We start from the raw sequence: 144179 nt of genomic DNA on the forward strand, positions 1-144179 counted from the left end.
TCGCTGTATCAATTTTTAAAAAGGAATATGAATGGTGGTAAAATCAGACCGGCCTGATGAAAAGGTTCGTTTATCAACCAGCGCTCTCCGGCTGGCTCATACAAATCTATCATTCTCATGAAATATTTCATCAGCAATTGGTAAGAACTCCCATTACATTTTCTGTTTCGTTCTGTTAAAATTAACCCTGTAGAGAGCATGATGCCCAGCAATGGAAAGCATCTCGAATGTGTATGAGACAAAATCTTAACCCAGATCTTTGTTCACAATGAAACTGAAATTGAAGGAATTTATTCTTGCATGTACAAACAATGCTATGTTCTATGACAAACTAAAACTGCTTATTTACGTCCTTTATTGGTAATATGAGGAGGTGAAACCACGCCTAATGGCGATGATAAAGGGGCCGTTAAACCATAATACTTCACAACTATTTGAAGTGGAAAAGATATTTCGTCCATTTTATATCTCCTTTTTTCAGATATTTCCTCTCTATACTATTTGTTTCTATATCTGTACACGGCTCCATGTAACTAATAAATAACATAAAAATTGTTTGCATCTCGTAAAATAAATATTATATGCGGCTCTTATTTTATCAATATCGCAATAAATAGTCCGCCAAGGAAAGACCCAGAGGTAAGTTTAATTCACTTGCTCATTACCTGCTATTAAAATGTTATTCTCACCATCGAAAAAAACAAAGAATTTCTAAATCGGGCATCAATGAAAGGATACTAAAGCATTGCATATCAAATATATTATTTCCGTCATATACAGCTTTAAATGATCACCTGTAAAACTAACTGGAGTGCAGAAAAGAAGTGAAAAGTGACGCCAAAAGTTCAGTACAAGTTGCTCTCATGCATATTAAAAGTATAACTCACCATGAAAGAAACGCATCTTCATATTTCAATTTCGATTCTTCCCTTAATTGGGAGGTTTAATACCGACATGATGTATTTGACTTTATACAATTATTTTATCTTTCTTTTTCGTTTTTTTCGCGTCTCTCTTTATTCTGAATTAGTTAATTACGAGTTATACCTAAAAAAAAACTACACAAGACATATGAATTCCCAAACCTCTGATATCGTAGAGAAAGCTCCCCAGTGTAGAAAAGTAAAGAGGACTTTCAACTTCTCGAAATGAAAGTTTTTCTCGACAAAGAGTAAATTTTTCAAATTTTTGATTGACGTTTTTAAGCTACATATTGATAATAATTGTCCAACAATCAATCAAATGCAACCTAAACTTCTGAAATTTATTTGAATATTTGCACAATTAGACTAGCGCGTTCATATAAAGGTTTTGTTTATTTAAACTGTCCTGCTAGCGTAGTCAGTTTCTGGGTTAAATCCAATGATCTCATGAAATGATTCTATAATAATTGATACGAAATCCCTAATAGGTCCTATTCGTTTTGTTTAAATCAGTTTTCTAAAGAACTTTGTACCGACTAATGATAAGCATCCTAAATGTGCGTTTCTTATTCGCCAAATTGTACAACGAAAACATTCCGTGAGTAACATAACCATGAATATAACATTTATTAATAATTAGACAGAAATTGGAAAAACATATTCTGGCACGAAGAAACAGACCCATGTGGCATGACAAACGAACAAAAATGTAATTATTAAAATTTTGTAATGCAAATATTTTACACCATGTTGGGCAAAACAGTACCTGGCTCTCATTTTAGTAATGCCGCTAGTAACAGTCCGGTAAGCAAAGAAAGGTAGGTGAGTTTCATTCAATGTCCCACTAAGTACCGTTCAATCGTTATTTTACATTAAAACTAAGATAAAGTGAGACTGAATTACCAAAGGTTATCAACCGAACGATTTTAAAGCATCTTATAGCAACCGTTTTTCCGTAAACAGGATCAATTGAACGCCTTGCAAAACCCTATCGGGAGTAGAGAAGAGACATTAAGAGTAACAACAAAAGTATTATACAAGTTGTACTTATAGCTGGTAAAAGTATTTTAAGTACGCTTTTACTAAAGGCACCAAGGACTCTCGACCTGTGTTTTCTCAGTCTTTTTATATATCTTTTCTGTAAAACGACCTTAGTAATACCTACAACAAACTCACTTCAATCTGGTTAACTCTGGTCGTTTCCCTAACTCTGTTCCCCTGCTCACTCTTTCTAACTCACTGATTCTCACTCTTCAATTTCTTACTGACTGTTAACTGTAAACTGTAAACTCTCAACTGAATGCTTAAATACTCGCTATTGGTAGGCATGAGTGGGCATGCTGGCTAACTTATCTTGGAAGATTAGGCATTTGTTGTTAGTATTCTATAACCGTCATGCATTAAAAAAAACTCTCACAAATGAACAACTTCACACTTGAATGCTTCTCATCAGCAAAATCAGTCTTTCTCTGGGTTCATATGGCACCATGTTTTCTTTTACATGGGGCTTCCTGTTCTGTGCGCTTGAGCTCTGCTGACATTTATTCGTGATTTAAACGGGATACGCTGCCACTCCGGTAATCTGCTGTCTAAAGGCAAATATCATCTGCTAATACATGGTAGCAGGATTGTTCCATCAGACCACAAAATCTGCAAATAGTTTCCCTTTACCAACAAAATAACAATGCAATTATCAACTGGGATGTCAGCTGTTTATGTGAAAATAAAAAAGAAGGAGCTGACGCAATTTTATTCTATTTCAGCACCTACAACAAGAAAATATGCAGTCATCACTAAGATATATCCTCACACTACTCGTTTTGAGCGTGAATATTTTTTGTGGTAAGTACTTAATGCTTGTTTTCAAGCTTAAGATTATATGCTCGGAGAGTATGAAATATACTGTCTTGGTCCTAGTTCATTCTCATGATGAGTTTAAAGGAGACACTTGCAAAAAACGCAGGTCAGAAAACGCAGGTCAATTAAATCAGTGAATTGATCGGTGCTGCAGTTATCGTAGGATAATCGACTTATGGATTTGTAGATTCTCCTGCACGGAGGGTATCATAATTATTCTGATTCTTCCACAGGGCTCCCTTGTCCACCTGGCAAAAAGACGGACGATCCTCAAGGCCGTTGCTGTGTTTTTCCTTTTGAGTATGGAGGAGTAACTTACCAATCTTGTACCAACGGATGGTGTTCATTTGACGAAGTTTACGTGGGAAATTGGGCTAACTGCGGTAAGGAATAAAAATTAAATTCAATAAAGAAGTTTTTTGAAACGATTATTACCTTTATTGACCGGCTGTAAGAAAAAAAATAGCATTCAACACTAACCCTTCACAATATCGACAATCTCCTTTCAGCATTATAAGACAGTTTGTTTTTCCATAAAATCTAAGCGACTGTTGATAAAAACAGGTAACTTTTCCGATTATGCTGACAGGGAGAGTTAAACGAAAACTGGTTCAGAGTTAGCTTTCAATCCTCTTTGCTACTTAACAAGCTTGTGTTGACTCAAAAACATTTATGGAGTGGATATTGGTTACCCTCTTCCGTACAACATGTAGGGGGGAATAAAAATGCTAAATACTGTTTTGGGACATTGAGGTTGTGATTTGTTCATGTGCCAATTTTTCAAAATAGTCTATTGGATGTTTTAGTTGATAGTCAACGAAGTGTGTTTGGTTTCCCTCAGCGAGCCACAAATTTTTCACTAGACACAAGTCATTACCTTTAATGTGTCAATAGCACCTAAATACCTTTGGAGATTTCATTTCCTGAGATGAATCCCTCCATATCTAAGGTAATTTTCTGTGTAGAAAACAAATCCACCTACCTCAACAAATAAATAACCGAGGCCGCCTAATGCAAAGTTTTGTTATGAACCCTAGTGAACCCGTGCACAAACAACCCTTGCCAAAATGGGGGAGACTGCACAGTAACTGGAGATGACTCTTACAGCTGTAAATGTGCCGACGGATATTATGGAGAATCTTGTGAAAAAGGTACAGGCACAATAAATATGATCATTTTAGATATTTCTTGAACATAGAGGCGACTAATTTGCCAATCATAACGGACTTCTACTCTGCCAATATAATGTTTCGTTTCCTTAGTGAGCCCTTGTAAATCACATCCTTGTAAAAATGGTGGAACATGCACAATGACGGGTCTTGATTCATTCTCATGCAAATGCACTGATGACTTTGAAGGAGACACCTGCGAAAAGCGTGAGTAAACTTTTAACAGTACATCAGTTTTGTTCAACGAATGCTTTTGTGCATGTGTAGATTTGTTTCGTAAAGAACGTAACACAAATATTCTGATTCTTCTACAGGGCTCCCTTGTCCGCCTGGCAAAAAGACGGACGATCCTCAAGGCCGTTGCTGTGTTTTTCCTTTTGAGTATGGAGGAGTAACTTACCAATCTTGTACAAACGGATGGTGTTCATTTGACGAAGTTTACGTGGGAAATTGGGCTAACTGCGGTAAGGAATAAATGTTACAAATTTAGCAATATTAAATTCAATAAAGAAGTTTTTTGAAACGATTATTACCTTTATTGACCAGCTATAAGAAACAAAATAGCATTCAACGCTAGCCTTTCACAATATCGACAAACTCCTTTCAGGATTATAACAGAGTTTGTTTTTCCATAAAATCTAAGCGACTGTTAATAAAAACAGGTAACTTTTCCGATTATGCTGACAGGGAGAGTTAAACGAAAACTGGTTCAGAGTTAGCTTTCAATCCTCTCTGCTACTTAACAAGCTTGTGTTGACTCAAAAACATTTATGGAGGGGATATTGGTTACCCTTTTCCGTACAACATGTAAGGGGGAGTAAAAATGCTAAATACTGTTTTGAGAGCTTGAGGTTGCGATTTGTTCATGTGCCAATTTTTCAAAATAGTCTATTGGATGTTTTAGTTGATAGTTAACGAAGTGTGTTTGGTTTCCCTCAGCGAGCCACAAATTTTTCACTAGACACAAGTCATTACCTTTAACGTGTCAATAGCACCTAAATACCTTTGGAGATTTCATTTCCTGAGATGAATCCCTCCATATCTAAGGTAATTTTCTGTGTAGAAAACAAATCCACCTACCTCAACAAATAAATAACCGAGGCCGCCTAATGCAAAGTTTTGTTATGAACCCTAGTGAACCCGTGCACAAACAACCCTTGCCAAAATGGGGGAGACTGCACAGTAACTGGAGATGATTCTTACAGCTGTAAATGTGCCGAAGGATATTATGGAGAAACTTGTGAAAAAGGTACAAGCATGATAAATATGAGCGTTTTAGACATTTTTTTGCGCCTAGAGGCGACTAATTTGCCAATCATAACGGATTACTACTCTGCCAATCATAATGTTTCCTTTCCTCAGTGAGCCCCTGTAAATCACATCCATGTAAAAATGGTGGAACATGCACAATGACGAGTCTTGATTCATTCTCATGCAAATGCACTGATGACTTTGAAGGAGACACCTGCGAAAAGCGTGAGTAAACTTTTAACAGTACATTAGTTATGATCAACAAATACTTTTGGGCATGTGTAGATTTATTTCGTAAAGAACGTAACACAATTATTCTGATTCTGCCACAGGGCTCCCTTGTCTACCTGGCAAAAAAACGGACGATCCTCAAGGCCGTTGCTGTGTTTTTCCTTTTGAGTATGGAGGAGTAACTTACCAATCTTGTACCAACGGATGGTGTTCATTTGACAAAGTTTACGTGGGAAACTGGGCTAACTGCGGTAAGGAATAAAAGTTACAAGCTTAGCAATATTAAATTCAATAAAGAAGTTTTTTGAAACGATTATTACCTTTATTGACTAGCTATAAGAAACAAAATAGCATTCAACGCTAACCCTTCACAATATCGACAACCTCCTTTCAGCATTATAAGACAGTTTGTTTTTCCATAAAATCTAAGCAACTGTTGATAAAAACAGGTAACTTTTCCGATTATGCTGACAGGGAGGGTTAAACGAAAACTGATTTAGAGTTAGCTTTTAATCCTCTTTGCTACTTAACAAGCTTGTGTTGACTCAAAAACATTTATGGAGTGGATATTGGTTACCCTCTTCAGTACAACATGTAGGGGGGAGTAAAAATGTTAAATACTGCTTTGAGAGCTTGAGGTTATGATTTGTTCATGTGCCAATTTTTCAAAATAGTCTATTGGAATTTTTTGGTTGATAATCAACGAAGTGTGTTTGGTTTCCCTCAGCGAGCCACAAAATTTTCACTAGACACAAGTCATTACCTTTAACGTGTCAATAGCACCTAAATACCTTTGCAGATTTCATTTCCTGAGATGAATCCCTCCATATCTAAGGTAATTTTCTGTGTGGAAAACAAATCCACCTACCTCAAGAAATAAATAACCGAGGCCGCCTAATGCAAAGTTTTGTTATGAACCCTAGTGAACCCGTGCACAAACAACCCTTGCCAAAATGGGGGAGACTGCACAGTAACTGGAGATGATTCTTACAGCTGTAACTGTGCTGACGGATATTATGGAGAATCTTGTGAAAAAGGTACAGGCACGATAAATATGATTATTTTAGACATTTCTTGAACATAGAGGTGACTAATTTGCCAATCATAACGGACTACTACTCTGCCAATCATAATGTTTCCTTTCCTCAGTGAGCCCCTGTAAATCACATCCATGTAAAAATGGTGGAACATGCACAATGACGGGTCTTGATTCATTCTCATGCAAATGCACTGATGACTTTGAAGGAGACACCTGCGAAAAGCGTGAGTAAACTTTTAACAGTACATCAGATATGATCAACAAATACTTTTGGGCATGTGTAGATTTATTTCGTAAAGAACGTAACACAATTATTCTGATTCTTCCACAGGGCTCCCTTGTCTACCTGGCAAAAAGACGGACGATCCTCAAGGCCGTTGCTGTGTTTTTCCTTTTGAGTATGGAGGAGTAACTTACCAATCTTGTACCAACGGATGGTGTTCATTTGACGAAGTTTACGTGGGAAACTGGGCTAACTGCGGTAAGGAATAAAAGTTACAAGCTTAGCAATATTAAATTCAATAAAGAAGTTTTTTGAAACGATTATTACCCTTATTGACCGGCTGTAAGAAACAAAATAGCATTCAACGCTAACCCTTCACAATATCGACAATCTCCTTTCAGGATTATAAGACAGTTTGTTTTTCTATAATATCTAAGCGACTGTTGATAAAAACAGGCAACTTTTCCGATTATGCTGACAGGGAGGGTTAAACGAAACTGGTTCAGAGTTAGCTTTCAATCCTCTCTGCTACTTAACAAGCTTGTGTTGACTCAAAAACGTTTATGGAATTGATATTGGTTACCCTCTTCCTTACAACATGTAGGAGGGAGAAAAAAGCTAGTACTGTTTTGAGAGCTTGAGGTTGTGATTTGTTCATGTGTTCATAGGATTTGTTTCCTAAAATAAAGCCCTCCGTATTTAAGGTAATTTTCTGTGTGGAAAACAAATCCACCTACCTTAACAAATAAATAACCGAGGCCGCCTAATGCAAAGTTTTGTTATGAACCCTAGTGAACCCGTGCACAAAGAGCCCTTGCCAAAATGGGGGAGACTGTACAGTAACTGGAGATGATTCTTACAGCTGTAAATGTGCCGACGGATATTATGGAGAAACTTGTGAAAAAGGTATAAGCATGATAAATGTGATCGTTTTAGACATTTGTTGCACATAGAGCCGACTAATTTGCCAATCATAACGAACCACTACTCTGCCAATATTATGTTTCGTTTCCTCAGTGAGCCCTTGTAAATCACATCCCTGTAAAAATGGTGGAACATGCACAATGACGGGTCTTGATTCATTCTCGTGCAAATGCACTGATGACTTTGAAGGAGATACCTGCGAAAAGCGTGAGTAAACTTTTAACAGTACATCAGTTATGATCAACAAATACTTTTGTGCATGTGTAGATTTGTTTCGTAAAGAACGTAACACAATTATTCTGATTCTTCCACAGGGCTCCCTTGTCTACCTGGCAAAAAGACGGACGATCCTCAAGGCCGTTGCTGTGTTTTTCCTTTTGAGTATGGAGGAGTAACTTACCAATCTTGTACCAACGGATGGTGTTCATTTGACGAAGTTTACGTGGGAAACTGGGCTAACTGCGGTAAGGAATAAAAGTTACAAGTTTAGCAATATTAAATTCAATAAAGAAGTTTTTTGAAACGATTATTACCCTTATTGACCGGCTGTAAGAAACAAAATAGCATTCAACGCTAACCCTTCACAATATCGACAATCTCCTTTCAGGTTTATAAGACAGTTTGTTTTTCTATAATATCTAAGCGACTGTTGATAAAAACAGGCAACTTTTCCAATTATGCTGACAGGGAGGGTTAAACGAAAACTGGTTCAGAGTTAGCTTTCAATCCTCTCTGCTTCTTAACAAGCTTGTGTTGACTCAAAAACGTTTATGGAGTTGATATTGGTTACCCTCTTCCTTACAACATGTAGGAGGGAGAAAAAAGCTAGTACTGTTTTGAGAGCTTGAGGTTGTGATTTGTTCATGTGTTCATAGGATTTGTTTCCTAAAATAAAGCTTTCCGTATTTAAGGTAATTTTCTGTGTGGAAAACAAATCCACCTACCTTAACAAATAAATAACCGAGGCCGCCTAATGCAAAGTTTTGTTATGAACCCTAGTGAACCCGTGCACAAAGAGCCCCTGCCAAAATGGGGGAGACTGTACAGTAACTGGAGATGATTCTTACAGCTGTAAATGTGCCGACGGATATTATGGAGAAACGTGTGAAAAAGGTATAAGCATGATAAATGTGATCGTTTTAGACATTTGTTGCACATAGAGCCGACTAATTTGCCAATCATAACGAACCACTACTCTGCCATATATTATGTTTCGTTTCCTCAGTGAGCCCTTGTAAATCACATCCCTGTAAAAATGGTGGAACATGCACAATGACGGGTCTTGATTCATTCTCGTGCAAATGCACTGATGACTTTGAAGGAGACACCTGCGAAAAGCGTGAGTAAACTTTTAACAGTACATCAGATCTGTTCAACGAATGCTTTTGTGCATGTGTAGATTTGTTTCGTAAAGAACCTAACACAATTATTGTGATTCTTCTACAGGGCTCCCTTGTCTACCTGGCAAAAAGACGGACGATCCTCAAGGCCGTTGCTGTGTTTTTCCTTTTGAGTATGGAGGAGTAACTTACCAATCTTGTACCAACGGATGGTGTTCATTTGACAAAGTTTACGTGGGAAACTGGGCTAACTGCGGTAAGGAATAAAAGTTACAAGTTTAGCAATATTAAATTCAATAAAGAAGTTTTTTAAAACAATTATTACCCTTATTGACCGGCTGTAAGAAACAAAATAGCATTCAACGCTAATCTTTTACAACATTGACTGTCTTTTCTCAGCTTTTTAAGATAGTTTGTTTTTCCATAAAATCTAAGCGACTGTTGATAAAAACAGGCAACTTTTCCGATTATGCTGACAGGGAGGGTTAAACGAAAACTGGTTCAGGGCTAGCTTTCAATCCTCTCTGCTACTTAACAAGCTTGTGTTGACTCAAAAACGTTTATGGAGTAGATATTGGTTACCCTCTTCCTTACAACATGTAGGAGGGAGAAAATGCTAAATACTGTTTTGAGAGCTTGAGGTTGCGATTTGTTCATGTGCCAATTTTTCAAAATACTCTACTGGAAGTTTTAGTTGATAGTCAACGAAGTGTGTTTGGTTTCCCTCAGCGAGCCACAAAATTTTCACTAAACACAAATCATTACCTTTGATGTGTCAATAGCACTTAAATACCTTTGCAAATTTAATTTCCCAAGATAAAGCCCACCATATTTGAGGTAATTTTCTGTGTGAAAAACAAATCCACCTACCTCAAGAAATAAATAACCGAAGCCGCCTAATGCAAAGTTTTGTTATGAACCCTAGTGAACCCGTGCACAAAGAGCCCTTGCCAAAATGGGGGAGACTGCACAGTAACTGGAGATGACTCTTACAGCTGTAAATGTGCCGACGGATATTATGGAGAAACTTGTGAAAAAGGTATAAGCATGATAAATGTGATCGTTTTAGACATTTGTTGCACATAAAGGCGACTAATTTGCCAATCATAACGGACTTCTACTCTGCCAATTATAATGTTTCATTTCCTCAGTGAGTCCTTGTAAATCACATCCATGTAAAAATGGTGGAACATGCACAATGACGAGTCTTGATTCATTCTCATGCAAATGCACTGATGACTTTGAAGGAGACACCTGCGAAAAGCGTGAGTAAACTTTTAACAGTACATTAGTTATATTCAACGAATGCTTTTGTGCATGTGTAGATTGATTTCGTAAAGAACGTAACACAATTATTGTGATTCTTCTACAGGGCTCCCTTGTCCACCTGGCAAAAAGACGGACGATCCTCAAGGCCGTTGCTGTGTTTTTCCTTTTGAGTATGGAGGAGTAACTTACCAATCTTGTACCAACGGATGGTGTTCCTTTGACGAAGTTTACGTGGGAAACTGGGCTAACTGCGGTAAGGAATAAAATTTATAAATTTAGAAATAATAAATTCAATAAAGAAGTTTTTAAAACGATTATTACCTTTATGGACCGGCTGTAAGAAACAAAATAGCATTCAACGCTAACCCTTCACAATATCGATAATCTCCTTTCAGCATTATAAGACTGTTTGTTTTTCCATAATATCTAAGCGACTGTTGATGAAAACAGGCAACATTTCCGATTATGCTGACAGGGAGAGTTAAACGAAAACTGGTTCAGAGTTAGCTTTCAATCCTCTCTGCTACTTAACAAGCTTGTGTTGACTCAAAAACGTTTATGGAGTTGATATTGGTTACCCTTTTCCGTACAACATGTAGGAGGGAGAAAAATGCTAAATACTGTTTTGAGAGCTTGAGGTTGTGATTTGTTCATGTGTCAGTTTTTCAAAGTAGTCTATTGGAAGTTTTAGTTGATAGTCAACGAAGTGTGTTTGGTTTCCCTCAGTGAGCCACAAAATTTTCACTAGACGCAAATCACTACCTTTGATGTGTCAATAGCACTTAAATACCTTTGCATTTCCTGAGATACTCAAAAACGTTTATGGAGTTGATATTGGTTACCCTCTTCCTTACAACATGTAGGAGGGAGAAAAATGCTTAATACTGTTTTGAGAGCTTGAGGTTGTGATTTGTTCATGTGCCAATTTTTCAAAATACTCTACTGAAAGTTTTAGTTGATAGTCAACGAAGTGTGTTTGGTTTCCCTCAGCGAGCCACAATATTTCACTAGACGCAAATCACTACCTTTGATGTGTCAATAGCACTTAAATACCTTTGCAGATTTTATTTCTTAAGATAAAGCCCTCCATATTTGAGGTAATTTTCTGTGTGGAAAACAAATCCACCTACCTCAACAAATAAATAACCGAGGCCGCCTAATGCAAAGTTTTGTTATGAACCCTAGTGAACCCGTGCACAAAGAGCCCTTGCCAAAATGGGGGAGACTGCACAGTAACTGGAGATGACTCTTACAGCTGTAAATGTGCCGACGGATATTATGGAGAATCTTGTGAAAAAGGTATAAGCATGATAAATGTGATCGTTTTAAACATTTGCTGCACATAGAGCCGACTAATTTGCCAATCATAACGGACTTCTACTCTGCCAATTATAATGTTTCATTTCCTCAGTGAGCCCTTGTAAATCACATCCCTGTAAAAATGGTGGAACATGCACAATGACGGGTCTTGATTCATTCTCGTGCAAATGCACTGATGACTTTGAAGGAGACACCTGCGAAAAGCGTGAGTAAACTTTTAACAGTACATCAGTTATGTTCAATGAATGCTTTTGTGCACGTGTAGATTGATTTCGTAAAGAACATAACACAATTACTGTGATTCTTCTACAGGGCTCCCTTGTCTACCTGGCAAAAAGACGGACGATCCTCAAGGCCGTTGCTGTGTTTTTCCTTTTGAGTATGGAGGAGTAACTTACCAATCTTGTACAAACGGATGGTGTTCCTTTGACGAAGTTTACGTGGGAAACTGGGCTAACTGTGGTAAGGAATAAAAGTTACAAGTTTAGCAATATTTAATTCAATAAAGAAGTTTTTAAAACGATTATTACCTTTATGGACCGGCTGTAAGAAACAAAATAGCATTCAACGCTAACCCTTCACAATATCGACAATCTCCTTTCAGCATTATATGACAGATTGTTTTTCCATAAAATCTAAGCGACTGTTGATAAAAACAGGCAACTTTTCCGATTATGCTGATAGGGAGAGTTAAATGGAAACTGGTTCAGAGTTAGCTTTCAATCCTCTTTGCCACTTAACAAGCTTGTGTTGACCTAAAAACATTTATGGAGTGGATATTGGTTACCCTCTTCCGCACAATCTGTAGGGGGGAGTAAAAATGCTAAATACTGTTTTGGGCGCTTGAGGTTGTGATTTGTTCATGTGCCAATTTTTCAAAATAGTCTATTGGAAGTTTTAGTTGATAGTCAACGAAGTGTGTTTGGTTTCTCTCAGCGAGCTACAAAATTTTCACTACCCACAAATCATCATCATCGTATATTTTATTTGCCTCATTTACACAATACAAAAAAATTTATTCACAGCAGTTATAGCTAGAAGGCGAGGAGACCCAGGAAGCCACCTGGCTTATGGGAAGGCCACCTCACTTAAATTAATAAATGAAGTAAAGAAAAAGTGCTGCGAATGTGCGGCAAGGCCAATTCAGCGATTATTTAAGTAAAAACTCTTGCATTTTCGTCTTCAAACTAAGAAGGTTTGACGAACGAGTGACTGAAACAGGAAGAGAGTTTCAAATTTTAGGACCTTTGTAGAGAATTGTAAATTGCTTGAAATTTGTACGGCACAAATGCGTGCGATAATTATTGGCTGTTCTGGTACCATAGTTGTGAATTTGGTTATTCGTTACAAAAAGATTGAGAAGCAATGGAGGCAATAAGTTATTTCTATAATCAAATAAGAATTTGGCGATTTCAAACGTATTGACTTGGAAAATATCTAAAATTCCTAGTTTGGAGAATAAAGAAGCGGAATGGGTTCCATAGTCTGTGTTGGTGATAGCCTGGCTCCCTTTTGCAAGAAATAAATTCTATTTAAGTTAGATACGTATGTGCAACCAGTCGCAGTTACAATAGACGATATAAGGATACATTAAGGTGTAGTACAAAGTGAGTTTAGATAGGATAGGAAAAAGCGAGACCTGAATATAATACCTATTGATTTAGCGATTTGTATACATACACAGCTGATATGGTGTTTCCAGGTGAGATGATCATCAATATAGACCACAAGGAATTTAATTATGTTAGATTGTTGTAGGGGTTTACCTCCAAAGAAGAGAGAAATGCCGGAGTTAAATTTCTTCTGTCTGGGTTTAAAAATTACTTAGCTAGTTTTCTTCATATTAACTGAGAGCTTATTGCATTTTAGCCAAACATCAATATTTTAGAGTTAATCAATAAGTACGGATTCTAAGCAATTTGGGTTTGAGTGAGAATAAAAGATACTGGAGTCACTACCTTTGATGTGTCAATAGCACTTAAATACCTTTGCATATTTCACTCCTGAGATAAAGCCCTTCATGTTTAAGGTAGTTTTCTGTGTGGAAAACAAATCCACCTACCTCAACAAATAAATAACTAAGGCCGCTTAATGCAAAGTTTTGTTATGAACCCTAGTGAACCCGTGCACAAAGAGCCCTTGCCAAAATGGGGGAGACTGCACAGTAACTGGAGATGACTCTTACAGCTGTAAATGTGCCGACGGATATTATGGAGAAACTTGTGAAAAAGGTATAAGCATGATAAATGTGATCGTTTTAGACATTTTTTTGCAAATAGAGGCGACTAATTTGCCAATCATAACGGACTTCTACTCTGCTAATCATAATGTTTCGTTTCCTTAGTGAGCCCCTGTAAATCACATCCCTGTAAAAATGGTGGAACATGCACAATGACGGGTCTTGATTCATTCTCGTGCAAATGCACTGATGACTTTGAAGGAGACACCTGCGAAAAGCGTGAGTAAACTTTTAACAGTACATCAGTTATGTTCAACGAATACTTTTGTGCATGTGTAGATTGATTTCGTAAAGAACGTAACACAGTTATTGTGATTCTTCTACAGGGCTCCCTTGTCCGCCTGGCAAAAAGACGGACGATCCTCAAGGCCGTTGCTGTGTTTTTCCTTTTGAGTATGGAGGAGTAACTTACCAATCTTGTACAAACGGATGGTGTTCATTTGATGACGTTTACGTGGGAAACTGGGCTAACTGCGGTAAGGAATAAAAGTTATAAATTTAGCAATATTAAATTCAATAAAGAAGTTTTTAAAACGATTATTACCTTTATTGACCGGCTGTAAGAAACAAAATAGCATTTAACGCTAACCCTTCACAATATTGACAATCTCCTTTTAGCATTATAAGAAAGTTTGTTTTTCCATAAAATCTAAGCGACTGTTTTTCCGATTATGCTGACAGGGAGAGTGAAACGAAAACTGGTTCAGAGTTAGCTTTCAATCCTCTCTGCTACTTAAGAAGCCTGTATTGACCTAATAACATTTATGGGGTGGATATAGGCTACCCTCCTCCTTACAACATGTAGGGGGGATTAAAAATGCTAAATACTGTTTTGAGAGCTTGAGGTTGTGATTTGTTCCTAAAATGCTAAGTACTGTTTTGGGCGCTTGAGGTTGTGATTTGTTCATGTGCCAATTTTTCAAAATAGTCTATTGGAAGTTTTAGTTGATAGTCAACGAAGTGTGTTTGGTTTCCCTCAGCGAGCCATAAAATTTTCACTAGACACTAATCATTACTATCAATAGCACTTAAACACCTTTGCATGTTTCATTTCCTGAGATGAAGCCCTCCATATTTAAGGTAATTTTCTGTGTGGAAAATCAAAGTCACCTACCTCAACAAATAAATAAGCCATCCTACTAGTGTAGCCCCAGCTGCATCCTCGACGAACGCAGTTGGTGTGACGGGCATGATCTTATGGGATACACTGTTCCGGTTAGGGATATGAATTCACCTTTTGTCCCAGAGGGGCTTAAGTGCAACTTCCATTTCATATTTTTGCTTATGCTTTACTTGGTAATGTAATGTTTCCAATGATCTATGACAAAGCGCAAAAGGTTCCCCTTTCTTCCACCAATTCGAGTAAATGACAGTAGTTGTCTATCTTCCTGTCAACGGAAAATGACCCTAAGCAAAAACTCTCTTGCGTTTTGCTACTCTTCCAAATTCTGTTTGAGGAGTTTCTATTATTTAGTCTTTCACAGCTCATTGGGATGCTATGATTTGATGGGTTATTTTGTGATCATGGATTATTGTTGACATTCTTTTGCAACAGTTGATGAATGTCAATCATCTCCTTGTAAGAATGGAGCCAGTTGTAAGATTACTCAAGATGGTTACAGTTGTCAGCCATGTCCTGCAGGATGGGATGGGAAAAACTGTGATGAAGGTTTGATGCGTCTTTGAATTAACTATCTTTTTGGTCTTGGGAAATCACTTACGGCCAGCAGCTTAGTCCCCTTTCAAGGGAAAGTCTCCTCAATTGTTTTTTTCTAAGAGAATGAATAAAAATTTTGTTTGTCCAAACCTTTTCGGTTGCCTATGGTGTCAGTGTTCCTCAGTATGGTATTTGCCTGTGTAGGTCCTGCGGACGATCTTCGCGTTGTCTGGCAAGCTCAGTTTGAACTAGAGCAATGCTACCAGTTCTTTTACTCGCTAATCTAGGCTCTGAGGATGAACTCTTTTTGTGGGTAGTCTGTATTGCCATATGCGCTAAAAGACACTCGATGTGCGAAAGCAACGTTGATATGCGCGTCGGATTTCAACAGTAAATGGTCTAGAGCCATTGAAAGTTACCATTACTTCCAACTTTTTCATCCTTCCAACTAATTGGTGAAACAACGTTCTCATTTTAAATGTCTTCAAATCACTTCAAATCTATACACTTTCTGGGCGAAGACAATCAACTTTTATAGTCATTACAATTAACGACTTCTGAGTTAGCCCTCTCATGGAACAAATAAAGGGTTTCGAAGAGGAACCTAAAGATTCTCTGTGTTTTGCCTTTAAGTTTATGTCGCTGTCTCATCAAATTTGAGCGTAAATATAAAGCACAGAGTTTATATTTACGATTAATACATAAAAAATTGCTACCCACACGACACTAAATAACCTTCAAAAAGTAGCTTTTACCAAAGTAGACAGGATTCCGACAAATTCTTCACTTACTTTAACAACTGTTAAATTCATTTGGAATCCCTCGGCTGATAACCTCAGTTGCATTTTCGCCACAGATCAAACCCTCTTGTGACCATACCTCGTTTCATCCAGTTTGCCTTCAAAGTAGGATTCGGAGTATTTCCATAAGAATCAAGGATTCACCAAGATTAGTTTTTTTTCAGTCCTTTATGTTTCTGCCGAGACCTAAGGTTGAAATTTTGAACAATTTATAGTCAAACATGGACTAAAAAAGTCAGACTTCTCATTGGACAGATGCTTTCATCCATCTGTTTGTTTGTTTTTTCCACCAGACTCGGACTCAAGTTTTTCCACAAGAATTGAGGGTTCATCAAGATTTTTTTTTTAGTCCTTTATGTTCCTAGTGAGACCTTTGGTGGAAATTTTGAACAGTGTTTAGTCAAACATAGACTACAAAAGTCAGACTTATCACTTGACAGATGTTTTAATCCATATGTTTGTTTTTTTTCCACCAAATTCGAACTCAACATTTTGGCCCATTGACTTCTTCCAAATTCGTTTGTTGCAGTCGCGTGGAAATCTGAAGGATGTTTCAAAGAGCACAAGAGGAAAGCGAAAATGGTTCTCGGACGTAAAATCGCTACCATCCATGGAAAGAAACTAAGCATTCAAGACGTATTTGATAAGTGCAAAATTGCAGCGGAAAAGAAAGGTTTCAAGATTTTTGGTATTCGAGTGAGTGAAAAAGATTTGTTTAACTTAGTCTAACATTCATAAGACTATTTAATTAGTTTCCATGAGCAAGTGTGTGAGATATCTGACTCAGTCGAACGAAACACTCGGTTGTATAAACATAACTAAAATTGCAGTACACCCCTTTGGGCTTGGTTTTTAGTGATCGTTTTAAAAACGTTGCAAATGCGATTTTCCTTAGGTAACTCACAAGGTAGACTGTAATCTTGATTCCCGACCATTTTTAATCTTCTTCTCTATTTGTTGTACAGAACAGGAACAGGTGTTTTACAACAAGTGATGGAAAAGTGCAGGAGTTTAAAAAGTATGGAGTATCGTCCAAATGCAAGATAGATGACAACGGTCTTGGTGTTGGAATGAAACTCACCAACTTTGTCTACACCAGGTAACTTGGATAGAGACTTTTGCTCATATTCTCTTCAATGTTAATTCTCAATGCTAAAAGTATAGAAAAGAATAAAAGCCAGAACAACAGAAGTAACAACTATTTATTTTCACTGAAGCATCTGAGCGGGCCAGAATCTTCAATTCTCAGATCTGTCTAGGTCAGTCCTTATGGGAAGAAACTGTGGGAGGGGGATGGGGGGTTTGCACTGTCGTATTTAAATTTTTTTAAATTTAAAATCGGTGTTATTTAAAAATAACACCGATCTTAATAGTCTGGATACCAATTAGAAGAAGAAAATTAACAAACACTATAAAAAAAAAACGATCATCAAGAATGTAAGGCAAGTCACGCGTAAGATAAAATTTAAGTGGCGACATTTAAACAACACTGCACAGTAGCTCAATATTAAAATAAACGATATTTTTATTACCGTAATGATTCGATTTAGCTCCTGGGCGCTTGTTTACTTTTGATACCTCAAGGGAGGGTGCCCATCGGACACAGGGGGCTTATTAGGGACAAGACGTTATTTTATTTTTTGAGGAACAGCATAATGTACAAACAAAGCTTTGACATTTATTTTGAAAAGGATCAAAAACAGACTGGTTCCCCCTGGATCCTTGGTGAACCTTCCTGGATAGAACGACCAGCGGCAGCCAGCTGCACGCAATTGTCACAAAATTTTAAAATGAGTGATAAATTAAATAGATGAGAGAGCTTATTAGAGAGGGTGCGCTTATTATAGCGAGAGCGGTAAATCGAATCATTACGGTATCACGATTATTTATCACACAGCCATGAACATAAAATTTCTATTGTCAACATGATAAATCGAGTTTTTATCTTAAATAATCTTTTCTAATCTTTTCCTTAGGCCGTAAAGATAGACTCAATGCAGAAATGCAGCAATGCACAAAATGGATTGGATGGAATTAGAAGTTCTACCTGAGTAAATTGAAAATCTTGTTGGGTTAAGGGTTTTAATTCATTAAAGGGTTAATCTGAACTAAATAAAAAACGCGGCACAAATGGGAAGAGTGTTTATCATCTTTTATTGAAACTATAGCAACCTTCTACGTTAACTTGTTTTCCTTGAGAGGAAGTCGCAAGCCATAAGTTCTTTGGAAGTAATAGGCGAACCTACGTTTTTTTTCTGTATCTCTTTGTTGCTTATGATTGGGATTTTTGAAGTTGTCGTCAAGATTAATGTTGTAGTATAGTTGGTGTTTTCAGACATAGAACGGGTGATCATATGAAAATTGAAGTCTCCCACAAGATGGTTAGCATGTAAGAATGAAGACTCAGGAAATCTGAGAACTTCTACAGGAAAACGTTTAAAGTTCTAGTTTGCCATGCTCAGACGGTAGTAAATTATTTTTCCCTTAAATACTGCAATATAAAACCACGCGCCTTAATGGTTGGATGGGCAGGTGAACCAAACTGACTTTTATTTCGCATTTCAGTTCAAATAGTAGTAAGCAATTAGTATAAAGTTGGAAAGTTATAATCGGATTTCTACAAACTCAGCGGTCAAGTTTCTTGTAAAGTTGTAGAAGTGCTTTCTAGAAAATAGATATCATTGACGACTTGTAACTTTTGCAGTCTGTGCAACTTTAGCAATCTCTCTTAAAATATTCGCGACTACGGGAGCAACGGGTAAAGGAGGCACGAGTCGCACACCAGACTATAAACTAAAATCTCTTTCCCGTATTTCTTCGCTGTAGAGTCCGCCTTAGATCTTTTAAATGTAAAAATAAGATCCTCTTCGTGAAGCTTCGCGCGAACTAGTAAAAAATTTCGTCTGCGTCAAAAAAATGGCACAAAACGAGAACGATAAACAAAACATTAGACTTTACTCATTAAAATTGCAAAACTAAGGTACATTTAGGTATGAAAACAACGTGGCCTCCAAAAATGGCAACTAGCAACATTTAACGAAGACCGCCAACAAGCGGAGTGGTAATTCCGATTCGGCCAGTGCCCCTTCTTTGCGGAGTGGTAATTCCGATCCGGCCAGTGCCCCTTCTTATCAGCAAACATAGTTCGGTGACAAGCGTCCCATCCATCGCCTGGTTGGCCTTACCAGAAACGCACAATTATTCGCCAATATTAGTAGAAAGAAAAAAGCAGGTGCGTGGGCGGGAATTGAAGAAACGTCAGAATCAACAACGTCAGCGAGACTAATCGATCAATTCCGTAGAGCCCTAAATGACCACGCCAAAAAATCACAAAATCATCTCTCGAGTTTTTTCAAATTGATATAAAATGTTCAGTAAAGCCACAGATAAATAATTAACGACTTACACCCAGTAGACCATGGGCTAGGGGATATAAACAGTTATTTTTTTCTCTTGACCATGGAATACTCAAAATTATTGCGGGAAGAGCCATTGGAAGCCGGAATTTACTTTGCTTAAGCTTTACTGTAACTCAATCTCATTTAAAATTTCCTTAGTAATTAAATAAACTTAAGATTTTCAATTATAATAATTATCGAAAATTTTAATCATTTAGTACAGTATTGAAAGAACAGTGAAATTCTTAAAGTCAGTTTGTAACTGTTCTCAGGAAATTATGTTTCGACAGCCGCATACCGCTTTGGTTTAACCACACTGCTTCATTTTCCTTTCTCCGCGAGTGAATTGCGCCTCAAATTTTCAAAGTTCTCAGAAAATCTTAAAATGAACTACATAACATTCACGTGAGGAAATGATCCTCGCAGTTGAGCGGCAGTTAGAGGTCTTAGAGTAATTGCGGGTAAAAAGCTTAAAAAAATTGGGCCAGGACAGATTTCGAACCTTTCTTCAAAGTTTTTTTGAATGAGAGTACAATGTTTCGTTAAACTGTGGTTTAAAGGCGATTTATCACTTGGGCAAACACCCACATCCTTTCATGAAGTTCCCCTCATGGCTAACGCGGTCAAATTTTAAATTTTCCATTACCATCGTCCAAGCAATAAAACCTTTATTCAAACACATATCGACACCCTAAATTGGCATCTATCGGATCTACTTTGATGTCGATTATGAAGATTTGAGTATTCATTCATTGCCAATAAGTTGAGCCGAAACTCTGAGCAAGAGAAGACGTTTATTGACCGAAGACAAGAAGCATATATAAAACGAACGAGCAGGCAAAAAAAGGTAACAAAGGAGCCGCGCTAATTATGCGCCAACCGTGTGACAATGAGGCTAACTAAACAACGGTGTGCATACGAGGCGGAACAATATAACAGACTAAACGACAGCGTGCACAATGCGTCACGCCATGCGAGCTAACGGCGGGAACTAAACGACAATGCGAAATATGGCGCATGTATTTGCGTTTGAGTAGCAGCTCTGTCATGTTTATCTTGATTAAGAGGGAACGTAAAAAAGCATTATTACCTTTTTTTTGCCAATTGCATACGTCTATTTAACGCGGTTTAACACGATTACGAAAATATAAATCTTGAAATACGGCCACAGAAAGCTCCAATGATAGAAGAAGTTGACGTTAAGATGTGTTTTATGATGACGATTCTTTTGAAAGATAGTGAACGGAGAGCCGAAATGTAGGAAAACTGCAATCAAACTCAAGCACTATTAATATTTTAATTTTCTGAAAAGCGCCGTTTTAACTAGTGTGACGTTTTGCGGTTACCACTATTATCATCAGACAAAAGCTCTTTTCCTCGCCTCAATCGCGAGGGGATCACGCAGATAATCATAACATGTCATACAATTAAAATAACGACACAAACAGAATATCTCTCATGAATGGTGATGTCAATTACTGGAAAATTCACCCCCAAGCTTCGTTTGCTCTAAAATGAGTCGGTTTCTTATTTGGGTACTGTATTGATTGATGGAATTTTTTTTTAAATTTAAGTTGAAAACGTCCCCTTTGAATTGCAAATCTACTCTACATAATTTCTGATTTCAATACACGTACTGGTTTAAACCGTTATGGTAGTCGATCGGGAAACTGGAAGAGTTATGACTTAATTTTTGTCAGTGATGCTCATTTGTCTGTCGGCTGGTTCCTTGAGCTGTTTAGCCGTATGGAACTTCTAAGAGCATTATTTTGTTTCTGCCAATTTTGTACGTTTATTCCTAAGCGGTGTGATGTGATTATATAAATACAAGTCTTAAAATACGAGCATAACGTCCCACCAAACTTCAGTGGGCTTCATTGAAACCTCAGTTGGTAGAACAAGTTGTCGTTAAGATGTCTTATGTAATGACGTTTTGTTTGAAAAATTGATCCTAGTGAGAAATACACAAATCATCTCCTCCGCTTTTCTACTTGCAATGAGAACAGCGAGTTGCTCTCGATGATAGCTGCTAGGCGACCCGGCTCACTTTCTGGTTCAACCTCGAGAATGCTGAGAACATCATTAATAGCGTCTTTTTCATTCATATCCATTTTATATGTTAAAAGTCAAAATTTATACTGAAAGATGGCGAACTGAGAATCTGAGACGTGAATACTTTTCATATTTGAGCTTTGCTATCAATTGATTCTGCTCATCTTTCATCAACTCACCCGCGTAATTGTTGAAAATGATCTTCATATCCTTAGCAGATGGTGTGTAGAAGAGAACTAAGGCAGCAGTGTTCTCTCCAAATGATTTTGCGATGCTTGTCATCTGTTGTGTGAGGACCCAAACGCTGATTTCCTTATGACTTGCTTGAATGGAATGTTATCAATATTCATATTTTTTATCGATTTAATTGATAAGCTCTTCGAGCCGGGCTGCGGAGTGGTAGTGACCATGAGTAAAAGTTTTCCTCATTTCCATGTTTCCGCGAAATAAGCAGTCTTGTAGTCTTTATAAGTTATATTCTTCTTTATTACAGCCTTCTTAATACCTTTTCACTTTTTCTCCTCTTTTGCCTCAAACATCTTGTAGCTGTAGTGTTTGCTCTCAATCCAACAAAGTCTTCAACGACCTTTCCACCAGCTTCATCCTTCATCATTCTCACGACCTTCTTGTTGCGACCATTTGGGGTCCCTGACACGCGATCTTCGGGGTAATTACAAGTGTCGAGCTTGTCTTCAACATCACCGCTTATATCCTTATAGAAGTCTTCAGTCGCAATCTCATACAGCAAGCTGTTAGTGTCTGTAAAGAGAAGCTTTGCACGATCTCCAGCCTTCGGCCAGGCCGCGGAGCTGCCATACGTCTTCTTGATGTAGTTATAGAGGAAGTCATACATCAGAGTCCTGCTGATATCAAGGATGCTCATTCCACAATATACTGGCTTATCAACTTAAGTTATGTCTTCTTTACATGAATCGTTACCAAATCTTTATTGAATATCGTGCAATGCTTGAAGTTTGGTTTCGCTGTAAGTTCTAGTGCTATCTTTCTATCTTTGACTAATCTCGTACCTACTCAATTCTTGATGTTTTCCACAGTTTTTGCGAAGACAGAGTTGTTCATCTACTTGAAGAAATCTTTCTCGAAGTCATTCTTCGCGCTCGCCCGTAAATTAGTATTGAGCTCGATATAACTCTTAAGCCAAGTTTCTTCTTCGAAACTTGTACCTCTATGAATCTTTTTGATCCTCAAACCGAGATCAAGATATTGTTTCAGTGTCTTCTGATGAACTATGTATCTATCCTTATCATTCAGATTTGGAATCATTTTTTCACCTTATTTATCCTAAGTATCTCAGGAGCAAGCGGATAATCGTTTTACAATTCATGGAGCACTTTAGGATACTCAAGATCCACCTCGAAGATGCAAGGAATATTTCTCCAGTTGTCAAAGTCAGTTATCCACTAGAAATTTCCAACAAGAGGAGGCTGGCACATTGCCCATCCATAAAGGCTGTCTGCATCGAGATGTATTGAGGTGATGTATTTCGTTGGCTTTGTTTAATCATGAGCTTCACCCAAGTATTTCTTGTTTACCCGCGCGAAACGATTTGAGATCATAGAGATTCCTCCCCGATTTCCTTTTTCAGTCATCAGCAGCATGTCAGAATCAGTGAGTGATTCAAGCTCTACAGCAGTCTCCTTTAAGGTAGCATCCCAAGCCAATCCAGGAGCGGGGAAATACCAAGCAGGGTCAAGCTTATGACAACCGTTTCTGGATTCTTCAAACATATTTGCCGGTAGGAGAACATCCGTTTTGAGATAAAGGTCAAGGTAATCACCCATCGTCTTCATTTTGAACTCTTTCCAGACCTTCTTTACATTCTTGTACTCTTCATGTGAGATATCACTGTCGTTAAGCTTAGAGTAGAACTCTTCTTTGGGTGGCAGTTTTGTTTCATTAAACTTAGTGGTAGTATCCATGTTGTCATATAGGTACACACCTTTCCGCGAGACCAACTCGATTTTGTCTATGAAGACTTTCCTTTTTAAAAACTCAGTTTTGCGACTAAACTATCGAGGAAGAAGCCATGAACCCAAAGCTGTCGAGAAAGCAAAGCTGGTTTTTTACGTCAACTGTTTTACCTTCTTTGTTGACGAAAGAGTCAACAACGATATCTTTGCTGAAACTGATGTATTTTTCCTCATTATTTGGAATGCATTTGATGTTTTCTTCGGATTTGCCGAGATTTTTAACGAATAGATGAGAGTCATAGCCAGCCAAGTTGTGAATGATGACAGGAGTGAACTTCGGCTTCTTGAATCGTAGGTTGCATTTGTAGCGAGCTGCTCCACGATACCTCCCTGTGAAATGGCAGTGGTGGCTCACTCTGTCATTGTCATTGTCAAGTAAACACGAGCAAATCCAGCAGTGCGTTGCATCATTGAAATCATGCCGATCTTCATCTGTGGAGGTCATCTTCTCGGCAAAGTTCAATTACTTAGAAATCTCCTTGATGTTTTCTTCAAGCTTTTCTAAAAGGATCCGACCAACATCTTCATCCTCACTGCCCCTGCAGAGGCCGACCGAAGGCTTCTTTACTTTGAAGATGACTGGCTCTTGTGAAAAAAGCTTATTATCCAAACTAACGATGTGATAACAGAACCCACATGGTTTCTGCTTTTGATACTGATTAGTGAAGCTCTTATCACTCCTGAGCTTGCATGTGTTTATCGATTCTGTTAATTATTCAAAGTCATCGTAAATTAGGAATGGAACTCTTACAAAACGATTGTGATTCTTGAATTTGTTATACGGTCTTATTCCTTCATCATTTACTTCCAGCATCACGATACGTCCTGCTTCATTATTTAAGCAGCATAGATCGTGAATTGCTAATTTTTCTTTATTTGGAAAGTGACTCAAACCTCTTCGACAGAAGGACAATGAACCATCTTGCTTTGTGACTTGATTCGAGAATAACCTTCAACTGATTTTGATCAAGCAATAATGCTGATTACCTTCTTCTTTTATCATAAGAAGATCGATGATTAGTTTTTCTTCCTATTCTCTGTTCTTCTTCTCACTGATCCTGAGAGGATAGACTTTTGTACCTTTAAGACCAAACACATTGGTCAGCCGCGATACCCTCAATCTGTTTGTCAAACCTATCAATATCTCGCAATTTTACTGGGAATTCGATCCCTGAGAAATTAAATTGGCTTCTCTTTCCTCTCAAGTCTGAAATCCTCTCAGGGTGTGACTAGAATGATCCATTATCATTTTCCCTTACCATCTCAGACGACAGGGTCAACTTGATTTTAGCCTGACGGTTGTCTCTCATTATCCTTGAGACTTCTGGTTTGGCTGTTTTTCATGGACACTCTCCATCCAAATATTGCTGCTCCGCCGTCTGGATCCAAAAGATCTTCAACACCTTCAATTCGAAATTGCCTTGTAAAACCTCTCTACCCAGTTGCTGATTCATCAGCAACAAATTGTGTGCGGTCGACAATGTCGATTGAGCGAGACGGCTGTTTTTCTCTTAGTTTATTACCCTCAGCTTTGAATGACTTTTTCTACTTTATTAGCAGAGTATTTCTCAATAATTTATTAACGAGGAAAGGTGCCGTAAAATCTTTGACAATAAATATCCTGATGTCAGCCGCTCATGGCTTATGAATCATCGACAGGATTTTAGCGCGCGCTCACTTTTGATAAAACGGTTTTAAACAGATTTTCTCGCATTTTACAAAATTTATCTGAGTTTAATTTCACTTATCTTTTGTTTATCTTTATAATCAGTCGTATCCAGAATGTGATACTTCCTTACACGAACCATTACTGTTCGGTTTCTTTGTTTTTTCCCCTTCTTTGAATATGGTTTGCTTGCTGTCCTCCTTTGTTGACGCTTCTTCTTTAATTCCCCTTTCAAAGTCCTAGTTTCATCACTTCTCTCCATCTTCATTTCCAATCTCCTTCGGGTTCTCTCCATTCCCAAAATTTTCTTGTACTCTTCAAATACGATCATGCACGATCGTATAATATACGATATACGATCATCAAATACGATCATGTAATTATTTATTTTTTATTTAATCATTATTCATGCACGGTAAAAAAATTCAGCGGGAAAAAAAATTCCAATACAATGATTAATATCCTAAGAACCTAAAAATTCTAATCCTTACATTATATTAACTAACAGCAATGTGCCACTTAAACACCTGATTTCCATGAATGTCGTGTTTAAAAATTATGATAGAGAAGGCATTTAAATTGGTTTAATGAACCAGGCTCTCTATTGTTACATTAGGTTGTTTACGGAGCGCCTCAGAGAATAGTTTGATTCATTTCGCTCTATAAATTAGACGCGAGATATTCGAGAACCAGACCATAAAAAGACTTGAAAACCATTAAGGCGTTCTTAAATTTGACGCTGAGATTTCAAATCTTTCCAACTGAGTTTGTGAAACAAGGAATCGACATCTATGTCAAAGTTTAGTGAAGTTATTGCATGTGCAGCACGGTTTTGTAGTTTTTGTAGCTTGTTAGATAATTGTTTGCCACAAATACCCCAGACTTGGCTGTAGTAATCAAAGTGAGATTGAACTAGTGAGTTGTATGCATTGAGAAGGGTGGATCGAGGCATAAATGACTTAACTCGCTTTATGGCTCCAATAGCGCAAGCGATCTTTTTACGCAGTTCATCAATGTGCGAATGCCACGTTAAATTTTCATCGATATGTATTCCCGCCGAGGGATTTCACAGAGGAAACTTGTTCAATCAGAACATTATCTATGGAAAATTCGAGTGTATCAGACAGGGTGCTTAATCGTTGCCTGGAACCGATCAACATAAATTCAGTTTTTGTAGCGTTCAAGATAAGTCTGTTAGACACAAGCCATATGCTAAGCTTTTCAAGGTCGTTAGATGTACTAGACTGAATCAAATGTGAATCAGAACCAGCATAAGTAATGTGGGTGTCATCAGCATACATTCTAGGTACGCTGAACGATAGACAATTAGGCAAATCGTCAATATAAAGTAGAAATAATAGAGGGCCAAGGATCGTTCCCTGTAGCACATCACATTTAAGAATGGTAAAGTCAGAGAGACAACCGTTAACTGAGCACCGTTGTGTGCGATTCGTCAAATACGATTTAACTAATCATGAGTTTTCCCTTGACTACCACACCGATTCATTTTAGTCAGTAATATCTTCTGATCTACAGTGGCGAATGCCCTTGTTGAGTCGAGAAACACTATGGCACTGACGTAGCCACCATCGATATTAAACACCCAACTGTCAGTGGCTTCAAGAAGAGCAGTAACAGTTGAGTGTAAAGACCTGAAACCAGATTGTTGTTTAGGGATGATTTCTTCACAATTTTAGATTTAAGAAGTTGTATAACTGATCCTACACAATCCTCTTGAACACTTTGGCGACTACGGAAATGACTGAGGTAGTTCGGTGGTCGTTAAAATCAAATGAATCGCCTTTTTTAAACGACAGAGTCACTCTAGCAAATATTCAATAGTCAGGAAATATGCCAGACATTAGGGATTTATTAAATAGATCGCATAACGGACTTGAAATAATATCAGCACAATCACGAATCAACCTAGCAGAGATACCACCTAGCCCTACAGCTTTAGTTTTTGACAATCTATTTAGATGAGTCAAGACAACACTGGTAGTAGTTGGACGAATATTGTTTAAATAAATAGACATTTCGTGTGAAGTTAAAGGTATTTCGCGGGCTAGTCTGGGGCCGATAGTGGAAGAATATTCGTTAAAGGCATTGGAAATCTCGTTAGAGTTACAGATAGAGATATAATTTACTTTCACTTCGTTTACTATCTGGTTGTTCTGATGACGAGACATGAGGTTGTTAATGGTTGTCCGACTTCGACGTCATTTAATTTCAAGAAGATCAGCCAGATCATTGTCAAGAAGGATATGCTTATTTTGAGGATTGAGGATTTCCAATACTCCTTTCAGACTATTCATTTCAACCTTCTCTCCTTCACTCTTGAATGTATCTTGAAGAGCGTAGGAGTATGGTTTTTGATTGAATAATCACCTTAATTCAGGAATTTTTTTTTCTAGTTGGAGTGCCTTGTGCATTCATTACAGAGACTTAACCAGGACGACTTAAATTATACCAAATGTTGGAAAAAAGAACAGCTTACTAGCCTGATATATTGCTATTTTTCGCTGCATAGCAGCTCTTTGAAGCGAACTGTGTGATCATTTGAATCTACAATAATTTTCAGAACAACCATTTTATTTATAAAACAAAAAAAATCTACTGCTTTATACTTTATTCTTTTTACTGCTTTATAATTTCACGAGAATTATCTTAAAATCTGATGATCTGCTGAATTCCATGTTCTTGCTTACAGGTTAATAGATGTAAGCTCATCGTCCACCTCTGGTTGTGGACATTGCCATATTTTGTTATACTATCGTGTTCTAAAATGTCTTTCTTCCGTTTCTATTTCTAATTCATAAACCAATATGGAATCAAATACATCTATATTCAAAGCTATTTTATGTATTCAACAACACTCATCTTTCGATAATATGGATTGTATCTTGCGTTTAGCGCATGTGCAAGAATGACGTAAAGTGGACAAAGTCCTCGGTGATAACTCTACACAGCTTTTGTTGATGACGAAAATTCAAACAGATTTTATAAAGGTGGTTTATTACCATCTAACCACTGATTAAGAAATCACATGGTTGAGTTTGGCTACAGTTTCCAAAATCAAAAAAATTTTCAAAAGAGGTACCTACCCCCTAACGGGAGCTTCATTTTCATCGCTACGTCTTGGTTTTATACACGATAAAATTAATGATTCTTCGCCATGTAAATAACGACAGTAATCTAAGAACATAAGGTACGGAGAAGGTTACGTTGAATTGAAATAAATGAAAATGCTTTCGGTCCGTCATATCGAACTTAGTCAAAATGCCGGTTACTAGAGACTAAAAATCACTCGTTTTAGCCTCTGTTTCTTGGTTACCATACCTTCTAGAAAAGAATCCTCAGAGGTAGTGCGGAATTTCATTTAATTCATTAAAAACTTATATTAACATATTAAAACTTCTCTTGAAAGAGAATACCTTAGCATGAGCAAATGAAATGAAACTGGGCGGTCAGATTTATCTGCTAATTCATTCAATAACTCATTAAGCGTGAAAATAGGTGAGGATTCTCGAGGAAAATTGCATGATCTTTCAATGACACTATTACAAAATAGAACCTTGGAGGTGAAAAAGATAACTTTATTTTTATTTTAATCTCCGCTTTATAAATTTCCTTTTTATTTCTGCAGTTCATCCTCCGTGATATTTGTTTTTATGGCAGTAGATGTATCACATATAAAATGTAATTTGGTAATAGAAATAATTGGATACCTTCCAACAGACTCGTGATATCCAAAAGAAAAAGCCAACCCATCGGCTATAAGCCGAGAGCGAAATTCTTGATTATAACTGGCCATTTGAGTGAGCGAACCTCACAGAAAAAATTAGGAAATGGCTCAATGAACACAAAAGCTAATGAATGAGAATAAACACAAAGAAAAAAAAGCGAATCAGTGAATATGTAAATACTACTACGCGACTGCAGAAACACAACAATACTCTCAGTTACTGTGACCTGAAAAACGTTTCAATCGAGTATCTCTTTCGTCACTGTTATTTTTCTCATCATGCCAAAAGCACGCCGCTCTTCGTATACTATGGCTTTCGGGATAAAAGTTATCGCGGAAGCTGAAGCTGTAGAAAACAGCTCGGAAATCGCTCGAGATTATGGACTTAGCGAGTCCATGGCGCGACGCTGGAGACGAGACCAGGCGACTATTCTTTCTGGCAAGCTTAAGATGTCTGCAAAACGTGCAAAAATGGGCCGTTTCGCTCCCAAGTGTTCCGAACTAGATGAGCAAGCGATGGAGTGGTTTTCACAGCATAGAGACCTAACATTTCATTTGTAATGTGAAATGAGAAGAGTCTTTGCCGAGTTGGTTGAGATCGTCTTTCAATGTGTGGGAAGCAAAGAATCTGATTGGTGGTCAGAAATACGTTGTTGTCATGTCAATTTTAAAGCATGTCAAGTGAAGAGCGCTGCAGTCACGGAATTTACGGTCATTTCGCATTAACATTAAATTTATATTTGTTTTTGAATCCCAAACTCTCGACTATAAGCCGAACCCCGTTTCTTGTGAAAAAATCTCCCAAACTTTTATGTCAAATACTGAAAAATCGCTTGGCTTATAGGTGAAGAAACACGGTATGACTGACAAAATACAACGGACACGATGAATACATTTAGATAATTGCTTTAAAGAAACTGAATAGAAAAAAGAACCTTGGAAGTGAAAAAGATAACTTTCTTTTTATTTTTGATATCCGCTTTATAAATTTCCTTTTTATTTCTGCAGTTCATCCTCCGTGATATTTGTTTTTATGGCAACAGATGTATCACATATAAAATGTAATTTGGTAATAGAAATATTTTGATTTATGTCAGCCAAAATAAAACGTACATGATGAATACATTTAGAGAATTTTTTTAAAGAAACTGCAGCGAAGGCTCCATACTTTAACACAAAATAATGTCACAAAGGTTGCTAGATTGCCTGGTATATCTACTGCTTTATAATTTTCTTTAGCGTACACCTTCACGAGATTTTTTTTAAAATCTGATAATTTGCTGAATTCCATGTTCTTGTTTCAAGGTGAATAAACGTGCAATGCAATGATTTGGTTCTGGAAAGTCGTCTTAATAAACCGAGTCCTCAGTGATACCTCTACACAGCTTTTATCGATGACGAAAATTCAAACAGGATTTAAAAGATTACCTATTACCATCTAACCTCTAGTTAAGGAATCACATGATTAAGCTTTTGTTTTGGTCGCCATTTCCAAAATTTAACTAATTTTCTAGAGAGGTACCAACCCCCCTAACGGGAGCTTCATGTTCATCGCTACGTTTTGTTGTCGTTTCATACACGATAAAATTCAAACAGGTTTTATAAAGGTGGTTCATTACCATCTAACCTTTGGTTAAGGAATCACATAGTTGAGTTTGGCCACCGTTTCCAAAACTTAGCCAATTTTCAAGAAGGCAGTTACCCCCTAACGGGAACTTCATGTTCATCGCTACGTTTTGTTGTCGTTTCATACATGATAAAATTAATGATTCTTCGCCGTGTAAAAAACAATAGTAATCTAAGATAGGGAGTAGGTTACGTTAAACTGAAACAAATGAAAATGATCTCGTTCCCTCAAACTGGACAAAATGCCGGTTATTAGCGACTAAAAATCATTCCTTTTAGCCTCTGTTTCTTGGTTATCTTGCCTTCTAGAAAAAAATTTTCAGTGGCAGTCCGGAATTTCATTTAAATTCAATTTGTATTGAAAATTCTCCCGAAAGAAAATGGCTTGTAAGAAAATAAAATGAAACTGGGTGGTCAGATAAACAGATCTGCTAATTAATTCAATGATTCATTAAACGTAAAAATAGGTGAGAATTCTTGCGGAAAATTACATGATCTTTTAAAGACACTGTTACAAAATAGAACCTTGGAAGTGAAAAAGATAACTTTCTTTTTATCTACGCTTTAGGAATTTCCCTTTTTTTTTTTTCTGCATTTCAACCTCCGTGATGTTGTTTATGGCAACAGATGTATCTCATATAAAATTTACTTGCGCAATACAAATATTCTGATCCGTATTGGTCAAAAAAAAACAGACGTGATGAATACAATTAAATAATTACTCTTAAGTAATTTCAGCGAGAATTTTAGAAGTATTCCAAGAAACCCCATCCTGAGGATAGACTACTCGGTAAGTTTAACTGAAGCATTACGATTGATCTCCTATTAACTCTTCAGATATTATCCCTTTCACTTAGTTAAAAAAAATAATCGTCCTCCTGAGGCTCTCCTAAACCATAGGATTTTCGGGCGTTTTAATGGCCACCTCTCTTCAAGTAAACAGTTTCAAGAGCTTTGATCTACACATGCTCTATTGGACAAGATTTGTACATAGATGGGTGGCTGTGTAAACTCTCCTTGCTGTAAACGTTCTTTACCTTTACTTACTGGACTGTATTTGCTTCCAAGTTCAGATCACAAATTTTTTAACACTTCGTAAGCTCGAGAACTCATTACGCAAAATTTTGGAATCTGATGTAACCTTGAAGAATCGAGAATTCTTTAGCATATTTGCCTATCATCTGGCTGATCGAGGAGTTTATGATTACCGCGCTAAACACAGTTTTAAAAAAAGGACGCTAATTTCTAAAGGCGGATTTGGCGGGGTAGAGGGTTCGGTAAAGTTTTGTTTCGGATCAGAAACTCGAAAACAGAGCAATAATAGGGAAGACGAATGTAACGGATAAAATTTGTAAGTTTTCGTCTAGTCTCGCTATCGGTTGCTTTCCCCGTAAATCAATTGAGCGCAAGGTTTTTCGATTCACTTATAAACTTTCAGTGTAAGCAAAGTGAAAAGAAACATTGAAACTGCAAAGAAGCATTCACTAGACTCTGTGATTTCTTAAATCAAGTCAAAAAGCTCTTTTCACGCCAAGTTTAGACAGTTTTTTTTCTGCTTAGCTTTTGTTGCAATCAATTTACCTTAAGTCATCGCTGTATCAATTTTTAAAAAGGAATATGAATGGTGGTAAAATCAGACCGGCCTGATGAAAAGGTTCGTTTATCAACCAGCGCTCTCCGGCTGGCTCATACAAATCTATCATTCTCATGAAATATTTCATCAGCAATTGGTAAGAACTCCCATTACATTTACATTTTTCGTTCTGTTAAAATTAACCCTGTAGAGAGCATGATGCCCAGCAATGGAAAGCATCTCGAATGTGTATGAGACAAAATCTTAACCCAGATCTTTGTTCACAATGAAACTGAAATTGAAGGAATTTATTCTTGCATGTACAAACAATCCTATGTTATATATCAAACTAAAACTGCTTATTTACGTCCTTTATTGGTAATATGAGGAGGTGAAACCACGCCTAATGGCGATGATAAAGGGGCCGTTAAACCATAATACTTCACAACTATTTGAAGTGAAAAAGATATTTCGTCCATTTTATATCTCCTTTTTTCAGATATTTCCTCTCTATACTATTTGTTTCTATATCTGTACACGGCTCCATGTAACTAATAAATAACATAAAAATTGTTTGCATCTCGTAAAATAAATATTATACGCGGCTCTTATTTTATCAATATCGCAATAAATAGTCCGCCAAGGAAAGACCCAGAGGTAAGTTTAATTCACTCGCTCATTACCTGCTATTAAAATGTTATTCTCACCATCGAAAAAAACAAAGAATTTCTAAATCGGGCATCAATGAAAGGATACTAAAGCATTGCATATCAAATATATTATTTCCGTCACATACAGCTTTAAATGATCACCTGTAAAACTAACTGGAGTGCAGAAAAGAAGTGAAAAGTGACGCCAAAAGTTCAGTACAAGTTGCTCTCATGCATATTAAAAGTATAACTCATCATGAAAGAAATGCATCTTCATATTTCAATTTCGATTCTTCCCTTAATTGGGAGGTTTAATACCGACAGGATGTATTTGACTTTATACAATTATTTTATCTTTCTTTTTCTTTTTTTTCGCGTCTCTCTTTATTCTGAATTAGTTAATTACGAGATATCTCAAAAAAAAACTACACCTCGAGAAGACATATGAATTCCTAAACCTCTGATATCGTAGAGAAAGCTCCCCAGTGTAGAAAAGTAAAGAGGACTTTCAATTTCTCGAAATGAAAGTTTTTCTCGACAAAGAATAAATTTTTCAAATTTTTGATTGACGTTTTTAAGCTACGTATTGATAATAATTGTCCAACAATCAATCAAATGCAACCTAAACTTCTGAAATTTATTTGAATATTTGCACAATTAGACTAGCGCGTTCATATAAAGGTTTTGTTTATTTAAACTGTCCTGCTAGCGTAGTCAGTTTCTGGGTTAAATCCAATGATCTCATGAAATGATTTTATAATAATTGATACGAAATCCCTAATAGGTCCTATTCGTTTTGTTTAAATCAGTTTTCTAAAGAACTTTGTACCGACTAATGGAAAGCATCCTAAATTTGCGTTTCTTATTCGCCAAATTGTATGACGAAAACATTCCGTGAGTAACATAACCATGAATATAACATTTATTAATAATTAGACAGAAATTGGAAAAACATATTCTGGCACGAAGAAACAGACCCATGTGGCATGACAAACGAACAAAAATGTAATTATTAAAATTTTGTAATGCAAATATTTTACACCATGTTGGGCAAAACAGTACCTGGCTCTCATTTTAGTAATGCCGCTAGTAACAGTCCGGTAAGCAAAGAAAGGTAGGTGAGTTTCATTCAATGTCCCACTAAGTACCGTTCAATCGTTATTTTACATTAAAACTAAGATAAAGTGAGACTGAATTACCAAAGGTTATCAACCGAACGATTTTAAAGCATCTTATAGCAACCGTTTTTCCGTAATAAACAGGATCAATTGAACGCCTTGCAAAACCCTATCGGGAGTAGAGAAGAGACATTAAGAGTAACAACAAAAGTATTGTACAAGTTGTACTTATAGCTGGTAAAAGTATTTTAAGTACGCTTTTACTAAAGGCACGAAGGACTCTCGACCTGTGTTTTCTCAGTCTTTTTATATATCTTTTCTGTAAAACGACCTTAGTAATACCTACAACAAACTCACTTCAATCTGGTTAACTCTGGTCGTTTCCCTAACTCTGTTCCCCTCCTCGCTCTTTCTAACTCACTGATTCTCACTCTTCAATTTCTTACTGACTGTTAACTGTAAACTGTAAACTCTCAACTGAATGCTTAAATACTCGCTATTGGTAGGCATGAGTGGGCATGCTGGCTAACTTATCTTGGAAGATTAGGCATTTGTTGTTAGTATTCTATAACCGTCATGCATTAAAAAAAACTCTCACAAATGAACAACTTCACACTTGAATGCTTCTCATCAGCTCAAATCAGTCTTTCTCTGGGTTCATATGGCACCATGTTTTCTTTCACATGGGGCTTCCTGTTCTGTGCGCTTGAGCTCTGCTGACATTTATTCGTGATTTAAACGAGATATGCTGCCAAATATCATCTGCTAATACATGGTAGCAGGATTGTTCCATCAGACCACAAAATCTGCAAATAGTTTCCCTTTACCAACAAAATAACAATGCAATTATCAACTGGGATGTCAGCTGTTTATGTGAAAATAAAAAAGAAAGAGCTGACGCAATTTTATTCTATTTCAGCACCTACAACAAGAAAATATGCAGTCATCACTAAGATATATCCTCACACTACTCGTTTTGAGCGTGAATATTTTTTGTGGTAAGTACTTAATTCTTGTTTTCAAGCTCAAGATTATATGAATAAAGGGGTAAGTTTCTAAAGAAACTGTGGTGCTGCGTCGGTGGGAGAGTATAGCAGGTAATTTAGTGTTAACAACTGGGTTGAAAACGTAAATTAGCCACCGTAAAGGGTAAAAAAGCTGACGTTTCGAGCGTTAGCCCTTCGTCAGAGCGTTTAGGTTCCTAACCGCTCTGACGAAGGGCTAACGCTCAAGATTATATGCTCGGAGAGTATGAAATATACTGTCTTGGTCCTAGTTCATTCTCATGATGAGTTTAAAGGAGACACTTGCAAAAAACGCAGGTCAGAAAACGCAGGTCAATTTAATCAGTGAATTGATCAGTGCTGCAGTTATCGTAGGATAATCGACTTATGGATTTGTATATTCTCCTGCACGGAGGTTATCATAATTATCCTGATTCTTCCACAGGGCTCCCTTGTCCGCCTGGCAAAAAGACGGACGATCCTCAAGGCCGTTGCTGTGTTTTTCCTTTTGAGTATGGAGGAGTAACTTACCAATCTTGTACCAACGGATGGTGTTCATTTGACGAAGTTTACGTGGGAAATTGGGCTAACTGCGGTAAGGAATAAAAGTTACAAATTTAGCAATATTAAATTAAATAAAGAAGTTTTTTGAAACGATTCTTGCCTTTATTGACCGGCTGTAAGAAACAAAATAGCATTCAACGCTAACCCTTCACAACATCGACAATCTCCTTTCAGCATTATAAGACAGATTTTTTTTCCATACAATCTAAGCGACTGTTGATAAAAACAGGTAACTTTTCCGATTATGCTGACAGGGAGAGTTAAACGAAAACTGGTTCAGAGTTAGCTTTCAATCCTCTTTGCTACTTAACAAGCTTGTGTTGACTCAAAAACATTTATGGAGTGGATATTGGTTACCCTCTTCCGTACAACATGTAGGGGGAATAAAAATGCTAAATACTGTTTTGGGACATTGAGGGTGTGATTTGTTCATGTGCCAATTTTTCAAAATAGTCTATTGTAATTTTTTGGTTGATAATCAACGAAGTGTGTTTACTTTCCCTCAGCTAGCCACATAATTTTCACTAGACACAAGTCATTACCTTTGATGTGTCAATAACACATAAATACCTTTGCAGATTTCAAATCCTGAGATGAATCCCTCCATATCTAATTTAATTTTCTGTGTGGAAAACAAATCCTCAACAAATAAATAACCGAGGCCGCCTAATGCAAAGTTTTGTTATGAACCCTAGTGAACCCGTGCACAAACAACCCTTGCCAAAATGGGGGAGACTGCACAGTAACTGGAGATGATTCTTACAGCTGTAGATGTGCCGACGGATATTATGGAGAAGCTAGTGAAAAAGGTACTAGCATGATAAATATGATCGTTTTAGACATTTTTTTGCACGTAGAGGCGACTAATTTACCAATTATAACGGACTACTACTCTGCCAATCATAATGTTTCGTTTCCTCAGTGAGCCCATGTAAATCACATCCATGTAAAAATGGTGGAACATGCACAATGACGGGTCTTGATTCATTCTCATGCAAATGCACTGATGACTTTGAAGGAGACACCTGCAAAAAGCGTGAGTAAACTTTTAACAGTACATTAGTTATGATCAACAAATACTTTTGCGCATGTGTAGATTTATTTCGTAAAGAACGTAACACAATTATTCTGATTCTTCCACAGGGCTCCCTTGTCTACCTGGCAAAAAGAATAGCAATAATAAATTCAATAAAGAAGTTTTTTGAAACGATTATTACCTTTATTGACCAGCTATAAGAAACAAAATAGCATTCAAAGCTAACCCTTCACAATATCGATAATCTCCTTTCAGCATTATAAGGCAGTTTGTTTTTCCATAAAATCTAAGTGACTGTTGATAAAAACAGGTAACTTTTCCGATTATGCCGACAGGGAGAGTTAAACGAATACTGATTTAGAGTTAGCTTTCAATCCTCTTTGCTACTTAACAAGCTTGTGTTGACTCAAAAACATTTATGGAGTGGATATTGGTTACCCTCCTTCGTACAACATGTAGGGGGGAGTAAAAATGCTAAATACTGTTTTGAGAGCTTGAGGTTATGATTTGTTTATGTGCCAATTTTTCAAAATAGTCTATTGTAATTTTTTGGTTGATAATCAACGAAGTGTGTTTAGTTTCCCTCAGCGAGCCACATAATTTTCACTAGACACAAGTCATTACCTTTGATGTGTCAATAACACATAAATACCTTTGCAGATTTCAAATCCTGAGATGAATCCCTCCATATCTAATTTAATTTTCTGTGTGGAAAACAAATCCACCTACCTCAACAAATAAATAACCGAGGCCGCCTGATGCAAAGTTTTGTTATGAACCCTAGTGAACCCGTGCACAAACAACCCTTGCCAAAATGGGGGAGACTGCACAGTAACTGGAGATGATTCTTACAGCTGTAAATGTGCCGACGGATATTATGGAGAAACTTGTGAAAAAGGTACAGGCATAATAAATATGATTATTTTAGACATTTCTTGAACATAGAGGCGACTAATTTGCCATTCATAACGGACTACTACTCTGCCAATCATAATGTTTCGTTTCCTCAGTGAGCCCCTGTAAATCACATCCATGTAAAAATGGTGGAACATGCACAATGACGGGTCTTGATTCAGTCTTCTGCAAATGCACTGATGATTTTGAAGGAGACACCTGCGAAAAGCGTGAGTTAACTTTTAACAGTACATCAGTTATGTTCAACGAATGCTTTTTTGCATGTGTAGATTTATTTCGTAAAGAACGTAACACAATTGTTCTGATTCTTCCACAGGGCTCCCTTGTCTACCTGGCAAAAAGACGGACGATCCTCAAGGCCGTTGCTGTGTTTTTCCTTTTGAGTATGGAGGAGTAACTTACCAATCTTGTACCAACGGATGGTGTTCATTTGACGAAGTTTATCAGGGAAACTGGGCTAACTGCGGTAAGGAATAAAAGTTACAAATTTAGCAATATTAAATTAAATAAAGAAGTTTTTTGAAACGATTATTACCTTTATTGACCGGCTGTAAGAAACAAAATAGCATTCAAAGCTAACCCTTTAATAATAGCGAGAATCTTCTCTCTGCGTTATAAAACAGTTTGTTTTCCATAAAATCTAAGTGACTATTGATAAAAATGCTGACAGGGAGAGTTAAACGAAAACTGGTTCAGAGGTAGCTTTCAATCCTCTCTGCTACTTAACAAGCTTGTGTCGACCTAAAAACATTTATGGAGTGGATATTGGTTACACTCTTCCGCACTATCTGTAGGAGGGAGTTAAAATGCTAAATACTGTTTTGGGAGCTTGAGGTTGTGATTTCTTCATGTGCCAATTTTTCAAAAATAATCTATTGGATGTTTTAGTTGATATTCACATAATTTTCACATAATTTTCACTAGACACAAATCATTACCTTTGATGTGTTAAAGGCACTTAAGTGCGATAGTCTGTAACTTTCATACTTTCGTCGGCCACTTCATTCCGTCGATTTGGCTGAAATTTGGCATGAAGTCTTAGTCTATGGTCCTCATCACGAAACGGATATTAAAAAGTGTCAGTTATTTTTGCTTGCCAATAAAATGGGAAAGTGCATTTGGTCTGCCCATATTTGCCCGCCAATATGGAGAATCGAAAGGGATCTTTTAAATTCAACTCGAGTCCTATCGTAAATGTTTCTCAAAATCTCGTGATATTCCTGAAACGATCTTCCCTTCCCCTTAGAATTTATTTAAAAAAACATAGCAAAGGTCTGGTTTTAACAATATATGATCCCAACGTTCTAAGGTCGCTCTAGGCCGCCTTGAACAGTGAAAAATTTACCCCAAGTTAGTGACCGAATATCTCCAGTGTTACCTCGATCCAGAAGTTACCAGTTGCTGTGAACAACGTTTGTTCATAGATGAACAGATTTCATAAAAAAAAAAGAATAGGGGAAATGAAATGGTCAAGGAGAAAAATTATCAACCCGTACTGACCTGGCTATGTTTGGGACCTAGTCCTAAAAGCTCTTAAATCAATTCACGCTCAGAGGGAAACAGTTAAAGTACATTTATCGTCCGGAAAGTTTCCTAATAGTATGGAGGTATCTTTTGATTTAACATAAACGTGTTGATTGTAGTGTGACCTTCAAGAATGTTCTAGAAGTAGCTGTGTCATGCTGAGTCATCTCTGAATAAGATGTAAATAGAATCTATTGTTATGTTACGGAACGTTCTAGATCCTCAACCGTACCAATAAAAGCCAAGCTTGTATCTAGATGTAGCGAGTAGTTTAGTTGCTGGTAGAGCCCGTCAGATATCAATAAAGGTGTATGCTGCAGAATATAAGACGTCCACACTTCAATGATGTTCAAGCAAAATTGTTGCAATGGTATGATTTTAGGTAACTAGTTGAATTTAAACAAGCCACGTGCAATTACTGTAGGCGCAAGATTTGTATCATTATTTTTGTTGTTGTTGTTTCATAGTTTCGTGTTAGGTGTTTAGTTTCTCGTCTTCATTAGTGTCCTCTGTCAGTTACCAGTTTTGTACTTGTTATATTTATTTGCATATCGTAGGTACTCTGTTCGCGCGTAATTTATTTGGTTAGTTGTCTAGTTTGCGGAACATATCGGAACATATCGTGCTTTGAGTTTCATTTTTTCGTCTTTTGGTTTGGTCACATTCGTCTTGTAAGTGTCCTTGTTTATTTCGCTTTGTCGTTTTCTAGTACTTTCACTCATACGTTGTAAGTTATTTTATGCTCATTCGCGTGTTATTTTCAGTTACCGTGTTCAACAATGAGTCATGTCAAGTTTGTTAAATTTTCTATGAACGGAAGTTTGTTCTAGTAAAGTTTGAATACAAGTGATTAGCGTTTGCGACTATAATTACGCTCAGAGTTTAATTCGCTTACCGTTTTGAGAACAAAGGATTTTGTGAAAAAAACATTCTTATCAATTCTTATAAACTATTGGTGATAGCTGTTGGTCCTTTATTTTAATTAAGTCGCTGCAAACTTAAGATTAATGATACTTTACTTACAGGTCGCGCAACCGGTTTCGTAGATGATATGCAAATTCATCATTTTTTCCATCAGGAGTCAATTTACCATTTCTTCAAGTTTGCAGCATAAGAAAAACCCCAGCCTTTGGCAAGTCCGTTAGAGTAACTTTTATTTATATCAAAAGTAAGCCTTAAATACCAACGTAATACACTCTGGCAGTGGCCACACACACACAAAACGGAATGTGGTTTGAGATAGACATCAACTTGAACTCGTGAGAGTGCACAAGCAATCAAGTTTATTCTTGAGTCTAAAAGTGGAAATTTATTCCTTTATTTGTGGATCCTGTTTAGATTGTTTTTTTTTATCATTTTACTCTCCTTCATACTTCTTGGACACAACAGGTACAAAAATTGAAATTTGTTTTGATTTTGTAGTAGATTTTGTAGGTACACTGAGAGGCTGGTTTCAATGAGGTAAAATATTGGACAAGTTCTCGTTTTTAACAAAGCCAAACTTATCATGTCAGTGATTAACTTCCCTTTTTGTTTCAGTTTATTTTCCAGTTCTTTGTATGAAGAGAATGCTCTAGTATAGTATAATATTGGTCAAGAGCGGTTTCTCGAGGTTTGCTGAGGATAGTTTCAGACATACCATGTAGTCGTGCGAGTGCATATCCCTTTTACGATGTACACGAAAGCCTCATTTATGGGGTTTAAACGTTTTTGACGCGTCTTTGAGAAGGGCTAGAGTAAGTACTGGGACAAATTTCATGCTTATGCATCGATTAATTCGAAACTTCAACTTCCCTTCCCCGTGGAAATTGAAATCTTGAAAATTAGTTCTTCAAATTCCAATCCCCGGGGCCAAAATTGTGTTCAAATGCCCTACCCAAGTTCTTTTTTTTTTAAAAAGGAAACACGGGCAACTCACGGGTATTTAACTGTCTCCCGTGCCTGAGGAATGGGAAATTTGGACCTTATGTGGCTGGGGTGGGGAATTTGAGCCGGAAATGTAAGTCTTTCTAGAGCGATAAAGAAGTAAAGGTCTGCAAGGTCTAGAGTTTTAAAGCCCGGTAAATGAATGGAAAGTCACGGATTTGAATTTGTTTTGTCGATTTAACAAACTTTTCAAAAGCGATTTGTCTAAAAGATATCGATTGTGAATATTTTTTCGGATTTGCAAAATATTCTTGGATTGTCCCTTTTCGGCTTCCGTTCCTCTCTCATTGCCATCAAAAAATAAATGAAATATGGTTTCTTAGGTCTTGGATCTTAACTTCCGTTTTCGCTATAAACGACAGTTCAGAACAAGAATTCAAGAAACTATGAATTCGAATTCATAGTTTCGTTTTTCATATAGATTAGGTGTAAAGCTCGTTTAAAGCCACCGAAAGAAGGTTTAAAAAATATCCTTCCCAAACAGCCTCTCAAAGTAAAATAGATCTTAGAGCAATTAGCGATTGCGCGCGCATTCCAACGAGATGACATTTATTTCAAACAACTTTCATGTCTGTGCCCTTAATGACGGCGCTTCATGTGTGCATTTAGCGCTCACCGTTGGTGAAAAAAAAAATTGCAAGGAAGTATCCTGAAAGGTTCGGTTTCCTTTATACTGATAAGAACATTGAAACATATCAAAAACGAAATTAAGACCCACTCAAAAACGTGATGCAATTTACGTAATAGCCAACGAAAGATATCTGAATCGTTGACGTGACAAGGACCAACTACAAATGTAGCTCACAGGTTCTGATTTTGAGTAAGTCTCCAATCACCACCAAATGAGCTGGTTTGGAATTCACAAGAATCTTCTCTTTTTCGGAATTTTTCGTTCTCAAAACGGTAAGTGAAATCAACCCTTCCGAGTATTATTACCGGATCGACTGTTTACATTCATTGGGTAACCAAATATTTATCCCATTGCGACAATGTCGCCCAGACATATTTGCTTTCGCTCAAAATCAACAGATACTTCCGTAATATCAGGAAAACTTCTGGAATTTGCTTTCATTCTGGACGAAATAAGTACTTGGACTTTATTTCCGACCGGTAAGCTGATTTAAGAGCTGGTCCCTTTAAATTTCCCCCGTTTTTTTTTATTAATGCAATCAATTCATCCGTAAACAAACATTGTTCCAAATAAATGGCAACCTCTGAATCGAGGTAACATTGGAGATATCATGCTGACAAGTTGGGGTACATTTATTACAGTTCAAGGCGGCGCAAAACGACCTTCGAACGTTGAGATAACCTGTAATCAAAATCTGTCATCTCCCACATTTTTTCCAATAAATGTTAAAAAAGGGTAGATTTTTTTTATTTATTTCAAGAGATTTTAGGATATCTTTACGACAGGACTGGAGTTGAAATCATAAGAACACCTTCGATACGCCATGTTGGCGGACAAGTATGGGCGGACATAGTCGGCTTTATCGATTTTATGCCAAGCAAAAACAGCTGGAACTTTTTAATACCCATTTCGTGGTAAGGACCCTAAAATTAGCCTTCATGCCAAATTTCAGCCGAATCGGTAAGGTTAAGTGGCCGCGATTTTTTTAAAAAGTTCGAAACTGACACACTATTGCTCTCAAATACCTTTGCATATTTCATTTCATGAGATGAAGCCTCCATGTTTAAAGGTAATTTTCTGTGTGGAAAACAAATCCACCTACCTCAACAAATAAATAACCGAGGCCGCTTAACGCAAATTTTTGTTATGAACCCTAGTGAACCCATGCACAAACAACCCTTGCCAAAATGGGGGAGACTGCACAGTAACTGGAGATGATTCTTACAGCTGTAAATGTCCCGACGGATATTATGGAGAATCTTGTAAAAAAGGTACAGGTACGATAAATATGATCATTTTAGACATTTATTGAACATAGAAGCGACTAATTTGCCAATCATAACGGACTACTTCTCTGCCAATCATAATGTTTCGTTTCCTCAGTGAGCCCCTGTAAATCACATCCATATATAAATGGTGGAACATGCACAATGACGGGTCTTGATTCATTCTCATGCAAATGCACTGATGACTTTGAAGGAGACACCTGCGGAAAGCGTGAGTGAACTTTTAACAGTACATTAGTTATGTTAAACGAATGCTTTTGTGCTTGTGTAGATTTATTTCGTAAAGAACGTAACACAAATATTCTGATTTTTCTACAGGGCTTCCTTGTCCACCTGGTAAAAAGACGGACGATTCTCAAGGCCGTTGCTGTGTTTTTCCTTTCGAGTATGGAGGAATAACTTACCAATCTTGTACCAAGGTAGCTCATCACAGATTGTGGTGTTCATTTGACAAAGTTTACAAAGGACAATGGCCTTACTGCGGTAAGAAATAAGCATCCCAAACTTGAATACAAAACAATCCTTATGGTAGGATCATCGGCTAGAATAGCCAGTTTTTTCATGAAATGTACTGATTGTGATTGGAGCTAAAAAATGTAGATGCTACTGTTTAGAGGTAGGAAATTTTGGGGAAGTCTTTCAAAAAGTTTTTTGGAGAACCTTGTATGAGGTGCTACTGAGAAACCCTGAATAAAAACTCGGCATACCCTAGGGCGAAAGTGTTAAGAATTTTGACAAAAAACACAATTTACATTTTAAAAAATGAACATTCGAAAAAATTATGTTTTAACGAGAGACAAAAGTCATATTCTGTCTTACCAATAAGCCATCCTACCAGTGTAGCCCCAGCTGCATCCTCGACGAACGCAGTTGGTATCACGGGCATGATCTTATGGGATACACTGTTCCGGTTAGGGATATGAATTCACCTTTTGTCCCAGAGGGGCTTAAGTGCAACTTCCATTTCATATTTTTGTTTATGCTTTACTTGGTAATGTAATGTTTCCAATGATCTATGGCAAAGCGCAAAAAGTTCCCCTTCCAAAACAGGCTCGGTTTTCTTCCACCAATTCGAGTAAATAATAGTTGTTGTCTATCTTCCTGTCAACGGAAAATGACCCCAAGCAAAATCTCTTTTGCGTTTTGCTACTCTTCCGAATCCTATTTGAGGTGTTTCTATTATTTAGTCTTTCACAGCTCATTGTGATGCTATGATTTGATGGGTTATTTTGTGATCATGGATTATTGTTGACATTCTTTTGCAACAGTTGATGAATGTGAGTCATCTCCTTGCAAGAATGGAGCCAGTTGTAAGATTACTTAAGATGGTTACAGTTATCAGCCATGTCCTGCAGGATGGGATGGGAAAAACTGTGATGAAGGTTTGATGCGTCTTCGAATTAACTATCTTTTCGGTCTTGGGAAATCTTTTACGGCCAGCAGCTTAGTCCTCTTTCAAATGAAAGTCTCCTCAATTGTTTTTTTCTAAGAGAATGAATGAAAATTTTGTTTCTCCAAACCTTTTCGGTTGCCTATGGTGTCTGTGTTCCTAAGTATGGTATTTGCCTGTGTAGGTCCTGCGGACGATCATCGCGTTGTCTGGCAAGCTCAGTTTGAACTAGAGCAATGCTACCGGTTCTTTTACTCGCTAATCTAGGCTTTAGGAATAAACTCTTTTTGTGGGTAGTCTGTACTGCCATATGCGCTAAAAGACACTCGACGTGCGAAAACGTTGATATGCGCGTCGGATGTCAACAGTAAATGGTCTAGAGCCATTGGAAGTTACCATTACTTCCAACTTTTTCATCCTTCCAACTAATTGGTGAAACAACGTTCTCATTTTAAATGTCTTCAAATCACTTCAAATCTATACGCTTTCTGGGCGAAGCCAATCAACTTTTATAGTCATTACAATTAACGACGTCTGAGTTAGCCGTCTCATGGAACAAATAAAGGGTTTCGAAGAGGAACCTAAAGATTCTCTGTGTTTTGTCTTTAAGTTTAAGTCGCTGTCTTATCAAGTTTGAGCGTAAATATATAGCACGTAGTATACATTAATGATTAATACATGAAACATTGCTACCCACACGACACTAAATAACCGTCAAAAAGTAGCTTTCACCAAAGCAGACAGGATTCCGACAACTGTTAAATTCATTTGGAATCCCTCGGCTGATAAACCCCAGTTGCATTTTCGCCACAGATCAAACCCTCTTGTGACCATACCTCGTTTCATCCAGTTTGCCTTCAAAGTAGGATTCGGAGTATTTCCATAAGAATCAAGGATTCACCAAGATTAGTTTTTTTTCAGTCCCTTATGTTTCTGCCGAGACCTAAGGTTGAAATTTTGAACAATTTATTATCAAACATGGACTAAAAAAGTCAGACTTCTCAATGGACAGATGCTTTCATCCATCTGTTTGTTTGTTTTTTCCACCAGACTCGGACTCAAGTTTTTCCACAAGAATTGAGGGTTCACCAAGATTTTTTTCAGTCCTTTATGTTCCTACCGAGACCTTAGGTGGAAATTTTGAACAATGTTTAGCCAAACATAGACTACAAAAGTGAGACTTATCACTTGACATGTTTTCATCCATATGTTTGTTTCTTTTTCTCCACCAAATTCGAACTCAACATTTTGGCCCATTGACTTCTTCCAAATTCTTTTGCTGCCGTCGCGTGGAAATCTGAAGGATGTTTCAAAGAGCACAAGAAGAAAGCGAAAATGGTTCTCGGATGTAAAATCGCCACCGTCCATGGAAAGAAACTAAGCATTCAGGACGTATTTGAGAAGTGCAAAATTGCAGCGGAAAAGAAAGGTTTCAAGATTTTTGGTATTCGAGTGAGTACAAAAGATTTGTTTAACTTAACCTAGCATTCATAAGACTATTTAATTAGTTTCCATAAGCAAGTGTGTGAGATATCCGACTCAGTCGAACGAAACACTCGGTTGCATAAGCATAACCAAAATTGCAGTACACCTCTTTAGGCTTGGTTTGTAGTGATCGCTTTAAGAGCTAATGTCAGCATGCATCAAACAAAGAGCGGCAAGTCACCCAAAGTTTGCTTTCACTCCTACTTTCATATTTTGTAGCCCAATATGTTCTAATAATTGTGGTGTAGTTTTTTTTGTAAAAATTTAATTCAGTTTTCGAGAAATAATTTTTTTTTCGCTCGACTGCTCAAATATGCAAATTTTCACCGTTAATATTACCCGAGTTGTGTGACTCTTTGTTTGATGCTACTTTTCGACATGGGAAAAGGAAGTCGGACAAAAATATTCACCAAAAATAAATATTTCTTTGCCAGCTTCAATAAAGACAGGGCACTAAGTTTAGGTAATAAAATAAAGTATTATGTTGACAGAAATGCCGGAGGTCAAGTGGAATCGTTACATGAGGTCACACAACTTAGGTCATATTCACGGTGAACATTTGCATATTTAAGCGGTCGAACGAAAAAAGTCATTTCTCGAAAATTAAAATAAATTTTCACAAAAAAACTACACCACAATTATTAAAACATATTGGGCTACAAAATATAAAAGTAGGAGTGAAAACGAATTTTGAGCGACTTGCCACAATATTTCCAATTTCTTCGATGGAGGCTGACATCCTCTCTTAAAAACGTTCCAAATGCGATTTTCTTAAGGTAACTCACAAGGTAGACTGTAATCTTGATTCCCAACCATTTTTTCTATCTTCTTCTCTATTTGTTGTACAGAAAAGGAACAGGTGTTTTACAACTAGTGATGGAAAAGTGCAGGAGTTTAAAAAGTATGGAGTATCATCCAAATGCAAGATAGATGACAACGGTCTTGGTGTTGGTATGAAACTCGCCAACTTTGTCTACACCAGGTAACTTGGATAGGGGCTCTTACTCTCATTCTCTTCAATGTTAATTCTCATGCTAAAGGTATAGCAAAGAATAAAAGCCAGAACAACAGAAATAACAACTATTTATTTTCACTAAAGCATCTGAGCGGGCCGGAATCTTAAATTCTCAGATCTGATTGGCTAATCACGTCCTCGTAGCTGGTCCATTTTTTTTTTTATGATACGGACTACGTAATGGAACTTTTTCCGTACAATTTACAGCAAAGCAGAAAAGGCAGACCAGCAGAGAAAAAATTGGATTATTTATTCGCCAGTCTAGGTCAGTCCGTACGGGAAAAAAACTGTAAGGGGGGGGGGGGGGTTGCTGACCTCACTAGTCTTTGGATACCAATAAGAAGAAAAAAAATTAACAAAACACTATACAAAAAACAATTATCAAGGATATAAGGCAAGTTACGAATAAGATAAAATTTAAGTAGCGACATTTAAATAACACGGCACAGTAGCTCAATATTAACATAAACGATATTTTTATTACCGTAGTGATTCGATTTAGCTCCTGGGCGCTTATTTACTTTTGGTACCTCAAGGGAGGGTGCCCATCGGACACAGGGGGCTTATTAGGGACAGGACGTTATTTCATCTTTTTAGGAACAGCATAATGTGCAAAACAAACCATTGACATTTATTTTAAAAAGGATCAAAAACAGACTGGTTCCCCCTGGATCCTTCATGAACCTTCCTGGATAGAGCGACTAGCGGCAGCCAAGCAAGTGTCACAAAATTTGAAAATGAGATATGCATTTAATAGATGAGAGACTGAAACGAAGACCACCATTCCTGCAATGAGGCTTTAAGTGCGCAATTAAAGGAAGATGAACCACGGTTGATCTCAATGTACATGTATTATTGGAATGAGGATACTTTCTCAATAGAGGTGCTTATTGGTATAGGGGCGCTTATTGACAAAAACAAATTCGATGGGCGCTGATTAGAGAGGGTGCGCTTATTATAGCGAGAGCGGTAAATCGAATCATTATTATCACACAGCCATTAACATAAGATTTCTATTGTTCACATGATAAATCGAGTTTCTATTTAAATCATCTTTTCTAATCTTTTCCTTAGGCTGTAAAGATAGGCTCCATGCAGAAATGCAGCTATGCACAAAATGGATTGGATGGAATTAGTAGTTCTATCTGAGTAAATTGAAAATCTTGTTGGGTTAAGGGTTATAATTCATTAAAGGGTTAATCTGAATTAAATAAAAAACGCGGCACAAATGGGAAGAGTTTTTGTCATCTTTAGTTGGTGTTTTCAGGAAATAGAACGAGTGATCATATGAATATTGAAGTCTCCCACAAGATGGTTAGAAAGTAAGAATGAAGGTAACTGATTTTACAACGTCAATTATGTCACTCCGACTTTCATGGATTGGAAGATTTCTAAGCGATAATTTTTATCCCTGGAAAGCGTATCTATTACATTTACTAAAACCTTTTGGTGGATAATTTTTTCTTCATTGTGATTATAATATTAATGACTATAACATTTCCCCAATATTTTATAAGGAGATGTTACACTGGTGGTCAGATTTTCGTTCTAGATTTGATCTTGTAAGTCTACGTGAAACAATCATCTGGAACAATCATAACATTAGAGTAAACGGCAAACCTTTATTCTATTATAATTATAATAGCGCAAATATTATTCTTTTAAGCGACTTAAAATTTGATTTGAGTAACACAGAGTCCTTTAACCTTGCAAAACGTAATGGTTTAAAAGATTCCAACTTTCTGACCTGGACTGGTGTTCGTTGCGCAGTACCAAGTCATCTAAGAATTCGATGCCACGAAATTAAGAAAGATCATGTCAGATGACTGCAATTTAAAATCGGTGATAAAATCTTTGATCCAGCACTTAGCAAGTCTAGGGATTTCTACGGTTTGCTTATATCCAGTAAGGCGACAGAGTCCAGAGGCTTCACAAAGTTGAAATCTAAATTTTCTATTGATGATGTGGAAACAAAAAAGGCCTTCTCATTAATAAGGTCCTGTATCTGCGAGACATATGTGCAATGCTTTCAATTTAAAATACTAAATGACATTTTATTCACAAATTCCCGCTTAGCTAAGATAGGTTTAATACAAAGCGATCTTTGCACTTTTTGCAATACCAGTGCGGAAACAATTGATCACTTATTCTTTTACTGTGTTTACTCACATGCATTTTGGGAAGAATTTGAATCTTATTGGATCGCTATAGCCAAAGAACAAAGGAAACTTGAGTTAAAGACTATTTTAATTGGTGTCACAGATACTAATTGTTCTTTATTTAATTACTTAATCATTTTAGGTAAGCTACATTTATGGAATTGCCGTAGGAATAATAGTCTTCCTTTTTTCCCTTCGTATAAGGAACTAGTTAAAAGAAAATATGAAACTGAATGTCACATTGCGGCTAAGTTTAATGATAGGAAGATGCTAGAGGCTAAATGGAAACCCATTTTGAATTATAATTTAATAGATACATAGGTGTGTAAGTGAAAAAAAAAAACTGTAAAAAGTAGGGTAAGAATTGCAGTCTAAGGAAGTATTATATAGTAAGTAGAATAAGTAACGTCTTGTAGGTGGTATTGTAAGTAGTGTTCGTCTTGTTTTGTAAAGTAGTGTTCTTCGTGTTGCAATTAAAAAAAAAAAAAAAAAAAAAAAAGAATGAAGAATCAGAAAATCTATGAACTTCTACTGGGAAACGTTTATAGTTCTAGTTCGCCATGCTCACAAGGAAGTAAATTATTTTTCCCTTTTTATACTTAAAAATATAAAACCACGCACCTTGATGGTTGGATGCTCAGGTGAACCAAACTGACTTTTGTTTCGCATTTCAGTTCAAATAGTAGTAAGTAGTTAATATACTGCAAGAAAGTTTTAATGATTTCTACAAACTCAGCGGCCAAGTTTCTTGTAAACCTATAGAAGTGCTTTCTAGAAAACAGATATCGTTGAGAAATATTCTCTCAAAATATTCGCGATTACGGGAGCAACGGGTGAAGAAGGCACGACTCGCACACCAGACTATAAACCTAAAATCTCTTTCCTGTATTTCTTCGCTGTAGAGTCCGCCTTAGATCTTTTAAATGTAATAATAAGAACCTCTTCGTAAGGCTTCACGCGAACTTATAAAAACTGTCGTCACCTGTTGAGCCGCTACGCAAGCCGGTGCTTCTGCAGTGTTCTTTACCATCCGTTTTATTTGCTAATGTATAATTTTAAAGTTCTTATTCAAGTTCTCATCAAGTTCTCATCAAGTTCTCATCAAGTTCTCATCAAGTTCTCATCACGTTCTCATCAAGTTCTCATCAAGTTCTCATCAAGTTCTTATCAAGTTTTCATCAGGTTCTCACCAAGTTCTCATCAAGTTCTCATTAAGTTCTCATTAAGTTCTCATCAAGTTCTCATCAAGTTCTCATCAAGTTCTCATCAAGTTCTCATCAAGTTCTCATCAAGTTCTCATCAAGTTCTCATCAAGTTCTCATCAAGTTCTCATCAAGTTCTCATCAAGTTCTCATCAGGTTCTCATCAAGTTCTTATCAGGTTCTCATCAAGTTCTCATCACGTTCTCATCAAGTTCTCCTCAGGTTCTCATCACGTTCTCATCAAGTTCTAATCAAGTTCTCATCAAGTTCTTATCAAGTTCTCATCAGGTTCTCATCAAGTTCTCATCAAGTTCTCATCAAGTTCTCATCAAGTTCTCATCAAGTTCTCATCAAGTTCTCATCAAGTTCTCATCAAGTTCTCATCAAGTTCTCATCAAGTTCTCATCAAGTTCACATCAAGTTCTCATCAGGTTCTCATTAAGTACTTATCAAGTTGTTACCAAGTTGTTATCAAGTACTTATCAAGTTGTTATCAAGTTCTTATCAAGTGGTTGTCAAGTTCTTATCAAGTTATTATCAAGTTCTTATCAAGTTGTTATCAAGTTCCTATCTAGTTCTCATCAAGTTCTTATCAAGTACTAACACAAGTTCTTATCGTTGACTGCAACTTTTTTGGCAGTGAGAAGAGCAACACTTGCGATTGTCATGTGCCTTCCCTTCTTTAGACTCGATCCGCCTGCGATCATTCCGAGCTCTCTCTTAACTATGAAGTTATCGTTCAAGTCCTTCAGAAGTTCGACAGGGAGAAAATGAGCTAATGCTTTACATAGGAGCTGAAGAAATGTATCAACCATTCCATCAAAGTCTTTAAAGACAACGAAGCTCCATATCTCTTGAAGTACATCTCAACATCTTCTTGAGCTTCTCAAGCTTCTTGACTTGATCTTAGTGAGAGATACACAAATCATCTCCTTCGCTTGATACTCAATACTTCTCATTCTTGAGCTTTGATATCAATTTCTACTGCTCATCTTTCATCAACTCACCCGCGTTATCCTTAAAATGATCTTCATATCCTTGGAAAATGTTGTGTAGAAGAGAAATAATATAGCAGTGTTCTCTCTGAATGGTTTTGCGATGCTTGTCATCCGTTGTGTGAGGACCCAAACGCTGATTTCCTTATGACTTGCGCTGAATGCCAAATTCACGATTTCATTCGTCCTCTGCTTCACATCCCTAGAAGCAGCACAATCACCGAGAATGATCAGTGTGTCAGTTCCCTCATACACATAACTAATAATCTTGAGCCAGTCATCAATCTGGTTTTGCTGAGGAGTTAAAATAAATAAGTCTTTATCCGAATCTCCGAAATTATCATACGTCTCGTTGTGGACGAATGTTGTACAAATCAGGACAGTGTAATCGAAGTTCTGAATGAGTTCGCTGCTCAACAGATTAATCAGGTGTCTTTCTCTCTCCTTAATTAGAAGGTCCGACTATTAATGTGATGGATGGAATGTTATCAGGATTCATATTTTTTATTCATTTCATTGATAAGCTCTTCGAGCCGGGCCGCGGAGTGATAGTGACCATGAGTAAAAGTCGACATCGTATCTTCTCTTATTATTCTATTATCAGTATTAGTACTCAAAGATATCTTGTCTATCGTCTCAGTGAAGACCTCGTGTTTATCATCATGATTACATTCATTTTCCTCATTTCCATGTTTCCGCGAAATAAGCACTCTTGTAGGCTTCATAAGTTATATTCTTCTTTATTACGGCCTTCTTAATACCTTTACACTTTTTCTCCTCTTTTCCCTCAAACATCTTGTACCTGTAGAGTTTTGCTCTCAATCCAACAAACTCTTCAACGACCTTTCCACCAGCTTCATCCTTCATCATTCCCACGACCTTCTTGTTACGACCATTTGGGATCCCTGACACGCGATCTTCGGGGTGAGTACTAGTGTCGAGCTTGTCTTCAACATCACCGCACATATCCTTGTAGAAGTTTTCAATCGCAATCTCATACATCAAGCTGTCAGTGTCTGTGAAGAGAAGCTTTGCACGATCTCCAGCCTTCGGTCAGGCCGCAGAGCTGCCATACTTCTTCTTGACGTAGTTATAGTGGAAGTCATACATTAGAGTCCTGCTGATATCAAGGATGCTCATTCCACAATATACTGGCTTATTAAACTTAAGTTGTCTTCTTTACATTAATCGTTACCAAATCTTCATTGAATATCGTGCAATTCTTGAAGTTTGGTTTGGCTGTAAGTTCTAGTGCTATCTTTCTATCATTGACTAATCTCACACCTACTCAATTCTTGATGTTTTCCACACTTTTTGTGAAGACAGGGTTGTTCATCAATTTGAAGAATTCTTTCTCGAAATCATTCTTCGCATTCGCCCGTAAATTAGTATTGAGCTCGATGTAGCTCTTAAGCCAAGGTTCTTCTTCGAAACTTGTACCTCTATGAATCTTTTTGATCCTCAAACCGAGATCAGGATATTGTTTCAGTGTCTTCTTATGAACTATGTATCTGTCCTTATCATTCAGATTTGGAATAATTTTTTCCACCCTATTTATCCTCATTATCTCAGGAGCAAGAAGATAATCGTTTTACAATTCATGAAGCTCTTTAGGATACTCAAGATCCACCTCGAGGATGCATGAAATATTTCTCTAGTTGTCAGTTATCCACTGAGTCAGTGAGTGATTCAAGCTCTACACCAGTCCCCTTCAAGGTAGCATCCCAAGCCAATCCAGGAGCGGTGAAATACCACCAGGGTCGAGCTTATGACAACCGTTTCTGGATTCTTCAAACATCGTTGCCAGTAGGAGAACATCCGTTGTGAGATAAAGGTCATGGTAATCACCCATCGTCTTTATTTTGAACTCTTTCCAGACCCTCTTTGCATGCTCGTAGTCGAGATATCACTGTCGTTCAGCTTAGAGTAGGACTCTTCTTTGAGTGGCAGTTCTGTTTCTTTAAACTTAGTGGTACTATCCATGTAGTCATATGGGTGCGCACCTTTCCGCGAGACCAACTCGATTTTGTCTTTAAAGACTTTCCTTTTTAATAACTCAATTTTGCGACTAAACTATCGAGGGAAGAAGCAATGGACCCAAAGCTGTCGAGAAAGCGAAACTCGTTTTTGACTTCAACTATTTTACCTTCTTTGTCGATGAAAGAACCAACAACGATATCTTTGTTGAAACTGATGTATTTTTCCTCATTATTTGGAATGCATTTGATGTTTTCTTCGGTCTTGCCGAGATTCTTAACGGATAAATTAGAGTCATAGCCAGCCAAGTTGTGAATGATGACAGGAGTGAACTTCGGCTTCTTGAATTGTAAGTTGCATTTGTAGCGAGCTGCTTCACGATACTTCACTGTGAAATGGCAGTGGTCCCTCACTCTGTCATTGTCATTGTCAAATAAACACTTGCAAATCCAGTAGTGCGTTGCATCGTTGAAATCATGCCTATCTTCATCTGCGAAGATCATCTTCTTGGCAAAGTCCAATTACTTACAAATCTCCTTGATGTTTTCTTCAAGCATTTCTAAAAGGCTCCAATCAACATCCTCATCCTCACTGCCCCTGCAGGGGCCGACCGAAGGCTTCTTTGCTCTGTAGATGACTTGCTCTTGTGAATAAAGCTTATCATCCAAACTAACGATGTGATAACAGAACCCACACGGTTTGTGCTTTTGATACTGATTAACGAAGCTCTTACCACTCATGAGCTCACATGTGTCAATCGATTCTGTTAATTATTCAAAGTCATCGTAAATTACGAATGGAACTCTCACAAATCTATTGTGATTCTTGAATTTAATAAACGGTATTATTCCTTCATCATTTACTTCCGGCATCACGATAGGTCCTGCTTCATTGTTAGAGCAGCGTAGATCATGAATTGCTAATTTTTTTCACTTGGAAAGTGACTCAAACCTCTTCGACAGAAGAAAAATAAACCATCTCGCTTTGTGACTTGTTTAGAGAGTAACCTTCCAATGTTTTTGATCAAGCAGTAGTGCTGATTACCTTCTTTTATCATAAGAAAATCAATGATTAGTTTTCCATCCTCTTCTCTGTTCTTCATCTCACTGATCCTGAGAGGATAGACTTTTGTATCTTTAAGACCAAACACATTGACCGCGATACCCTCATTCTGTCTGTCAAACCTATTAATATCTCTCAATTTAACAGGGAATTCAATCACTGTGAAATTCAATTTCCTCCTAAGTCTGAAATCCTCTCAGAGTGTGACTTTATAGGATTAAGTGCTCTTGATATACACTACTTGAAGCATTGATTATTCTTGTTCTTGATATTTATACTGCTTTCTTCCTTTGGAAATAATTGGGAGTTTGATGCAAGAGCTGCCGTTTAACGATGTGTATTCCGCAGGATGGATGTCAGGTGATTCACTCTTTGATATCTCCAGTTGCTTCCTCTTTGATTAAAAATTCTGAATTTTTTCGTCAAATGTTTGCATGAAAACATCCAATACTTTTGATTCATCTGTTGCACTAGGATTTTTGATAACTTCGATGCGCAAAAATGTATTTTGAAGCTAGAGTGACCATTATCATTTTCCCTCTCCATCTCAGACGACAGAATCAACTTGATTTTAGTCTGACGGTTGTCTCTCATTATCCTTGAGACTTCTGGTTTGGCTGTTTTTCATGGACACTCTCCATCCAAATATTGCTGCTCCGCCGTCTGGATCCAAAAGGTCTTCAACACCTTCAATTCGAAATTGCCTTGAAAAACATCTCCACCTAGTTGCTGATTCATCAGCTGCAAATTGTGTGCATTCGACAATGTCAATTGAGCGAGACGGCTGTTTGTCTCTGAGTTTATTACCCTCAGCGTCGAATGACTTTTCTGCTTTATTAGCAAAGTATTTCTCAATAATTTATTAATGAGGGAAGGTGTCGGAAAATCTTTGACAATAAATATGCTGATGTCAGCCGCTCATGGCTTATACATCATCGACAGGATTTTAGCTTGCATTAGGTGGCCTTCGTGATACACTAAAATTAGCTTCTGAATTTGACGGCATTTAAAATTATACAATTCATCAAACATGCAAGCAATTCGAAAGCCAGAGTAGGAGAGATGAGATGAAGAATTACAGGTGTAAAACATATGGTGTGTCCCTTATAAGAATAAAATATGACGTTCAGAATCTTGAAGATTGTATAGTGAATGAACTTAAAAGAAAAATTTCATTTGACTCTTGATCTTGATGTTTCAAATTTATTTTCTTCGACCAACAAGGAAACTTGTCTGTTGCAACAAGATGATCAAACACTCGGCTTTATTTCTACCTACTTAAGCTTCAACTGCCTCAAAAACGACTTCATCAATTTCTCCTATACATTTTGGCGTAGAAAGCACATAAAACGACAATGTTAAACAACATGATCATGATATTTTTCAATATTTTGAAAAACAACAAAAACCAAATTTATTTTATCTAGTAATTGTGAAAGAAGATTGCCGTGAGAACACGTACCTGTTTTATGAGAAGTTTCTTTGTTACATGTTAAGTTATTTCAAACTTGCAGGGACATGAACAACAGTTTTAAACAACATTTTCTCGCACCTTACAAAATTTATCTGAGTTTAATTTCACCTCTATCGCTCTGACGAAGGGCTAACGCTCGAAACGTCAGCTTTTGTACCCTTTACGGTGGCTAATTTACGTTTTCAACCCAGTTGTTAACACTAAATTACCTGCTATACTCTCCCACCGACGCAGCACCACAGTTTCTTTAGAAACTTACCCCTTTATTTAATTTCACCTACTTTTTTTTTATCTTTGTAATCAATCGTATTCAGAAAGTGAGTCTTATGCGAACCATTACTGTTCGGTTTCTTTGTTTTTTCCCCTTCTTTGAATATGGTTTGCTTGCTGTCCTCCTTTGTTGACGCTTCTTCTTTAATTCCCCTTTCAAAGTCCTAGTTTCATCACTTCTCTCCATCTCCATTTCCATTCTCCTTCGGGTTCTCTCCATTCCCATAATTTTCTTGTACTCTTCAAATACGATTATGTACGGTCGTATAATATACGATATACGATCATCAAATACGATCATGTAATTATTTACTTTTTTATTTAATCATTATTTATACACGGTAAAAAAGATTCACTAGGTAAAAAAAATTCCTATTCAATGATTAATATCCTAAGAACCTAAAAATTCTAATCCTTACATCATATTAACTAACAACAATGTGCCACTTAAAAACCAGAGGAACACTACGGCACTGACGTAGCCACCATCGATATTAAACACCCAACTGTCAATGGCTTCAAGAAGAGCAGTAACAGTTAAGTGTTAATACCTGAAACTAGATTGTTGTCTAGAGATGATTTCTTCACTATTTAAAAAGTTGTATAACTGATCCTATACAATCCTCTCGAAAACTTTGGCGAATACGGAAATGACTGAGTTAGGCCGGCAGTCGTTTAAATCAAGTGAATCGCCTTTTTTAAACGACAGAGTCACTCTGGCACATTTCCAGTCGTCAGGAAATGTGCCAGACATCAGGGATTATTAAAAAGATCGCATAACGAGCCTGAAATAATATCAGCACACTAACGAATTAACCTGGCAGAGATATAATCTAGCCCTGTAGCTTTAGTTTTTGACAATCTATTTAAATAAGTCGAGACAACACTGGTAGTAGTTGGACGAAAACAGAATTTGTTGCAATTTTCAGGAGTATTGTTTAAATAAATAGACTCTTCGTCCGAAGTTAAAGGTATTTCGCTGGCTGGTCCGGGCCCAATAGTTGAAAAATATTCGTTAAAGGCGTTGGAAATCTCGTTAGAGTTGCAGATAGAGATATCATTTACTTTCACTTCCTTTACTATTTGGTTGTTCTGATGACGAGACATGAGGTTGATAATGGTTCTCCAAGTCCTTCCAGCATTTCCTTCGGATTGAATAAAACTATCGTGATAATAGGATGCCTTAGTGGTTTTCACTTTATTGCTGATTCGATTTCGGAGCAGTCTGTAATTGGCCCAGTCTTTAGGATTCCTTGTTGTTATCGCTTTCCTTTTTAGCAGCATCGCGACAGCGCATATCTTTCTTCGAGGCTGAATTAATCCAGGGTGTTTTATTCAATTTAGTACGTCTAGTTTGAAAAGGAGCATGTGAGTTAACAACGCGCCAAAATTTTGTTTTCCAGTAAGACCATGCCAAATTTGGATCTTCTGATTCATCTAACGACCAGTATTGCTGAGACATTTCATTTCGAAAATTTCCACCACCAAAATTTCGAAAATTTCTGTAAGAGATGGAAGAGTGTCCTTAAGATGGCAAATCAGAAGAGAGTTTCCGATAAACTTAGAAGAGGTTATGACCGCTGATGGCAATATGAGAGACTCCGGAACAGCCTACCTTGTCTGTTTAATTGCAGTGTATAGATCAAATATATGTGTATAGATTCTGTAACACACGTTGGTTCATTTATTAGATGTTTGAGCCCATATAAATCCGAAATCTTTCGCTAACGATGAGTGTTTGCATCAGCGATAAGAGAGGCCAAATTACAATTGAAGTCACCAAACAAATAGCACTTTAGGTCAAGAGAATCTGATTTGCCTATAAATGACTAATAACTCGAAAATAGATCGGTTGGAGAGCAAGGAGGTCTGTACCATGTCGTTACTAAAAATGGTTTAGAGTTATGTTTATGAATTTCTATAGTTAAATTTTCAAGATTAATTGCGTTTAGATCGGAGCGCACTATACAAGAATTTGAAGACTCTATGTAAAAACCTACCCCTCCACCATGTCTATTTCTGTCACGACGGATAAATTCGTGGCCTGGTATATGGAGTTCGGAACTTTTTATGGTTCGTCAAGTTTAGTTTCATTAATTTCCAGGATATCCTATGAAAACTCAGCAAGAAGAACTCAAAGTTCGTCAACATGTTTGACAAGACTGTTAATGTTCAAACAGACCATTTTGTAACCACGTTTAGCTGTAAAAAACTAGGCACAGGACCCGGACTACCTGAGTGAACTTCGTTGTCAATTATCCAACTCTCTCTCCGTCTGACGGATATCCTTACTCTCAAGATTATACATTGCTTGATTAATGTCAAATTGAAACTCTTTTCGCTCTCTCATGTGTGATTCAAAGACTCTGACTGAGTCTTAAATTTATTAACAGACTGTTTGAATTTTCATGGTAAGTTCCTCTGAGGAAGGCAAGCACCAAAGGGCCTGCGTCGGAACGGCAAGCCCTAAAGGGCCGGGCCTCGAAGAGGCAACCATTCGTTGTGTGAAAACCAAAACCAAAATCAAATAATTAGCCAACTTTTCGACCAAGTGGTTTAATTATAGGCAAAAAATAAACCAATCAGAACCTTTGAAATCAATCAGCTGATATCTTAAATATTTAATCATCTTTTGCTACTGATTAAATACTTAGTTGTGTTGAATTTGCGTATCCTTTGTAAATACAATATTCAACCCGTTCGTTGTATTTTCAAATTCAAACCTTGTTTCGTTATGTTTACGAGTGATCTTAATTTTTTTTTTAAACTCTCCTTTAATCTGCTCCCTAATAACGTCAAAGTCAACTTAGTTTGCTTTTCTCCTAAGCTGGTTTTTTAACGTATAATACTGAGCGATCTGACGCAAAATCAAGTCGAAATCAACATCACAAATTGATCCATCTTTGATTGCTTTTGAAAAAAACCTGCTTACTGTAAGGTCCTTTGCTTCAACGATTTAAGTTGTTTTCTCGTGCTTCGTGATTTTCGAATTAAGCGTTTTGCACCTGACCGTAAATGCTGTTGATATGGAGCCAATAAAGCAGCGAGACCTGCCAGAGGCGGTCACTCAGATAAACTGTCAGACCGCTTGATGACAAAATGGCAGGAATGACACCAGTCATAGTGGATGTTGTGTGACAGATGCGTCTCACTTTTCCATACTTATTTTTATAATTCGTGTGATGGGAAATTTCATCCTGAAGTTCTTTTTGACAATCTTCAAAGTTGTTTTCTATAATCTTCCTGCATTGTAATCTTATCCTCCGGTATTGGTGGATAAAGTTTTGGAGCACTTGGGCCACAAAGCGGCTCTTGATTCATGGGGCTTCGCAAAATATTTTCGGAAGACATTTTTAAATCATTAAACTATCTCTAACTCAAACCTCAAAGGAAAGGCCATTGAAGTTTAAGATCTCGTTATTCTCGTCGGTCACGAAAATTTGCATGGATGTGATGTCGTTCCTCGATGGTATTTTCCGTTGAGTTGGGTATTTAAAATAATAGTTAACCCTTGTAACGAACGATACAGTAGACGGACCTTCACGTTATAACAAGTAGAAACCATTAACTGTTTTAATACAATAGTTGATCTAACACAGAGGTGAGACACAATGAATAGTCAAAGTCTAAAGATGGTATTTGATAACAGCATTCGTCCGAACCCTGTCTGTGGGGTTGCTCGACAATCTCGAAGCATCCATGAACGCTTGAGGACTCTCCATTGAATGCGTTCTCATTCTTATCCAAAAGATCACAGTTGACAAGGTAGTTGGTTTATGATTTAAACCTTTTGGATAAGTTGATGGTTTGAAAACGTCGTTTAATTCCAAGAAGATCAGCCAGATCATTGTTAAGAAGGATATGCTTATTTTGAGGATCGAGGATTTTCAATACTCCTCTCAGAGTATTCATTTCAACCTTCAATCCTTCACTCTTCAGTGTATCTTGAAGAGCGAAGTAGTGTGGGTTTTGAGTGAATAATCACCCCCAGGAATTTTCTCTTTAGTTGGAGTGCCTTGTGCATTCATTACGGAGACTTAACCAGAACGACTTAAATTATACCAAAAATACCTAATATAATGCTATTTTTCGCTGCATAGCGGCTCTGTGAAGCGAACTGTGTGATCATTTGAATCTGCAATAATTTTCAAAAGAACCATTTTATCTATAGAACAATAAAAATCTACTGCTTTATACTTTATACTTTATACTGCTTTATATATTTTTTTTAACTAACCACTTTACAAAAATTATCTTAAAATCTGATGATTTGCTGAATTCCATGGTCTTGGTTAAAGATTAATTAACGTGAGCTCATCGTCCACCTCTGGTTGTGGATGTTAAACACACCATGTTTTGTTCTATTATCATGTTCTAAGATGTCTTTCTTCCGTTTCTATTTCTAATTCATAAACCAACATAGAATCAAATACATCTATGCTCAAAGTTATTTTATGTATTCAACAACACTCAACATTCGATGATATGGATTGTATCTTGCGTTCTGGATGCGTTGGTTCTGGAAAGTCGAGTCCTCGGTGATAACTCTACACAGCTTTTATTGATGACGAAAATTCAAACAGGTTCTATGAAGGTAGTTTATTACCATCTAACCTCTGCTTAAGGAATCACATAGTTGAGTTTGGCCAACGTTTTTAACCAATTTCAGGAGGTAGCTACCCCCTAACGGGAGCTTCATGTTCATCACTGCGTCTTGTTTTCGTTTCATACGTGATAAAATTTATGATTCTTCGCCCTGTAGATTACAATAGTAATCTGAGAACACGAGATACGGAGTAGGATACATTAAACTGAAAAAAATGAAAATGGTCTCGGTCGCTCATACCGGACAAAATGCCCGTTATTGGCGACTAAAAATCATTCCTTTTAGCCTCGGTTTCTTGGTTACTATACCTTCTAGAAAGAATTCTCAGTGGCTGTCCGGAATTTCATCTAAATTCAATTTGTATTGAAAATTCTCCAGAAAGAAAATGGCTTATAAATGTGCAAATAAAATGAAACTAGGTGGCTAGATAAACAGATCTGCTAATTCATTCAACCATTCATTAAGCGTAAAAATAGGTGAGGATTCTTGCGGAAAATCGCATGATCTTTTAAAGACACTGTTACAAAATAGCACCTTGGAAGTGAAAAAGATAACCTTCTTTTTATTTTTAATCTCCGCTTGAAGAATTTCCTTTTTTTTCGGTATTTCAACCTCCGTGATGTTTGTATTCATGGTAACAGATGTATCTCATATAAAATTTGCTTTCGTAATACAGATATTCTGATCTTTGTTTGTCAAAATAAAACAAACGCGATGAATACAATTAGATAATTTCTCTAAGGAAATTGCAGCGAGAATTTTAGAAGTATTCCAAGAAACCCCATCTTGAGGATAGACTACTCGGTAAGTTTAACTGAAGCTTTACAATTGATCTCCTATTAACTCTTCAGATATTATTCCTTTCACTTAATTAAAAAATATAAATGATCGTCCCCCAGAGTCTCTCCTAAACCACAGGATTTTCGGGCGTTTTAATGGCCACCTCTCTTCAAGAAAACAATTTCAAGAGCTTTGATCTACACATGCTCTGTTAGACAAGATTTGTACGTAGACGGTTGGCTGTATAAACTATCCTTGCTGTAAACGTTCTTTACCTTTACTTACTGGACGGTATTTACTTCCAAGTTCAGATCACAAATTTTTGGATGCTTCATAAACTTAAGCACTCAATCTGCAAAATTTTGGAATCTGATGTAACCTTGAAGATAATTCTATAACATATGTGCGTATCACCTAGCTGATCGAGAAGCTTATGTTTAACGCGTTAAATACTGTGCAAAATAATAGATGTTAATGTTTAAAAGAGGACTTGGCGTGGTAGAGGGTGTGGTAAAGTTTTGCCTCCGATTAGAAACTCGAAAGCAGGACAATGATGGGGAACGCGAATGAAATTGATAAAATTTATTAGTAAGTTTTCGTCTGGTCTCGCTTTCGGTTACTTTTGCCGTAAATCAATTGAGCGCAAGGTTTTTGAATTCACATAAAAATGTTCATTCTAAGGAAAGTGAAAAAAATATTATAACTCCAAAAAAGCATTCACTGGACTCTCTTATTTCATAAATTAAGTCAAAAAGCTCTTTTCAAACCAAGTTTAGACAGTATTATTCTGCTCAGCTTTTGTTGCCATCAATTTACCTTAAGTCATCGCTATATCAATTTTTAAAAAGGAATATGAATGGTGGTAAAATCAGACCGGCCTGATGAAAAGGTTCGTTTATCAACCAGTGTTCTCCGGCTGGCTCAGTTAAATCTATCATTCTGATGAAATAATCCATTAGCAACTGGTTAGAGCTCCCATTATATTTCCTGTTTCGTTCTTTTAAAATTAACCCTGTAGAGAGCATGATGCCCAGCAATGGAAAGCCTCTTGAATGTGTATGAGACAAAATCTTTACTAAGATCTTTGTTCATAATGAAACTGAAATTGATGGAATATATTCTGGCATGTACAAACAATCCTATGTTATATGACAAACTATAACTGCTTATTTACATATTATTTATTTGTAATATGAGATGGAGGTGAAACCACCCCTAATGACCCGTTAAACCATAATACTTTACAACTATTTGAAGTGAAAAAGACACTTCGTCCATTTTTATCTCCTTTTTTCAGATATTTCCTCTCTATGCTATTTGTTCCTATATCTTTACACGGCTCCTAGTAACGTATAAATAACAAAAATTGTTTTCATCTTGTAATATAAATATGTTACACCGTGTTGGGTAAAACATTAACTACATGCGGCTCTTATTTTATCAATATTGCAATAAATAGTCCCCTAAGGAAAGACCCAGTGGTAAGTTTAATTCAATCGCTCATTACCTCATTGAAGGAAACTTAATACAACAGACTAGAACTTAAGTCTGATCCTGTCCTTACGGGGTTAGGGAAACTGCAACGTTACGTAACTGGAACAATGTCGTATAAAAAGAATCTCTGATCTATCTCCGTCGATCTCCTAGCTCCAACTGACTCGATACTGAAGGCGCGTACCACTATAAGGGTATAATTCACGTGTACAATTGCAAACTGGTTTATCAATTGTACAATAGTACACAAGGAAAATTGGGGCGTAAATTCGACAAAGAAACAAGACAGAACTTTTTTCCTACTTTAAATCAAAACAAAACGATTACGTAATCAAAGTCTTCTTCGAATGTTCATTACAAGTGTAGAAAAATAAAGGAGACATTAATGGCCAGTTATCGAAACAAATTGTAGCCGTTGTTTGACGAAACCGCTTCCTCAACAATCCTTAATTTACCTGGGCCTTTTATCTGAACATTTGTTTTTGGGAACAGTGTCAAGAGAGCTGAAATCCTACAGTGGAAGGACATTTATTTAAATCAACCCTATTACAGAGAAAGCGTAAGGCCCACTCATCACGTAAAACCGTGGTTTTGCTTAGCCCTCGTGTAAATAACCGGCCCTTAGCTGTCTTATAGGGTGTGTTTTATGCTGACCAAATGATGAAGGAATCCAAGTTAATCCCCTTTTCGAGTTGAATTTCTAAGTTTTTCTCGAAAAAGAGGAAATTTTTCAATCTAAACTTCTGAAATTTATTTGAATTGTTATAAAATTAGACCGGCACTTTCATATAAAGGTTTTGTCTATTTAAACTTTCCTGCTAGCTTAGTCAGTTTCTGGGCTAAATCCAATGATTTGATGAAATGATTCTATAATAATTGATACGAAATCCTTAATAAGTCCCATTCGTTTTGTTTAAATCAATTTTCTAAAGACCTTAGTACCGACTAATGATAAGCATCCTAAATATGCATTTTTATTCGCCAAATTGTAAAACGAAAACATTCCGTGAGCAACATAACCATAACTATAACATTTATTTGTGATTAGAATGAAATTGAAGAAACATATTCTTGCACGAACAAACAGACCCATGTGGTATGACAAAATCAACTGTAATTATTAAATTTTTTGTAATGCAAATATTTTACACCATGTTGGGCAAAACAGTACCTGGCTCTCATTCTAGTAATACCGCTAGTAACAGTCCGGTAAGCAAAGAAAGGTAGGTGAGTTTCATTCAATGTCCCACTAAAACTAAAAAAACTAAGATAGAGTGAGACTGAATTATCAAAGGTTATCAACCAAACGATTTTAAAGCATCTTATGGAAAATGTTCTTCCGTGATAAACAGTATCAATTGAACGCATTGCAAAAACCTATCGGGAGAATAGAAGATACATTAAAAGTAACGACAACAGTATTGTACAAGTTGTACTTATAGATGGTAAAAGCATTTTAAGTACGCTTTTACTAAAGGCACCAAGAACTCTCGACCTGTCTTTTTTCAGTCTTCTTACATATCTTTTCTATAAAACGAACTTAGTAACACCCACAACAAACTCACTTCAATCTGGTTAACTCTGGTCGTCTCCCTAACTCCGTTCCCTTCCTCGCTCTTTCCCACTCACCGCTTCTCACTCTTCTATTTCTTACTGACTTCTAATTGAACTCTCTTAAAAATGCCTAAATATTCGCTATTGGTAGGCATAAGTGGGCATGCTGGCTAACTGATCTTGGAAGATTAAACAGTTGTTGTCAAAACTCTATAACCCTCATGCTTAAGCGAAACTCTCACAAATGAACAACTCCACACTTGAATGCTTCCCATCAACCAAATCAGTCTTTAACTGAGTTCATATGACACCATGTTTTCTTTCACATGCGGCTCCTGTTCTGTGCGCTTGAGCTCTGCTGATATTTATTCGTGATTTAAACGGGATACGCTGCTACTCCGGTAATTTGCTGTCTAAAGGCAAACATTATCTGCTGATACATTGTAGCAGGATTGTTCCATCAGACCACAAAATCTGCAAATAGTTTCACTTTACTAACAAAATAACGATGTAATTATCAACTGGGAGTTCAGCTGTTTATGTGAAAATAAAAAAAAAAGCTGACGCAATTTTATTCCCTTTCAGCGCCTACAACAAGAAAATATGCAGTCATCGCCGACATATATCTTCACACTACTCGTTTTGAGTGTGGATATTGTTTTTGGTAGGTACTTAATACATGTTTCCAAGCTCAAGATTATATGCTCAGAGAGTATGAAATACACTGGCTTGGTTCTGATTCATTCTAATGCATATGCGCTGATGAGTTTGAAGGAGACAGCTGCAGAAAACGCAAGTCAGTGCTTCAACTATCGTAGGATAATCGATTTATGCATTTGTAGATTTTCTTTCGCGGAACGTAACACAGTCTTATGATTCTTGCACAGGGCTTCCTTGTCCACCTGGCAAAAAGACGGACGATCCTCAAGGCCGTTGCTGTGTTTTTCCTTTTGAGTATGGAGGAAAAACTTACCAATCTTGTACCAAGGTAGCGCATCACAGATTGTGGTGTTCATTTGACGAAGTTTACAAAGGACAATGGGCTAACTGCGGTAAGAAATAAATATTAAAAATATGGCAATTTTAAATTCAATAAATAAGTTTTTTGAAACCATTGTTGCTTTTTTTGACCGCCTGTAAGATGCAAAATAGTATTCAACGCTAACCCTTCAGAAATAGATCACCGAGGCCGCCTAAAGGAAAGTTTTTGTTATGAACCCTAGTAAACCCGTGCACAAACAGCCCTTGCCAAAATGGGGGAGTCTGCACAGTAACTGGAGATGACTCTTACAGCTGCAAATGTGCCGACGGATATTATGGACAAACCTGTGAAAAAGGTAGAAGCACGATAAATATGGTATTTTGTACATAGAGGCTATTAATTTCTTTTATTATTATTTAAACATGTTTATCATTGTTTTCCCCAAAAGCGCCAAGGCATAACGAGGGGGATTACAGTGTTACAAATATAAAATCAATTTATTCAGGCTCACACAGGAACAAACTCATAACCAACACGCACAAGTTGCAATACAACGCGTTAAACTTACTGAGCTAGGAATATATTAATTAAACAATCAAACAATGGCCTCAGAGAAGCGATTAGTGTTAATTATAAAACTTTGTACTTCGCGAAAAAAGGCACAGCTGACGTCGTAATTTACAGACTCATCACCGTACAATAAAAAATTTAGTTTCCTAGCATCACCGCCGGATGACCATGTTTCAGCTAGAATATTAGAAGTAGAGGTAAGGAGGACCTCACGTTGAGCGGCATACCTCGGGAAATACAAGAAAAAGTGTTTCACCGATTCAGAATCAAAACTGCACTCGCAAATAAGCGACACACAACTATTAATTTTGAAGAGATATTCTCTTAGTATAGGTAATCAAATGATTTCGAGTACAATTTGAAATAAATAAGCAGGAGTAAATTTTTTTAAGACTAACAAAATTGCACGAGCCCGTTGGGCGAGTGCAATTTGTGGCCTTTGAAAAAATTGCACTAGAAAAATTATGTGATTACGTGTTAATAATATGTATAAAAAAATACGAGAGAGTTTATCATAATTAATTAAGCAGAAGCAAAGCGCGCATCAAGTGTCAAAATAATTTATTTAAACCGTGTACGATCAAAACAATAATATACAATGATATCTTCACATCTTTAAGGCGCAAAAAAGTTTAAAGTCCGGCTAAACAGTTCAAGGAATTGTTCAGTCTGTGTCCGAATCACTTTCAATGAAATGGAATCGTCGTTTCCGAGGTTTAACCACGTAATTTTCGATTTCCTTGGCAATTCCCTTCTTTAAACACCACTTTTTCCAAACCAACAACCAAAAACCAGTGCTTTTAGCAGTGTTTTCGTTGTTAGAGCTGTTTTTCAGCTGCGGTGGTGAAATAAAACCTACTCAAAACACCGGCCATTGTTTCGCTCGCAATTTTTCAAATTTTCAAATTTTGTTGCGACATCTAAGGCTCGCATTTGATTGGCTATCTGTGAGTTTCTTTCATTATTGGCCAATTAGAATGTATGGTTTGTTTAAGAATTTGTTCATGCTTAGCGCGCGTATATCGAGTTAAGGATGCACGCGGGAAGTTTGGAGAGCACGATGTCAACAATCTCATTGCTGAACATCACCGACTTACGAACCATACTATTGACTGGGACTCTGCGCAATGCCTAAACTACAGCACCAACTACTTTCAACGACTGACCCTGGAAAGCTGGTTTACTAACTTGGAACAGACTCCCCTCAACAGGTGTCAAACACTACCGGCACCATACAAACGACTCATCCACGACATTAACATTACAAAAGAACCGAACAGAACGACCTAACTTCACTAACGGATCCAAACCGACCAATCACGACTGACCTACGCTACTTGAGTCTTACAGCCAATAACATCACGGCAAAACTGACCAATCAGTGTACACAAACCGGACTAAGTACATTTGACTGACAACAACCTTTCACTTGACTCTGATGATGACTTCCGTTCAGGTTGTCGAAACGTCAGTCACCACTACCGACAATAGTCCTTCTCAGGACTACACTCACCCGGACGATCAAACTACACTATTACATGTTACCCCCGGGTTCAAACCATTTACTGAATTCATTTTGAGTTGACGGTTGTCATTTTTGAATATAGGAATAACATTTGCAAGCTTCCGCTCACTGGGGAACTGACCCCAGGGAAGTGAAAAAGACATATTGATAAAACGAGTGAAATAGACATAAAACCATCACTGCACATCTTAATAATCCTGTTGCCAACTCCATCATAACCATATACTTTAGAGGTATCAACGCCCCTCATTAGTTGAAGTACTTGCTCTTCTGTAGCGATGAAGCTAGATAAAAACTGTTGAGTCTGATAGGGTGAGATAACAGGAGAAATGGTGTTGGCGCCTGCAAGCTCAGTCTGAAACACAAAGAAGTCGTTTAAGATACACGCTTTTTCCTTGGGATCAAATATGGGCCGTATGTTTTCGACAATGGTTGGAATAGATGAGGAATTTTCCCGACCACATACTCTCCTAACGACTGACCACCATTTTTTACTGTTAATGTCAGGGTTGCTCAGATCCTTGTTGACTCTTTCATAAAAGGCTTTTTTGGCAAATCGTACAAGTGAGATACTAAGATTACGTTGAGCCCCAGTTCCCACGTTCGGCTAGAAATGGGCGTTTATTGTGAATCGGAGCAGGCGGTCCCGCCTCTTAATTGACAGGCGCACTTTACTATACATCCATGTTTAATCCTTAGCAAGTAGTGTTACCGTTTTCAGTGGAATGTACTTCTCAATAATCAAACGAAAGTAGCCATACCACCTTGACTATATTTCATCTATGTCTTTAACATTTTCATACAAAGAGATCCAGTCTGATTCCCCATTCATATTTGTAGTGTCGACGTTATTAAAATTCCACACCCGCCTTTTGTAAGATCGACTTCTGTAAGCGAAGATATTCATATTTGAGAAGATAACAGAATGGTCACAACTGGAAGGGGGATTTAAAGTCCCAGAATTACTAAAACGCCCTGGAAAAGTTGTGGTAACTAAATCCAATATCGTCAAACTCTGACAAGTGACACGAGTTGGCTCCGCTATCAGCTGTGCCAAGTTGTTATTTTCTAAGAAACTGTATAATTTTTTTACCTACATCATTATTCCCTGATGGATTTGTAGAGTCGTAATGAGCATTGAAATCTCCCAATACAACAACCCTATATTGTTTCGGTGGTTGACGAATTTTATCAAGAAACAGCTGAAAATATTCGAAGAAATTAGCAAGGAAAACACTATCGTCATCGTCGGGCGGCCTGTAACAACACCACAGGGAACATCAAGGTGTGATGCGGAATTCAATCCAAAGGAATTCTATGGCGGCAAATTCCAAATTTAACCTACGCTTAGCCACGAGGGTACTAACCGTGAAGAATGCAACTCCACCACCCATTCTGTCGTGCCTGTCAAGTCGGATAATAGGGTTGTACCCTGCAATTTGTAAACAATCACTGCACACGCGATTGTTGAGCCAGGTTTCCGTGACTGCAAAAACATCAAACTCGTCATCTCTCACCGGCAAAGAAATCTCTTCAAACTTGTCACCCACGTTCAAACTTCTGGTATTTAAGTGATCGAACTTGAAAAAAGGTTCCGGATTTAGTTCAACATCATTAGACAAAACTATTCTAAGAACGATACAGAATGCAATCCATAAAAAAGTCAAGGTAGCGTCCGCGTGGTTCAAAGAATAAACAAACTTAAAACACCGCATCCGAAAACAGTTGAATAGCCCAATAGCCGCTCTATATGCTTCCAAACTAACCTCCATTATCGTATATTAACAGAAAATGAAACCTTACCTCTACCTGCATGCCATAATAAAAGTAAAAACAAACATTAGAGCGAAGATTTAAATAAATAGGGACGGTTGAAAATATATATTAGACTAAATACCACATAGTTAGAGGGCAGCATAAACTTACGAAAGGTACAAACTAGCACTAGGGCAATATGATAAATATGGTAACATTCCTTGAATCCTGAAGTGAATCCTGTGGTTCGTCGTTACTTGAAAATTATAGTTTCAAGTTCACAATAGTTCATATTTTGTGAAGCCTAATTAATTAACTACATGAAATCTTCGACCATCTGACTTCGGTTTTAAAGAATCTTCCCGTCCGAGGTCCAGGAGGCATCAGTATTAACACACTTAACTCGAGCAGTGTAAAATAGTTTCTGGTTACTTTTGGTTAAGTCTTCATTGATGTAAAAGCCAGAATCCTTAAGATTTTTCCCGTTCTTCATTATTGTGAGTTTATCCTTGTGCCTTTTCGAGCAAACAAAGATTGCTCTAGCTCCTTCCTCTTTCTAACCTACCCGACTAGCTCTGTCAACTGTATCATCGCTGACTTCCAAACCAATTTTTTCCCTGCCAAGTTTTACAAATTTTAGCCGCACAATTTTCGGCTACTAATTTTCCAACCATAATGGACTACTACTCTGCCAATCATAATGTTTCATTTCCTCAGTGAGCCCCTGTAAATCACATCCATGTAAAAATGGTGGAACATGCACAATGACGAGTCTTGATTCATTCTCATGCAAATGCACCGATGACTTTGAAGGAGACACTTGCGAAAAGCGTGAGTAACGTTTTGACAGTACATCAGTAATGTTGAACTTATGCTTTTGCCCATGAGTATATTTATTTTGTGAAGAACGTAAGACATTTTATTCTGATTCTTCCACAGGACTCCCTTGCCCACCTGGGAAAAAGACGGACGATCCTCAAGGCCGTTGCTGTGTTTTTCCTTTTGAGTATGGAGGAGTAACTTACCAATCTTGTACCAAGGTAGCTCATCACAGATTGTGGTGTTCATTTGACGAAGTTTACAAAGGACAATGGGCTAACTGCGGTAAGAAATAAATATTACAAATTTGGCAATTTTAAATTCAGTGAAGAAGTTTTTTTGAAACCATTCTCACTTTTATTGACCGCCTGTAAGATACCAAAGAGCATTCAACGCTAACCCTTCACAATATCGACAATCTCCTTTCGCCATTACAGAAGAGTTGTTTTTCCTTAAAATCTCAGCCACTGATGATAAAAACAGGCGAAGTTTCTGATTATGCTGACATGGAGAGTGAAACGAACACTGGTTCAGAGCTAGCTATCAATTCTCTCTGCTACTTAACAACTTCTCTGCTTGTGTTGCCTCAAAAACATTTATGGAGTGGATATTGGTGACCCTCTTCCGCAAGACCTGTAGAGGGACGTGAAAATGCTAAATACTGTTTTGAGAGCGTTAGGTTGTGATTTGTTCATGAGCCAATTTTTCAAAATAAAATATTCTATTCGAAGTTTTAGTTGATAGTCAACGAAGTGTGTTTGGTTTCCCTCAGCGAACCACAAAATTTTCTCTAGACACAAATCATTACCTTCGATGTGTCAATGGCACTTAAATACCTTTGCATATTTCATTTCCTGAGATGAAGCCTTTCATGTTTAAGGTAATTTTCTGTGTGGACAACAAATCCACTTACCTCAACAAATAAATAGCAGAGGTCGCCTAATGAAAAGTTTTGTTATGACCCTAGTAAACCCGTGCACAAACAACCCTTGCCAAAATGGAGGAGTCTGCACAGTAACTGGAGACGACTCTTACAGCTGTAAATGTGCCGACGGATATTATGGACAAACCTGTGAAAAAGGTACAAGCACGATAAATATGATCGTTTTAGACTTTTTTTTGCAGATAGAGGCTATGAATTTGCTAACCATAATGGACTACTACTCTGCCAATCATAATGTTTCGTTTCCTCAGTGAGCCCCTGTAAATCACATCCATGTAAAAATGGCGGAACATGCACAATGACGGGTCTTGATTCATTCTCATGCCAATGCACTGATGACTTTGAAGGAGACACCTGCGAAAAGCGTGAGTAACGGTTTGACAGTACATCATTTATGATAAGCGAATGCTTTTGTGCATGTGTAGATTAATTTTGTAAAGACCGTGACGCAATTATTCTGATTCTTCCACAGGGCTCCCTTGTCCACCTGGCAAAAAGACGGAAGATCCTCAAGGCCGTTGCTGTGTTTTTCCTTTTGAGTATGGAGGAAAAACTTACCAATCTTGTACCAAGGTAGCCCATCACAGATTATGGTGTTCATTTGACAAAGTTTACAAAGGACAATGGGCTAACTGCGGTAAGAAATAAGCATCCCAAATTTGAATACAAAACAAAACTTATTGTGAGATCATCTGCTAGAATAGCTATTTTTTTCATAAAATGTACTGTTTGTTATTGGAACTAAAAAATGTAGATGCTACTGTTTAGAGGTAGGAAATTTTAGGGAAGTCTTTCAAAAAGTTTTTTAGAGAACCTTTCATGAGGTGTTACTGAGAAACCCTGAATAAACATTTGGACAAAACACACAATATATTTTAAAAAAAATGAACATTCGAACAAATCATGTCTTAACGAGAGACAAAAGTCATATTCTGTGTCTTACCAATAAGCCATCCTTCTAGTGTAGCCCCAGCTGCATCCTCGACGAACGCAGTTGGTATCACGGGCATGATCTTATGGGATACACTTTTCCGGTTAGGGATATGAATTTCATCTTTTGTACCAGAGAGGCTTAAGTGCAACTTTCATTTCACATTTTTTGCTCATGCTTTACTTGATAATGTAATGTTTTCAATGATTTATGGCAAAGCGCAAAAGGTTCCCCCTTCCAAAACAGGCTCGGTTTTCTTCCACCAATTCGAGTAAATAATAGTTATTGTCTATCTTCCTGTCAACGGAAAATGACCCTAAGCAAAAACTCTTTCGCTTTTTGCTACTCTTCCGAATCCTATTTGAAGAGTTTCTTTTATTTAGTCTTTCACTGCTCATTGTGATGCTATGATTTGCTGGGTTATTTTGTGATCATGGATTATTGTTGACATTCTTTTGCAACAGTTGATGAATGTGAGTCATCTCCTTGTAAGAATGGAGCCAGTTGTAAGATTACTCAAGATGGTTACAGTTGTCAGCCATGTCCTGCAGGATGGGATGGGAAAAACTGTGATGAAGGTTTGATGCGTCTTTGAATTAACTATCTTTTTGGTCTTGGGAAATCACTTACGGCCAGCAGCTTAGTCCCCTTTTTATCCCCAAAATCTTTTTGCGGGTAATTTGTACTGCCATGTGCACTAAAAGACACTCCATGAGCGAAAGCAACGTTGATATGCACGTCGGATTTCAACAGTGAATGGTGTAGAGCCATCGGAAGTTACCATTACTTCCAACTTTTTCATCCTTCCAACTAATTGGTGAGACTACGTTCTCATTTTAAATGTCTTAATACTTCAAATCTATACGCTTTCTTGGCGAAGCCAATTAACTTTTATTGTCATTACAATTAACGACGTCTGAGTTATCCATCTCATGGAACAAATAAAGGGTTTCGAATAGGAACCTAAAGATTCTCAGTGTTTTGTCTTCAAGTGTAAGTCGCTGTCTCATCAAGTCTGAGCGTAAAAATAAAGCACAGAGTGTACATTAACGATTAATACATAAAACATTGCTACCCACACGACACTAAATAACCCTCAAAAAGTAGCTTTCACCAAAGCAAACAGGATGCCGACAAGTACTTCACCTACTTTAACAACTGTTAAATACATTTTGCAATCCCTCGGCTGACAAACCTCAGATACATTTTCGCCACAGATCAAATCCTCTTCTGACCATGCATCGTTTCATCCAGTTTGCCTTCAAAGTAGGATTCGGAGTATTTTCACAAGAATCAAGGATTCACCAAGATTAGTTTTTTTTTCAGTCCTTTGTGTTTCTGCCGAGACGTAAGGTTGAAATTTTGAACAAGTTTATAGTCAAACATGGACCAAAAAAAGTAAGACTTCTCACTGCACAGATGCTTTCATCCATTTGTTTTCTTATTTTTTTTTCCACCAGACTCGGACTCAAGTTTTTCCCCAAGAATTGAGGGTTCACCAAGATTTTTTTTTCAGTCCTTTATGTTCCTAGTGAGACCTTAGGTGGAAATTTTGAACAATGTTTAGTCAAACATAGACTACAAAAGTCAGACTTATCACTTGACAGATGTTTTAATTCATATGTTTGGTTTTTTTTCCACCAAATTCGAACTCAACATTTTGGCCCAATGACTTCTTCCAATTCTTTTGTTGCAGTCGCGTGGAAATCTGAAGGATGTTTCAAAGAGCACAAGAGGAAAGCGAAAATGGTTCTCGGACGTAAAATCGCCACCGTCCCTGGAAAGAAACTAAGCATTCAGGACATATTTGATAAGTGCAAAATTGCAGCGGAAAAGAAAGGTTTCAAGATTTTTGGTATTCGAGTGAGTGAAAAAGATTTTTTTAACTTCGCCTAACATTCATAAGACTATTAAATTATTTTCCATGAGCAAATTTGTGAGATATCCGACTCAGTCGAACGAAACACTCGGTTGTATAAACATAACCAAAATTTGCAATACACCCCTTTAGGCTTGGTTTGTAGTGATCGCTTTAAAAACGTTGCAAAAGCGATTTTCCTAAGGTAACTCATAAGGTAGACTGTAATCTTGATTCCCAACCATTTTTGATCTTCTTCTCTATTTGTTGTACAGAACAGGAACAGGTGTTTCTCAACAAGTGATGGAAAAGTGCAGGAGTTTAAAAAGTATGGAGTATCATCCAAATGCAAGATAGATGACAACGGTCTTGGTGTTGGAATGAAACTCGCCAACTTTGTCTACACCAGGTAACCTGGATAGGGGCTCTTGCTCACATTCTCTTCAATGTTAATTGTCAATGCTAAAAATATAGCAAAGAATAAAAGCCAGAACAACAGAAGTAACAACTATTTATTTTCACTGAAGCATCTGAGTGGGCCGGAATCTTAAATTCTCAGATCTGATTGGCTAATCATGTCCTCGTAGCTGGTCCAGTTTTTTTATGATAAGGACTACGTAATGGAACTTCTTCCGTACCATTTACAGCAAAGCAGAAAAGGCAGACCAGCAGAGAAAAAAACTGGATTAGTTAATCACCAGTCTAGGTCAGTCCTTATAGGAAAAAAGCTGTAAGGGGAGGGGAAGGGGTTTGCACTGTCGCATTTAAATTTTAGAAAATTAGAAGAAAAAAATTAACAAAACACTACAGAAAAAACAATGATCAAGAATATAAGGCAAGTCACGAATAAGATCAAATTTAAGTAGCGACATTTAAATGACACGGCACAGTAGCTCAATATTAACATAAACGATATTTTTATTACCGTAATGATTCGATTTAGCTCCTGGGCGCTTTTTTACTTTTGATACCACAATGGAAGGCGCCCATCGGACACAGGAGGCTTATTAGGGACAGGACGTTATTTCATCTTTTGAGGAACAGCATATTGTTCAAAACAAAGCTTTGACATTTATTTTAAAAAGCATAAAAACAGACTGGTTCCCCCTGGATCCTTCTTGAACCTTCCTGGATAGAACGACCAGCGGCAGCCAAGAAATTGTCACAAAATTTTAAAATGAGAGATACATTTAATAGATGAGAGAGCTTATTAGAGAGGGTGCGAGAGGGTGCGCTTATTATAGTGAGAGCGGTAAATCGAATTATTACAGTATTACAATTATTTATCACACAGCCATGAACATAAAACTTCTATTGTTAACATGATAAATCGAGTTTTTAATTTAAATCATCTTTTCTAATCTTTTCCTTAGGCTGTAAAGATAGACTCAATGCAGAAATGCAGCAACGCACAAAATGGATTGGATGGAATTAGAAGTTCTACCTGAGTAAATTAAAAATCTTGTTGGGTTAAGGGTTTTAATTCATTAAAGGGTTAATCTGAACTAAATAAAAAACGCGGCACAAATGGGAAGAGTTTTTGTCATCTTTTATTGAAACTATTGCAGCCTTCTACATTAACTTGTTTTCCTTGTGAGGAATTCTCAGGCCATAAGTTCTTTGGACGCAAAGGGCGAACCTACTTTTTTTCTGTATCTGTTTGTTGCTTATGATTGGGACTTTTGATGTTGTCGTCAAGATTAATGTCGTAGTATAGTTGGTGTTTTCAGGCAATCGAACGGGTGATCATATGAAGATTGAAGTCTCCCACAAGATGGTTAGCATGAAAGAATTAAGACTCAGGAAATCTGAGAACTTCTACTGGGAAACGTTTATAGTTCTAGTTCGCCATGCTCAGACGGAAGTAAATTATTTTTCCCTTAAATACCGCAAATATAAAACCACGCACCTTAGAGCAAAATCATCTCTCGAGTTTTTTCAAATTGATATAAAATGTTCAGTAAAAACCACAGATAAATAAATAACAACTTACACCCAGTAGACCATGGGCTAGGGAGTATGAACAGTTATTTTTTTCTCTTGACCATGGAATACTCAAAATTATTGCGGGAAGAGCCATTGGAAGCCGGAATTTACTTTGCTTAAGCTTTACTGTAACTCAATCTCATTTAAAATTTCCTTAGTAATTTAAATAAACTTAAGATTTTCAATTATAATAATTATCGAAAATTTTAATCATTAGTACAGTATTGAAAGAACAGTAAAATTCTTAAAGTCAGTTTGTAACTGTTCTCAGGAAATTATGTTTCGACAGCCGCATACCGCTTTGGTTTAGCCACACTGTTTCATTTTCCTTTCTCCGCGAGTGAATTGCGCCTCAAATTTTCAAAGTTCTCAGAAAATATTAAAATAAACTACATAACATTCACGTGAGGAAATGATCCTCGCAGTTGAGCGGCAGTTAGAGGTCTTAGAGTAATTGCGGGTAAAAAGCTTAAAAAAATTGGGCCAGGACAGATTTCGAACCTTTCTTCAAAGTTTTTTTGAATGAGAGTACAATGTTTCGTTAAACTGTGGTTTAAAGGCGATTTATCACTTGGGCAAACACCCACATCCTTTCATGAAGTTCCCCTCATGGCTAAGGCGGTCAAATTTTAAATTTTCCATTACCATCGTCCAAGCAATAAAACCTTTATTCAAACAATTATCGACACCCTAAATTGGCATCTATCGGATCTAATTTGATGTCGATTAATGAAGATTTGAGTATTCATTCATCGCCAATAAGTTGAGCCGAAACTCTGAGCAAGAGAAGACGTTTATTGACCGAAGACAAGAAGCATATATAAAACGAACGAGCAGGCAAAAAAAGGTAACAAAGGAGCCGCGCTAATTATGCGCCAACCGTGTGACAATGAGGCTAACTAAACAACGGTGTGCATACGAGGCGGAACAATATAACAGACTAAACGACAGCGTGCACAATGCGTCACGCCATGCAAGCTAACGGCGGGAACTAAACGACAATGCGAAATATGGCGCATGTATTTGCATTTGAGTAGCAGCTCTGTCATGTTTATCTTGATTAAGAGGGAACGTAAAAAAGCATTATTACCTTTTTCTCGCCTCAATCGCGAGGGGATCACGCAGATAATCATAACATGTCATACAATTAAAAATAACGACACAAACAGAATATCTCTCATGAATGGTGATGTCAATTACTGGAAAATTCACCCCCAAGCTTCGTTGGCTCTAAAATGAATCGGTTTTTTATTTGGGTACTGTATTGATTGCATTTTTTTGAAATTCAAGTTGAAACGTCCCCTTTGAATTGCAAATCTACTCTACATAATTTCTGATTTCAATACACGTACTGGTTTAAACAGTTATGGTAGTCAATCGGGAAACTGGAAGAGTTGTGCCTTAAGTTTTGTCAGTGATGCTCATTTGTCTGTCGGCTGGTTCCTTGAGCTGTTTAGCCGTATGGAACTTCTAAGAGCATTATTTTGTTTTTGCCAATTTTGTACGTTTATTCCTAAGCGGTGTGATGTGATTATATAAATACAAGTCTTAAAATACGAGCATAACGTCCCACCAAACTTCAGTGGGCTTCATGGAAACCTCAGTTGGTAGAACAAGTTGTCGTTATGATGTCTTATGTAATGACGTTTTGTTTGAAAAATTGATCCTAGTGAGAAATACACATATCATCTCCTCCGCTTTTCTACTTGCAATGAGAACAGCGAGTTGCTCTCGATGATAGCGATTTTCATTCATATCCAGTTAAAAGTCAAAATTTATACTGAAAGATGGCGAACTGAGAATCTGAGACGTGAATACTTTTCATTCTTGAGCTTTGATATCAATTAATTCTGCTCATCTTTCATCAACTCACCCGCGTAATTGTTGAAAATGATCTTCATATCCTTAGCAGATGGTGTGTAGAAGAGAACTAAGGCAGAAGTGTTCTCTCCAAATGATTTTGCGATGCTTGTCATCTGTTGTGTGAGGACCCAAACGCTGATTTCCTTATGACTTGCTGGAAGGGAATGTTATCAATATTCATATTTTTTATCGATTTAATTGATAAGCTCTTCGAGCCGGACCGCGGAGTGGTAGTGACCATGAGTAAAAGTTTTCCTCATTTCCATGTTTCCGCGAAATAAGCAGTCTTGTAGTCTTTATAAGTTATATTCTTCTTTATTACGGCCTTCTTAATACCTTTTCACTTTTTCTCCTCTTTTGCCTCAAACATCTTGTAGCTGTAGTGTTTGCTCTCAATCCAACAAAGTCTTCAACGACCTTTCCACCAGCTTCATCCTTCATCATTCTCACGACCTTCTTGTTGCAACCATTTGGGGTCCCTGACACGCGATCTTCGGGGTAATTACTAGTGTCGAGCTTGTCTTGAACATCACCGCTTATATCCTTATAGAAGTCTTCAGTCGCAATCTCATACAGCAAGCTGTTAGTGTCTGTGAAGAGAAGCTTTGCACGATCTCCAGCCTTCGGCCAGGCCGCGGAGCTGCCATACTTCTTCTTGATGTAGTTATAGAGGAAGTCATAGATCAGAGTCCTGCTGATATCAAGGATGCTCATTCCACAATATACTGGCTTATCAACTTAAGTTATGTCTTCTTTGCATGAATCGCTACCAAATCTTTATTGAATATCGTGCAATGCTTGAAGTTTGGTTTCGCTGTAAGTTCTGGTGCTATCTTTCTATCTTTGACTAATCTCACACCTACTCAATTCTTGATGTTTTCCACAGTTTTTGCGAAGACAGAGTTGTTCATCAACTTGAAGAAATCTTTCTCGAAGTCATTCTTCGCGCTCGCCCGTAAATTAGTATTGAGCTCGTTATAGCTCTTAAGCCAAGTTTCTTCTTCGAAACTTGTACCTCTGTGAATCTTTTTGATCCTCAAACCGAGATCAAGATATTGTTTCAGTGCCTTCTGATGAACTATGTATCTATCCTTATCATTCAGATTTGGAATCATTTTTTCACCTTATTTATCCTCAGTATCTCAGGAGCAAGCGGATAATCGTTTTACAATTCATGGAGCACTTTAGGATACTCAAGATCCACCTCGAGGATGCAAGGAATATTTCTCCAGTTGTCAAAGTCAGTTATCCACTTGAAATTTCCAACAAGAGGAGGCTGGCACATTGCCCATCCATAAAGGTTGTCTGCATCGAGATGTATTGAGGTGATGTATTTCGTTGGCTTTGTTTAATCATGAGCTTCATCCAAGTATTTCTTGTTTACCCGTGCAAAACGATTTGAGATCATAGAGATTCCTCCCCGATTTCCTTTTTCAGTCATCAGCAGCATGTCAGAATCAGTGAGTGATTCAAGCTCTACATCAGTCTCCTCTAAGGTAGCATCCCAAGCCAATCCAGAGGCGGGGAAATACCAAGCTCTTTAGGATACTCAAGATCCACCTCGAGGATGCATGGAATATTTCTCTAGTTGTCAGTTATCCACTGAGTCAGTGAGTGATTCAAGCTCTACATCAGTCCCCTTCAAGGTAGCATCCCAAGCCAATCCAGGAGCGGTGAAATACCACCAGGGTCGAGCTTATGACAACCGTTTCTGGATTCTTCAAACATATTTGCCAGTAGGAGAACATCCGTTTTGAGATAAAGGTCATGGTAATCACCCATCGTCTTCATTTTGAACTCTTTCCAGACCTTCTTTACATTCTTGTAGTCTTCATGTGAGATATCACTGTCGTTCAGCTTAGAGTAGAACTCTTCTTTGGGTGGCAGTTCTGTTTCATTAAACTTAGTGGTAGTATCCATGTTGTCATATAGGTACACACCTTTCCGCGAGACCAACTCGATTTTTTCTATGAAGACTTTCCTTTTTAAAAACTCAGTTTTGCGACTAAACTATCGAGGAAGAAGCCATGAACCCAAAGCTGTCGAGAAAGCAAAGCTGGTTTTTTACGTCAACTGTTTTACCTTCTTTGTTGACGAAAGAGCCAACAACGATATCTTTGCTGAAACTGATGTATTTTTCCTCATTATTTGGAATACATTTGATGTTTTCTTCGGATTTGCCGAGATTTTTAACGAATAGATGAGAGTCAAAGCCAGCCAAGTTGTGAATGATGACAGGAGTGAACTTCGGCTTCTTGAATCGTAGGTTGCATTTGTAGCGAGCTGCTCCACGATACCTCCCTGTGAAATGGCAGTGGTGGCTCACTCTGTCATTGTCATTGTCAAGTAAACACTAGCAAATCCAGCAGTGCGTTGCATCATTGAAATCATGCCGATCTTCATCTGTGGAGGTCATCTTCTCGGCAAAGTCCAATTACTTAGAAATCTCCTTAATGTTTTCTTCAAGCTTTTCTAAAAGGATCCGACCAACATCTTCATCCTCACTGCTCCTGCAGGGGCCGACCGAAGGCTTCTTTACTTTGAAGATGACTGGCTCTCGTGAAAAAAGCTTATCATCCAAACTAACGATGTGATAACAGAACCCAGATGGTTTCTGCTTTTGATACTGATTAGTGAAGCTCTTATCACTCCTGAGCTTGCATGTGTTTATCGATTCTGTTAATTATTCAAAGTCATCGTAAATTAGGAATGGAACTCTTACAAAACGATTGTGATTCTTGAATTTGATATACGGTCTTATTCCTTCATCATTTACTTCCAGCATCACGATACGTCCTGTTTCATTATTTGAGCAGCATAGATCGTGAATTGCTAATTTTTCTTTACTTGGAAAGTGACTCAAACCTCTTCGACAGAAGGACAATGAACCACCTTGCTTTGTGACTTGTTTCGAGAATAACCTTCAACTGATTTTGATCAAGCAATAATGCTGATTACCTTCTTCTTTTATCATAAGAAGATCGATGATTAGTTTTCCTTCCTATTCTCTGTTCTTCTTCTTCTCACTGATCCTGAGAGGATAGACTTTTGTACCTTTAAGACCAAACACATTGACCGCGATACCCTCAATCTGTTTGTCAAACCTATCAATATCTCGCAATTTTACTGGGAATTCGATCCCTGTGAAATTCAATTGGCTTCTCTTTCCTCTCAAGTCTGAAATCCTCTCAGGGTGTGACTAGAATGATCCATTATCATTTTCCCTTACCATCTCAGACGACAGGGTCAACCTGATTTTAGTCTGACGGTTGTCTCTCATTATCCTTGAGACTTCTGGTCTGGCTGTTTTTCATGGACACTCTCCATCCAAATATTGCTGCTCCGCCGTCTGGATCCAAAAGATCTTCAACACCTTCAATTCGAAATTGCCTCGTAAAACCTCTCCACCCAGTTGCTGATTCATCAGCAACAAATTGTGTGCGGTCGACAATGTCGATTGAGCGAGACGGCTGTTTTTCTCTTAGTTTATTACCCTCAGCTTTGAATGACTTTTTCTACTTTATTAGCAGAGTATTTCTCAATAATTTATTAAAGAGGAAATGTGCCGTAAAATCTTTGACATTAAATATCCTGATGTCAGCCGCTCATGGCTTATGAATCATCGACAGGATTTTAGCGCGCGCTCACTTTTGATAAAACGGTTTTAAACAGATTTTCTCGCATCTTAAAAAATTTATCTGAGTTTAATTTCACTTATTTTTCGTTTATCTTAATAATCAGTCGTATTCAGAATGTGATACTTCCTTACACGAACCATTACTGTTCGGTTTCTTTGTTTTTTCCCCTTCTTTGAATATGGTTTGCTTGCTGTCCTCCTTTGTTGACGCTTCTTCTTTAATTCCCCTTTCAAAGTCCTAGTTTCATCACTTCTCTCCATCTTCATTTCCAATCTCCTTCGGGTTCTCTCCATTCCCAAAATTTTCTTGTACTCTTCAAATACGATCATGCACGATCGTATAATATACGATATACGATCATCAAATACGATCATGTAATTATTTATTTTTTATTTAATCATTATTTATGCACGGTAAAAAAATTCACCGGGAAAAAAAATTCCAGTACAATGATTAATATCCTAAGAACCTAAAAATTCTAATCCTTACATTATATTAACTAACAGCAATGTGCCACTTAAACACCTGATTTCCATGAATGTCGTGTTTAAAAATTATGATAGAGAAGGTGTTTAAATTGGTTTAATGAACCAGACTCTCTATTGTTACATTAGGTTGTTTACGGAGTGCCTCAGAGAATAGTTTGATTCATTTCGCTCTATAAATTAGACGCGAGATATTCGGGAACCAGACCATAAAAAGACTTGAAAACCATTAAGGCGTTCTAAATTTGACACTGAGATTTCAAGTCTTTCCAACTGAGTTTGTGAAACAAGGAATCGACATTTACGTCAAAGTTTAATGAAGTTATTGCATGTGCAGTACGGTTTTGTAGTTTTTGTAGCTTGTTAGATAATGGTTTGCCACAAATACCCCAGACTTGGCTGTAGTAATCAAAGTGAGATTGAATACTGCCGGAATAGAAAATAGAACCTTGGAAGTGAAAAAGATAACTTTCCTATTATTTTTAATTTCCGCTTTATACATTTCCTTTTTATTTCTGCAGTTCCTCCTCCGTGATATTTGTTTTTATGGCAACAGGTGTAGCACATATAAAATGTAATTTGGTAATAGAAATACTTTGATTTATGTCTGCCAAAATATAACGGACATGATGAATACATTTAGATAACTGCATTAAAAAACTGAATAGAAAATAGAACCTTGGAAGTGAAAAAGATAACTTTCCTATTATTATTAATCTCCGCTTTCCTCCTCCGTGATATTTGTCTTTACGGCAACAGGTGTAGCACATATAAAATGTAATTTGGTAATAGAAATATTTTGATTTATGTCTGCCAAAACACAACGGACATGATGAATACATTTAGATAATTGCATTGAAGAAACTGAATAGAAAATAGAACCTTGGAAGTGAAAAAGATAACTTTCCTTTTATTTTTAATTTTCTTGGTGTATGCAATGATTTGGTTCTGGAAAGTCGCCTTGACAGACCGAGTCCTCGGTGATGCCTTTAGACAGCTTTTTTTTTTTAATTGATGACGAAAAGTCAAACAGGATTTAAAAGATTATCTATTATTATCTAAACTTTAGTTAAGGAATCAAATAATTAAGCATTTGTTTTGGTCGCCATTTCCAAAATTTAACTTATTTCCTTATTTTTTTTTTTTTTTTCCTTATTTTTTTTGCTTCTCGGAAATGGAGTGCGCAGACTTGGGCTTCTCGCCTCTCAGCTCTCCTGAGTAACGTTTTAACTACAAACCTTTTCATGGCAAATTGGCGTGAGAGTCGAAAGCGAGGTATTTGTCAGTGTGGGTAGATATCAATGGCCGGTTATCGAAACAAAATTTAGCCGCTGTTTGACGAAACCGCGTCCTCAACAATCCTCAACTTAGCTGGGCCTTTTATCTGAACATTTGTTTTTGTGAACAGTGTCAAGAGGGCTGAAAGCTAACAGTGGAAGGAAATTTATTTAATTCAACCCTCTCATAGAGAAAGCGTGAGGCGCGCTGACTAGGTAACACCGTGGTCGTGTAAATAACTGGCCCGTTAACTGTCTTATGAGGCAGATTTCGTACTGACCAGATGATAAAGGAATCCGCGATACTCCTCTTTTCGAGTTAAATTTCTAAGTTTTCCTCAATGAAGTGTAGATCAATGTAACACTCCCTTTTTGACAGTATTCAATTTGATCAACAGGTTGGCAATGCTAACTGACATGCTCTCTCCCTCTTTGAGCCTGCCTCTCTTTGACCTAATTCTTAGCCATGTCTGACGTATTTTTTCATTTTTGAAAACTCCCCCTCTACATTTCAAATTTATTTCGCTTTTTTTCTGATCTCATTTTTGAATGACGTTTTTAAGCTACATAATGATAAATAATTGCCCTAGAACAGTAAATCAATTGCAATCAAAACTTCTGAAATTTATTTGAATAGTTGTAAAATTAGACTGGCACGTTCATGAAAAGGTTTTGTTTATTTGAACTCTCCGCCTAGCGTATTCAATTTCTAGGTTAAATCCAGTAATCTGATGAAATGATTCAATAATAATTCATGCGAAATTCTATTTGTTTTGTTTAAATCAACTTTCTAAAGAACTTAGTACCGACTAATGGTAAGCATCCTAAATGTGAGTTTCTTGCTCGCCAAATTGTACAACGAAAACACTCCGTGAGTAACATAACCATAACTAGAACATTTATTTGTAGTTAGAATGAAATTGAAGGAACATATTCTGGCACGAACAAACAGACCCATGTGTATGACAAACTACTGCAATTATCAAAATTTTGTTATGCAAATATATGTAGTGCATCAATACGTTAGGCAATATAGTAACTGGCTCTCATTTTAGTAATACCGCTAGTAACAGTCCGATAAGCAAAGAAAGGCAGGTAAGTTTCATTCAATGTCACCCTACGAGCCCTTCAATTGTTATTTTTACATTAAAACTATGAGAGAATGAGACTGAATTACCAAAGGTTATCAACCAAACGCTTTTAAAGCATCTTATAGAAAATGTTTTTCCGTGATGAACAGTATCAATTAAACGCCTTGCAAAACCCCATCGGGAGTAGAGAAGAGACATTAAAAGTAACAACAACAGTATTGTACAAGTTGTACTAGCAGATGGTAAAGTATTTTGAGTACGCTTTTACGAAAAGCACTAAGGACTCTCGACCTGTCTTTTCTCGGTCTTCGTACGTATCTTTTCTGTAAAACGAGCTTACTTACAACAAACTCATTTCAATCTGGTTAACTCTGTTCGTCTCCGTAACTCTGTTCCCTTCCTCGCTCTTTCTCACTCACTGATTCTCACGAGGTAAACTCTATTTTAAATACTTACATATTCGCTATTGGAAGGCATCAGTGAGCATGATGGCTTACTGATTTTGGAAGATTAAACATTTGTTGGCAGAACACTATAACCCTCACGCTTTTACAAAAATCTAACAAATGAACAACTTCGCACTTGAATGCTTCCCATCATCCAAATCGGTCTTTCACCGAGTTCATGTGGCACCAAGTTTTCTTTCACGTGGGGCTCCTGTTCTGTGCGATTGAGCTCTGCTGAGATTTATTCATGATTTAAACGAAATACGCAGCTGCTCTGGTAATTTGCTGTCTAAAGGCAAAAATCATCTGCTGATATATGGTAGCAGGATTGTTCCATCAGACCACAAGATCTGCAAACAGTTTTACTTTACTTACAAAATAACGATACCATTGTCGACTAGGAATTCAGCTTTTTATATGAAAAAACAAAAACAAAACAAAAAACAGCAAAAGAGCTGACGCAATTTATCCCCTCATAATTTCAGGTTTCAGAGCGTACAACAAGAAATTATGAAGTCATCGCCAACATATATCTTCACACTAATCGTTTTGAGTGTGAATATTTTTTGTGGTAAGTGCTCAAACTCAAGATTATATACTCGAAAAGTACCAGATACACTGCCTTGGTCCTGATTCATTCAATTGCATATGCATTGTGAGTTTGAAGAACGCATTTGCAAAAAAACACTAGTCAATTTGATCAGTGGGGTGATCAGTGCTTCAGTTATCGTAGGATAACCATTAAAATTGGCCGGCTGTAAGAAACAAAATAGCATTCAACGCTGACCCTTCACAACACCGACAACCTCCTTTCAGGATTACAAGAGAGTTTTTTTTTTCCATGAAATCTAAGCCACCGTTAATAAAAACAGGCATAGTTTCTGATTATGCACAAAGACGGGTCTCGATTCATTCGCATGCACTTGCACTGACGAGTTTGATGGAGACACCTACGTAAAGCGTGTATAAATTTTAACAAAGCATCATCAAATGCTTCTGCTTCCTCATGGAGATGACTCTTACTGCTGTGAATGTACCGACGGATATGAAGGACAAAATTGTGAAGAAGGTAAAGGCACGATAAGTATAGTCGTTCCAGACATTTTTTGCGAATAGAGACTACTACTTTGCCAATCGTAATGGACTACTACTCTGCCAATCGTAATTTTTCATTCGCATAGTGAGCTCCTGCAAATCACATAGATTTAAAAATAGTAGAACATCCACAATGACGGGTCTTGATTCTTTCTCATGCTTCTGTTTCCTCCACAGTGCTCCCTTGTCCACCTGCCAAGAAGACGGACGATCCTCAAGGTCGTTGCTGTGGTTTTCCTTTTGTGTATAAAGGGATAACTTACCAATCTTGTACCAAGGTCGTTTATCAGAGATTGTGGTGTTCATTAGACGAAAGCAGTTTTGAATACCCAGAGAGGTTTTTTGGAAATAATTGTTATCAAAATTGGCCAGTTGTAGGAAACAAAATAGCATTCAACGCTAACCTTTCACAACATCAACAACATATCAATAGTTGAAAGTCAACTAAGTGTGTTTGGTTTCCCTCAGCGAAAAACAAAATGTTCTCTAGACACCAATCATTACCTTTGATGTGTCAACAGCACTTAAATACCTTTGCATATTTCATTTACTGAGATAAAGCCCTTCATGTTTAAGGTAATTTTCTGTTTGGAAAAAGTTCTACTTACCTCAACAAATGAATAACCGAGGCCCCCTAATGCAAAGTTTTGTTATGGATCTTAGTGAACCCGTGCACATCAGACAACCCTTGCCAAAATGGGGGAGTCTGCACTGTAACTGGAGATGACTCTTACAGCTGTGAATGTGCTGACGGATATGTTGGACAAAATTGTGAACAAGGTACAGGCACGATAAAAATGGTCGCTTTAGACATCGTTTGCGCTGCCAGTCATAATGTTTCATTTCCTTAGTGAGCCCCTGTAAATCGCATCGATGTAAAAGTAGTGGAACATGTACAATGACGGGTCTTGATTCATTGTCATGCACTTGCACTGACGAGTTTGAAGGAGCAAGTAAAAAATGTCAACTGCCAGAAAATACTGTTTTTAAAGATTTAGGTTGTGATTTGTTCATATGCCAATATTTCAAAATAATCTATTAGCAGTTTTAGTTGATAGTCAACTAAGTGTGTTTGGTCTACCTCAGCGAAAAACAAAATTTTCTCTAGACACCAATCATTAACTTTGATGTGTCAATAGCACTTAAATACCTTTGCATATTTCATTTACTGAGATAAAGCCTTTCATGTTTAAGGTAATTTTCCCTTTGAGAAACAAATCCAGTTACCTCAACAAATGAATAATCGAGGCCGCCTAATGCAAAGTTTTCTTATGAACCTTAGTGAACCCATGCACAGACAACCCTTGCCAAAATGGGGGAGTCTGCACTGTAACTGGAGATGACTCTTACAGCTGTGAATGTGCCGACGGATATGATGGACAAAATTGTGAACAAGGTACAGGCACAATAAAAACGGTAGTTTAAGACATTTTTTGCGCAGAGACTACTAATTTGCCAATCATAATGGACTACTACTCTGCCAATCATAGCGTTTCGGAATAAAGCAATGGTGTTTAACTTTCGAGCTTTTCCAAAAAATCGCGGCCCCTTAACCTCGCCGATTTGGCTGAAATTTGGCCTGATTTTACAGTCCTAACCACGAAATGGGCATTAAAACGTTCTTGTTGTTTCTGCTTGGTATTTCCAATGTTACCTCGATACCTCGATCCGGAAGTGCCATTTACTTTGGACAATGTTTGCTCACAGTACTTATTTCGTCCCGAATGAGATCAAATTCCGGAAGTTTTCCGAATATTATGGAGGTAACTGTTGATTTTAGGCAAAAGCAAATATCTCTGCGCAGCATTACCCCAATGGGATAAATATTGATTTCCCAATGAATGTAAGAACTCGATCAGGCATTAACGCTCGGAATGGTTGATTTCGCCTACCGTTTTGAGAACGAAAATTTTTGAAAAAGGAAAGATTCCCATGAATTCCATCCAAGTTCATTTGGTGGTGATTGGTGATTTACTCTAATCTGATGCCTGTAAGCTACACTTTGCAGTTGATCCTACTTGTCACGCCAACGGTTTAGATATTTGGTAAATTACATCATGTTTTTGAGTGGGTCTTAATTTCGTTTTTGGTATGTTTAAATATTTTTATCGGTATAAAGAAAATCCAACCTTTCGGGATGCTTCCTTGCAATTATTTTTCTTTTTTTCACCAAAGATGAGCGCAAAATGAGTACATGAGCGCTCTCACGAAGGACAATGACATGAATTGAGTGTTGTTTGAAATAAACATCACCTTGTTGGAATGCGCACGTAATCGCTACTTCAGTTTACTCTAAGATCTATTTTACTTTGAGAGACTATTCGTGAAGGATATTTTCTAAAACTCCTTTCCATGGGTCTAAACTAGCTTAAGACCTAGTCTATATGAAAAACGGAACAACGAATTCGAATTAAATCCTCATTCATCACTGAACTGTCGGTTGTAGCGAAAACGAAGACATCTATGACACAAAAACTAAGAAACCATATTTCATTTATTTTTTGGTGGTAAAGAGAGAGGTAAAGAAGTGGCATAGGTACGATGCATGTCGTTTTTTTAGCTTGATAATGGTAACAAGTTCGTAATGTGTTCTCCTTAAATCGGTCAGTCCAATCATGACTTTAAGTTTTACTGAGTGCCGTGTTTTGCATCTCATTTTAGTAACAAATACCAACCCCTGACACAGACGTTTTCAAAAAGGGAGTATATGTAGACCAAGACCAAAAAGTAACGCATCATATAAATTCGAAGCTTCAACATCCCCTTCCCCCGGGCAACCGACGGGTGTTTTACTGTCGTCGGTGCCCAGGGATAGGAAATTTGAACCTTTCCTGACTGGGGTGGCGAATTTGAGCCGGAAATGTCAAGTATTTACAGCGGAATACACGTGTTTTGTCGTAAAATGTGAAGAGATTTAAAGACTTCATTTTCGCGAGCGAATGTCTCAGAAGTAAAGGTCTACAAGGTCTAGAGTTCTAAAGCTTGGTAAATAAGTAGAAAGTCACGGTCACTGAGTTTTCCTTTTTGAAAAAAGTGAGCTTGGGTAGGGCATTTGAACATAATTTTGGCCCCGAGGACGGGAATTTGAAGGAACTAATTTCAAGGAATTAAATACCCGGTGGGGGGGAAAGGGAGTTGAAGTTTCGAATTGATCGACGCATAAGCATGAAATTTGTCTCAGTGCCTACTCTAGCCAAAAGTTATTGAATTTTGCTTCTCAAAGGAGCATCAACGACGTTCGGGCTTTATGTCTCGAGTATACCGTAAATTAACAATTGGTTCATAAGTCAGCGTGCGTTCATCGAGATATTAAGCACGCGGGAAGTTTGGAGAGCACGAAAGATGTGTAAGAGTTGCTCGAGGCGTAGCCGAGAGCAACTCTAGTGTCTAAACTAATTTCTTTTTTTTAGTAAAATCCTAAAGTAAAAAATCGCGGAGAAATTTTTTTTTCTCGAGGGATTTGTTTGCTGACGTCATGAGCGTGCACAATAGGAATATGAAGCACGCTCACGCAATTGAATTTGAGTAGACAAATTTACTAGCTATGTTATGAAGGGATTTACAATCGCTCGAGGCGATGGTATGTCCGAAACTATCTTCAGCAAACCTCGAGAAACCACACTTGACCAACATTATTCTAGAGCATTCTCTTCACAAAGAGCTAGGAAATAAACTGAAGTAAAGAGGGAAATTGATCACTGAAATAATAAGTTTGGCTATCTGTTAAAAACGACAAACATTTCCAATATTGTAGCTCAATGATACCAACAGTTTTTGCTACAAAATCAAAACAAATTTCAATTTTCGTACTTGTTGTGGGCAACATTGTAAACGAAGCATGAAGGACAGTAAAATAATACAAAAAAAATTACCTTGTCCAAACAGGATCCTCAGATAAAGCAATAAATTTCCATTTTCAGGCTCAAGAATAAACTTGATTGCCTGTACATTCCCACCAGTTCAAGTCGATGTCTATCCCCAATCAAATTCCGTTTCGTGTGTGCGGCCAGTGCCAGAGTGTATTACGTTGGCATTTAAGGCTTACTTTTGGTATAAATGCAAATTATTCTTACGGACTTGCCAAAAGGTTGGGGTTTTTCTTATGCTGTAAACTTGAGGAAATGGCAAAATACCCCTGTTTCAAAACGTGATGAATTCGCATTTGCGCGACAAGTGAGTACGGTATCGTTAATCTTAAGTTTGCTGCGATTTAAGTCAAATAAATGACCAGCTGCTATCACCAATCATCAATATATCAGAATAAGAATGCTTCTTTTCCCAAATCCTTTGTTCTCAAAACGTTTAATTAGTTACCAAAAGTCATCCCATTGCAACAATTTTGCTTGAACATCATTACAATATAGTAAATTAAAACATATTTCCAATATATTAGGAAACTTTTTGGATGATAAATGTACTTAAACCGTTTTCTTCTGAACGTTGAATTGATCTAAGAGCTGTTAGGACCAGGCCCAAACATAGCCAGGTCATTACGGGCTGATAATTTTTTTCCTTCACCGTTTCATTTCCCCAATTTTTTTATTAATGAAATCTGTTCATCTATAGACAAACGTTGTTTAAAGTAAATGGTAACCCCTGGATCGAGGTAACACTGGAGATGTTAAATTTAGAAGATAAATTTTTCACTGTTCAAGGTGGCCTAAAACCACCCTAAAATGTTGGAATCATCTGTTGGTAAAACCAGACATTTGCCATATTTTTTAAAATAAATTTTATGAGGAAGGAAAGATCGTTTTATAGATATCACGAGATTTCAAGAAATCTTTACGATAGGACTCGAGTTGAATTTAAAAGATCACTTTCGATGCGCTATATTGATGGGCATGTATGGGCAAACCAAGTGCACTTTCCCGTTTTTTTGCCATGCAAAAATAACTGGAACTTTTTTATATCCATTCCGTGATTAGGACCCTAAAGCAAGACTTCATGCCAAATTTCAGCCAAATCGATGAAATGAAGTGGCCAACGAAAGTACGAAGGTTACAGACTATCGCGCTTAATAGCCCTCAAAACGTATCTTTCACCAAAGCAAACAGGATGCCGACAAGTTTTTTACTTACTTTAACAACTGTTAAATTCATTTTGGAATCTCTCGGCTGACAAACCTCAGATACATTTTTACCACAGATCAAATCCTCTTCTAACCATGCATCGTTTCATCCCGTTTGCCTTCAAAGTAGGATTCGGAGTATTTCCACAAGAATCAAGGATTCACCCAGATTAGTTTTTTCAGTCCTTATGTTTCTGCTGAGACCTTGGGTGGAAATTTTTAACAATATATAGCCATACATGTACTAAAAAAGTCAGACTTCTCGTTGGACAGATGCTTTCATCCATCTGTTTGTTTGTTTTTTCCACCAGACCCGGACTCAAGTTTTTCCCCAAGAGTTGAGGGTTCACCAAGATTTTTTTTTTCAGATTTTTTTTTCAGTCCTATATGTTTCTACCGGGACCTGAGGTGGAAATTTTGAACAATGCATAGCCAAACATAGACTACAAAAGTCAGACTTTTCAATTGACAGATGTTTTCATCCATATCTTTGTTTGTTTTTTCCATCAAATTCGAGCTCAACATTTTGGCCCATTGACTTCTTCCAAATTCTTTTGTTGTAGTCGCCTGGAAATCTGAAGGATGTTTCACGCAGCACAAGAAGAAAGCGAAAATGGTCCTCAAAAGAAAAGTCGCTACCGTTGGTGGAAAGAAACTAAGCATTCAGGATGTATTTGATGAGTGCAAAAGTGCAGCGGAGAAGAAAGGTTTCAAGATTTTTGGTATTCGGGTGAGTACAAAAGATTTTTTTAACTTAGCCTAACATTCATAGGACTATTTAAGTGGCCCAAGACTTCCCCAAAATTTATGTTCTTACGGTGTACTTCGCTCTAGCCTCTTCCCATAACGTTTCCCAGCTCGGAAATCCAACTTGACAAGGGTTAATTTAAGTTTGTGCTTTAATACCTATTGTCTCACACCATGTCGTGCTCTATTGTTTTCTGAAAGACACCTTTATTGAAAGCTGACCGAGAAAACACAGCAACAACAGCCTAGCACCTGGTTCGCTAATACAATGTATGAACAGGCGCAGCAGCCTAGAACATTCTACATTATTACTTCATATCCTATAACAAGGGAAAAATGGAGCTGTCTGGAATGTACTAGAACATTCTTCTAAATACTTTACGAATATACCAAAAGATATTAAGTGATGATAGAGAAAAATGCTGATCAACGCTTGGTAGTAGTTGTGTGAGATATCCGACTCAGTCGAAAGAAACACTCGGTTGTATGGGCATAACCAAAATGCATTACACTTTTTATGGCTACTGCCTCCTATGGAGGCGAAGCCATATTGTTTTCCTGTTGAGTGAGTGTGGGTAACGAAGTCTGCCGAATTTTACCTGATATTCCTCGCTCTTGACTTTTGTTTGTTTCGGAACATCTTCGATCGTTCAACTCCTTGTGACGATTTCTTCGAATCGCTTCGAATGTTACACAGAATATTATCGGGTGATCATACTGTTTTTCGGTACCAAGTTATTGTTTGTCTCGTAGTGTACTACAGAAGACGATAAACATCTCACAATCATTTCAGGATGGCACGTGAGAAAAGAAAGCTTTACCTTGCAGAAATGTCCAAAAAGGACTGATCGGCGCATCATAAAAACTTAGAGGAAAAATTTTTTCTATAAAGAGAGAAAATTTTACTGTTTGAATCAGCGAATTATTCCCAGTAGATCTGAATTTTTCCAGTTCTAACTGTGACACCACAAAAGATGATAAACACCTCAAAATAATTTCACAGTGGCGTCTCCGGCACGTAATTGAAAAAAAAAGAAAAGACTTTTTCCTTGCAGAAATATCTAAATAGGTTCGATCTGCACATCGTGGAAACTTTGAATACGAAAACTGTACTTACCCGAAAGAAAGAGATAAATTTACCATTTCAATCAGCGACAAATGCTCAAAAGAGCAGCTAAAGTTGCGAAGCGAGCAAGGTCCGAAATAGGACACGTTAAGTTCATCAGGATGACGCCATTCGATGGAATGATGGAATAGTGGAATGGCGGAATATTCTACAACACGGAATGCCTTATTGTATGAAACAAAAGTCGCACAAAAAATAGAATTGCAATAAAATGAGAAAATGATTTATAATTAACTGGCAAATCAATCTTGAAAGAAGGCTAGTGTAATCATTATAGGAGCCAAGGGATAGACCGACAGAGGGATAGTCAGGTTCTTGAGCTAGCCCCTATAAGTTATTATTACTATTACTTTTGTTATCATCATTATTATGATTTTTATAATTTTATTATTAATATGATAACTTGTTACCATTTCATTAGTGGTTGAGTATCAATTATTCCCTATATTCTTGAATCATCTTTCTCTTGTGGAACAAGGCTCTCATAAGGATGTGGGATGATGCACGTTTTGCATGCGAAACAAATCTTCTGCAACGCTATCTCATCACCATACAACCCCTGGTTCTTTTCAATGCTACAATAAATTGTGCTATATATGTAGTCTTAACGGCCTATTTTTTTATGCTTGGTTTGTAGTGATCGCTTTCAAAACGTTGCAGATGCGATTTTAACTCACAAGGTAGACTGTAATCTTGATTGCCAACCACTTTTACTCTTCTTCTCTGTCTGTTGTACAGAACAGAAATAAGTGTTTCACAACAAGTGATGGAAAAGTGCAGGAGTTTAAAAAGTATGGAGTATCATCCAAATGCAAAATAGATGACAACGGTCTTGGTATTGGAATGAAACTCGCCAACTTTGTCTACACAAGGTATCTTTGACGAGGGCTCTTGCCCACATTTTCTTAAATGTTAATTCTCAATGCTAAAAGTATAGTAAATAATAAAAGCCAGAACAAGAGAAGCATCTGAGCGGGCCGGAATCTTAAATTCTCAGCTCTGATTGGCTAATCATGTTCTCGTAGCTGGTCCAACTTTTTATGATACGGACCACGGTACGGATTTTTTTCCTTACCATTTACAGGAAAGCAGAAAAGCAGACGAGCATAGAAAAATGGATTGGTTAATCACCAGTCTACGTCGGTCCGTATGGGAAAAACTGTGCCCTTGGTCTTGGGAACTCAAGTCCTCGGGCACAGAATTTTCTATACGATGGGAGTAGGGATATTTTTATTTAAGGCGGCGGGGAGGTTGCATTGTTGTATTTACATTTTAAATAATACTGATGTCACTAGTCTTTGGATACCAATTAGAAGAAAAAAAAATCAACAAATCACACACAAAAAAACCAGTTATCAAGAAAGTAAGGTAATTCACGAGTAAGATAAAATTAAGTAGCGACATTTAAATAACACGGCACAGTAGCTCAATCTTAACATAAACGATGTTATTATTACCGTAATGACTCGATTTAGCGCCCGAGCGCTTATTTACTTTCGGTACCTCAAGGGAGGGTGCTTATCGGACACAGTGCACTTATTAGGGACCGGACGTAATTTCTTTTTTGAGGAACAGGATAATGTGTAGAGCAAAGTTTTGATATCTATTTTAAAAAGGACCTATAACGGACTGGTTCTCCCTGGATCCTTCATGAACCTTCCTGGATAGAACGACCAGCCGAGCAATTGTCACAAAATTTTTAGATGAGAGATACATTTAATAGATGAGAGACTGAAACGGAGACCACCGTTCCTGTAATGAGGATTTAAGTTTGCAATTAAAGGAAGATGAACCACGATTGATCTCGATGTACATGTATTATTGGAATTAGGGTGCTTTCTCAATAGAGGCGCTTATTGGTATAGGGGCGCTTATTGACCAAAAAAATTCGAGGGGCGCTTATTGACCAAAAAAATTCGAGGGGCGCTTATCGGAGAGGGCACTAAATCGAATCATTACGGTGTTACGATTATTTATGACACAGCCATGAACATAAAATTTTTATTGTTAACATGATAGATCGGGTTTTCATTTTAAATAATCTTTTCTAATCTTTTCCTTAGGCCGTAAAGATGGGCTCATTGCAGAAATACAGCAATGTACAAAATGGATGGGATGGAATTAGTAGTTCTACCTGAGTAAATTGAAAATCTTGCTGGGTTAAGGGTTTTAATTCATTAAAGGGTTAATCTGAATTGATTGTGTTTATAAAAGGGTCAATAGGGCTCAATTCGGAAATAAAAAACGCGGCACAAATGGGAAGAGTTTTTGTCATCTTTCATTGAAACTATAGCAGCATTCTACGTTAACTTGTTTTCCTTGAGAGGAAGTCGCAGGCCATAAGTTCTTTGGACGCAAAGGGCGAACCCACATATTTGTGTATCTCTTTGTTGTTTATAATTGGGATTTTTGATATAGTATAGTTGGTGTTTTTAGGCAATAGAACGAGTAATCATATGAAGATTGAAGTCTCCCACAAGATGGTTAGCATGTAAGAATGAAGACTCAGGAAATCTGAGAACTTCTACAGGAAAACGTTTAAAGTTCTAATTCGCCATGCTCAGACGGAAGTAAATGATTTTTCCCTTAAATACAGCAAATATAAAAAAGAAAGACCAAAAAAGCATCACACGATAGAAACTGTCAATATCTTCATCTAAAAGGGTATTCACGCGGAGCCAAAAATTTGCACTTTACCATCTTTACTGACCGCAGCTTCCTATATGTAATAATCATGCAGTGCTTTTACACTAAACTATGGTATTTTGCTGAGCAAGTTATGCCATTAGGGTTAGTTTGAGAAGAGTCTGGGTGGTTTTCGAAAGGAACTCGACTCTCGATCCTGGTCTCGATTGCATGAGTAATGATTAGGAGTTAACTGAGTAAATTATGGTTACGCTTCAGGGAACCTTTCGTTAACTCCACTGCGTTAAGACCACTTAGCAAGCGGCTTCTATCGGAAGGTAAAATTAATGGTTCATATACATGTAAAGAGCTTTCCATTTCAATTTTTCATCACAAATGTTTTTTCTTTACGTTATAAAAGGGACAAAGGCAACATATCCTAATCAACGGGATCAGGTAAAGTTCAATTTTTGTCTTATCTTTAGATAGTTTTCTTAGAAGCATATTGTTTGCAAACATCACCATTGAATTGAGAAGAGTCTGGGTGGTTTTCGAAAGGAACTCGACTCTCGATCCTGGTCTCGATTGCATGAGTAATGATTAGGAGTTAACTGAGTAAATTATGGTTACGCTTCAGGGAACCTTTCGTTAACTCCACTGCGTTAAGACCACTTAGCAAGCGGCTTCTATCGGAAGGTAAAATTAATGGTTCATATACATGTAAAGAGCTTTCCATTTCAATTTTTCATCACAAATGTTTTTTCTTTACGTTATAAAAGGGACAAAGGCAACATATCCTAATCAACGGGATCAGGTAAAGTTCAATTTTTGTCTTATCTTTAGATAGTTTTCTTAGAAGCATATTGTTTGCAAACATCACCATTGAATTTCTCAGAATTGCTACTTATGTATGCCCGAACAAATATGTCTTTGTTCATTATTATGTATAGGGCATAGATGAGTTTCTTAGAAATACCGGAAAATTTAAAGTGCTTCATGTTGACGGGTGTTTTTAAATAAACCCCTTATATATTTAAATAAACCCCTTATATATCACACGATTTAGGGATACAAACGAGTTCTTGCTGCGCGTAAATTTACATACAAAACTGGTGAGCTTTGTCTTTTATCCATGACAGAATCTACAGAACTACTGTTGGTCCTCATAACAGGTTGAAGAATTCTAAAAATAACCAAAAAATATGTGATAAACACGGTCCTGTTCGGACAATTTTAAGAAACAGAGGCTTCGATTTTCTCCTGAGTCGTTCAATGGTTACGCGGTTGAGAGAGGAGATCCGTCTTCCAGGAGAGGGATGGTCACAATGGGAGAAGGCTATGGTCCCCCAAGATGACCAGAGCAGCAATCTTGAAAAACGTGGAGAGAATCATGTTGGTTCCTTTTGCTCGAGCATACGATCCGCATTCCCTGGAGAGGCACAGTGTTGTGGAATTTATGAGTGGCGAGCCAAAGGTACCAAGTACGGACAACCCAATCACGTTGTTTATGTAGGATGTACTTGCAGAGGTAACGAGAGATTCTTAGGAGAGGAAATTCTTGAATACTGCAAAAACGGATTACACAAAGGCAGTCTCATTAATAATGCGTTGGCCAGAGGCTATGAGTTATGGGTTCGCGTCAAGACCGCAGAATGTGACGAGCCCAGGAAATATGCAGAAGAGATGCAAAACGAACTTCTGGCTCAGTATAATTATGCTTGGAACTCTAGGAACAACGCCATACGTGATTTACTGCGGCCGTAAACAATTAGCGAGGGAATTCAGAGAAAATTGGTTAGGCGAAAAAGTTGCCATGTACTTGCGTGATATGAAAAGTTTTTTTTAGTTTCTGGTTTGCTCCGAATTTTCGCATTTCGTTTTCTAGGAATGACTTCGAAATGGCGGATTTCGTTATTGAAGGACATGTTTGTGAATGCATGTTAGTCTATTCATATTTCCATGACAACATTTGGTAATTACAAGAAATGTATTACAGCAAATTAGGGGATGAATTTTTCTTCTGGGAAAACTGAAATATAATTTCAATAACACCTCGTGTATGTCGCAAATAAATCGCACGCTATGACTAAGAAATGCTTGTTTCCCTAGACGTAATCGGCGATAATGTTCGACATCGTGAGATTGCACAGAAAGGGGTGTTCAATCAACTCAACTATACTTAAACCTTTGCAAAATCGCGAGAGATCTGCATTTACACCATAATCTCGCAGTCGTTTAAATGCTAAAAATTCGACTCAGAAGTAGACCTCTCCCGGCTCCTAAATATATCCATATCTATCTCTGTTCATAGTTTATTGTGTGGTCCGTCGCCATGTTCATGTTCCAAGCAAATCCTGTGGGATTTGAACGCTTTTGTTATGTAAACAATTTCTTTTGTCCCTCTAAATTTGCATACCCATTGACCACGTGAGTAAACTGCACTTCACAGTGGTTGCATCGGTCACGATAAAATGCAAACCGCAGACCATGCAGACTGTGCAATTTTTTTTTTTGCTTTTCTTTTAAACTGTGACTTACATATGTTTAAGGTGTGAACACCTTTTCCTTACTCTTGATAACGTTGGAACTTTTCCCAATTATTGGAAACCACATAACGAAATTTTACGAGATTATTTCGGAGCCCACGTTACCTAGCAGAACAAAATCGCACGCTCAAGTTTTTCGAGCACATGGAGATTAGCCCAACACGCCAAGATGATTGCAGATGTAATTTGTGTGGACAGTGATGCTGATTTAAAGGTAACAGCAAGCTATAATAGTCGAAATTCTCCAGCGAAATAAGCGCAGTCTGCACGTTCTGTAGTCTGCGTTTTAGCATGACCGGGTTGTATGGATGCGTGTGAAAGCCGTTAATACGATTTGAAATGGATTTTCAGGAAATGGATTCTAAATTCACTTTTTAGCGGGATTCTGGATTCCAAAAGCTGGATTCTGGATTCCAATGCACAGTATTCCGGATTCCACGAGCAAAAATTTCCTGGATTCCTGAATCTGGATTACCTTACATGGGGCGATAGATCGTTTTAGATTTCAAGTTCCTTTGCTAATGTCTCTTTTCCTGTTGAAACAATACGCGCTCTCAGATTAAATAATCCAGCCAACTGATCTGCCTCCTGCCAGTTAGGATTTTCAATCTCTTTATGTTTGTAATGTAACATTGACTCATAAAAGCTCCTGGGAATGAGCCAACAAAGTGTGTGTATGTAAAAATGAGAAATTTTCTAGGTAACTTCTTCGGATTTGACGAAAAAAGGGAGAACGATAACCATAATAGTCAGTGTGATTTTCATGGATACTGGAAATGCCTAAGATTCTGTTCTAACGACTGATATAGAATCGTCGCAGTTCTTGACACCTGTCAGTGTTCGGACGCTTTTCTTTGTCCCACAGAATACTTTTAATAATTGGTCGTTTCCAAGAAACCAAATACTATTCGATGAAAAACTTATCAAAGGAAAAGAAAAGCCAAAATTAAAAAAAGCAAAACGCAATCACTGCGATTTTCCTTTAGGACATCACTTTCCATTACAATATCACTAAATACGACTCTACTGATGTTATGATTGCCGTTGAAACGGACTTAACCCCAGCAAAATCAACAGGTCGTATTTCAAAACACATTACAGCATTCATAGACAACTTTAGTTTGTACAATAGAAAATTAAATGCTACGCCATGAGGCTATAAGTTTACCACAAATGCTATTAAAAGAGAAAATAAATAAATTTTACTGAAGAGAGGGAAAAAATATTTGGGTGCAATTACTACAATTTATATTTGATATTTGTATCGAAATCGATTCCCTGAGTTTTACGTCAAGAGTAATACTAAACATTAGAGGATATAATTCTTTCCACACGGTATTATCTGTCAGAAGGATCTTCGTCTACGCGGAACTCGTATATTTTCTGTTAACCGAAACTCTTGTTTAACCACTGTCAGTATGTCTTTATCGCCTCGAAAAAGCTTCTGCCAAAAAAACTGAAGAAAGCTTAGATACAGGGAAGCATTTATAATCATTAACATGAGGTCTACTATGGTCATTGGCTTTGTTATACCATGCTCCACTGTGTAAAACTTGAAGGCGACCTGACTTGTAACGACTAAAAACTTGCAAAGATTGTCCAAGACAAAAACAGACAGAGTTAAACAATAGGCACCTCTGGAAATAGCTCGAAAGCCTTTTTCCTCTGAAGGCGGAAATGTAAAATTCAATTGAAATAACAAATACAATGTCCACAGTTTGGAAACCACCACTAAACATTCGACGTGAATCCTCGCGTTTCTATTGTTGACCATGATTAATACATCATAAAGGACAACGGAACCTGCAGTTGTGTTGAGAGACCAGAAGTAGGGCTTTTTGATGATACTCCAGAAGATTTTTTCGTTCCTTGCTGGCCTTAACCTTGGTAACATCTTTGTGTGGAGCAAACAAAACCACACGGTGGATGTTATGATCGAGCACACGAGCCATATCGTCTTCCAGCAGTACGGGTCGCAGTGAGGTATAATGTAAACTGTAAATCCTTCGCAGTCCACACTCGTTGAGTCATGGTACAACGTGCAATCAACCTCGAATATTGAAAACATTACCAGTGTAAATAATCTAAACAGCTGGAAAACAATGCAAAACTGCGGAAAATATGCGGATGCCAGTCTGAAGAATCTGCTTTGACGCTAGAAAGGGAATGGTCAGAAAAGTGTAAAAGACATCAATCGTTTACATACACAGTAAATGGTTTTGAACCCGGGTGTAACATGTAATAGTGTAGTTTGATCGTCCGGGTGAGTGTAGTCCTGAGAAGGACTGTTGTCGGTAGTGGCGATTAACATTACAAACGAACCGAACAGAACGACCTAACTTCACTAACGGATCCAAACGGACCAATCACGACTGATCTACGCCACTTGAGTCTTACAGCCAATAACTTCACGGCAAAACTGACCAATCAGTGTACACAAACCGGAGTTAGAACATTCGACTGACAACAACCTTTCACTTGACTCTAATGATGACTTCCGTTCAGGTGTCGAAACGTCAGTCACCCCTACCGACAACAGTCCTTCTCAGGACTACACTCACCCGGACGATCAAACTACACTATTACATACTTTACTTTGTTGGGCATTCGTTTTTTCTGTATTTAACAAATAGGGAAGCCTCGACTGTGCTCTTTTCGGTTGTAAAACATGCTAGAGGCGGCTAAAGAAGATTTTGTTTTGTAGTAATCTACCGCGTCTTGTTGACGAATAATTAGCCGACTGCTTATAGTCTTTGCGCACTTGGAGCATTACATTGTTTTCTATATAGGGCGTTAGACAATGGAAACCATGCGGTAATATTTATTTTTAGTAACAGTTGCTTCCTTTACAAGTGATATTGTGAGAAAAGCTTACATGTTGATTAGCTTTAGAAGTCAAAAATTATACGTGCGAATGCATATTAAACCATATTACGGCCTTACACCTATAGCAGTGTTTTCGTGTAATAAGACAGTCACAGGCAGCTCACCGAGCTTTCAGGGAGAGATCATTGCCTTTTACTACATTTTATACAAGTCAATTTTGAATGTGATGAATTCATCATTTATATAGGTTTTCAGAATCCATCGGCTTTTCTTTGGAATAATATTGTGGAATTTTAGACAATAAATCAGCCATCTTTGCGTGACCAAAATTTCTCTAGACACAAGACTTGTCTGGTTTCTATTTCTTAAAGCGCTCTTGCTGGCAGAGCTCGACTGTTGACCCAAAAATCGACCAAAATATCGACCAAAATATCGACCAAAATATCGACATCGTTATGATTTCATACTTCTATACTTCTCCATCAAGGGAAGGAGACATAAATATTTTAAATCGGATGATATCAACTTTCCGAGTCAATGGTTAACTGGAATATGCTTACAAATCGGTTTAGGTCACGCTATAATATGCAAAAGACCGATCGAGTGACTCTTTAGTCAGCCCCTGGCAGAGTTAGAAGCAAAGTGAGAACTCAAGAACTGCTAAAATGAACTTTCGATCCAAGCTCTCTAGTCGCACTCTATAGGTAACATTGAATTTGAAAATTTCTTTGGAATACGAACGTAGTTAGACAATGTTTTGCCTACCGAAGCAAATCTGTACAAACAGACAGACTTCTCAGTCCGACTGGAATTTGTTTACACCACATCTAAGGGCCTATTTACACGGTACGACTTTGTCGCATGCGACAAGCTTACGACAGGCTTACGACACGAATTGTTTCGTGTAAATCAAACCTACAACTCGCTTACGACTCTTAAGTCATGTCGTAGGCCTGTCGTAAGCTTGTCGCATGCGACAAAGTCGTGCCGTGTAAATAGGCCTTAATAGATTCAGGAAGAAGAGATTGTGAAACCCTTATAGAAATTTTCAAATTTACTTACTTCAGGGTTGTTTTCATTACCAAGAAGTCCTCCATTTTCAAGGTCTCTGTTCATATCGAAATGAGACTGGTATCAGGTCCAGCTGGCTTGTACTCAAAGAGAGTTTGTCTTCAAGTTTGGAGTTTAAATTAGTCGGCAATCCATGGCAAATAAAACGACGATTAGAAACATATTTTCAGTCGTCCTCAAACTGATAGGCTGAATAAAAAGTCACTCTAAAAAACATTGCTCTACGTTTTTGCATTTTGCTAATTTGCTATTCCGTGAAAACCGGAAGCTAATTCATTTTTGCATGCATTGTTCAAGAGTATTTACTAATTTCTCAAGTAGATCAGACCACGTGGTAGACCACAGTCGCGAGCAGACTGGAAGTGACTCTACCACCCGCTCAAATTTATAGTAAAAATTATCAAGATCGTGCAATCGAGACAGCATTGGGGAATTTTTCCGTAAACGTGTGTTTCTGAAGAACTTTGGCTAACTGCTCAAAATCGAGAATAAATTGATCTTAAATCGTGGCCGAGCAAATGTGTTATTTAAGCGTTAGGTGAAGTATTTAGGTAATTTGTTTTGTTACGATTTAGTAATGTGTTTATTTTTAGCATTTAGTTAAGATTTAAAGATTAAGTCCGAAGCTACTTGGGTTTTGTTTATCGCGATGATTTTCTTGATTGTGACTGTCTGCCTGATTGTCAGATTCCTTGAACTCGAATATCGTTTCCTAAGGAGATCAGGCTGTGTGCCTCTTTAAGAGCCCGTTTTGATTTTTCTCTTATCTTTCAGGGACGAAAATTAAAACTGAATTTTGATAATCACTCAGGCAGGAAACCGCGGGTTAATCAAATAAACTTCCAACTGAATAATCACGTAGAGGAAGCGAAATAATCATACAACACATTCTTTTTATCTCAATCAAACGTTGTCCATTATTTATTTTCATTTCTTGGAGTGAGTTGTAGTTCTCGTCTCACTTGAACAAGTTGTAAATACATCAAGCAGTTGAAGCATATTCTTTGCTCATTTGATGCTAGGTGAAGACAGAGTGAGGTCATCAGCATATTGCAGCAACTTAGCGAACGTCCTTTCTGCTTAGAACTTTCAGCTACAATAACAAATAAATATGGTAATAACGGGTCTGCTTGCTTGACCCCTCTCTGTTTTTCAAAATAAGATTTGAGATATCATTTTTCAATTCACACATGCTGACTTCTCTATTAAAAGTTTATGTCCATCTGATAAGGCTTGGCCAGAACCGAAAGCATCTAAGCATGTTACAATTGAAATAGAACACCTTTCAGTGCTATCAAACGATGAGTAAGCATGTGAATGATTTAGTTCGTTGTTTTGTATAATCTCATAACATCTTTAACTAATCTTGCCGCTTCACCAATAAATCCAGCTACCCTAAACATGACCTGTGTGGTTAGTATGTACTATCTTCAGAAGAACTTTGATTACTCTTGCCACCATTACTTTGGAAACAAGTTTGGTTTCTACATTAGTGAAAGGTATCACTCTCCAGTTTTTTAGATAACTTCTAACTTATCCTTTCTTTTTACTAAGAGTTATGATAGGTTGCTTTTGAAAGGAGGACATTTTCTTATCGTCGAACGACTCAATGAAAAATATGACCACAAGTTCACCAATTAGGTAACTGGAATTCCATTTGTTCTGGGTGTTTTGCCCAATTTTCGGGTAAGCTTTCACGTGTAGTGTTAAGTGACTTCCGTTCTAAACAAACCGCGAACCGTGTCCAAATTTCGGCGTCGGTATTTTGTCGTAAATAATTTCTCGTTGTCGAGAAGCCTTTCTGCGCTCAAATTTGACTTCTTTGTTTTATCAAATGTTTAGTTACTTGTCAAGTAAGTTGTTATTTCGCAACTGCTAAAGTTGATGCTAAGAATGTAGCAGGAATTGAACGGGGAGAAATCTAATTACTAGGATTTCAATATGCAAATACACTTTCATAAAGCTCATTGCTTGTATTTAGATAGGTATACATTTCAACAGTGATTGTGTTTTTAGGCTCTCTGCCGAGGTTTGTCATTAAATTTAGGGCCAAATTTGTCCCGTATCATATGTTTTATGCCTTGGATATTATAACTTTGAAACTGAATCGCAACAAAACTATTGGGGCCGGGAAGCTCAAGGATGTAACTCTTTGTCGAGGAATTTCTGTAGAATTTTCGACGTCACTTATCTCGGCATTATGTAGACGCTTCCACTCAAAGTCAAAAGGAATGGGATTGAGCACATTTTAATGATTTACGACAGCTTTGAACCCCATTATGGTTGAATGATGTCGTCTGAGTACTTATTCAGAGGGTGTACTCGAACTACTCAAGGTTTCCAGCCTGAACAACCTACAGTTTTTCTTACTTCTTTTAGTCGAGTAAAAAAACATCATGGCTGTTGAGAGGATGAACGGCTTTGTTTATGTAGAGCGCTAACAAATAACGCTGTCAAGTTTTAATGTTCAATAATGAGGACGAGCCAGGCACACTTCCCTAATTCGTGCTTTGCAAACTATTTTAGTTAAAAAGTGTAGACTTAGTACTCACTCAGAGGGTATGCTCGAACTATAAGGTTTTCGGCCTAAATGTTTCATACCTAGTTTCCTACCTCTTCTTCATTTAGCAGGGTCGCACCATACATCGTCTGAACACAAAATTTCAAAGTTTAAGGGAAATGTTCATGCTGTATCTAAGGGAAATTCTATGCATGATAACGTGGAAAGTTGACCAGATGATATGATTAACGCCTTGTTTAGGCGGTGTATCTAGAATCATGACTAGATAATAGTACGTTGTTGTAAATACGAAAGTGCCGTGGAATTCTATTTTAGGATTAACAAAAGAAGCATGTAAGGAGTTGGTGTTTTGGGGCCAAAATGTTGACTCTCTTAATTCACGTTAGCTGTGACTACCCTTCTCTCAGCCGGCCAAATTAGATTAATCTAATACGTCAGATCATGTATGTGCATCCTTTATTCTGAATGAGAACAAATTTTTTCATGAAAATTGGCCTCCTACTGATGGAGTAAAACAGTACCATAGTGAGAGAGCTAAAAGCTGTAGAGTTGGCTTTGATCAGTTTTGCTCCCAGCCTTTTAGGCAAACAGGTTGCATGGTTTACTGATATCGCGAATTTTGTTATCATTGTTTATTCTTGAGTAAGGTTATAGAGCTTTAGGATTTAGCATTGACATTCTTCGTGTTCGTGCTTCAGGAAATGAAGGAAATTTGCCGTAAGCGAGCAGGAGCTGTCCTATTTTCCTGTCAATCCTAGAATCTAGCAGATCAAGTTCCTCGGTGAAAACCGACCCTCATAGTAATAAGTGGGCTCACGAGTCAGCGGATCTAATTTTCCTCCATGGGTAAATGATGCCACTCAGAGAATTTTTGGGGCTGAGAGGGATATAGGGAAGAACCATTGTCTACTGAAATTCTCAATTCTTATACATATTTCAAACCTGAAATTAAAAAAATTCCTTGCCAAAATCCTGGAATAGAAATTTGTTAAGGGCATTTGAAGGTGTTTGCTCTCCTACATCTACAAGTTATAATACAAAACTGTTTTATTAGGGAGCAAAATAAGCGCATTGAAAGGGGCCTATCCATTCATGATGGACATAGTCGTTTTCAGAGGTTTTGATAATTCTGGCAGATCCTTACAATATTACCTCTGTTCTAGATATTATCATATATAATTTAAAAAGGAATAGTTAATATTTACTTTGACAGCAGGTGCCCCGCTCAAATCCAGTTTAAGAAGAGACGATAGTAGACAAAGAAGAAGAAAAAAACACAACAAAAAGATTCAAAATCGGTCGACTCCTCGGCTAATCCATTTAAGCCATAAAGGGTACATAATAATGATAAATAATTGTTCCGAAAGACTGTCGGTAAACCAAACCTGCTTTCAATTAGGCAATTGTATATCAAACACATCGCCCTGTTGCTTTAAATAGAAATTTTTGCAGGTGTATTAAAATTGAAAAAATACATTATCTATACACACAGATGAGAAGTAGAAACAATTGTGTCCGTTAAAAATAATTGTGACGATTGAATCTCAATGGTCGTGGGTAAAGCTAACTTAACGCATGGGAAAGCCTTTTTTTTTAAAATATCAACATTTTTTCCAAAGTAAAACAGAATAAAATTATCATACACTGATCTCTGACAGCTCTTCATCGTTTCCTAACATTTGAAAAGGTAAAAACTACGAGAAATTGGCATTTGAATCTTTTGAATGATAACAATATAATAATAATGATAACGATAAAAATAGAAATGATGAGCACTATAACCACCAGCTGTCCGTTGCGGCCTACAAATAATGTTTCTAAACTTCCTTATATGACTAAATAAGAGACCGCAAAAAAAAAACAAAGAAACGGACTACTTTCATAAACAGCCATGCATCCTTATAGATTCGACCATTATTAAAAAACAGTCTTCTTCAATAAAGATTGTCTTGCAATTGGACATGCAAATTATCGCTCAGTTACTGCTGCTCTTTCACGTTAAATATCGCATCATGCCTTCTAAGATCATAGTCACAACATAAAAAGGTTCTGTGTTCGAACGGACCTTAAGGCATAGGTACAAGTCTAATCACCTAACTACCGATTATCTCTTTGGGTCAGGACTTTAATTCTCATTTTTACAAAACATTACTGCGACAGAAACGTGCACTCAGGTATGTCTCATGTATTTTCCAAAGACAAATGAACACACCGTTCCGTTTAATAGAGCTGAAATTCCACCTTTACACTATGAAAATTTATCTGAATTGATACAGGATGTTAAGAATGTTTCAGCACCAACGAATATGCGAAGATTGTTTGCGAAAATGTCTGAAGTCCAGTCTTACGATATACGCTTCTCTCCTAATAGTTGCTAAATAAAACCCTTAAACCTTGTAGTACAAAATGTTTTCTCAAGATCAGTGCGAAACTATAAAATGAGATACCATGCTCTCTTAGGGAGCCAAAGGAAAAATCATTCAAGTTTGAAATAAAAAAAAAATCCATTGCTAAGTATATTCAAGAGAGAAAATTCCTTTCTTGACCTACTCGAGATCATTCTTAAAGAAAAATTTCTTTGTAATGAATAACGCCTATAACATTCCTTTCTATAGTGAAGGCTTCTACCAAGCCATGCTCCTACTTTCCTTTTTCATCATTTAGTATGATTATTTTTTTGGTTGATTTAGGTCCTTACTTGATTTTGAAGACTGGCCCGCCTAGATTAGAGTTAGCTATCTGTGGGCCAAACAAGCTATAGCTTTTATTTCAAGGATGAAAAAAAGAGATTGTTGTTGCTAGTCACAACTATGTTAAAGAGATAATATTTAACTTTCAAAAAAATGAATCTTGATCATGTACTTCGCTTCTTCGTCGAAATCGCTGCCGAGTTTCCTTCGGCGAGTGCTTTTACCGTAACCCACGCGAAGCTACAGTATGCGGTATTCAAATGCCATGCGTTTCCTGAAAGTTCCAAAAAATCCGCCCTCTTCAATAGTGAAGACCTTCATGTCGTAGTTAAGTCCGGGTATTTTGTGGTGGTAATTCATACATTTCCACTGATCTATGTCTTTCAGGTTTGATTTCTCCAACCAATTCTGGCGCAGCACCATAAGCTGGCTGGTTTGCCTCGGATTCTTTTAATCGTAGCATTTCAAAGATAGCACTTCTAAAGCGGCGATCTCTATAGTAATAAATCAATGGATTTGCTAAAGAGTTAAGCTGCATGATTGTCTCTGTCAAACGGAAAACGGAACTTTTCTGAAAAATTGCGCTAAATTTTCCTAAAATCTCTAATGCAACGGGAAGAAGAAACAATAAAATGATGATTCCCGTTATGAAACCAGTTATCTTAGCAATTCTAATTTTCTGCTTTCCCATGGGTAGAGCGCAACTACGGTCGAGCTGGTAAATTTGTAGTTTTCGTATTCGAAGGTAGACCATAAGGTAAAAATAAACTGTTACCATTACGGCAGATCCCCAAAAAACACCCTGAAAGGGTAAATAGAATTTTTCAAACCAGCCAACATCTATTTTGGCTCCCGCTAAAATGTAGGGTGGTGCTACGCACATCGCCGGTAACCAAGCGAGTAACGCAAGTTTCTTCGCAAGACGTTTTGTCGCGATTAATTTATATTTTCTCCATTTCTTGATTGCCATATACCTTTCCCATGCAATCACGGTCAAGTGAGAGAGCACAGAGGTGGATGCAATGTACATGACAGCAAGTCCCATGAGGTCTAATATACAGACTTTGTGAAGAAAAGTTTGGTGAACAATCAGTAAATCAACGACAGAAGTTAACGGCATGGATACAGCACCAATTAGTATGTCTGCAAAGGCCATACTGCACAACAGAATAGTCGACGCTCTTTGCAAATCTCTCCTCCTGCTCACGGCCGCGATTTCTAACACGTTGAGAAGAACGATTACGGGAGAGGCAAGTGTTGTAATACCAAATATAAGCCAGGCAAAAGTAGTGTCCTCCAATTCCCAATAATAGCCTGGATAATACCAGCAATAAAACACTGACGTGGTCATGTTGGCCTGATTGATAGTTTTTGACTCGTTTGCGAGCATATTGTGAGGGAAAACGGGTTACAAGATTAATTTCTGTCGTCCGTAACGTTGTTCCTAGGCAGTGTGCGAGCTATTCTGAACGAATATAGAGCATCCAGACCATCTTCTGTTGGTTGTAGAGGAAATGCCTTTTATCCCTTCATAGCAGGATAGCAGCTGCTTCTTCATGGAAATGCAGTTTCATTGTTTTAGCGGATTTTCGGTATTTTCCTTCAATTCGTATTTTGGCTTTGGCCGCGTTTAGTTTGATGTGATGAATATAGTCGCATTCATGTCGGCATAAATAATGGAAAGATAAGAATACCTGTGTATTAACGAGTTAACGTGTAGAGTATCTTTTGTCTTTTTCTTTCGTTTTGTCTTGGTTTTCTTGGTTCTTTTTTACACTGGTTGTAACATGAATGGTAGCTCACCCAATGTGAGATGAATTTCAAAACTCCTTGAAGGGGAATATTAGATGATCACACTTGAATTGTTATGGACTTTGGTGACCAGTAGTGCCTCTTTTACCATTCTCCTTAATTTGTGCACGCAGGGTTTCCAACAAATCACTCATAAAAAGGCCATGGAATGAAATGAGAGGTGGAGAGGACTAAAACAAAAAGTGTTCAGTTTTCACGCGCGCTGATTGGCGTGAAGGAGGTGATTAGCAAGTATTAATCACCTCGGAGCAGCTGGAGAGACGAAATAGCACGTCAAGAATCTAGTATCTTGCCACATTTGGTGTTTTATAGAAATAAACTAAACATGTTCTTCACACAGAACGCAGTATGTTAGGCTTCAAGTATATTCGGCATTCCAACTAATACTGTGCTGCGTTCTCGGGATATGCCTGTTATTTTCGTTTCAGAATTTTAAATAACCAACTAGTGAAAATTGCTTGTCGCGGCCGCTGATTGGCTAGTTCGGAAGTGAATAGCAAGAACTGGTCACCTTCAAGCAGCCAGAGACAACATTCTGCGTCAAGAGTTGAATTTCCTGCCATTTTTCGGTGTCATGACAGAAAGAAATGAAGTTTTGGTATTGTGTGGTATATACTAAAACAATTATTCACCTCAATGTCGCTGAAAGTGGTGTAAAGACTATTCACCTCCGCTTCGGCGAACAATTGATAATCATTTTGCAATCTACCTAAGAGAGAATTGTTCTCTCGTGCTTACTTGCCTTCATGATTGACTTGACCATTCCGTGACATACAAGCTGACACACAAAATGCATGTATGCCTTTGTACAAGAACGGACTTTTTAAACCCATCATAGTTTTTGTATCAGTCCATTATTTGAGGTAAAAAAAGATTACACAATGGACCATGGAGAGTGGCCACGATCGCTTTTTGTTTTGCTGCTTTTTCTGCACCTCTGGTTGGAGACATTTTAAACGCTCTGTTTCTGGCTTGCGTCATTAGCCGAGTCATAAATTTATAGTTTTGCTTTTTCCCCTTCTAAAGGCAGCAGAACTTTGAAATCTGTGGGTTAAGACTGTTGCATTCAGTATAAATATAGATACATTTTCTTTATTATTGTTTTTCGTGTTTGCTTTTTTCTGCCTCTACGTTTTGCATGATTTTGTAATCAATTTCTTTGTACATAGATTATTTAATGCACTGTAACGCTAATATATATAATACAATAAGAATTTAATTTAACTGAAATGTGCCGTTACGATTTGCTGAAATTCTTCTTAATTACACATATCTTAGCGAATTGGAAAACACGATGTTACTCCAGCAGTAGTATCACCATTTTTGATGATGCCCTTGGATTGCACATTTACGGCTACTTTTGAAGTTATTTTGGTTCAAACTGAATTTTCTGAGAGTCTTAGCAGTTGACATTATTGAGTAATGTATGGTTATTTCTTACTTGTGAAAGCTCGTGTCTCGAGCTTAAACCCTTGTTCCACTATTTTCATTCATGCAAATTTCAATTCATGTTCCCTTTGGTAATTCGAGGAAGAGCAAAACCAAATCAGACTATTTGAACATAATTGGAAGCGGTTACAGTGTTGTGTATATTTGTTTTAATTTACCTGGAATGTAACTAGAGCTAAATACTTTCATTTTAGGGTTGTACGATCTTCAGAGGATTTGCTTGGTCCAAATGACTCTCAACTTCTAACACAGTTCTTTCAGGAGACACAGTTGCAGTCGGTTTACAGATGAAACTTAGTGATAAAGAGTATTTCCTGTATTCTTTGTTACTGAGGAAATAAATCCACGGATTTACAGTGGAATTGAACATAGACAGCACTAATGAAATTTTTACCCCAACATCCGTGACTTGGGTAATGCCAAAGTTTATCAAAACGAAACAGATTTGACTAGGAAACCAGCAGCCTGTTAAGACAGCGGCTGTGATAACACACATGCGCAGCAGCAGTTTTTGCTGGTGGCGCGGATGCTGTGTTATACCAGATACCGACGGGGTATTCTTGATTCGATACATTATATGGATGAACGAAGCCCAAGTTATAAGTGCGGGAAGGACAAACGTTACTGTTACGTTGGTTAAAACGAGTGCTCGTTGTCTCTTCTTCCCCAACTTAACAGTTTCACACGTATTGTTCTCAAACTTAACGCGAAAGATATTGAAAGCGTGCATTAAAACACTTGAAACTATGATACACAAGATATAAAGTAAAAGTCTTTTCCGAGAAAAAAGGACCTTGTATTTGAACGGTTTTATAACCGAACACCATCGTTCTAGGGATAAAAGCAAGACGATTAAAATTGAAACTTTGCCGAAGTAAAACACCAGAAAACTATTTCCGAAAAAGTGGCAGAAGAAATAGCCCGCCGGCCCGGCGAGATGTGGAATGCGGATAATACGAAACAGTGGTGTCGCAAAAATAGTGGCCCCTGCAAGTTAAAGAAAAGCGAACAATAACTATAAAGGACTTTCCCTAGATTTATTATTATACCTCGATACGTGATCAGAAGATGCATTTAATCCACGCTCTAACAAGACAGTCTATTGATTTGTGATAACAAGAAAAGAATAATGTATCAGCCATTAGGGATGCTTAGAGTTTCCCACACGAATGCAGCAGTCATTTATTTTCGCTGAGGGGCTTTGAGGATATAAGTGAGTCTGCATGTAGTTCTCGGTAGCTAATTCCAAAGAGGATGAAATGTTAGGCCTAATTTCTAGCTTTTACTTTATTAATTGTACGTTAATTAATTCATAAGGCTCCATTAACACTTTCGCTCCCAAGATCTCATAATATTCTTTTGTCTACGATACAATTCTTTTGATGTTAGTTTGAATAATTTGGTATGGGATGAACTAAGATCCCCGAATTGATATTTTCTTCATGATCCACACTTGTCTGCTTGCTATTATAATGATATTGTGAGCCAAAAAATTAAGAGCCAAAAAAATCTCTCGTTCACAGAAAATTTGAATGATTTTAGTTAGAGCGCAAAGAGCTGAAATAAAACAACCAGAATTTCAATTTTTGCCATTTGCCGTAGATGTTATTGTTAATATATCTCAAATAAAGTTCATGTAAATGTAATCTGATCACTGAAACAAGTGACGTCGCCTTTTGAAAAGATAACTTCTCAGTTAAATTAGTTCAGCTGATTTGTACCCCTTGTTTTCCCACAGTCTTGTTTTTTTTTACCTTTTGCCACGTTTTTCGGAAGTAAGAATTTCATTCCTGGTTCAAAAGACTGTCACCTTTAAGCACAGAGCAACTTCGAACAAATCATTCTATTTGTACCTGTTAACAAGTCAGCTGTTGCTAAAGTCAGCAGTAGAATGTTGTGAGGTTTTTTCAACAGGAAAGGTTTGTTATACAACAGGAAACAAAATGTAGCGTTGCCTGCGATGGACGCCGCACCAATGACGCCATAAGTTGCTGCAATGGTTTGAGTCGCACCCATGGCTGCCATACGTGTACTTGATGACTCCTGGATGCGCCACAAAAATCTACGAGAAAGACATAAGGAGTGAAAAAGAGTTTGAGCATCTCATAGCCAACGTAAAAAGTTCAGCAAGAATTATAATCTCCCGTGAAGTAACAGCGGGTATTTGCATACCTCGACTTGGCTACTCTGAATAACGCCGTAGACAATATTTTTCTCTGTAAACTGTCCTGTCGAAACGGCTTCGTCCAGTTTTCAAAAATCCACTTCCAACAGCTTGCCCGATGGAAACGCCAACTGTCAAGTTCAGCAATTGTCAATTATATATACACTATCTTAATCAACGCGGAAATTGCTTCGGATATTAGTTGAACCTTTTCGCTGCATTCAAGATGAATAGCTCCTTTGCGATAAACTGAGAAAATTGTCAAATGTATCAATAAAAAAAAAAAACACTCTGAAAACTTTCAAGATAATTTAGTTTGATCAATTAAGTTGATAATGTAGATTGGCCACCATATAGTGTTTCTTAAGCTGAAGTTTTGAGCGTTAGCCCTTCGTTAGAGCGACCATCTTTTGGGTCTAAAATATCGTGTCAACTAATTAACTCACAAATGGAACAACAAAATCAGATTATTACCAGAAAAGAAACATAAAATTAAGTATAAGTTTCAGTTAGTTTGCAAAACATCTGGACGAAAAAGAAGCAAAATAGTACTTTAATAAGTGACAGGACTGTGTTAATATCCTGTATGTAATTAGTTGTTTGATCTGTAAAGTAATCAGTATCCTCGCATTTTCACGAAATTTCCGCAATTTTTATTAACAAGTGTACATACACTTTGTACGCTGAGATAGATGGTGATATTTTAATTTCCTTCAATAAACAAAAGATAATTTCTTCTGGCATATGTCTTTAAGAAACCCTCCAAAGACTATGCAGGATTGAACAACATTGGTTAGGATTCGTAGAAATCTTTTCAAAATCTAAAACTAGTTTCACGACTCTGCACCAAACTTTTGCTACGACCTGAGCGATAGAAAGCCTACAGGCGTAATTTGCGGTGCAATTTACAGGCGTAATTTGGGTGAAAATGTGAGGCAAATGTAGATGGAAAGACACGCGCAAGCAAAGGGGGAAAATGTTAATTGCCTTTCGCATCTAGTATGGTCAGGGCGCGAACGAATTTAAACCGAATGAGATTTATCAAAGTAAACTCAAGAGTTAGCTTCGCATTTCTTTGCTTAAAATATAAATACCTAAGAGAAATAAAGCTTCTATGGAAATACATAGTTACACTGTGAAGGTCTAAATGGGGTGATGGTTCACAGAAAAAAGTTTTACGGCTAACATTTTTTACTCCTAAGGACTTTTTTTTTTGTGCCTTTTTTAGGGCTTACTGTTAACCCCTTTGGGAACCTTTATTACGTACGACCAGTTTTCCCGTTCAATAATTCAAAAGTTTCCGTTTCATGTCGGCGAAAACGAAGTAAAAAATTTCTGTCCACACCAGCCTTTCCGTGGTGTTTTTACTTGTCCACACTAAGACAGCTTAAAGCGATAAAACGAGTGGGACCTGGAATTGAAAATAAAACCAATCTTTTTATGTTCCCTAACTTTCGTCCTAAGTTGGCTTGCACATCGTACAAGGCTATGTTTAACTGAAGACATTGAACAAAGCTCCAAATCAGCAAATAAAATATCAGAAGATTTTCTGCCATCTTGGACAAATGCTCCGTTTAGAACTGGAACCAATTACATCTAGTTATTTTTTGTTGCTGTTTTCAAAACATCTGTTTTCACTTGTGCACGGCACTAAAACAGAGCATTTTAAAAACTATACGTTTGAAAAAAACTATAGATTTGAGACCGTTTTCGAAAGTCTCTATTTTCATCGACGTTTTCGGGCGTTCAAGTATGAATGATCGGCGAAAACACGTCAAAAGTAATACTATGCGTATTCAAACGAAAACATAGCAGTATGATAGGCGCCTTGGAAAGCGGTTTTTGAACATTATCTCAAATTAAATATGAATTTAGTCAGTTTAGACGATCGTCAAACTTATGGCGCAATTCGCAATGAAAGTTTGTTCTTCAGGTGTGCCAGAAAGAAAAACCTTTTTGCAAATGACGCATTATTTTGATATTTCCATAAATATTACAGCAGAGACAAATACAATCATTTTAAAGAGCACTCAGTAGGCCTTTTAGAGCTAAACTACCTCCAAAGAGGAAAAACCATATTAGTGGAATGTACCGAAGAAAAGCCACAGAATCTTGAAACACCGAGTATGCATTGGAAAATAACTCATCTGCGCTATGTTGAGGTAGAGAGCAAGGTTTTTGCATGATTTATGCGGAGATCTGTCCTGAAAGCCGTACAAAGATCCATGGAATCTGAAACTTTTTCAAAACTTGTTCTACGAGAATCTTACAGGATCGCATTCCAATCATCATAGCAGTGGGAGATGGATGGGCAGTATGTAGAGAAGTGTTGCATTGGGCTTTGCAACCTTAAAATCTTCACGTGGCATAAAACCTACCACCATGGAATTGGCTAGATTTCAAAACAAAACAAGGCGATGCAAACAGCATTCATTTAGTGCATTTCAGTCTATATCGCGAACACGTGCTAATTGCAAACAAGGTTTCCAGTTTGCCTACCTCAATAATTGTATCTTCTTCACGTTAACTGTCCAGATTACTTTCAAAACCACTTAGGAACCCTTTCAGGCAGTAGCCTTGCCTTTCTTAAACACCATCTCCAGGAACTATCAAAATCTTGTAAACTCATTTCAACGGTCGCTCGTTTTAATTTGTTTTCTTTGCAAAGGATTTGTCACATGGGGTTACTAAACACAAAAGAAGACAGCTTAAAGTTTATTCTACCATCAAATTACCAGCTGATCATTGACATAACCTGCAAATGCCTTTCCCCATACTAGTAAATTTAAACTGTCTTTTAACGGAACACCTGCTTATGCTGCAAGCTAAGAGGAAGTCAAAAGTGGTGCTGCCTCGTTTGGGTTGTAATGAGATAACTCGAATTGATATAATAATGTAAATAGGCCACCGTAAGGTTGCTGACGTCTCGAGTAATAGCCCTTCGTCAGAGCAAAATGCAAAAGTTGAAGGTACATGTACCTCCCTTAACTTGTTACTTACCCAGTCCTCCGGTGGGCAAACCTGCATCCAGGCTCCCGTGAGTCGAGTAAAGTTAATCATTTAATCGAGCAAGACCTCGAGTTCGTTTGTGAATAAAATTGTTTGTTATGTTTTAATTGTCGTTCGCCCCTTCAATGCCACATATAGTACCTACACTTGTTAATTTCGGTTTCAGGTTTTGATATTTTTTTCGCTGTATTGAAGAGAAACTACATCTTGCGTTCTTGAATGACTACAGTTGTACTTCTCATAAAATTGATTTACATTGCTGGCTTCTTCTGGGAGGGGCTCATTTTCATTTTTATTTCATTATTGAAACAATTTACCTCGTCCAGTAAAGCGTTGAAAACAACTTCAAGTACAGTGCTACCATTAACAGTTGCAATAAAAAAGACGTAACCTCTTCCTATTTATACGATATGTTGTCGAACGCATCGACATTAAATGTGACCACCTAATGGGTTTGAGCCTTTATCCGAACCTTTATTTAAAACTATTTGATGATTTAGCAGTTATTGACAGGAGTAAATGCATTCATACCACATCTATTAGGTATCACACGTATTCGGTCTATTAATGCTTCGGCCACTTGATATCATTGTGTGGTTGATTTTATGATTTGATTCTGCATCGATGAAGAATACGTGAAAGAAGAACCATTGTTTCACGTGAATGCTCTTTCTGAGAAATCAAAAACGATTGTTTAAAAAAAAATTTATATTTCTTAGAAAACTGGAAGTCATCTCAACAATATCTGGCCGGTAGAACTTGAAGCGATTATAAACTTTGTTCGACGTCTCATTTGCTCATATTCGTATGATGACAACGAAATCGTTTAGAAAATATACCGTCTAACCTAATATCAGTTCCGTTTGACAGAGAGTGAGAAGGAAGAAATTTAAAACTTTAAGGTTGACAAATTATTGTTCTATATTTCTCCTGTTTCTTAGAAAAGCGGAAGTGTACACACGAATGATCTCGATTGGCTAGTTTTTATAGTCTCAAAACAAATAGATGTCTCTTAATAGGAATAATGGCCTGTAATTGGGTGCCAAGATGACGTTTGACACAAGGTAAACTGAAACCACGACATAACGGTTGGAGCAGTTGTGGAGTTTCACACTGAAATTCAGAGTGCACCACAAATAGTTCGTATCCGAAATGAGTCAAATGGCAAACGTTCGGCGTGACAGAGAAATTAGCCGTCTTCAAGGATCGCAAGCTCAAAATTGGACAAATTGGGTAAAAGCCATGGTCCCTCCAAATACTAAAGGAAATAATCTTGACGCACGTGGACAACGTCAAGTTTGTTCCATATGCACAAACATAAGATCTGCTTTCCCTGACAAGGCCAGAAACTGTGGAATTTATGAGTGGCGAGCTAAAGGAACGTTAGACGATCAACCCAATTATATTGTTTCCGTTGGAAGCACGTGCAGGGATAAACCAGGAGCACTAAGGCGAAGAATTAACGAATACTGCACGGGTGGATCGCATAAAGCAAAACTCATGAATGACGCTTTGACAAAGGGATATGAGTTATGGGTTCGTGTTAAGACCTCGGAAGGAAGGAATAATGCTGAAGACATGGAGAACAAGCTGTTAGAGAAGTATGACTACGCCTGGAACTTTAGAGAAAACGAAGAGATCCGACATATACTGCCTCGAGGAAAGAAAAGTCGAGTCATGCGTTGTTTATGATGACGATGCCTTTGTTGTTGACTATGATGCGTGACATTATAAGTTAGTGCTAGCTTGTTTCCTTTTTTTACTCAAAAATGTTTACTTTCTGTTGGACAGGCTTCAAGCTGGTTCCTTATTAGATAATCCAACTTTTATATAAGTATGTCAGTAAATATAAGAAGGAGGATGAGTGTACTCTCTGTTTTTGTCCAAAACGTTGTCACATAATCGTCAAATGTAAACAATGCAATATTGAGCTTTATGTAGTGCTTTATGTGGCACCTGAAATTTAACAGTAAATTGTAAAACCTACGAAGGCTATGCATGCATATTAATGTTGCTGTAGTAGGCCTACATAGAAAACCAGATCGTATTTAAAATTCGCTGCTTTCCTTCCGAGCATAAAAAACGGCCAGTTTACGAGTTTTTTATAAATAAAAAATCTATTTTTGAAATAAAGTACAATATGTTCGCAAGAGTGCAGCACAAAATCCATCCCGTAAGTCAAAATTAAGCATTTCAAGTAATTTACATGTGATCTTACGATCACGCAATAGCCGTTTAGGACCTCCATCTTTCAATTGTTATTCATCGACCAAGTTCTGACCGATGATGAGTGCCAGATCATAATATTCCTTCGCCTTTTCCGTATCACCAAGTTCGGCATGAACGTTACCTAGGTTATTGTAAGTAGCCGCAACGTGGACATACCCAGGTCCAAGTTTATCCAGATTAATGGCCAGTGCAAGATCAAAATAATCTTTAACTTGCTCAAGGGAGAGAGATGAACAATACCCAAGTTACTGCATGTAGTTGCAACATCAATATGCTCAGCTTCCTTGTTCAAATGGCCAGTGCACGATCATAATACACTTTCGCTTGCTCTAGATTTCCCTATTGTCGAGATACGTTTCTTAGGCTGCCATAAGTAGCTGCGATATGAATATGATCAGGACCGAGTTGTTTTAGACGAATTCTCAGGGCATGATTGTAAAATATCCTTGCCTGCTTTGGATGACCCAATTCATGATGAACGTCTCCTAAATTATTGTAAGCAGTTGCAACATGAACATGTGCATGCTCACTCATATCGTGTATAACAACCAGTGCACGATCAAAATAGCTTTTCGCTTTCTCTACATCTCTTAGGCCAAGGTGAATGTTATCCAAGTTCCCATAAGTGGCTGCGATATCGACATGTTTGCGTCCTTGTTCTTTCAGTCGAATAGATAATTCACTGTTCTGCTCTGGAAGCTCGTTCACTAAGATATTAATGACTTCATGTGCAGCATAATGTGTGCGAACATAAACACCAATCTCCTCCTCGTCTAACAACAGTAACGAGCACCTTTTAATTCTCAAACTTATCACCTCACGTGTCTCCATTTCTTCACGGTCTTTTGAAGGTCCAGATACACGGGTTGCATTGCGCATAGGGAGAGGAAAGTAAAAACATTACTAGGAATTTTGTCGGATGCCGCCATCGTTTCAACGGCTAACGATATTGCTGTGGTCGTGGACTTTTGGTAGCATGGGTTAGTTTCAGCAAAAATAGCCTCAGTGGTACGCCGTTGGCCTTTGTTAAGTTCCTCGACATAATCGTTCCAGCCAAACTTTGCAGTTTCTTTGTTCTGTTGCACCTGCCTTAGATAGATTGCAACACTTGCGAGGGGATTTTTATTAAAACTGTTTGATGATTCAGTAGTTATTATATGAGTAAATATATTTATATTCATTTACTAGTAGTATCATATGTATTCAGTCTACTAATGCTCCGGCCACTTGATATCATTGTGTTGCTGATTTACGTTTTGTTACTGCATCGATGAAGAATACGTGAAAGAAGAACTATTATTTTCTTTCTGAGATATCAAAAACGATTATAGTAAAAAAAAATTGTATATTTCTTAGAAAACCGGTAGTCATTTCAGCAATATCTAGCCGCTAAACTTTGAAGCGATTATAAACTTCGTTCGATGTCTCGTCTGCTCATAATTGCATGATGACAATCAAATAATTTAGAGAATACACCGTCTGATCGAAAAAGAGACGATTTCTGCTAAGTATTTAAGGGGATGCTGAGGAAGAGATCGTGTTATCGTCTCATATCAGTTCCGTTTGACACAGACTGAGAAAGAAGCAAGCTTTATTTGTGATGTTTGCGCCAATAGGGCAGCACGCTTTTTAATATCGCTTTGTAGTTTAGTCATTATCCACCATCTATTGCCAGTCCTTCAGACCAGCAATAGCAACGGACGAAATTGCTGGTTTTCACGTGACGTCACTAAATTTCAGACTTCAGAACTATTGATCCTCCTGAGATTTTACTTTCATGATGTATTAGAGCTGCTAAAAACTAATATTCAGACAAATTTTCACTCCAAATGGGTTCTTGGTTTAGTGATAGACTACTCTTGAATTTCTAAGCTTTTGCGTGACGTGGCCTTTACATGACGAGCGAGAGAGCTGTTATGTTGGTTTAAAAGGTGACTTATTTAGGGAAATTCAGCTATCTGAACAGTTCTTGTATTAGAATAAAGTATTATTGTTACGTTTATGAGTTCTTAGAGAGATAAATTCACGCTTTTGTAGCAAAACTCAGTGACAGATGTTTCTGCTGGTTTCCGGCCGCCATGTTGGTGCCCATCCAGGTGGGCACCAGCATGGCGGCTCCATACAAATCTCTATAAATTTGGGAAAAACGTTTCTCCTCATATCTTCCGTAAGAAAAATTGCTGTGACCTGAATCTTGGCGAGAGTCTTTACATATCTAGCTTCTTTCTATTTCCAGATTCTAGACTAAATCGATTGAACGGTTTTTATTTTTTATTTTGATCTATTTTGAATGGCGTGACACTGAAAACCAGCAATACTAAGGATCTTTACATTCTGAAAAGCAGTAATGGGGAACATAACATCTTCAATGCACTTCAATCAACACCGAATTTCCCGCCAAATTCCGCACGCGACTCCAGGACGGCCCTAAAGCGTGTCCAGGTGAGTTTAGTCTTCAGATTTTCTGAAGCGGTAACAAAGCACAGTAAGCATGGAATGACCGTTCTGGCTCTACCAAGCTGTCTACTTTGCACAGATCTCACGATACACATGGATATTCAAAGAATCCGGGTCCGGAAAGGACAGGAAACTCTGCTGGAAGCCACACGAGTAATGGCTCGCAGAATCTGCAATCCAATTAAATATTTAAGATCTGAATTGATACACTCGAGGTTAAGACGTGCTATCTTAGACGACATCTTTCGCAAGATAAAGAATATGGATATATTGAGAACCCGAAGAATTCGATCTGTTCACGCTGTTCGTAATTGCCACCCAGTCAGGAAACCGAAATATTACTTTTCCAAAGACGAGTGCTACAGGAGTGAATCTGCATCAGGCGATGTGCGCACTCTGATTGCGTTGCATTATGGTCGTAAAACTAAAAAGCGAGTCATTTACATCCTGTCGCGGTCGAGTAATAAACGTGGAATGTAATGGGGATTCACTCTCTGTTGCCGTTCCTTCGAAAGTTAAAAAGTGTTTTTCCTCCGTAACAAATTTGTTATTAGGAAGCAACTGAAGAGATTCAGAAAGAATCGAAACTGCGGTCTTGCCCAAGAACCTATTCATTTAGCAGCAGTTACACCCAAAGCCGATGGCTGTGTGAATAATATCAAATTCGCGAGCTATTTAACGGGGAATCGACCCTTGACGTACAAACGCATTATAACACAAAGAGACAGCGACCCTCTAATACACGAACTACTTTTCATGTCATACACTCAAAGGCGAAAATACAGGATTCACGAAAGGAGAAGCCTTACACCTCCCAAGACCAAATTCGTCACGCTCAAAGTTTAATAAAAATGTACAGAGTTTCAAATATGCTTAAAGAATCAAGAATACCGAGAATGAGGTTTTGAGAAACGTATCTTTGAAGTTATTTTATGCGGAAGAGACAGTATACCTGAAAACGAAAAAAATAGCGCGTACAAATGAAAATATTACCTTTGGTAACACAATCTCATCCGGCTGTGCCAAACCTCAAGAAGACCAAGAACATACAGATGGAGAAATGAAACCTTAAAACTAACCTTTATTATCACATCGCAAACAAAAGTCATTAAAAGATATCCTAATAACAGCCAAGCTTTCAAGTCAGAAGATTTAAAAGCGCAAGCGAGTGGCAGGAGTCGCACAAGGCAATCAACATCTTTTAACCATCCACTACCTTCTGATTTCCAGTTATCCAGCGTGTCGCCGTGTGCATTGTTGATTGTTATTTATTGGCCAAGTGACTCCTTTCGTTGCTCTAATTCATCATTCCTTCATTCAATGATCAAGATAGTAGATTTACCATACAACACTCGCCATTAGTAAATTTCCTTTTACCTAGGAAAGTAGATTTACAAGACAGTGGAGTATACGATGGTAACGCTTTGTAACGCAACTGGCCTGTTCTTGGCCATAATCGGTCTCAAACACTATCACTTAAAAAGCGAGAAATACACGTACCGTTTGAGAGCGTTTGGGAGCGTTTGAGAGCGTTTGAGAGCGTTTGGTCAGAGCTGTTGAAGAAGGATCAAAGCGGCCATCCAAATCTTTGAAAGGCTCCAAACTACGACGTACATCAAATTTGACCTTCTCGAAAACCGGTCTCCGAGTCAAATTACTTACTGGAAAAACAGTGATTACGTTTGTCCTTGGGGAACCGTAGAATACGCGACAAATACGGACAAAAAATACTGTTACACACTCAGAATAAATCAAATTACATTTACCTATGGTGAAAGGAAAAAACAACGGCCTAACTTTTACGGAATGGTCGGTCAAAATCTGCCGATTTTTGCTGCTTTCACCGCCATATTGAAAATAAGCTACCACAATGCAACGTAGTCGGAGTGCGCACACCGCCTGAATCTGCATAATCTGTGTTCAGTGGAGCGAATTGAGTCAGACAAATGGAGCGTCAAATGCTAGTTACACCGGGCTTGAAATCGTCTACCTAAATATAAGATCGCTCAAAAATAGCGCTCATTTTTCAGAATCTCTGAAACTTAGCTAAACACTACCGTCACAACCCTGGAGTTGTGACGCGGAGGAGTCTGCGCCTACACTCGGAAAGAACTTAAAGCCACTTTACTGAAAGAGCTCCCCTATATGTCCGAGAGAAATTTCCATCAGTTATGGTTGTGCCCAGTACAATAAATTTAAATCGATGGTGATCTGCATCGCGTATCGCTCAGACGACTCTCCCCTCAATTCCTTTGATGAGGTCCTTAAACCCAGCTACATCCAAGCCTTACTGCTCAACAAGCCTATCTTAATTTTAGGCGATTTGAACTGTAACTATCTCAAGAAAACCTACTCTGAATTTAAAGCATTGGAGAAATTTTACACCGAAATGAACTCGATACAGCTCATTTAAAGCCAACTAAGATCACAGAAAACGCTGAATCGTTGCTTGACGTAATCCTAGTTTAGGCCAACACGCTTGTTCGGGGTTTTGGGGTTTTACATTGGCCCATTAGCGACCACTCAATTGTCTTTGTGAAACTCAAAGTTAAGCCGTCAAGACTTCTTCCCTCCAATTTGTAAATGTCCGCAGCCATTAAAACTATAGCCCTAACATCTTTATGGTGGACCTAACCAACAAGGCCGATAACCTTCTACCAATTTTTGGTGCTAGCGACGTGTACACTAAGCTCAATACATGTAATGATACTCTACCGTCCGTTCTAGACATCCATGCTCCCATGAAATCCATTAAGATTCGTAGCAGATCTTTTCGTTTTGTCAACCAGGAAATCAAGGATCTCATGAAATCTAGAGATGGCCTCCTCAAACGATTTCATCAAACACGGGACGCCGTTGACTGGGCTAATTTTAAAGAATCACGCAACTTGGTCAAGAAAACCCTTCATGAAGCTGCGAGAAACCACACTTTCGAAGAAGTGACACTGCATCAGAAAAATCCCAATTCTCACGGGAAGATAATTAATCGCGTTCTCCATTTCAAAATCAAGGAAAGGCAAATTTATTCAAAAGATCTGAAATACGTAGCAAATTAATTCAACCAGTTTTTTGCAGCTGTCGGTAGAAATGCCGTAGAGGCCTCCTTATGCCTTGCTAAGAAGAACAACTTGGCTATCCCCGATGAGATAAGAGTCGACCTCCCTCCCAGCGATGAGCTTTTTAATCTCAGGACCGTGACATGTGAAGAAGTACGCCAAGTTGCAATGTCTCTGCTACTTAACAAAGCGCCTGGTCCTGATAAATTGAGCACACGCTTAATCAAGGACTGCCTACCCGTCATCTTAGGCCCTCTGACTGAGATCATAGATTGCTCCATTCTTACTGGTACATTCCCAAAGAAGTGGAAAGAAGGCGAGGTGATACCTATCCTTAAAGACATAGATCATGAAGAAGCGGCCAATAACCGACCACTATCACTGTTAACAGTCGCGTCTAAGGTTTCAATTTAAACTTTTTAAGGTTGACCCCAAATTATTGTTCTATCTTTCTCCTGTTTCTTAGAAAAGCGGAAGTGCACACGCGAATAATCTCGATTGGCTAGTTTTTATAGCCTCAGAACAAATGGATGTCTCTTGATAGAAATAATGGCCTGTAATTGGGAGCCAAGATTATGTGTGACTCAAGGTAAAAACCCCGACATAACGGTTGGAGCAGTTGTGGAATTTCACACTGAAATTCAGAGTGCGCCACAAGTAGTTCGCAATCCTCAAAATCCGATGAGTCAAATGGCAAACTTTTGGAGGGATAAACAAGGAGCACAAAGGCGAAGAATTAATGAATACTGCACGAATGGATCGCATAAAGAAGATTTCATGAATGAGGCTTTGACAGAAGGATATGAATTATGGGTTCGTGTTAAGACCTCGGAAGGGAAGAAGGATGCTGAAGACATGGAGAACAAGCTGTTAGAGAAGTACGACTTCGCCTGGAACATCCAAAAAAACGGAGAGATCCAACATATACCGCCTTGAGGAAAGAAAAGTTTAGTCATGCGTAGTTTATGATGACGATGCCTTTGTTGTTGACCATGATGCGTAACTTTATAAGTTAGTACTAGCTTGTTTCCTTTTTGCTCAAAAATGTTCAATTTCTGTTGGACAGGGCTCAGGCTGGTTCTACATTGGATAATTCAGCTTATGTATTGGTATGTCAATGAATAGAAGAAGAAATATGGTATATTGTTACCATATTTTATTATATGGGTATGCTCTCTTTTTTAGGTCCAAAACTTTGTCACATTATCGTTAAATGTAAACGACGCGATTTTGACATGGTACCACAAATTTAACAGTAAATTGTAAAACCTACGAAGGCTATGCATGCATATTGATGTTGCTGTAGAAGGCCTACATAGAAAACTAGCTTTCCTTCACTTTTCACTGCTTTCCTTCCGAGCCCAATGCGGCCAGTTCACGAGTTTTTTACATGAATAAACATCTTTGTTGAAAATAAAGTACATTATGTTCTCATGAGTGCAGCACAAAATCCATCCCGTGGGTCAAAATTAAGCATTTAAAGTATTTTACAAGTGGTCCCTCGATCACGCAATGGCCGTTTCGGACCTTCATCTTTCAACTGTTCGTCATCGACTAGGTTCTGACCGATGATGAGTGCTAGATCATAATATTCCTTCGCCTTTTCCGGATCACCAAGTTCGGTATGAACGTTACCTAGGTTATTGTAAGTGGCTGCAACGTGGACATGCTCAGGTCCAAGTTTATCCAGATTAATGGCCAGTGCAAGATCAAAATAATCTTTAGCTTGCTCTAGTGAATTGGACATGAGATAAACAATACCCAAGTTATTGTATGTAGTTGCCACATCAATATGTTCAGGTCCGAGCTTCCTCGTTCGAATGGCCAGTGCACGATCATAATAGTCTTTCGCTTGCTCTAGATTTCCCAATTGTCGAGATACGTTTCCTAGGCTGCCATAAGTAGCTGCGACATGAATATGATCAGGACCAAATTGTTTTAGACGAATTCTCAGGGCATGATTGTAATATATCCTTGCCTGCTTTGGATGACCCAATTCACTAATTTAATTTAATTTAATAATAAGTTCTTATATAGCGCATTAAAATTGAACTCTATGCGCTTTACAATTACAAAAGATTTCAGACTATGAACGTCTCCTAGATTATTGTAAGTAGTTGCTACATGAACATGCTCATGCTCGCCCATATCGTGAATAATAACCAGTGCAAGTTCATAATAGCTTTTCGCTTTCTCCAGATCTCCTAGGCCAAGGTGGATGTTACCTAAGTTCCCATAAGTGGCTGCAATATCGACATGCTTGCGTCCTTGTTTTTTCAGTCGAATAGATAATTCACATTCAAAGCACTTTTTTGCCCGATGAAACTCGCCAAAGTCTTGGTGAATGGTACCCATGTGAAAATTGGCGATTGCTGCATCAACACCTCTAAAACGCTTATCACATTTGGTGATTTCCAATGCTACATGAAAGTACTTCTTCGCTGTATAAAAATCCAAATGGTTTTGGGCCACTTGCCCAAGATTTCCAAACATGCCTGGAAGACCCTGAATGTTAAACAATTCCTCTTTGAGGATTTTGGGTAGTTTCTCTGTGCAGAAAAAGTCTTCAGTTTTCAAAATGAAGGATTTCAAATGGGGAACAACTTGCTTTCTACTAGAAATAGAATCATGTTCATCAGAATTTATGCGTGAACTGTCGTTGATAAATTCGTTAAATGACCTTAATGCTCCACTCACGGCTTCAAGGCTCTTCTGCTCTGAAAGCTCGTTCATTAGGGCATTAATTACCTCATGTACAGCATAATGTGTGCGAATATAAACACCACTCTCCTCCTCGTCTAGCAACAGTAACGAGCACCTTTGAATTCTCAAACTTATCACCTCACGTGTCTCCGTTTCTTTATCTGCAGCCAGAAGGTAATCGATCGCAAGGTCTAGATGCACGGGTTGCATTGCGCAAAGGGAGAGGAAAGTGAAAACATGACTAAGAATTCTGTCAGATGCCACCATCGTCTCAACGGCTAACGATATTGCTGTGGTCATGGACTTTTGGTAGCATGGGTTGGTCTCAGCAAGAATAGCCTCAGTGGTACGCCGTTGGCCTTTGCTCAGTTTCCCGAGGTAATCGTTCCAGCCAATCTCTGCAGTTGCTTTGTTACGTCGCACCTGCCTTAGATAGGTTGCAGCGCTTGCGAGGGCAAGTGGCTGATAGTTCAGAGCTTGGGCAACTTCATTCTCCATTCTATCGTCAGAGAATCCAGAGAGGTTGGCTAATAATGAACAAGCATCACGAGGCTCCAAGCCCTCGCTTATAGAGACATGTTCAATAAAAGAGCTTGTGAAAGGGATGGATGCAGTGTCCTGCGTTGTGATTAATACCTGTCCTCGCACCCAACACTCATTTGCGGGAAAATGAGCATGCATAGAAGACATGCTCGTCACGTTGTCGATTATTAGAAGCCAAGAGGAAAAGAGCACCAGTTTTGGAGCTACTAACGTTTTTAGGTTAGCGATCTTCTCGTCCGTGTTAAAATCCCTGCAGTAGAGAGTGTTTGTAATCGCGTATTCCGGGCACTTAAGTTGTCGAGCAAAAGTAACATACGACTCTAGAAGCGCGGGTGAGCTTTCAGCATTTACTGTCATAACAAATGAAGGAATGTCGGGAACTTTTTGGGCTTCATCGAAATATCGCCTAGCCACAAGACCAGCCAACTGAGATTTTCCACTTCCAGGGTTGCCTGATATGTACAAGTAAGTTAAACAGCTTTCATTAGTTTTCTTCAGCCATTTAAGTTTTTGCGTAATTTGAACAACTTCACGGTCACGATTGGCGAGGTCATGTGAGGGTTTTGGAGGGAGAAAACAAAAAGAAGAAATGTCTCTCTGTAACTGATCTTCCAGGACCCGTCGCTTTTCTTCTATCTCTTTCAGTTCCATTTCAAGGTCGTCGATTTTTGTGAGCACATTTCGTAATTCGTCAGTACGAAAACTTGTCTGATTTCTGAGACCTTGAATCTGCAACGTAGAAAGACCGAGAGCTTGAAAAGCAGTTTGCACTTTGCTGATGGCACCCTGAAATTCCACGTCTGTGAGTTGACCTCGTGGCATGTGCGCAAACTGTTCGTTTCGAAAATTTTTGAGATCCTGTACATTTGAGTAGACAGTCGTGCTCAGACTGTAGATACAGTCGGAGAAGAGGATGGCGTAAAAAAGCATTGTGCAGTCCCATTCAGCTGTATTCCCATCAATCATGGTGGCCAAAAGCCGGGAATTTCTTTTTTGGTTACGTGGGGATTCCCCATTATAAAAGTCCAATCCATTTTTGGGCTCATCTTTCCATTCTCCCTTTGTTGATTTATAGCGGTTGTCCCATTGTTGTTTAAAGACTGTTCGCAGACCATCTGCCAAAACATCAGTGGTTATGTAACAGATTCTGTAGTAATTAAGCTGTTCTGGGGAGTATTCTGTTACGCACGCCATATTTGGCTTGAAATGATCTTTTAATGAGTTGCAGGCCTGTAAATAATAAAAAAAATAAAAGTAACTTTCCTCGAAGTTTAACCCTGTTGTGATATCTGGCGTGCATTAAAAAGCGTTTAATGGGACTAACACTTTGTGGGTTACTTGTTAGTTGTGCCAGGTAACTGAAGAAAACGAAAAAGTAAAGGTCAATAACGCTATTGATAAAAAGGTAACTTGAAGCCAATTTAGATTTCACAAAAAAGTAATACGTATTATCATATAATCATCATTTGATCCTCCATCAAGCTCATCATGTAAAAGGTAAATTTACAGGTCAATAACGCTGTAGACATAAAAGTAACTTGAAGCCAATTGCAATTTATATTCTACAAAAACAAGTGGTACGTATTATCACGTTTTCAGCATTTCATCCTCCATCAAGTTGATAATCACAGAAATCTTAGAATTATAAGATTCCCTAATTCCCTAGTTACTTTTCACCTTCCAATTTTCATATACAGATATCATAATATTCTACCGCCTTCTGCTTTCCTGTCTCACATCAAAAAGGTTTTATTAGCAGGTACACAGTCATAACACACTTAGTTAAAAAACGGACTTATTATCTCATAAAAGTCAAAACTAACAATGGAATTTTAAATAACTGATATCAAGGACCCAAAATGTGGAATATCCTTGAGGAAAATATGCTGAATTCTCCTCTCTCTACCTTTAAATTGAAACTAAAAAAAGTTTCATTTACAATTATTAAGGAAACAACATGGAGATATGATTATCCTGTCTTTTTTGTGTGATGTAACATGTATGTGTCGTGTCTACATTTGTGTGATGTCAGTGGTATGTGTAGTATACCGACCCTATAGTTTATATAAACCTAAATGTATACTGGCACTCAGTTTCGTCAACCCCGTGCAGTGGTTATTTTGGGTGCCAGTACCCCTCACACATTTAGTGTAGAACAAAATTTATATATATTGTTGTAATAATATGTTTTGGGGTAAATAGTAAGAGTCTATTGTTGCTGATGTTGCTGTCTGCAGATCAACAAAACTTGATCAAAGTTGTCACTATAATACGGTTCATTAAATAGAGCGTAAAAAATACGGCTGTGCGAAGTGAATTGTAATAACTGTCCCAGGAAACACAAACACGAAGTACTTTTCAGTCCCTCAAAATAGTTTGATCTCGCCCATTAAAATGTAATTTCTTAACAATTTATTGGGTTTATGCAGTAAATGAAGATGATGGCTGCCCTATCGACACACGGAATAATATGTGACAAATAATACATTTATTTTCAAGAATACAAATGATTTTCCTCAGACTAGTAAATTTAAGCCGTCTTAACGCAACGTCTGTTTATGCTACAAGCTTAGCAGAGGTCAAACGAATTAAGAGGGTAACTTCTTTGAGTGGTAACAAGACTATTCGGTTTTAACAATTGAAATGATGATGCAATTTGACCACCGTAAAGAGTTTCTAAAGCTGATGTTTCGAGCCATAACCCTTCGTCAGAGCGAAATTCAAAAGTCGAAAGACGCCTTTGGCGTATTTTAATTCTTTCTATGTCACGTTGTGCGGGTACCTTTTATAGCTTGTTACTTAACCCAGGCCCCCGGTGGGTAAACCTGCATCCAGGCTCCCGTGAGTCGAGAAAGTTGATCTTTTAATCCAGGAAGACCTCGTGTTTGTTTGTGGAAAAAAAATTTTTTGTCAAGTTTTAAGTGTCGTTTGCCTCTTCAATGCCACATAGTACTTTCAGATGTCACTTTTTGCTCTCAGTTTTTGATATTTTTCCGCTGTATTGGAGAGAAACCATGTCCTCTAACTGCGAGCTTGTGTTCTTGAATGACTACAGTTGTATTTCTCATAAATTGATTTATATCGCTGACCTGTCATGGTTACCTCGTCCAATGGATCGCTGAAAACAACTTTAACTAGAATGCTTCCATTAATAGCTGCGATAAAAAAAGACGCACCCTCTTCCTAATTTCCTCCTTAACCTACCTGCAAATAATTGAATTTTATGTTTGAATTCAAGATAAAACAGAAGTCTTGCAGAGTTCTCATTCCAGATGGAATTCAGGTGAGAACATTTTTTCGTATTTTAATGCATAAAAATTACCAGTAATTGGCATCCACATAATCACAAAGCAAGAATGTAAAGCTTTAGCTTAATTGGTTAAAAAATTAAAGTAAGAGAGTTTTGCAGACTGTGTCTGACTTTTTATCCTGGCTCTGGATATTTATATATTAAGTAACAAAGACACTTCAGTCTCATTCACTCTCACTTTCCACTGAACTTGTGGAAAGATGATAACATCATTAATTCTCTAAATGAAGAAAGGAAAGCCTGCCCTCTCACAATGGATAGTTCTGTTGGGTATCATTAGTTCAAGATGATTGTTCCAGGTAGGCTAACCATAAAAATTAGTTGTGAAAATCTCTTGAACCTGTCACTGTACATCTTGAATGTTTGACTCAATTTTACTTCACCAACCTAAACTGAATAAATAGAAACATGAAATTTATTTGTTCTCCTTTTGAGATGTGCATCAAAATTTCAAAGTCATCACAGGCTTAAACTATAGGTTTACAGGAAATCTGCATGTGCATGTGTTTTCAACATATGAAACTGGGATTATGACTACTTCAAAAGACTTTACTACATACCATATAGGTACAGGCAGGTGTTGTAAAAAAAGTTTGCATAGCTTTTTCATTCGTACACATTTCTTTTTCTAAGAACCTTGTTTATCCAGTCTGTGCTGAATTCTAATTTTTGGACCAAATTTTATTATTTTTTAAAATTTTATTAGATCTCCTAGTATCAGTTAATATTCTTGTATTTAAAATAATTACATCAAATCTTGCAGATGTATGGCAGATTATTTTTGCTCTGAACCTCCTAACATTTTTTCATTTGAAGGGACTGGTATTGGCTATAAAAGTATAGTCAAATTATAATGTTTTTTGCACAACCTATGCATTAAGTTTTTGTTATAAAATATTGTATCCTTCTCAAAACTAGTTTTTCAGAATAAGAATGAGTTACTGGGAACAAGTTTGGCTTTCATGATGATAGTTTCCAGATTTGAAAAAAAGTCACTGCCTACTAAAATCCTCAGTTCCTTTGCCTCGATAGCCCAACCTCATCAAAACATTGCCAACAGGAGTGATTAGCAAATTATTGATACAGACAAGAGGGCCTATGATATGGATATGCCACAAGTTTTCGATTTCCCTGCTATTTACTTTGTAATAGTGTTTATATGTTGAGGAAATGGTTGGGTTGAAATATAATACGAAGACTTGCCAGTAGATAGTTTTATTTCATAGACTTACCAGTAGATAGTTTTATTACAGTTTTTATTCAGTGTAACGTAGGGCTGGAAAATAAACTAATAAGAGCTCCGCTTTTAGGCTTGGCTAAATCTATATATTAATCGCATGATGACATCGAAATCATTTGGAAAACATACCGTCCGATCTAAAGTTTTAAGGGGATGCTTAGGAAGATATCGTGTCATATCAGTTCCGTTTGACAGAGAATGACAAGGGAGCAAATTTTAAGGTTGACTCTAAATTATTATTCTATATTTCTCCTGTTTCTTAGAAAAGCGGAAGTGTACACGAAAATAATCTCGAATGCCTAGTTTTTATAGCCTCAAAACAAATTGATGTCACTTGAAAGAAATAATGGCCTGTAATTGGGTGCCAAGATGACATAAAGCGCCACATAACGGTTGGAATGCTGGTGGAGTTTCAAACTGAAGTCAGAATCCGTCACAAGTAGTTCATAATCTGCAAAATTGGAGGAGTGGAATGGCAAACAATCTGCCTTTAAGAGAAGACACCCATCTTCCGAGAGAAGGTTGGACAAAACGGGTAATAGCCATGGTCCCTACAGATGACGAAGGAAATAATCTTGAACGACGTGGAGGCGATCAAGTTGGTTTCATATGCACAAACATAAGATCTGCTTTCCCTGACGGGGCCAGACGCTGTGGAATTTATGAGTGACAGCTAGAGGAAAGTTATACTGAGCTCAAAAGTGCAGTTCATTAGCCAGCATTTTGAATAATGCTTTCCTTGTCCGATGACTCTTAGTCGCACTTTACCCTACACTTTACAAAATTATATTCGAGCGCTCCCCTTTTTTACTGTTTGTAGGTATTTTCGCTTATCATTTCATCCTTTTTCCAGCCGCAACAAAACATTTTCACGTAATTCAGAGCTTTGTCATTTTATTTGGTACTGGACGGGAAATACACTCACGAAGTAATTTTCAATCCCTCGAAATAGTTTGATCTCGCTCACTAAAATTTAATCTTTCAACAATTTACGGGAAAAATGAATGATGAATAAATGAAGATGATGGCTGCTATATCAACGCACGGAGACGAATTAATTAGAATAACATGTCACAAATAATACGTTTATTTTCAAGAGCGTTATGAAATGCCTTTGGAGTACATTTGTATCTCAAAATAAGTCCATGGCGGAGAGAACTACACCTAAAAGGCCGAAGGCGTTGAAAGCAATGAAGCCTTCGAAACTAAAACAATAATCACATGAAAATGCATCTACAAACACCAAATTAGCATTCGTTAGGACGCGGCTTCAAGAAATGGTTAGATCGGGCGAGACTGTAGTAAAACGAATGACCTTATCCGTCTGCTAAACATTGCAAGCGATTCCAAATCAAGAAACGAACAATTTATTCTTAGAAATCAATATTATAGTTCAAAGTGAAAATCTCCATCGACTCTAACATAAACAGGAAGCCATTTCCCAGTCTAGGCCATGGTCAACGGTGCTATACGCACGAATATTGACTATGTATCATAAAACTCTCTGATAACGCTAATCTAACACTAGCAAGCCTTACTTACTTTGAACGTTGAACAAGTTGCTCTCTTTGTGAACCAGTTCGATGATAACACAGTCTGGATTCACGGCAGTTACAACACATCCAAAAAGAGCGGAAGTCGACAGTGACCTACACTCCTTGTGTCACGCGACAAAAGAGCAGTATCTCGCTATTTTTACCTTCCCCAGTGATTGGCTCCCCTCCAAGCCGGGGAGTTCTTGGGGAAGTTATTCGCCCATCTCTTTTGTTTACTATTATTTCCGGAAAACCGACAAATTAACAATGAAATTCACCCCCCCTGGGGAAAACGAAGCACTTCTCATTATGCTGTTAAAATAATGAACTGTTGTGAAAACAATATTCGTTTATTACTGATGGTAAACGATGCTCGCAAAAAAAAACTTCACACAAACCAAATATTATCGTAAGTCAGCCAGTCACGCAACGCGTGACGAGATCAAGAGACGGCTCTGGAGGAGACTACGTGAACCCTAAACCCCTCAGAATGCAAATTCTCCATACTGTTCGTATGCATCACCTAAGGTGAAGATAAGGAGAATCTGTTCAACCATCAAGAACTTCTTTCGTTGGTGATCATTAATTGCCATTATTCTCGAGACATCAATGTCTGATTCAGGGTTATTATAGTGGAGAAATTAGATACTAGTCACTTTTAGGGGAGGACAAAACGATGCATCAAGCCGAATAAAAAAGTATAGAGTAAAACAGAGATAGCAGCCTAAATTGCCGTTTCTGTAGCTGTTACGATCAATAAATTAGTTTTCAATACCAACAAGAGGAACTCTTTACATTCTCTCGTATCGTTTAACCCGCTTCTGCGCAATAGACCTCTTTAGCTTGTAGAGGACTAATGCCGAGCGAAGCTATATTTTCATTGTCACACAGTGATAACAACTTTTCTGGCCAGAGACGAAATTCCTTATTGTCCTTAAGGGTTCGCCCGCCGACAAAAGACTCAGTCAAAGGTTGTATACATGTAGCAGCATGAAAATTCATAACAAGGGCATTTGAGGCTGCTGGGCCAGTGGTGTAAAGCTTGCCTTGAACTTGACGAAGATTATGAACTCTTGATTTCTATCGAGTGATGATCAATGAGGGTAGAGCCCTAGAGGTAGAGCGGATAATGTACTCTTTTTAGCACAAACCAACCAGTCTTTGTAACTTTCACTAGATAGGCTCATGTTTTTATTTTATTCTAATTTTGTTTACAACTACACGCAGTAATTCTACTCTCTTCGCTCTCTATCACAGAATAGTTGGCGAGTAGGAAAGGCAATCAGATTGCAGCAATTGTGATAGAACTCAAGTATATTTATACTTAACCATTAGTTTGGCGAGATGGAAAACGTATTGGACGTTGTATTTAACAGAGAGGACAAAAGCAGAACCAAGGTCGAAGATTTCTAGTCTTCCATTTTGAAAATGGATTTTTTCGAGAAGCGACCGGGCCTTTCAGTTTGGGGTTGCACCAATAAAACAACGTGCATCTGGCATTGATGGAAATCAAGCTAGCACTCGTCCAAACTTACAGAGATTCGAGTTTGAGAAAGGATTGAATACTACTGAGACACTGGAATTCAAAGCAGTTCTTATTTTACAACCACCTGGCCCTGTTAGAGTATAAGGTACCAGCAAGTTGTAGAATTGCGAATAATATTCTTGTGACTAGTGCAAACGTGTTGCATATATGCCTTGAAAATTCACAAAATTACTAGTAAAGTTTCAGTCAAAAAGTCAAGTTTCATGGATGACTGAAACAGAGGGACGCGTTTGAGGTTAAATAGATATTGACACAATTTGGATATTGCTATTAACAAAAAGTGATGAACGAAATTGGTGCAACTGGAATTCGTCAAAGAGTCAACATGTTTCACACAAGCTTATAATTCACTGGCCTGTAATAAACCTGGATGCATAAAATTATCTATAAATTACTCTTAACAAATGGATGATAGGTAAAAAATACAGGTTAACAATAGACAATTTTTGATACGACTGCAAAGACTAGTGGAAAGCTAAAGCGGAGTAGAAGAGCTTTAACCAGATTTGAAAACAGTCAAAGCCAAATGCAATTCGCTCTTAAAGATTCAAAGAGCGAAAAGTAAATTGTTTTCGGTGCATTTATGAAAATCAAACTTAACGTTTTTCGTTTCATCGAAAGTGACCAGAAACGTGTCGTCTGGTTTGTTAAGACATTCAAACACTTTCCTAATGTAAAAGTCCAAAATTTCTTGGAAAGGATTAAAAGACGACCTTGTTATACACAGAAGAATTCGTTGGCGAGTGGTTTTCATTCCTATCCGGCGCTTTCTTGAAACACCTTCCAGGGCCGCACTGTAAGAGAGAGAAGCCTCTTTCAGAAACAGTAATGAATTGTAATATACATTATATTAATAAAGGATTTCCGTAGCGCCATATCCATTAGCCCATGGCGCTTTACAACAATTTGCAGGGGACTTTGCCTTCGACTGTGTTGAGCAGGAAATATTGGTAGATGCGCCTAATTTTGAGACCAAGATCACACCACAACACCAAAAGCTACGTTCCCTACTCTTTGCAAGAAGTGCGTGGGTTCTTAAACATCCCCTACTAACCGTTGCCAAAAGGATGCAGAAGACGGGGCCTATGGTTCATCGTCCCTATCCACTTGTGGATGTCATAGTAAAGGCAGCATATTCTCCTCAGTTTTTTTAAAACCCTGAGTATCAGTCCGATCTTGGGCTTGAACTCTCGACCTTCTGCACGACAGGCCGGCGCACTGTTACCTGAGCTACCTGGCGGTTGGTTTGACCATAACCCATGCTCTTAAAAACAATACGTGACAGCACTTAATGTTTGCCAAGCAATACAGCTGTAGCTTTAGATGGCTTTAAATTCCTTTCTTCTGAAGAGGTAAATTTTTGTTGCAGTGGTGACACAGTGAGGGGAGTTTCTTCAATTTCTTTATTGCTACCCTCTTAGGGCTACAAACAACATTTCTCGCTTAGCCTTTACCCGTCTCGATCAACAAAGACGGGCAGCAGAACGAACGAACGGCGTTTGCCTCACGTCCTTTCTGACCAAAAAGCTAGGACAGGCTACCACTAGGTGGTCTGCACATGATTCAGGATTAAATAAATCTATAACAGTGCATAATAGTAGCGATCTCCTTACCTGAATGAGACACAATCCTGATCTAGAGTTGGGATGAGTGAATGCATAAACCAGCCACGCCCCTAGAATAATCAGTGCTATTGCGCATGCAGAGATGACAGCTATAAGCCAAGGAGCGAGGCCTGAGGTCGACTCTTGCTCTTGCTCCTGCTCCTCCTTTTGAATGGCACAATTTTCTGCCTATGTAAAACAATAAAAGCCTATCAATACACTCTTTAAATTCATCTTTTAGAGAACAATCACAACCCGTGTAAATCAGCTCTGGATAGACTAGCTGGGTGAAGTGGGCAGGTTTTTAAACGAAAGCGAAAGTAAAATTGATTGAGTCAAATGCATTCTCATAACACAAAGCTTCTAACTCCATCAAATCTTAGCTCTCGAATGGAGAACAGAGAAGTTCAGAAAAAATAATGATCTCAACGCTGTTATTACTCGAGTAATGTCTGATTCGTTGCAGTCCGCTCCTAGCCACTCGCTGCGATAGCGATCAAAACCATCGGAGCATCTATAAAAAAAGCAAAAAATAGAAACAGATACAGTTAAATGCAAGAAGAGCACAGGAAAACCTTTGATTCAATGTTACAGGCTTCTTAACAGGTTACAAGAGTCTCATATAAAATGAAGCGTGGTGAACTAGAACGATGAACGTGATGTACAGTGAATCTATAGATCGTTCTGATTTTTACGGCTCTATCCACGGTAATGAGTTAAATTGACCTTTACCAAAGCCTTCAAATATTCTCATAGTATTTCTCCCAGGAGTAAAAACAGGGTAATGTACTAACTGTTTAAGGGTGCTACACCAGGTGCAATGGAACTCTGTGGTTTTTCTTGCTTCCATGCATTCTGCACAAGTTTTGGCACCAACACAATCTGTGGCAAAAGAGAATGTGTTTATGATTCAGAGAGTGGATGTAAAAAAAAAAAAAAAAACATCCAAGACAATCATAATCACGCTCCTCGTTAGACTTCAAACCCGGAGACCAAAACAAAAGGATTCAGAGATTATTTTTCCAGTGTTCTTAGAAATGAAAAAAATTTACATCTATCATTACACTCACTTTTCTTGGGACGAAGAGCAATGGCAGTGTTATTAGCAACAAAACTTTTGTTGATGTGCACTGCATCGTACGTGTAAAAGGTGCGAAATATTTGCCCTGAGAAAAGAAAAGAAAGAAAGAAAAGGTACCCTCATAATGAATGTAACAAGTCTGCTTTTGAATAAGCTCACTGGACGATTGTCCAATTGTAAAGGATGATTACTTAGGATATGCATCCTTTTGAACTAAAGTTTCAAGCTCCACAATTTTACTGCTAAAACGATTTTGACGACACTGTTATATTGTCTAAGCTGCGACTATTTTGGTCAACATAGCAAGAGGCAAAAAAGTTTGGCGACTTCACTAGCAGTAAAAATTACCAATTTGGCAACTTGTGTTCAGTGACCGTGCAGCAAGCTACATATACAACACCTATGTCTAACAAACTCAATTTGATGTTAGGTCGCCATATGGTGCCTTTCTGATCTCCCTCTTACATTCCTTCTCACTCAGATTCTGTTTCCATTCTTCTTATTGTCAACCTCCTCTTCCTCCTCCTATCCCATGATTCCTTCCTCCCACCCCTTCTCCTTATCTTCCTTATTCTTTGATATGAATTGACTGTGGTACAAAATATGCTCCAGGAAACTTACAATTGGCACTCTGCATTATAATCATACAGCACTTACAAATGCCATAGTAGTGTCTCAGTTTGTCCACATAATAAGCATCTGATATCCCAATATTGACTGAGTGCTCAACACTGGAAATATTGGCCACTGGAATTGGAATCTAATGGTGGAAAAAAAAAACAACAACATACAACAGAGTGAAATCCTTTACCAATCTGTAAAGATATGATATTGTTCATATACATATGACATAGTCTCACATAGAAAGAGCAAGTGAAGTGGACTTGCTGTTCTATTACAGCAAAGGTACATTCAGCACCCTTGAGTGGAATACATTGGCTACAATTTATAACCTTTGAATTTACAAACCTCTATTCTACAGCCAAAGAATATAATATTATATAAAACTGTTTTGAAAAAGGGACCAGACCTTGAAATTTTGAGACTCAGGAACTTCATATCACATTACCAGCAAAACAAAAACAATAAATTTCAATATTAATTTTTGGTAAGAAAAGAAATGACACATGTTATCACCACATGCAAAAATAAGAATCTTAAATCAGGGCACTTGTTGCCCTTGCTAAATTGATTGTTATAATTGGCAATAAAGTATACATGATTAACTTTAAAACATGTAGCTCATTACTTTGTGATAGGAAAAAACAATTTCACCAGTCCTATTAAGCATGCACTGAAATGTGAAGCCCCCAGCTATAACAAAAAGAAAAAGAAAAAAGTTAACAAAATAGAGAGATTTTAATCTTTTTTCATTCAAAGGTTTCATTTATTGTTTAGTGACACTCTAACATTCAGTGAGCAGTTAAAAGAATTGATTCAGCTCAAGAGGGAAGAAAAGCTCATCACCAGTTACCCTTCAAGGTTCTTCACTTCACATTTGTACTCCTGGGCAGAGAGAGGTACATGTATGATGATGTAGGAGAGAGTTTGCTGAATAAAATATAAGCATGACCCTATCAAGGGCCCAAATCTAGACATTTTGATCCAGAGCCCAATGAACTATTCAACACCATGCACCTGTTGGTTGCAAATACAGCTGTAAACAGCAGGGATGAAATTGGTCAAAGGATTGTAATTTATTCAATTATTACCTTCAGGATTGTCATGAAGGAATACATTAGACCATTGTACAATGAATTCATTTCCTGAGGGACAAAAAAATAAAGATGCGTAGTTAGATTTCAAGGGAAAGCAGTCTCTCTCTGATAGGTAACCCATAACAATACAACTAAAATTACCCTAAAAAGCAAACAAGTTGCAAACATAAACTAAAAAACAAACTTGATTTGGAGTTTTGAAAATAAAAGAAAAAAACAATGGGTCACAAATTCCATTCTACAATTAGCACTCTGCTGGCCAAGAAGCACAGATAATGAACTTGAGGCTGTGCACAGCCTTATTCCATGTAATAACTGTAAGTTAATAGTAAATAAACAAGTAACGATGACAATAATAACAATAATAATAACAGTGCAAATGATAACAAAATTCCAGGAGGGAACTCAATTGCCAACCTGGTCACCATCGCAGTATATTCAAACAAGATGTATGTATCAAAGAAACCCCTTTAATATGTTTCCCTACATACTGTACATGATACATTATATGTTACCATTTTTTTTTCACGCTTTTTTAAATACAATCTATAATTATACATACAGAAAGAAAGACCCACAAGAAGTTGATTGAAATAAAATGCACATTCGACAGTTTCCAAATAAAATCAACAAGGTTGTTTCTTGCTGCAAAGTCAACACAAGGCAACAACAAACATCTAAACATCTGTAAATTCTACAGGTTCAAATTACATGTATTTGCATCACAAAGTTAATGAATGTTATCCCACAAGTCTACATGTTCAAATTACATGTATTTACAAAAATACATGTATTTGCATCACAAATTTAATGATGTTATTCCACAATATCTACAGATTTGGCATAGAATAACAAGGATCAGGCATTGATTGCAAAGTCATATTTAGTCCCCTCAATAGCCTTGTAATAAAGACTTCTCACCATTTCTTTTTTAACATGACTTGTATAGAATCAAATGATTTGTATCCTACAATACATTTGTTCTAATGATTTTGACATTGTTTGCAATGGTCATAAAATGGAACAATCATCTAAAAGAGAAAAAATAAAGCTTTAGGAGCACAAAATCATAATGCAATACTTTAAGTGCCTAAAAGTATTTACAAGACTACTCACCATTATCAAAATGATAAACATGGCTTGTGTTTTTGAGGGAAGGATCAAAGAATGCCATGAGTGGAGCAACATATTGGAAGTTGGCTATTTGACGACTGTTTGATGTACCCAGATTAATAAAGCCTGGAACAAATGAAAACACATTGAATTTAAAGCTTACATTAACATTTGCTAGTTAAAGAAAGGATAAAACTTCATGCTTTTGTCAAAATCAAGTGACTGCACAATGGATGAAACTTTTGAAACAAATGGTTTCAACCTACCTCCTGTGGTTAAAATTACATCTGTCACAATATGACCATAGTATGGAAACTCAAAGGAGAGTTCTATGTTCTTGACAGCCAGTCTGTTGCCTGACAAATGTTCATCCAGAACAGTTTCTGCCCTCTCACTGAGATTAGACCACAAGTGCCGTCCCTCATGCAGGATCTCAACAGCATAGTAAGCGTGATAGTCCTAAGTATGGTGTACATTTGCTAATTAGTGTGGTTACTAAATGTCAAGAATTTAAGCTGTAGAGTAATGCTAGTACTCTCTGTTTAAGGTCACTTAATTGCACTATTGTTTCATTCCTTTAGGTATTCCTCCAACACTTGGGCATTATGCTTTTGGCGGTTCTACATGGCCCCCAAAGTGAATACCCAAAGGAGTAAATCAAGCCTTCTATGCACAAAATCCTGTGGTAACATCCATTTCTGAATGACACACTTAAATCATTGTGAAATTGTAATGAGGGATCAAAAATAGTTGGAAATATGACAACCTTTTTTCTCATACACTTTACTTGGGCAGCAACTAAGAGATTTCCCTGGTTTCTTTGGAAGCTTTTACATATCACTTTAATTGGTTGTTAACTAAGAGAAGACAACCACATAGGCAATGATGAGTGAATGCCTCACTTGATATCCCACATCTTTCTAGTTCAAAACTCTACCAAGATCTCCTCTAACAAAGGAGCAGATTACTTCACATACCTGTATTGTTGTGTTTGAGACTACATTTATCTCTCGTTTCTCGCGAGTCTTGATGAAGTCTTCTATTTTTCTGGGCAGAGTACTTCTAGTCAAACTACTGTCCTCTTGATTGTTATCAATTGGAAATCCTGCTATAAAAGGAAAACCCACTGATAGTCTCTACTATGTTTATTTCTAACTCAAGTATTCCAATTGTACTCCTAATAAAATTTTGTGATGGAGGCTGCAAGGAGTTGTGATGCAGAGGATACGGAAAAACAAATTAACTTTAATTTAGTTACAGGTGTACATGTACATCACAAATTTGAATTTCAATTCATGCAAATACTGAAATATCATTACCAAAGTTTTGTTTGATTACCGTTGGATCTAACTCTAGTCAACTATTCTGCTGCAGGGCTCAGCCAACAACAAAGGGAAGGTAAATCAGTAAGATTAAAATTTTTGGATTATGACAGCGTCATTTGAAGTGTAAACAGTGTTCTGCAGTGTATACTCTGAAGTGATTTGACTTTTCGAAATTCTAAAAATCACTTACTAAAAAGGAACTCTTTAATTTTTCTTAAAATAAGTCCTTCACGATGTTTGCCTCACTACAGTAACTGTAACAATAGCCCTTCATCCACGTGTAAGTACCCATGTCTTCAATTGTTACCCTTTGAATCTAAAATAGTACGAAATAAACTTACCTTGAAGCTGACATCTTGAGCGAATTGACACATCGAACGTTGCTAGGAGAACCAAAACTCGGAAAAGAGAGACAAGTCTTCTTTCTAACCACAATAACAAAGGAAACATCGATCATATAAGCTATTATTTCGAGCACAATGAGAGCCTACGACTTCTATAATCAGGGTAAACTGGGAATCTGTGCCGCGAGAATGTTTGTTAGCTTGGCCACAAACAGGAATCTACTAATTTCGTTCACAACATGCATGACTAAGCTGCAGTGAAGCGAGACAGTTCAATCGATATAGCAATTTCCACGCAATTTCAAATCATTACTTCCCAAAAACAGTTATTTATACCGTAAAGGCAGAAGAAATATTGGAAATCTGGACAGAATTCGTTGCACTAGAGCAAATTAACCGGATATCGTGTACCTTTCTCGCGCCATGGTCTACCAGACTGGCTGGTTTGATACTGGGAGCCTGGACCCTTTAAAACTTGTTTGATGAGGAACTGGGGCAGAGTTGGAGGAGTAGTAGAGAGCCTTAGAAGAGGTTGAGAATATTTTGTTGTGACACAGGCAAACTCCTCTGAAGTCTTATCCCCCTCCTCTCCCCGACCTGTCCCTTGATACCATGTTGAAGATGGGCATAGCTTTTTCCTTAAATTAACATATGCTATCCAGCTGAGACTACTAGCAAAGATGATTTTTCAGCCTGAGTGTTTTATTTCTTGGGGAATTCAAAGCGCATACATTGTAATCAACGGGAAGAGAACATCGACTAATCTGAAAGATGGAATCCTTTAGACAACACTTTGATTTATAGAGAGAAACTTTCAACACCTTTAATTATCAAAAGATTTAGGTGGCTTTGAGCCCAAACTACAAATTGTTTTCAAATGTGCTGAAAAAAATTAATCTTTCACTGCTTGATTGTAATCCGAAAAAGCAAATCTGAAAAGTTTGAATAAGAGGCATATAAATCCAAAACTGAGGGGTATCTCCAGAGGATTTATTGTTTCTACAGAAATTGGTTGTGTCTCGGAGAACACCTTGAATTGACCAACCATTATGGTTTCTCTTCTATCATTATTGGAGAAAACGAAATCGAGTAATGAACTGGAAAACAAAAGGAAACTGTTGTGAGCCTCCGCGTGGAGAATTCATAACTTGCGCGGAAATAGCTACTGATAACTTTCAATGTTTCATAATTCATACTGGTGGTTATTTGAAAGAAAAGTTTTGGGAAATAAATAAGAATGATGCACCAGCAAGTTTTGGAAACTTAGTCGTTTTGCTTACCACTTTGGTAGATGTTCTCTACAATGTCAAAGCGATCGATTTTTCAATTTGAATAAAATCCTATGACAACTGCAAATTTAATTACCACCATTCTTACTAGCCACTCTGTTGACTTGAAACCATGTTAAACTTCAAACTGCTGTTAGTTCCCATTAAGTGTATTTTCAAGTACGGCTTACTGCTCCGGCACTTTATAATTGCAACTTTAATACCTTCTTCCTTTGCGTTTGCACAAGCTTTTACAAAAATAATTACCTTCGTCTTAAATCATAACAACAAGTTCGAGTAAATAAATTAGCCACACACACATTTCGTAACCTTTGCACATACATGACCTGTGCACATAGTATATGTGTGTGATGGGCTAAATATGATTTATGACTTAGCACTGTTATATAACGAAGCCAGCTTTTAAATAATTTGCTGAGTTAGATCACTTTCATATTCATTTATCAATCCACAGTTCACATTCATGATTTTCACATATTCACAGTCACTTATTCTTGACTTAACGAGTTTATTACCAACCAGAAAAATGACCGGCTCTTAGTTGGCCTGTTTGCTCAGTTGGTAGAGCACTGCGCCGGTATCAAAGATGGTCATGGCTTCAACTCCCGTTCAAGCCTTAATATATATATATGCTTTATTTTGACATTGTTCAGAGTTCATTTCTGTGAAGATAACTCATATTCATTTGTTACTACGTAGCTCACATTTACGTTTTTCATACATTCAAAGTCACTTAAATAAAAATTAACGATCATTAAAAGGTATAGATAGAGATCTCTCGTTGTTGCAGTGTTGTTGGCTGGTAACAAAACAAAGCTTAGCTTCTGAAAATTAAATAAAGTTAAATAAATTGTGCGCATGATCTCTTAAATGACTAATTTTAGAAAAGCCAACTCCGTATACTTGTTTCTAACCTAGAATGACATCCCATACAGAGGCATCATTATCATCTAACATTCGCTCTATATTAATTATACTCGTACCAAAATTTAAGAAACGTGCTCGGATATTCAGTTGAAGTACTGAGAAATAAGCACTTTTTTGATGCCAGCAGTAACGTAGTTCATCATCACCCCATGCATTTAAAGACAAACCAAAAACTCTAATTAACGATGGTTAATTTAAAACCAAATCCTTAAAATAGAGAACCACAGAAAACGTCACACTATTTTAATACTGATATACTAGCCTTACGGTAGTTATATAGAGAAGGACTAGAGAAAGCAGCGCTGCCTCTCACAGATTTGTTTCTTGCAGTATGTCTGTGAACTCGTCAAGATCGCTGTCATCATCAAATGTGGCCAGTGGTGCCTTTGGAGATTCTCGCCCTGAGGCTTCTGGGAAGTTGTCGTCCTTTTTGTCTTCTATTGGACAAAAGAAAAAATTGGAAACGTTGGTCTCTTTCTGCGATTCAACAAATTAAAACTTTGTTTTAGGAATAAATGAATAAAGAATGATTAACGTTTCCTTTTTCAGAGGTGACAGATAATGATCTAATTTATCTTTATATCAATGATTAGCTGCTCGCGTTCTTCTGGTTTATCAACCGTGCCTTCTTCAGTTTTCTGTTTAGATTCCCCTGTGTATTCGTCGGATTTTTTCTCTTCTTTAACTTCAACCTGCTGCTTTCCAAGTTTCCCGAGATCCCCTTGTGGGTCTTCTTTTCTGTTTAAGTTCAACTTTCTGCTGTTTGCATTCGTTAGGGTCTACCTTTGGTTTTCTTTGATCAATCTCAACGTGAAACTGATCACTTTG

The 144179-nt window shown here is 37.6% G+C and overlaps 6 protein-coding genes and 2 pseudogenes across 7 annotated transcripts; 1 reads left to right on the forward strand and 7 right to left on the reverse strand.

Moving 5' to 3' along the window:
* Positions 1 to 2644: 2644 nt before the first annotated feature.
* Positions 2645 to 75323, forward strand: LOC131778413 (fibropellin-1-like). Its single transcript, XM_066172944.1, has 34 exons — positions 2645 to 2765; positions 3014 to 3163; positions 3818 to 3931; positions 4043 to 4156; positions 4264 to 4413; positions 5085 to 5198; positions 5312 to 5425; positions 5533 to 5682; positions 6355 to 6468; positions 6581 to 6694; positions 6802 to 6951; positions 7486 to 7599; positions 7711 to 7824; positions 7932 to 8081; positions 8617 to 8730; positions 8843 to 8956; positions 9064 to 9213; positions 9883 to 9996; positions 10109 to 10222; positions 10330 to 10479; positions 11859 to 12008; positions 13664 to 13777; positions 13891 to 14004; positions 65298 to 65462; positions 65634 to 65747; positions 69960 to 70073; positions 70182 to 70346; positions 71029 to 71142; positions 71256 to 71369; positions 71477 to 71641; positions 72400 to 72513; positions 73632 to 73798; positions 74069 to 74202; positions 75167 to 75323. The coding sequence occupies exons 1-34, from the start codon at positions 2705 to 2707 to the stop codon at positions 75171 to 75173; spliced, it is 4230 nt and encodes a 1409-aa protein (XP_066029041.1). The 5' UTR covers positions 2645 to 2704; the 3' UTR covers positions 75174 to 75323.
* Positions 51682 to 52333, reverse strand: LOC136283907 (uncharacterized; annotated as a pseudogene).
* A 23345-nt stretch (positions 75324 to 98668) lies between the features above and the next one.
* Positions 98669 to 101944, reverse strand: LOC131783339 (uncharacterized). Its single transcript, XM_059100071.2, has 2 exons — positions 101678 to 101944; positions 98669 to 99944 (listed from the first exon to the last, which is right to left on the reverse strand). Exons 1-2 carry the CDS (start codon positions 101729 to 101731, stop codon positions 99135 to 99137), a joined length of 864 nt encoding a protein of 287 aa, XP_058956054.2. The 5' UTR covers positions 101732 to 101944; the 3' UTR covers positions 98669 to 99134.
* A 5281-nt stretch (positions 101945 to 107225) lies between these two features.
* Positions 107226 to 108248, reverse strand: LOC131783338 (adenosine receptor A1-like). Its single transcript, XM_059100070.2, has one exon. The coding sequence runs from the start codon at positions 108246 to 108248 to the stop codon at positions 107226 to 107228; it is 1023 nt and encodes a 340-aa protein (XP_058956053.2).
* Positions 108249 to 124248: 16000 nt separating this feature from the next.
* On the reverse strand, positions 124249 to 125075 carry LOC136283752 (kinesin light chain-like; the record flags this gene model as incomplete). Its single annotated transcript, XM_066172946.1, has 1 exon — positions 124249 to 125075. A coding segment is annotated over one exon (525 nt), but the record flags the coding sequence as incomplete, so codon positions are not given.
* LOC131778424 (uncharacterized) lies at positions 124991 to 132522 on the reverse strand. The gene is made up of 2 exons (XM_059094838.2): positions 132412 to 132522; positions 124991 to 127549 (listed from the first exon to the last, which is right to left on the reverse strand). The coding sequence occupies exon 2, from the start codon at positions 127511 to 127513 to the stop codon at positions 125084 to 125086; it is 2430 nt and encodes an 809-aa protein (XP_058950821.2). The 5' UTR covers positions 127514 to 127549; positions 132412 to 132522; the 3' UTR covers positions 124991 to 125083.
* A 1060-nt stretch (positions 132523 to 133582) lies between these two features.
* LOC131778434 (plexin domain-containing protein 2) lies at positions 133583 to 141432 on the reverse strand. 2 transcript variants are annotated; one of them, XM_059094851.2, is made up of 12 exons: positions 141133 to 141432; positions 140444 to 140571; positions 139733 to 139925; positions 139470 to 139592; positions 138348 to 138401; positions 137885 to 137949; positions 137293 to 137395; positions 136625 to 136720; positions 136349 to 136436; positions 135996 to 136068; positions 135564 to 135743; positions 133583 to 134744 (listed from the first exon to the last, which is right to left on the reverse strand). In XM_059094851.2, the coding sequence occupies exons 1-12, from the start codon at positions 141239 to 141241 to the stop codon at positions 134652 to 134654; spliced, it is 1305 nt and encodes a 434-aa protein (XP_058950834.2). In that variant the 5' UTR covers positions 141242 to 141432; the 3' UTR covers positions 133583 to 134651. The 2 variants fall into 2 exon arrangements, with proteins under 2 accessions (XP_058950834.2, XP_058950833.2); XM_059094850.2 differs by having other exon boundaries at positions 140444 to 140574; positions 141133 to 141430.
* Positions 141433 to 142602: 1170 nt separating this feature from the next.
* LOC131778432 (uncharacterized protein DDB_G0283697-like) overlaps positions 142603 to 144179 on the reverse strand; it is a 3815-nt pseudogene continuing 2238 nt past the window's right edge.

The sequence above is a fragment of the Pocillopora verrucosa genome, chromosome 10 (assembly GCF_036669915.1).
Source record: "Pocillopora verrucosa isolate sample1 chromosome 10, ASM3666991v2, whole genome shotgun sequence".
Taxonomy (NCBI): Eukaryota; Metazoa; Cnidaria; class Anthozoa; order Scleractinia; family Pocilloporidae; genus Pocillopora; species Pocillopora verrucosa.

Coding starts and splice junctions, on each gene's coding strand:
- LOC131783338 (XM_059100070.2), bottom strand. CDS start 108,248: ATGACCACGTCAGTGTTTTATTGCTGGTATTATCCAGGCTATTATTGG.
- LOC131778424 (XM_059094838.2), bottom strand. CDS start 127,513: ATGGCGTGCGTAACAGAATACTCCCCAGAACAGCTTAATTACTACAGA.
- LOC131778434 (XM_059094850.2), bottom strand. CDS start 141,241: ATGTTTCCTTTGTTATTGTGGTTAGAAAGAAGACTTGTCTCTCTTTTC. Junction 139,926..140,443: donor TCTCAAACACAACAATACAG/GTATGTGAAGTA, acceptor CACCATACTTAG/GACTATCACGCTTACTATGC. Junction 138,402..139,469: donor TGTTTATCATTTTGATAATG/GTGAGTAGTCTT, acceptor TTTGTCCCTCAG/GAAATGAATTCATTGTACAA.
- LOC131778413 (XM_066172944.1), top strand. CDS start 2,705: ATGCAGTCATCACTAAGATATATCCTCACACTACTCGTTTTGAGCGTG. Junction 10,223..10,329: donor AGGAGACACCTGCGAAAAGC/GTGAGTAAACTT, acceptor ATTCTTCTACAG/GGCTCCCTTGTCCACCTGGC. Junction 65,463..65,633: donor AGGACAATGGGCTAACTGCG/GTAAGAAATAAA, acceptor TATGAACCCTAG/TAAACCCGTGCACAAACAGC.
- LOC131783339 (XM_059100071.2), bottom strand. CDS start 101,731: ATGAACAGAGACCTTGAAAATGGAGGACTTCTTGGTAATGAAAACAAC. Junction 99,945..101,677: donor GTAATGAAAACAACCCTGAA/GTAAGTAAATTT, acceptor TTCCCTTTCTAG/CGTCAAAGCAGATTCTTCAG.